This window comes from Myotis nattereri (assembly GCF_964212035.1).
Source record: "Myotis nattereri genome assembly, chromosome: 2".
NCBI classification, from domain to species: domain Eukaryota; kingdom Metazoa; phylum Chordata; class Mammalia; order Chiroptera; family Vespertilionidae; genus Myotis; species Myotis nattereri.
The window spans coordinates 169,174,805-169,318,983 of NC_138076.1; the positions used below are offsets into that span (position 1 = coordinate 169,174,805).

The 144,179-nt window shown below is 42.7% G+C and overlaps 1 protein-coding gene and 1 pseudogene across 2 annotated transcripts; one reads left to right on the forward strand and one right to left on the reverse strand.

Annotated features, from left to right (window-relative positions):
• The first annotated feature begins 44,533 nt into the window (after nt 1-44,533).
• Nucleotides 44,534-114,689, forward strand: SLC38A1 (solute carrier family 38 member 1). The gene is made up of 17 exons (XM_081084130.1): nt 44,534-44,839; nt 62,392-62,507; nt 65,876-66,093; nt 75,242-75,317; nt 76,931-77,046; nt 97,476-97,549; nt 99,352-99,444; nt 99,990-100,071; nt 101,005-101,087; nt 102,996-103,054; nt 103,180-103,293; nt 105,549-105,628; nt 107,187-107,287; nt 109,340-109,458; nt 111,183-111,324; nt 111,422-111,519; nt 113,439-114,689. The coding sequence occupies exons 3-17, from the start codon at nt 65,972-65,974 to the stop codon at nt 113,538-113,540; spliced, it is 1,461 nt and encodes a 486-aa protein (XP_080940256.1). The 5' UTR covers nt 44,534-44,839; nt 62,392-62,507; nt 65,876-65,971; the 3' UTR covers nt 113,541-114,689.
• On the reverse strand, nt 75,757-76,769 carry LOC308514861 (dnaJ homolog subfamily B member 1-like; annotated as a pseudogene). Its single transcript has one exon. The product of its transcript is annotated as a dnaJ homolog subfamily B member 1-like (transcript).
• Nucleotides 114,690-144,179: the final 29,490 nt, after the last annotated feature.

The following is a 144,179-nucleotide window of genomic DNA, read 5'->3' on the forward strand; positions in this document are numbered from 1 at the left end:
TTTTATTGATTTTTAGAGAGAGAAAGGGAGAGATAGAGAGAAACAAAAGTGAGAGAGAAGCATCATTGATTGGCTGCCTCCTGCATGCCCCCTCCTGGGGATCCAGCCCACACCTGGCTGAGAATTGAACTGGTGACCTCTTGGTGCATGGGGCTAGCCCAACCAACAGAGCCACACAGGCTGGGCCAGACTTGGGTTTTAACAGAATCTGTACATTTTCAATTAAACCATTTTTATAAAATGATACCCAAATGAACCAAAAGGCCAGTTTATTCATCTAAAATTAGAAATATATTTAATCGATAGGTCCACTGAGGAGATGAAAATACAGTTCTATAACCAGACAGCCAGCTATTCCCAAGAAATTTCAGTAAGCCTGAGGAATGATCTAGAAAGATTTGTAACTAAACCAGAGCTGTTCTTGACTGGAAATACTCTTACCTGGAAAATTGGCTTACTTAAATTTCTGGTAACGAAGTAAAGAAAATCCATTTAAATTAGCTAATGCAAAAATGGTGGCAGATGGAGAGAACTTCTTAGGAGATTGGGGTACTTCTGAGAAAAGTTAAACAGGCTTCCAAGAGATCAAACACTAGATTTGTTCTAGACTAGAAACTTCACTATAGAGCTATACAGTTCAATCCTGAGCAATTTCTTCAGCCAACTTCTCAAGATAAACATTGGCTAGTAATGCATGTTGATTATTAATTTATTATTTTTAAATTCTCACCTGAGATTACTTTCTCCATTGATTTCTAGAGAGAAAATGAAAGGGAAGGAGGAGGGGGACAGAGAGAAACATTGACTTGAGAGAGACATATCGATTGGTTGCCTCCCACTTGTGCCTGGGGAACCTGCAAACAAGGTACGTGCCCTTGACCAGGAATCAAACCCGAGACCCTTCAGTCTATGGGCTGACGCTCTAACCACTGAACAACTGGCTAGGGCAGGTGCTGATCTTCTAAATAGCCAGATGGATGTGGCTGCTAGGATTCTTCCCAGTGGCTGAAAGAAGAGTTCTGAGAGAAGGAGTGAAATAGTCATGGGCTGCAAATTTGGTCATCAGCTTTGGCCAGTGTGCTACGTGGTTAGAGCATCAGCCTACACACTGAAGAGTCATGGGTTCGATTCCCAGTCAAGGGCACATACCTGGGTGTCGGGTTTGATTTCCAGCCCCAGCTGGGGCATGTGGGAGGCAACCCATGAATGTGTCTCTTTCACATTGATGTTTCTTTCTCCTCCACCTCCCCCTCTTTTACTCTAAAAATCAATGGAAACGCCATCAGGTGAGGATTAACACCAACAATAAAAAATGGGTCCCCAGCTATTGCCGTTTTAGCACTGGAAATGCATCCTGGGAAACCCTGGAGTCCAACCAATCTCGGGTGCTTGGTCACCCTAGTTAGGAAGGCACACATAACACAAATGCCTAATAAAATAGCCTAGAGATACCAATAAATTCATTTCTTTTGGATTTCCTTTTTCTAGACATCCAGGTAGAACACCAGTCTTCTTTTATGACTTTGCCCCAACTCAATGGATTACAGCTTCCTCAAATCACTATTTTTTCTGTTCCCCCTCACCCCCACCAGAGTTGTAAGCTTTGTGAGAGCAGGCATCTGTCTTTTCACTAATTTATCCCCAACAGTCATAACAGTGTCTAGCAAATAGTACACGAATCCTCAATGTCATTTGTAGAGTGAATAAATATGCCCTGCATGTCCTATAACATAGTTGAGGTGAGGCTCAACATTTTAAACAGGAATTTACTAAATGCTTACAAAAGGAATACAACAGATACCATGATATTAGCACTGACTTAAAAGATAGTTTATTTCTCTTCAACCAGAGGCCTACTACCTACAAGAGAAAGGCTTTGATGCCCGGCTTCTGATCTGCCTCCAGGTGGCAGAAGCCATCTTTAGCCTCTACCACATGTACGGGATTTCCTAGTTGTGAAAACCTTTTTCAATTCCTAGCCCCAGACTTGGTTGTCCTCCACATGTAGGGAGGAAAGACACTGACACAGCAAGTCCGGTTGCTTACTACTCCTGTCTTCCAGGGAACCGTGAGTGAAGCTGGGGAAACTCCTGGGAATGTGGCCTTCAGAATGCTTTTTATGTTAGTGATTGATGGTTTTGTTACGCACATCGGAAGCAATGGACCGTGCTAGACTGGCTCTTGAGCTGGCTTTACACAAACACCAAGATTAATGATGTGTACCTGGTTTCATTGTCTGGGTCCTTTGTTTTGGTTGCGAAGGTTGGCTGCAAAGCAGAGTGTGTCTACGTGACCAACCCCACTAAAAGCTTTGGACCTTAAAACTCATTTGGCCTTCCCTGGGCAGACATTCCACACATGTCCGTGTGGTCCACTGCTAGAAAAAGAGCACATCTTTGTGGAAGCCTCTAGAAACCTTGCTGGACCTCTCTGGGCTCCACTGTGTCATGTCTTTTTCCTTTTTGCTCTGTCTCCTTTGCTGTAATAAAGTTTAGCAGCACCTAATACCTGCTATTGAGTCTTGAGAGCCATTCTGGTGAATTACCAAGTGAAACGTGTAATGTTTCTGTTTTACTTTACATCATCAGTTTGCAAACCTTACAAAAGAAATACAGCAAATGCCATGCTTCCACCAGGAAGAATCTATTCATGACTAAAGTCCTTAAAGCATTACTGCATTGAGCAAATTTTACTAAATATTGTCTTGGGTGTGGATGTTGGGAGGGTTAAATAGCAAAGATAATTTTTTATACTGCACATCCCACTAGGTTCCACTTCATAAACTCTCGTTTGGCTGTGCTGTGAACTAAAGAGTCCCACTGTCCCCGCTTCCACACCATACACAGCCGATCCCCTATCTTCATGATTAGTTCAACTCTGTCCTCAAATCTGCCTATCCTTCTTAGGTAAAAAAATGTTGTCAAGTCATCAGGACTCACTTTCCTGAGATGGCATTTTACTGGCCATTTATTTCCACTCCATTGTTGCATTTGAAGAGCTCACGTCTACTCCCACTTATCCAAAAGGACTTCATCTTAATATTCTTTCTAACTACTTACAGTACTTCCCCTGAAAAGAGTTCTGGAAGTTCAACTTTTTCATTGTGTTAAAAATACCTGCTGTAGAGCTCAGTCTATAAAGGTGATAGAAACACAGCTGTGTGGTTAAGATACTCAGGGCTGAGTCCTAGAGCTGAAGAGCTCATCCTCACAACCTCTTCCCACCTGCCTCATCTCCCCACAGCGGCCCACGAGGTGCTGCCCTCGACCAGGGCCCCATGCATCATGGTTTGAAAACAATGGCTCTAAGTCCTTTCAGGAGATCAAGACCCCAAGTTAACCATGATCTTGCCAACCTGAAGCTCAGCTACTGAGTCGCCATTTTCTGGAACAGCCTCTTTCTCCCTTTATCAGCAGAATAGTGCCCGTAGCCCCCTGTTTCCCACCCAGTCACCTTTAGGCCGGTGCAACCAAAGACCCTCAAGATTGACACTCATTTCACATAGAGGGCAAGTCTCCTTGCCTGTGAATGTATTGCTAAGGAGATAATCAAGTCCTGCCGGGTATCTCTAAGGCAGAGTAGGTAAATACACACTCATATTGAAAAATTCATTTCGTGTCCCCTCGTCAACAATGAAGTCATTGCTGAGAACTGCCTTAGGTTTGGCTAAAAGAAAGTGTAGTGTTTATAAATAGGCAGAGGAATAAAACCTAAAAAAAAAAAAAAAAAGAATGACCTTTGGTTAGATCTGGTTCTGGAGGTCTTTACTTGGATTATTATTTTTTTAAATATATATTTTCTTATTTCAGAGAGGAAGGGAGAGATAGAAACATCAATGATGAGAGAGAATCATTGATTGGTAGCCTCCTATACCCCTCCTGCTGGAGATCGAGGCTGAAAGCCAGGCCATGTGCCCTGAATGGGAGTCAAACTGTGACCTCCTGGTTCATAGGTCGACGCTCAACCACTGAGCCACACTGGCTGGGCTGGAGGTCTTCACTTTTAAAAGAACAAGTGATTGTAAATCAATCCTCTGAATCATGTTTCCCAGGGAATTTGGGGAATTATTCCAAGGTCCTAAATATATAACTTTAAACTTCCAAAGTTAGGTACATTCTTACTGAAAATTTGGCAAAATCGCACATCAATATAGTTTTTAAAAGTGAGCTATCTGGTCAATAGGCAATAAAAGGAACCAAATAATATTAAGATGCCTGTTTCAAGGATGCAATTCCAGCAACCAACTGTTTATTTTTCTGGAGGGGAAAAGCACCCTGTAAGTTTTGGTAAATGATGGATTTTCTTCATTATCTCCAATCTACTGTAGCCTATCTTGGAATCATGTTGTGTTCCAAGCCAAAAATAAGCTATTTTTCTTTTTTTATTTCCTTTTGTTTTCTTTGTATTTCCTCTTGAAAGAGACTGACAGTCTCAAGAGACCTGGAACTCGTGGCTCACAACCCTTCTCCAGATAGAGAGACTGTATTTTTAAGCCAATCCCTGAGTAGAAAGAACCAAAGAAGGAAATATGTGACGTATAAAAGTCTCTTCTCAAAATGCATGAGAGCCTCATAAATTTGAAAACATTTTTCTCTCATAAATTGTTCCAAAAAGAAACATTTAGTACTTACCACCTGTATTGGAGGCAATTAAGCAAACAAGAGAACATTCCTTCTTTCTTGTGGGGAGAGACAAGCACTCTTTCTTCTTAACACACACACACACCCATGAGACCGGCCAATAAGCCAGGACAAGTGGAATAGGGAAACTGAGATAATTAATTAGCCAAGCAGTTTACAGCCATCTAGTAAATAGCAAAATCCTATCTTCTACCAAGGACATTTAGGAGTAAATGGTTTACACTTCTCCTCTCCAACCAGAGGGTAAATAGCTTAAACCATCCTACTCAGGGAGATAAATAGCAGAAATCCAATTAGTACCATTTTTGCCAACCACACCCAAGGACAGATGAAATTAAGGGACTGAATCTCTTTTTTGGTGAACCAGCACAAGGCTGATGAATATTCTATTGAGATCTTCCCTTAAGACCTCCCCTACACTCTCAGCCTTTAAAACCCTTTATACAAAGGACCTAGGGTGTGCTCTCCCTCCTGGGAGCACGCCCATGCCTTTCTTCCCTCTCAGAGGAGCATCTCCTGAACTCTAAAGGTCCCCACAAGACTTGCAATTAGGGGAGCAGTGGGCAGTAGCAGCTCCTCCTGGCCTACCCCCCTGAACCTGTTCCAAGACCTCCTTTTCTCTGACTTGCCAGTGAGCCAAAGCAGCTCAGCCTAAGCTCTCCTGTTGCTTCTAGCCTAGGCCTTTCCTTTTATTTCACTGTCCCCAGCTTTAATAAATGTACTCTCAAAATCACCTGGGCTGGTATTGTGAAAGCTTTCCTGCACAAAGTCAAGAAAACATACACACACACACACACACACACACACACACACACACACACACACTGGCCAGTCCTACCCTAGGCAGACCAGCTCTGGGTCCAGTCCCTTCCCAGCAACACAAGCAAACAATATTACACTGAAAGGCTATCACAGATTTTACTCCAATATTTGCTGAAGAGGAATTAATAATCAACAGTTACCAGTGGATGCCACACTGTTTATGGAAAGCTCTCCTGGTTGGAGGGGGAAAAGCATGACCTCGTAGTTGTGCAGGGATAGGTTCAGGTTCTGGTTTGCCATTACAGTCATGTGCCACTTAACCTGGGATATGTTCTGAGAGATGCATTGTTAGGCAGTTCCATCTCTTTGTGACCATCACAGAGGGCACTTATACAAACCTCGATGGGAGCACCTACTACACACCTAAGCTATGTGGTATATCCGTGGTCGGCACACTGCGGTTTGCGAGCCACCTGCGGCTCTTTGGCCCCTTGAGTGTGGCTCTTCCTAAGCCTTGGGAGTACCCTCATTAAGTTAATAACAATGTACCTACCTATATACTTTAAGTTTTAAAAATTTGGCTCTCAAAAGAAATTTCAATCGTTGTACTGTTGATATTTGGCTCTGTTGACTAATGAGTTTGCCGACCACGGGTATAGCTTATTGCTCTGCAGGGGAGGACAAATAATTTTCCCTCTACCTTTCTGGACTCTTGGCCAAGACATCCCTGTAATAAAAGACAGATTAACAAGATTTTTAAAAAACACCACAAGTTTAACAAGATGTGTATCTCCAGTATCCATGAGAGCGGCCCAGGAAAACCGAGTAGCTCAGCAGCAAGGCTGGGCCGCCACTCTAAATGCCATCTTCATTAAAGACAAGAAACGATGCTGGGGGAGGGCCCGTTCCGGGAGGTTTGCCAAGAGAAGTCCAGGTGAGGTTGCTATGCAGCTTTAAGTTGCTGTCTTCTGCACTGACAGGAGTTTCTAGAGATACAGTCACCCCTCCTCTCCCTGGCACAGCCAGGAAGACACCTTATGAATGGAGGTTCCCCTTACAAATGCAAATGTCTCTCACAAAGGGTAACTTCTACTTGGTTTTCAGATCTTCTTCCATGTCTGCTGTTTCTTAAAATGAACCAGCCTAAAATAATCCTTAGGTCAAATAGACGTGTTTTAGGTTGACAAATTCTGTTCCCCTATAGCTCTTAGAACACAAACCTGCATGGCATGTTACTGGGCTGAATACTGCAGGCGATGGTTACGTCACCAACCCCTGCGGGTCAAAGACCCCAAATCATGGTCGCTCTGTGGCAGGCAGTTTGACAGACATGAGCAAAACAAAGACTGTGGGCGGGTACAGAAGGTCACCAGGGTGGAAAGTCCCAGGTGCCTAGCAAAGGCCACTTGTAGGGTGGGATTTTGCACATCTCTGATCTTTCCGTTCCTCTCTAGAGGTAACTTCTGGGCCTCGGTTGTATTTCAGCTCCAGGCCCAGGAAAGCAACAAAACCAGACAAGTGACCGCAAGGCTGACTTCAGGACTAGCTTCACTGGATAATGACCCCCTGTTGAAGACCAATCACAGTGGAGACTACACACCTGAAGGGGCACACCTGGAAAGCTGCTGAATATTCTATTGAGATTTTACCTCTGGGACCTCCCCTAAAATCTCCACCCTTAAAACCCTTAGGATGAGGACCAGGACCTGGGAGCTCTCTCTCCTGGGAGCACCCCCTGAGCCTTTCCCTCTCCCTTTCCCCTCCCCCTGCCCCCGGGAGTATTAACCTTTGGCTTCCTCACTCCTAAGCTCCAAGGGCCCTTCCTTTGTTGTATTGCAAATCAGTGAGCTGGACAAGATGCCTTAATGAGCCAATTAGTTAGGAGTCATCTTTATTGCGCACAGGTTCTGAGCAGATGACCTCTGTCAAATTCTGAACAAACACAGGAGGGAGCATTTCCTTTTTATGTCCTTCTAGTTCTTTGTGTAAGTTATTTTTGTAGACAGCTTGTAACCTTGAGTACATATCGTATCTATACAGACACCTGTAACCTTGGGTACATACCTATACAGACACCTGGCATCAATATAATCATATCAGTCCCTTATGTTAGATGGCTCACTTGCAAGGTCAGACAATTAAGTTTATTTCTCCTATTATTCAAGCTAAAAAACAAAGTTATTTTACAGTCTAAAAATAACAGAGAATTTCAAAACAGCCGAGAATTCTAAAACAGCAGTTTCAAACAGCAGTTTTCCCTAAGGAGGGATCGTTACCATGCTTCACCTTTACCTCTATCACTACCTCTGTGATTTCATAAATACATGTTCTCTTACAGTTTGGGTCTGGCTCTGTTTCTTTCCTAGCCAGAACTCAAGTCCCGAGAGGTGACTGAACCCAGGTCCGGTCTGACCGCACCAGCCTAACACCTGGTGCCATTCCTGCCACCTACAATAGTTCTGCCTGGTGTCCCTGCTATCAGTAAGATGGGACAATTTTTGCAAAAGCAAGTCAGAAACTTTATTTCTTGGCCAAGGAATGGAGAAGGAAAATTGAATGCCTAATGATTCCTGCTCCCATTTCTGTGGAATTAGGGAGTGGGCCCAGTGCAGGTCGGCCTCAAGCCATCAGGTAGTGTGTGGGTTCCTGACTCCGTGCAGGAAACATTTCAGGGTAGGAGTCCAAGTAACTTTGAGAGGATGTTTCTTAAAGCTGGGGACAGTGAAACAAAAGAAGGGCTTAGGATAGAAGAAGCAACAGGAGAGAGCCTAGGCAGGGCTGCTTCCGTTCTCTTAGAAACATAATAGGAAAAGAGTGGGCCACGCTGGGCTGCACGAACCCACCAAGAAGTAAAAGTCACAGTGACAGAAGGGAGCCAAGGCCGGACTAGAAAACCAGAGAAAAAAGGGGGCCTCAGACACAGGTTCAGGGGGTAAGCCCACGACAAGCTGCTGCTTCCCATTGCTCTCCTGGTTGCAAGTCTTGTGGGGACCCTTAGATTTTAGGAAAAAGAGAGCAGAGATACACATCTGGTAGAGAAGGGCATGGGCATGCTCTAGGGAGAGCGAACACACACGGAGTCTTTTGCCTTGACCTTTTTTATCTTTCTTCAGCTGGTGGGAATCCTAAGGGAGGTTTCAGGGAGGCTCTTAACAGAATATTCATTAACTTTTCAGGTGTGTCCTTTGACATGTTGATTCATCAAAATGTGTGTGTGAAGGGGTCAGGATTGTTTTCTGGGTAGTTTCACTCTTAAAGAACATAATGGAAGAGGGACCAGGACGGAGGCTGGTCTGCTTCAGGATGGTCTGGAATGTGTAAACCATTTGCGCCTTAGTGTCCTTGGTTTAGGGAAGATAAAACCTTGTCATTCTTTACTTAGCTATACATTGCTCAATTGTTTAATTATTTGTCTCAGTTCCCTTATTCCACTTGTCAGGGAATTTCCCTAGCTTCTTACTATTCTGCCTCCTTTTCTTACTATCAAAGGTGTGACAGGGTTTGGGGGCAAGGGGAGGGTGTGGGCCAGTTCAGGGGCAGGGATTCCCCAGAAGGGCAGAGAGTTCTCACGTTTCTAAGGGAGCACGTGCAGTTCCCACACATGCTTGGAACGTGCCCAGCCATACATGGCATGCCTCATTTTCATGTTAAACCTCCACCTCTGGGGGTGACTTTCAGAATGCTCATGAGCAACTGTTCATCCAAAGGTTGCTTGGGAAGCGGTTTCAGGTGCCATCTTGTATTTTTCCTGGCGCAAACCAGTTTCTGAGTGATGGTCCTCGGGTTTCTTATTTTTATTACCTCCAGCAGTCTTAACTCGCTCTGGAATTTCTGCCTTTTCTTGACACATTCGGCCTGCTTTTGCCAGGGGATATGTTAGAGATAGAACTGGGAGACTGGAGAAGTTTAAAGATTAATGGATGATGTGGTGGCATAACCCGGGGACAGTTACACTGTGGTGTTTGTGTAATCCGTGGCGCTTTGAAGCTGGAACAGCTATGACATCACTCAGTGATAGGAATTATTCAGCTTCATTTTCATCTTATGGGACCACCATGATACAGGTGGTCCGTCACTGACCGAAATGTTGTTATGTGGCGCTAGACTCTACTAGCTGTGTGGGCTCCAGCAAGTTCCTGAACCTGCCCATGGACCAGTAAGCTCACTTTGTAATAAAATTTAACATAACTCACATCCATTAGTGCGTACCACATGCCAGGTACTGCGCCGAGGGTAATCACTACAGTCCCCTGAGGCTGGTGCTTTTTTTTTTTTTAATTTAAATCTTACTAAAGAAGAAACTGAGGCTTCGAAGTTAAGCCTCAACCTTAAGAGGTTAATAAATAAGTTGCCTAGAAAATGGTGGAGTTGAGACTCAAGCCTCAGTCCTCACTTCATGCTATTAATTAATTTACTCTCAAAGTAAAGATGAATATTAAAAGCCCATTTTTAGGGTGATTTTTTTTTTAGATTGAATAAAGTAACCCAGAAAATGCCTTTCAGTGCCTATATCACACAATGAAATATTAGATAGCGTTGAACATGAATGAACTACAGTGCATTTTAGAAGTAGAAACTTGAATGAAAAAAGCAAGTCTCAGAATGTTACATACTTACATACATATAGTATTATATCCTCTTTATAAAGTTCAAAATAACTAAAACTAAACAATATCTTGACTAGCGTACTTCTACATTTGATACAACAATTAAAAATAAAAAGCAAGGGAATCCTATATAATAAAAGGCTAATTGCAAATCGACCAGACAGATGGTAGAATGACTGGTCGCTATGACACACACTGACCACCAGGGGGCAGACGCTCAACACAGGAGCTGCTCCCTGGTGGTCAGTGCACTCCCACCGGAGGAGCGCCGCTCAGCAAGAAGCTGGGCTCAGGCTCACCGCGGGCGAGTGCAGTGGTGGTGACAGCACTAAGGACCCCCCGGGGAGAGTGGGCCTAAGCCAGCAGTTGGACATCCCCCAAGGGATGGCCAGGCTGAGGGACCCCCCCCCCCCCACACACACACACACACACTCCCAGTGCACAAATGTTGTGCACTGGGCCTCTAGTGACATACATAACTTTCAAGATAGTGATTATTTTTGAAGAAGAAGAGGCATGTAGGCAGATGGAAGTTACTGTCAGTGTTTTAGTTCTCTGAGTTCATAGAGAAAAGCTGGAAAACAGATAAACAAGAATAGGACCAACGGTGAATGTGACTGATTAACACTATTATGCACTACTGGGGTCCATAGTCTGAACCACATGAAACTGCTGATTTACTATCAGTTTTCACCTACAAAACTAGAAATTTAATGTTTTTTCCCTTTTTTCTTTTCTTTCTTTCTTCTTTCTTTCTTTCTTTCTTTCTTTCTTTCTTTCTTTCTTTCTTTCTTTCTTTCTTTCTTTCACAAACCCTTGTGTGGAGGACTTTCAATAGATCACAGCAAGGGGGCTGCTCTGCTACCTACCAAACCCCGACCCAGAGACAGGCCGTCTAGGAATGGTTTAGCACCAGGTTCCCCGCGAACACGCATTGCATAAAGGGTGAGGGGGTAGCCCCCTTTCCAGCTGTGCCCTGTTTCCTGAGACAAGGGGCTCTCTACACCGGCTCTGCAGGGAACCTGGTCCCAATGCATGGTGGACTCGCAGCACCACCATGAGGGGTGTGTGTGCTGGCAGGGAGGCGGGAACTGCTATCTGAGGCCCCCCCCCCCCCCGAGCCTCTGAGGCGCTGCCAGCCTGTCACTCTGCCTGGGTGGGGGCCTGACTTAGAGGCACTCAGTTATAATCCCACAGATGGTAGTTTTTCCCGCCATTGGCCCCCTAGCCAAGCGCACACACCAAATGTCTGAGAAATTTAATATGCCCTAAATGAATATGTAATCAACAAATATTGGTTTCTTCTATTTACCCTTTTTCTAGCTTGCTTGCTACCATGAGGTGCCTACTCAATCCCACAACACCCTAAACTGGTCAGCATCCCCAGCCCAGGCTATGAGAAAGACAGGCTCTCCATCCCAATAGCAAGCATTGGTCTCTATCCCAGGAGCTCTATAAAAGTGACAGTCTAGTGGGCCAGGCACAGTAAGGTTCATCTCAGATGATGAATAGTTGTTGAATTAATGATCTCTCAAAATCTCAGTATAGTTCAATGGGAGAGGAAAGGGATTACATTGGGTGCAGTATAGGTACGGAGGCTTGGGCACAGATCTCAGGGCCCAAAGGTTGGCTCCTTCTGGTCCTACCTCTTGCAATAGGGGACAAGCATTGCTGCTTTTCAGATTTCCTCTGTGATATCGCAGGCTCTGCACATTCTTCGAGATCCCAGTCCTGGAACCCACGCCCGCTGTTGGCACCTACTTTCTGCCTCCTGACTCAGCCTGGCTCCTCTCAGTGGTTCTCGGACAGCAGCTCCCTTAGATAGCCTGACTTGGCTTTCAGTCCCTATCTCTGGCATCTGCGCCACATGTTCTCTTTTTAAAACCCTACAATGGCTTCCGATCCCCATTGGTGTGAAGTGCCAGATTTTTGTGGCCCTTCATGATCCGGACTTTCCCCACCTCCCCAGCACATCTCTCCCCTGGCCCCCACTTTACTCCATATACCAACCACAAAGAATGAGTCCCAGAGCCTACCATGCTCTCATACCTCTGTGCCTTCACATATGTTCTGTCCTCTGCTTGGAACACTGTTTACTGCTCTTCTGCAGCTTGGTAATCCCCTCCCCTTCATTTTATTTTATTTTTTGTTCATCTTCACTGGAGGATAGTGTTTTCCATTGCTTTTTAGAGAGAGTGGGAAGGAGGGAGGGAAGAGAGAGAGAGAGAGAGAGAGAGAGAGAGAGAGAGAGAGAGAAAGAGAGAGAGAGAGAAACATCAACTGGTTGCCTCCTGCATGCACACTGACCAGGTATGTGTCTTTGACTGGGAATTGGACCTGTGACCCTTTGATGCATGGGCTGACACTCTAACCACTTAACCACACTGGCCAACCCCCCCTCCCCCCACCCCCCAATTTCTTTTTAATTCAAGAATCAGGTCTAGCACCACTTCCTCCACAGTACCTTGTGTGCTCCCTGAGCACACGTCTGGCTGTTCTTGAAGACTCTGTCTTACTGTGCACCTGGCCCACCAGACTGAAGTTCCCTGAGAGCAGAGACTGTGTGCTCTTGTTCCTGCACCCCAGCATCTAACAGTGCCTGGAACAGGTGCTTCACTGGGGCTTGTTGAGTCATCACCACCCCCCATTCTGACCAAGCCCTCAACTGGGTCTTGGCTTGATCCTGAGCAATGTCTTCAGCTTCCAGAAAACGCCATGTTGTCAGACCCTGAGATAATCATCAAGCATTCAACGACAGAGAATGCTTTCCCATCTTTTAAGAAGTTCATAGCCAAGCCAGGGGAGCAGGCCAACAGTTAACCACATTCTAACATCAGAACTTCTGTCACAAAGTGGTACAGCAAATAAGGCAATAATGAGTTAGTGTAGCATAAGATTAAGAAAAGGCTTGAGCCTTGGCCAGTTTGGCTCAGTGGATAGAGCATTGGCCTGCAGACTGAAAGGTCCCAGATTTGATTCCGGTCAAGGGCACATGCCCAGGTTTTGGGCTCAATCCCCCATGGGCAACATGCAGGAGACAGCCAATCAATGATTCTCTCTCATCATTGATGTTTCTGTCTCTCTCCTCCCTTCCTTTCTCTGAAATCAATAAAAATATATTTTAAAAAAATATTTTTTAAAAAAGGGTTGAATCCATACCTAGATTTGAATCCCAGTGCTGTACGTCCTAGATGTGTGAATTTGACAGTGCTATTTTCCAAAGCTTGAGTTTGCATCTCCGTAATGCAGGATATAGTACAGAGATGGCAGAGAAAGCATTGTGTTTGGAGGGAGCGGTTATGATAAAATTTACATAATGATATTTAGCATTCTAACTATTCATAAGTGTACAATTCCGTGGCATTAAATTCATGGTGTGTAACCATCATCACTTGCTATCCCAAAACTATTTTAATATCCCCAACAAAAACACTGTTCCCATTAAACAATAGCTCTCCCTATCTCCTTCCCCTCAGTCCCTGTAACCTCTTTTCTACTTTCTGTCTCTATACATTTGCCTACGCCAGATACCTCTTTATGAGTGGAACCATGTTGCATTTGTCCTATGTCTAGCTTATTTCACTAGGCATAATGTTTTCCAGGTTCATTTATGTTGCAGCATATAATAAAATGCCATTCTTTTTATGATTCAGTAATATTTTATTGCTTGTGTATATCACATTTTGTTTATCCATTCATCTGTTGATAGACACTGGTTGTTTCCATCCTTTAGCTACTGTGCATAATGCTTTGGCTATTGTGCATCAAACATGAGTATACATATATCTGAGTCCCTGCTTTTAGTTCTTTTGGATATATACTTAAGAGTGAAGTTACTGGGTTGGTTATCTGTTAATTCTGTGCCTAACCCTTTGAGAAGCTGCCAAACTGTTTTCCACAGCAGCTGCATCATTATGCGGTCCTACAAGCTCATGCCTGGGGCTTTCAATTTCTCTACATCCTCACCAACACTTGCTATTCCCCTTTTTATTTTATTTTAGTCATTCTAGTAGATGTGATTTAAAGTAAGAACTAGTTTCCTATACTTGATGGCTAATTCATAGATCAAAGGATGGGCTTTTTGGGTATGAAAGATAAAGCTCCCCCTGCTCTCTCTTTCTAGGCACAGTCTTGAAAACTGGAAGGAAAAAAGAATACAATTAAGGGAGAACCAAAAAAAGGAGCGGAGAAAGTGGAGCATATAGGTTGAAAGTAGAGCAGCGGTTCTCAACCTGTGGGTCGCGACCCCTTTGGCGGTCAAACGACCCTTTCACAGGGGTCGCCTAAGACCATCCTGCATATCAGATATTTACATTACGATTCAAAACAGTAGCAACATTACAGTTATGCAGTAGCAACGAAAATAATTTTATGATTGGGTCACAACATGAAGAACTGTATTTAAAGGGCCAGAAGGTTGAGAACTACTGGAGTAGAGGGAATAGGAGGGAAGGAAGGGGTCCAGCTATGAGAGGCAGCCAGAGGACATGTTCTGAGGATGAGAATGGTCAAGGGACTTTTAAGAAGAGCAAAGTAATAATTTTTAAAACAATTTAATAAATTGTTTATTATTTTATTTTCTTGAAAAGATGTTATAAGCCCATGATCTAAATTAAAAGCCCATCTTCCAATCCTGAATCCCTAACCCTCTAATTCCCTCCTCCTTAGGCATCTATGATTCACAGTTTCTTGTCCATTCTCGCATAGATATTTGGTTTAATGTTCAACTTTGTATTGCTTGCTTTGCTGCAATGAAACATGCTACTTCCCCCCACCTCAAGACTTGGGTAGAAATCTGCTACCTGCCACTGCCTTAAACTGGTGATACAGCGGTGACGTTAAAGAGAAGGCCCGTATTCCCTGTTTGATATAGAGCTACGAGATGACACAGGCAGGAAGAAAGACCCAAGTGAGGTCAAGAACTCAGGAGGGACAGAAAAAAATAAAAGCAAACAGAGATGATGGCGGGGGGGGGGGGGGGGGGGCGGGGGGGGGGGAGTCTAGGAAATTTGCAGGGACCTTGGGGAGACAGTATTTATGGTAAGAACTCCCACTACTTTGATTTGCATGCTAAGAGATAGGGAGACCCCCGAAGCCTAGAAGACTTGGGGACTCATTCAACTAATATTTGTGTTAAGCAGACCTACACATGAGTTCCCAGGATTAATGAGATATTGTGTGTAAAGCTTTTAGCGTAGCACTGATGTATGGCAAGCCTTCAATAAGTTATTGTTGTTGTTGTCTGTATTATTTATTGATTACTTATTTTTTGCAGGAGCTTGGAATATAAAGATATAGGGTGCTTAAAGAACTCACACTCTGGTGAGGATAATAGATAAGTAAATGGACCATCAATTACTACACAGTGTGATAGAAACTGCTTTAGAGGGAAGCATAGTGTTCTAAGTGTATGTGAAAGAAGGCTACTAACTCAGCTAAAGGGTCTGGAGGGGTTTCCCACAAAGGTCTTTGAGTTGATAATCTAATGTGTTCCCGGAGCAACCCAAATACACTAAATTTTGCAAATACTTTTATAACTGAATTCCAAAATGCAGAATTCTGTACTTCTAATAAAACACATCTTGCTGAAATACTTAGAAAATCATCAAATGTTTTGTTTATTTTTAAAGGAGGCTGATAAGCATATATTCATATTTAGAAAAGTCTAGTTATTATTTATTTATTTATAAATTTATTTATTGTTAATCCTCACCCGAGGATATTTTTCCATTGATTTTTAGAGAGAGTGGAAGGGAAGGGGAGAGACAGAGAGAAACATCGATTGGTTGCCTCCCACACACACCCTGACCAGGCCCAGGAAGATCTCAGTAGCAGCCCATATTATATGCTTTATAAACTTTTATTAAGTGGAATGAATTCATTTACAGAACTAAATGATAAGCAACTAAATTGATACTTTATTTATTCTTTCCACTTTCAAACAATTACAATGTACAGATTAGTTCTATAGGCATTGGAGAAAATGGAAAAGAGAATTCCTGGGTTACCCAAAGGCACAAGGAGCACAGGGCAGAACCATGAACAAATGCTAAATGCTAATGAGGGTCTTTTATGTATATGAATAGCCTTCTCTTTACTGGTTCAGCCTAGAGGAAAACTTAGATAATTCTGGTGAGACAAAATGAAAAAACTTCTCCTGGAAATGGCTTAATTACTGATATCTACTTAATAATATAGGGCACAAATGGAAGCATGCACTTTGCTTATCTAAGGCATTTGATTTTATTATGTTTCAGACAGAATACACTCATTCTAAGGGAGACAAGCCAAAGTCTCACCCACAGCATCCAACTTAAAGTCTAGGACTTCGGGCAGGTGTGTGTGGTCTCTTCATTGGGCGTGATGCTCCATTATGTCTACATTCGGACTAGATGGGATACTTCTTGCTAAATACTAAATATATACTACATTCTAAAGTCCTATATACTAACAGAGGTAAGTTATCAGCTCACAATATACTTATTATACACTGGGCGTCAGGGGAGTGATATGTGTGGAAGTCTGGGTCTGTAGTGAGTCTAAAATCCGGCTAGGTCAACCTGAGGAGGGCTTCCTACCTGGGATGGGATAAGTTCTTTAATTAGGCTCCTATTCTGTCCCCTAGAAGGGACTCCTCAACCCACTTGTCTCATAGCCCTGGAATGAACTCTTTGTAAGAGTCTTCTTTTTCTGATATCCTCCTGAGCCTCACCCAAAGTGGGGACTAATGAATACATCATCCTCAGAGATTAAGACATTTTCCTAGCCCACTTCCTACTCATAGAAGGTTGGGGCCAAGGGTTGTTTTAAATCCTGAGAAGTCCAATTTTCTTTTTCTAAGCTAGTGGTCCCTTTAACAGTTTAATTCTCTCAAAAATTTAGTAATATTCTCATCTGATCTTGGTGAATTATATACACCAATAGTCATACCCACAGTTTTCTTTTCTGGACATACTCTTTTTTTCGTCTAAGTTTATTCTTTGATATGTAATTAATATTTCATACAATTAATATACAATTTAAAGTATACAGTTCAATGGTTTTTAGTATATTTGCATAGTTGTACAGCCATCATCACTAATTACAGAACATTTTTTATCACCCTAAAAAAAAACTCCATACCCATTAACAGTTACTCCCTATTCCCCCCACCCAACCCACTCTACAAAAATCTGCTTTCTATCTCTGTGGATTTGCCTATTATGGACATTTTGTATAAATTGAATCATGCAATATTAGTTCCTTTGTCACTGGCTTCTTTGACTTAGTATAATGTTTTCAAGGTTTATCCATGTTGGAGCAGGTATCTGTATTTAATTTCTTTTTATTGACAAACAATATTCCATTGTATGAATATACTATATTTTATTTATCCATCCAATGGCATTTGGGTTGTTTCCACATTTTGGCTATTATGAATAATGCTGCTATAAACATTTGTTTACAAGTTTTTGAATGGACATGTTTTTACTTCTCTTTAATCATGCTTCCTGAATTGTTTACATTTCTTTGCTTTATTGCCTCTCTTTCTCTAAAAAAAAAAAAAAAAAAAAAAAAAATACAGCAGATGCCACCTTAACGCATACAGAGATTTTTACAATATGTCCAATGGCTATGCCTTGATTTGATCCTTGCCACGGGGCCACTTTTTATTGTTTGAGGCTCAGAAATGGTTACTTTTTACAACCACTTCCCAAATTTTTGACACTCTCTAGTCCCTTTCCTGCTTGCAAACTGGCCATTTATTTTTCTGAGCTCATCTATGTCGTATAATACCTTGCCCAACAGTCATCAGCAACCAACACCGGCTACAAATATTCCATTTTCCATCCTATTATTCTAAGACTACAAAATATTAGGAACTTGATGTGCCTTCAAATGATCTCAGATGCCAATTTTACTAAATGTTTTACCACTGCATAATATGCTGTGCATCCTTCCCTCCTCCAGTAATAACTGTTGTCTGCCACCTGCTACCAGCCCCTAAGTCAGTACCTCATTTTATGATAATGTAATTAAAACAAAAATTTCTATCCATCCAGGATAGCCTAGGTTATGTTCTGGCAAACACACACACACACACACACACACACACACACACACACACACATCAAAACCCCCAGAATATCAGCAGTTCAATCTTAGAAAAGTTTATTCCTTGCTCCTGCTACATGTCCGGTGAAGTTCATCAGGGTAATGAGAAAGTAAAAATCGCTTGGGCTGTGTAAAGCTGCCCCACCATTCATCAGATCGGAATAAAAGACACAGAGAGAGCCAGCTGCAAAGTTAACCGGAAACATTCTTTCCCCCAAGGACACACTGCAGCTGTAAAGTGTCATAACAACCCCCTCCGGGGGCGACTATTGCTTTCTACTCACGGAGAAACTGTTCTCTAAAATCAGAGACTATCATAAATTTAAGTAATTGGATTTAAATTACTGTTTGAAATGATGTCAGTAAGAATGAAACAACCCACCGTTGCCTGGGGGGTCTAAGTTACTGTGACAGAGAAGCAATCTGGATCGGCAGCCAGGTGCAAAGCTTCAGACAGGGGGTTTCTGCACACAGCATTCCACATCAGTCTTCACTTCCTTTTTTCAATTTTGATTCCTCACCTGAGGATATTTTTTCCATTGATCTTTAGAGAGAGAGTGGAAGGGGGGAGGAAAGGGAGAAAGAGTGAGAGAGAAGCATTGATGTCACATTGGCTGGTTGCCTTCAGCACTCGCCTCACCAGGAATTGAACCTGCAACTGAGGTATGTGCCCTAGTTCAGGAATTGGATCCGTGACCCTTTAGTCCGAGGGCCAGCGCTCTAACCACTGGAAAACCGGCCAGAGCTTCACTTGCTTTTTTATAAGTAAACAAGAGCCTGGTTCTACTTTTCAGTTTGGATGCCATGTCCACCACTTTATATAGCCCTGGAGCCTATTAAAACACTGATTTATCTAAATTTCACCTCAACTCTACTCTTCCCCAGAATTCTACCCTAACTTTGTTTTTCTCTTTAATGAGATGCCCCACAATTTCTCTAGTGTATGATCTTCCACTCAGCAATGGGTTAATAAATCTGATTTTGCCTACCGAAAGGTTTGTGTTTATTAGTTTGGGGCTGACTGGGTTAAGACAAGGCATTCAACTCATTATAAACTTTTGACCTTAAAGTATCTGTATTTTATGTAATGAAATAATTTTAAGTTCTTGACGGGCCCGGCCTTGACCATAGACTATCTTAGCTTTCTGATGATTACTTTGTTTCTGGAAAAATGAAGCCAGATAGATTGCATAACACAAGCCCTCACTCATAAATACTATGGGGGTTAGAAATAACAATAGCTGAAGTCCTAAATATTTCAGGGCAACTTGGGTACCAGGTCGTCTCTTAAAATTCCATTGGTGCATAGCCAGGCTGCCCACTACGCCCCTTTCTGTCTCTGTCCCTTTAAAACTCTGTACAGGGGGAAGCCCTGCACTGTCCCAGTAGTTGCCATCTCTCAGTAAGATGTAATGAATAAAATAGAAGGAAAGGAATTATACATATGCAATCCTTTCTCACTTCCCACCCATCAATGTGGGTTATCCCTAGAGAATAAGAAAGGAGTTCAGAAGTGGTCATTGGGTGTCCCACCAGGAAGCCTCAGAGTTAGAAATCAGAAGATACACAGGGAAAGGTGTAGGATATCAGTCATTATTTCAACAAGAAATAGATGTGGACAGGATTAAAGAAACTAACAAGGGAAGATGAAGCATCTAGAACAGCAATACAGGAGCCATTGTCACCGCTTGGTCTGGAAAGGTAAAAGGAGGGAAATTGGAGCCTATTGTCACCTGGAGATATGAAAGAGGGGATTGCTTGACAGGAGCTATGGCTGTAGAGCAATGAAGCTATTGCAGGATCACAAGAAAGTGAGGGATGGGAGTGGGGATGGAAAAGAAGACAAGAAGCATAAATATCCCAATCTTTTTACTTTCATCTTCCAAACTAACTTCTTGTGCCTCTTATTGGCCAAACCCAACTGGACTCCAAAATGCAAGAGAACCCAGGAGATGCATTGGTGAAGGTCAACCTCTAGACACAGTACAGGTGGAAAAGAACAGACAGTGGGCTGAGGTTGGGGGTGGGGCAAATGGAGAGTAACCAGCATAGGTGGGTTGAAGAAACCAAGGGGAAGATGGACTTGGGCAAATACCTAAGATAGAAGCTGTTGCCCATCACCGGCTTTTATATGCATACAACCTCTGCCCGGTCTGAGCTGGCACTTTTCTGGGTCATCCAGTCACGGTCTTAACTCATTCTTCTCGAGGAACCAGGTGTTGGAGCTGAACAACATTTTACCAGGAGTCTAGTATCTTTTTTAAAATTGAGATATAATTTACCCACTATAAAATTCGTCCTTTTGAAGTATAAAAGTAAGTGATTTATAGTATATTTATAAGGTTACAAAGCCATCACCACTATCTGATTTTAGAACAGTTTCATCACCCCCAAAAGAAACCTCAGGTCCATTAGCAGTCATTTCTCCTTCCTTCCTCCCCACAGCCCTAGGCAACTACTAATCTAGTTTCTGTCAGACACTTCATATAAATGGGATCCCATAATACCTGGTCTTTTGTGACTTGTTTCTTTCACTTGGCAGGATGTCTTCAAGGTTCATACATGTAGCATGCATCAGTACTTCGTTCCTTTTTATGACTGAATAATATTCCATTGAACAGATATACTACATTTTGTTCATCCATTTGTCAGCTGATGGACATTTGGGTTGTTTCCACTTTTTGGCCCTTCACTTCCGCTATAACCCTCAGGCATTGCTGGGCATGAAATACTTTGCTGACATCAGCTGAAAAGAAAGCTGTGTAGACTCAGAAAAGAGACATCTATTTGATTTTAAAGAGGTTGCAAAGGATTGACTCTCTACTTCTCTTTTCATTTATTTTTGTTTTAGTCTCAAAGCTCTGTTCTTAGGGGAGCTAGTAGTGGACTAACTTATTAAATAAATATTATAGATAAGTTCTGATAATAACTGATACTAATACTAGTTGACAGGGTAGGTAGGGAGATTTTGTGGCCATTTCTAATCTGCTTTATAGATTAGAATTTATTTTTCTAATTAGTATAATTAAGTGTATGATCCAAATAAGCTCTGAATCTAGTTTTATTTTCTGTGTAGAAATTTTTCTATTGAGAAATGACCCCTAGCACTGAAATATCAGTTGTTGCACCTATAAGATTAAAAACATTGCATAACTTAAAGCCTGTCATATTATTTCAATCTGATTACTTACTTTAGCATATCTATGACATTGTTCATTTTAATTCTTAAAGGGGATCAAATGGAAAAGCAATCAAAAACTCAAGTTTGTTTTTAGAATGGACTTTATCTTTGCTTACTGGTTTCTCAATTTCTGGAAGAAATTCATTGCTTAAATAAATTGGGCAAGTAGAGAACAGTGGTAGAATTTAGAAGTAGCCTTGCTAGAACTTCATTAGTCATTCTCTTTAATTCTTCATGTCAAATGTGTATGCTGTTTTAGAATCACTCTTAATAATAAGAATTCTTCTGCCTTTTCAGAAGCTTTTAATGTTCAGAAAACAAACATTGCCTCAGAAGCTTCAACGGGTGAATGTGAATAGAGAGTGCAAATATTTCCATAATCCTGCAAGAGGGTTTAAGCAAATTTGCTATTAATGTTCCCTGCTTTTTCTGGAAAGCTCTGATTTTCAAAGAAAAGATGTTTTCAGAAAAAGTTGGCTTTATGTACACAAACTTCAAGTTATTTATGAAAATGCTATAACTCTGCTGTGGTGAAATTATATATAGATGTAGTAAAACAACTATAATAGTTCTATTGGTTCCTAGTTATGCTCCCTCCATTCCTTTTTAGTGTTTTATTGAGATATAATCCACATAACATACAATTCACCCTTATAAAACATACAACTCAGAGTATTTTAAGTACAAAACAGAGTTGAACATACTAACTATAAATATGTCTACATTTATAGAAAGCATAAATATGTATATTTCATTGCATGGATACCCCACATTTTATTTATTCATCAGCAGATGGACATTTGGGTTGTGTCAACTTTTTTGGCTACTATGAATAATGCTGCTATGAACATTCATGTACAAGTCTTTGGACATATGTTTTCCATCCCAGTCATGTTTTAAATATATGTATAGCTTATTGACATGTGCTTTTTCCTTCTGTATGCCTTCTTCTGAAAGAAACTTTATAATCAAGCACACCCTCCCATTCTCTTTAAGCCTGAGTGGGATGAGAGGAGATGAGAGAGGTAAAAGGAAGGGTGACCTGAAACCCTAAACTCCCCTTTCCTAATGCAAAATGAAGGGCTATGTTCACCAAGGTTATCTTGCCATTTCATGTTTCTTTGATCTTCAGCTGCTATATGAATAAATTATTTTCATAGGAATGTTTTTCTAGTTTTCCATTTTTTTCTAATTATAAAAACAATCTTTATTATTTGAGACAAATTCTGCAATATGGAAAAGAAGGAAAAAATTAATAGTCTCACTGTCCTGAAAGGCAATTAACAGTTTAGTGTATTCCCTTCCTGATCTTGCTGAGCAATGTGTCCCTATAGGCTGAACTTATACTGAAATACCATGTAGTATATTCCTTATTTTATAAATGTAACATGTCATAATCATTTCCCCACAGCCTGAAAACTTGTTAGAAATAAATTTAAGTGGTTATATTATAAAAAAAAATGAAAGTAAGCAAACCAAGAAAACACACAAACACATTTACATGAGCATAAACCTATGAATGTGTTGTGTGTGTGTATCAAGCCTCCTTCTCCAATCCTATATAATAAAGAGGTAATATGCAAATTGACCATCACACCCTCACACAAATGGCCACCTCCATGTGTTCACAAGATGGTCACCCCCATGTTGTCACAAGATGGCCACCACAAGATGGTCAACAGGGCAGGGCAGCTGTGGGTGACCAGGCCAGCAGGGGAAGGCAGTTGGGGGTGACCAGGCCAGGAGGGGAAGGCAGTTGGGGGTGACTGGGCCAGGAAGGGAAGGCTGTTGGGGGTGACTGGGCCTGCAAGGAAGGGAGGGCAGTTGGGGTAACCAGGCTGGCAGGGGAGGGCAGTTGGGGCGATCAGGCCAGCAGGGGAGCAGTTAGGTGTCGATCAGGCTGGCAGGGGAGTGGTTAGGGGGTGATCAGGCTGGCAGGCAGAAGCAGTTAGAGGCAATCAGGCAGCCAGGCAGGAGAGTGGTTGGGAGCCAGCAATCCCGGATTGTGAGAGGGATGTTCAATTGCAGCAGTTAGACATCCCCTGAGGGGTCCCAGATTGGAGAGGGTGCAGGCTGGGCTGAGGGACAACCCCCACCTCAGTGCACAAATTTTGTGCACCAGGCCTCCAGTGGGTAAATAAAAAGTAATTGAGAAGGAAGACTCTCAAATGAAAACATTAAAGTTGTTTAAAAAGTATCTCTTTTAAGTCTGGCCAGCATGGCTCCGTGATTGAGCATTGACCTATGAACCAGGAGGTCATGGTTTAATTCCCAGTCAGGGCACATACCCGAGTTGAGGGCTCAATCCCCAGTGGGGGTGTTCAGGAGGCAGCCAATTGACTCTCTTTCATCATTGATGTTTCTATCTCTCCCTCTCCCTTCCTCTCTGAAGTCAATAAAAATATATATTTTTAAAAGTATCTCTTTTGAATACCAGATCTTCAGGTCTTTTAGGGAAAACCAAATTTGCACAAGTAGGTCTTGAAAGACTTTATCTAACCTTTGTTCTAAGAAGCCATTTGCTCACTTAGGCCCACTTTGTGTATAGGGTAAACTCAAGTAATAAATTTTTTCTGCTTGCCTATATTCTAAATTTAATCGAGAAATCATTATTTTCTATACAATCCATAACAAATCTCCATTTTGTTGATATCATGTAATGACCAATAAAGCGATGCTCTGCGTGTAATTCCCACTCCACATGACTTAAGCTGGTGTGGTCAACTCATCAAGTAGAATGAGAAAGAGTGAATCCTCTCACCAACCTGCTGGGGCCTCTCAGCATAATGATAACATGCACTGGTGTCCGGCATGGTGCATTGTATCATTACATATGCATTTTGTCTTTGAGCCTCACAAAAGACCCCAAGGGTAACGTACTATCTCCGTTTCACAGATAAATAAGCTGAGACGTAGAGAGGTTGTGTAACTTCCCAGGGTCACAGAGTAGTTCCTTGAGAATCTAAAATGTGGCAAGTTCCATGCCCTGTTTTATTTATAATGCTGACAAATTATAAAAAAAATGAATGGTCAACAATAAAGATATTAGAGTTCATTTAGCTGATGGAATTTTATATCAATATTAAAATAATTAGTACAGGATGAGGCTATAATAAGTTTACAGTTGTTTGTATGGAAAACAATATAATAATTAATAAATAATAATACAAGAATAAACTCTGTGTTTTGCATACTCACAACTATAAACCTATTTTTGCCCCACCCTGTACAAAGTCTATGGAACGCCATATCAATAAGCTACCATGTACTGAATGCTTACTATGTCCCAGGCTATATATCAGCCATGCTGTGGATATTACTTCATTTCTGTTTCACAGTAATTCTGTGAAGTAGGTATTGCCCCACTTAACATTCTTTTTTTTTTTTTAAATTGATTTCTGAGAGGAAAGAAGAGGGAGAGAAAGAGACAGAAACATCAATGATGAGAGAGAATCATTGATGGCTGCCTCTTGCATGCCCCCTATAGGGGAACAAGCCTGCAACCTGGGCATGTGCCCTGACCAGAATCAAATCCAGGGCCCAGGCTCTATCCACTGAGCCAAACCAGCTAGGGCTTAATATTATTTTGAAGGTTTTTCTTTCAGCCCCTCAGGCCCTCTCCCTCCCCTGTTTATAAGAAGAGGACTCCAGAGCAAAAAGCCATTATCCTAACTCAAGCATGTCAAACTCAAAGGATAACACAGGCCCAATAAACAAGGTTTAAGTTTATGTGGGCCACAAAAAAATAAAAACTCAATTTTCATAGAAATGTAGGTTTATTTTGGAAAGCATCTATACCAATAAAAGCCTAGGTGGTCCTCATGCCCTCATGCACGTCGTCACAAGATGGCCTTCACAAGATGACCGCATGTACAGCAGAGACGGGGCCGGTCTGGGGGGCCTTATGGCTCTGCATGACGCAGAGGAGGCCAGAACTGGCGGAGGAGGTGGGTTGGGGCAGGGGAGGGCAGTTGGGGGCCATTGGGCCAGCAGGGGAGGGCAGTTGGGGGCAATGAGGCTGGTAGGGGAGCAGTTAGGCATCAATCAGGCTGGCAGGGGAGTGGTTAGGGGGCGATCAGGCTGGCAGGCAGAAGCAGTTAGGGGCAATCAGGCAGGCAGGCGAGTGGTTAGGAGCCAGTGGTCCTAGATTGTGAGAGGGATGTCCGACTGCCGGTTTATGCATAAACCGGCAGTTGGACATCCCCCGCGGGGTCTCAGATTGGAGAGGGTGCAGGCCGGGCTGAGGGACACTCCCCGCCCCCCTCCCCTCCGTGCACAAATTTTGTGCACCGGGCCTCTAGTCCTATATAATAAAACCCTAATATGCAAATCTACCAAACGGCGGAATAACTAGTGGAATGACTGGTTGCTATGACACACACTGACCACCAGGGGGCAGACGCTTGACGCAGGAGCTGCCCCTGGTGGTCAGTGCACTCCTGCAAGGAGAGTGCTGCTCAGCCAGAAGCCAGGCTCATAGCTGGTGAGTGCAGTGGCAGTGGCGGGAGCCTCTCCCACCTCCTCTGCAGACAGGTGGTAAGGAGCAAGAGGTCCCAGACTGCAAGAGCCCTGGACTGTGAGAGGGATGTCTGACTGCTGACTTAGGCCTGATCCTTGCTGAAATTGGGCCTAAGCCAGCAGGAGGACATCCCCCAAGGGTTTTGGACTGTGAGAGGGTGCAGGCTGGGCTGAGGGACACCCCTCCCCCAGTGCACAAATTTCATGCACCGGGCCTCTAGTAGTATAAAAAAAAGAACAAGAGCAATGAATGCAACATGATTATCATAATCAGTCATTAGCAAATGTTGTAATTCGTTATTAATAATTATGTATAACAGGATAGTGTAAAAATTAAGTTACACAATTTTTATTAAAACATTTCTTACAAAAAAAAACATTTCTTATATACCATGATATTGTCTGGGCCGCAAAAATATTCATTGTGAGCTGCATGCAGCCTGCTGGCCACGACTTTGACATGCTTGCCCTAAACTGTCTCCTATTTTATATGGTGTTAAACAGAAAAGAAAAAGGAAATCAGATTTTTAAAATTATTATATCCACTACCATTTAAACTAAAGATTTGCCTCTGGAAAAAACTTGGAAGAGAATACACAGAATTGATGACAGTTGTCTTAAGGTAGTGGAATTTTAGTGTTGATATTTTCTCCAAAAATGTAATTTAATTATTCTTACAATATAAGCATAAACATTTTAAAGGCCTCCCAAATGGAAATAATTGGGTTCTTGAATGATGCATCATTGCTTTGTTGTTCTAAAGCATTCTTTATGGTCATTGTATTGTTGTTTTAGGAATTACAAAATATGCTAAACAATAAAAATGTTGTTGGCTTTGTTTATGAAAGTAATGATGATTAAGCTTTAAAATTTTGGAGCTTAAGGAGAGAAATATAATCTCACACAAACACAACAATGCAGTGCTTTGTAGGTTTCAATTTTATGTACATTGGCTCACTTGATCTTTCTGACACCTGGATGGTTAGAACTTCAACTTTCTGAAAATTGCCAGAAAGCCCATTCCGAGTTTCCATGTAGCCATCGCTCTACCACATTTACTGTTAGTCTACATGCTCCGGAAGAGGCCACGAGGCCCTTGACATACGCACCATCCAGCCCCACTAGGCACAGCTGGAAACACAGCTGCAGGCTGCAGCTGGCTGCATCCCTGAAGCCATCATCACTGAAAAATGCTGAAGAGGAAGGCTCTGCCGCAGGTTCTTCCTCACCATCACCCCCTCCTCTGTCCCTCTCTCGGCTGACTTTCCCACTCAATAGGAAGAGCAAGTGTACTTAGAGTCGTTAAACAATGAACAGGTGCTGAAAGATGAGGAGCCTCACTTCTTCCCTACACTTAAGGCCCTCCCAAACATACCAGTAACAGGGCAACTGCAGGAATCTGGGGGACTAATACTGCCCCCGCCTGGCAAAACACTAAGCAGAAACTGCAACTTTAATTCAGATTTAAATATCTAACCAGCCAACCAACCAAACAAACAAACAAACAAAAAACCAAAAAGCATAAACTCTAAATGTTGCTTTACTTTTTTAAATGTATGGTATTTTTTATGATGAAATTAATAGGTACTCAATGTAGAAAATTGAAAATAAATTTAAAGAATAAAAGCAATGCACCCAAATCCTTTCACTCAGAACAACCACTAATAATATTTTTAAGTAAATTCCTGGTCTTTAAAAATATGTGATATATTAGTACATATATAAAACATACATTATATACACTTTTTAAGTGTCACCATTCCAGAATTATACTGAATATTTTACTTAGTTTCCTATCTTACTTTCAGTTGACATTACTTGCATCTTCCCATTTTCTTAAATGTGCTGCAAAAATATGTTTAAATGCTTTATGCATAATGTCATAACTTTAGGAAGCGTTCCCTGCCGTTTTGTTGTATGAGCACCATCTGACTCCTCTTCCTGTACCCCTTCACTCCGCCGAATCCTCATGGGCATCTAACACTCTCTGGCTTCAGTGAGAATTAAGCACAGGAAGAGGAAAAGCAGGCCATCTGTGCAGGAAGGTAAACCCAGTGTAAATTAAATGGAGTGTGAAAAAAAGCCACTTATGCTCTTTAAATATGTGCTACTTGAGAGAAATGCTCACCTATGTACAGAACTAATCGCTGAACACATGGGCTTCAGGTGAATGACCAGTTGGTTCTGAGTGTTCTTTGTTCACAAGGCAAAAACAATCCTATTTTTTTTTTTTAATAATTTTTTACAGCTCCAACACGATTCAAGTAATTGGTCAAACCCTTCAAAAATGGTAAGTCAGAAACAAAACAAGCCTCCGGTCGGTGCCTTTCCCCCGCAGCTGTTAATTTGGGCTTTGCCTATTCATCCAGGGCTGTTTGCTTACACACTGCCACCTCTGCCTTGTGGATGGGCTTTTGCTCCTCTCTTTCTTTGCTACTTTAAAAAAAAATATATTTCTTATTGATTTCAGAGAGGAAGGAAGAGGGAGAGAGAGATAGAAACATCAATGATGAGAGAGAATCATTGATCGGCTGCTTCCTGCACGCCCCCCACTGAGGACTGAGCCCACAATCTGGGCATGTGCCCTGCCCAGAATGGAACTGTGACCTCCTGGTTCATAGGTGGATGCTCACCTACTGGGCCACACAGGCTGGGATCCTCCCTTTCTTTTCTATTTCTCCCCCTGTCTTCACTGGGACACCTGTAGGGGGATAGCCTGGCGGTGGAGAGCACCAGATTTGAAGTTCACGTGTGCATTTGAATCCTGTCTGAGGCCATTTATGCAAGTCCCTCAGTTCTGACAAGTGGGGAGAACAGTATCTACCTCATAGCACTGCTGTGAGGAGTATGGGTGCTACTTTCTGTAAAGTGCTTTTAGAACAGTGCCCAGCACACAGGGAGCACCGATCACTGTTTCTATTATAGCTGCCACTGGAGGAGCCTTCTCTATTTTCAGTCTCCCAGGCCCCACACAAGAATACTTACAGCTACCTCTGTGCCAATTGAGGGCTTCCTATGTGCTGACCCTGGTCTAAGCTCTTTGCATGGTTTACTTTTTTTTGTTTGTTAATTTAAATTAATTTTTATTTTTTAAATAAACCTTTATTGTGGGAAGTATTACATATGTGCCCCCTTTTCCCCCATTGACCCCTTCAGCTGGCCCCACCCCCCACCCCAGGCTTTCACCACCCTATTGTCTGTGTCCTGCAAGCTTTACTTTTATTCCTTACAACAATATGCACACTAGAAATGCCTCTCTATTTCACAGATGGGAAAACTGAAGCTTGAAAAAGTCCCAGTCCAGCCTTTACAACTTCTTTTAAAAATGGCAACATCCTTTGTAGTTATTTCTTAGCTCAACTGTCCACAAGATATTCTATAAACTGTGCCCATATTACTTGAGCTTTCCAGTCATGGGTATTGGGGTGGTGCCTGTTCACTCATTCTCACTGCCGCCAGTCGGGCCATTCCAAGTCTAACCTGTCTTTTTGGCTCACGTCCTGAGATTACTTTTGTTTCTGCTTATGCCCCTTTCCTTCATTGCCTTTTAAATCACAAGACAAAGATTTATATCTCCATCTTCTCCTAAAAGTACAGTGAAGTACTCTATCCCTGTACTTGAAACACATCACCACATCTTGAGCATCCCTAAATTTAACTATACTCACCTTTTATATATATAAAAAAAAATGCATGCCGTCAAGGATAAAATGATTGATACATGTTGGTAGAATTTTGGAACAAAGCACTATTATTTTAAGATTTTTCCAACCATTGACAAAGAAGCAGGGTGTGTTTGCAGGTGGCTGTGATGGTTTAACACAGTGCTTCTCAGAGTGCACATAATCACCTAAGGATGTGGTTCAGAGCAGGTTCTGATTCAGTAGGTCTGAGGTAGGGACTTGGATTCGGCATTTCTAACAAACTCCCACGTGATGCGGACACCGCTGGTCCTTGAGCAGCAAGGGTTGAGTAGATATTCTCAAGAAATTGAAGAATTAGTGGAGGACCATAAAAAGATTAATTAATGAAGAGTTGGAAAAACAAAATCTACAGAAGACAAATACCGATAAACAGAAAGACCCAAAGTTTTAAGGGATTTCAGGTATAAATTTGACTGGGTGTGCCTTCCCTCTTTCATATTAACTTTAGGCCCTAGTTCTGGGCTCCCTTTCACCATGTAAGATTTATTGCTTGTACCCCCTTTCAACACAATCTGGTCACCCCTGTATTCCATGTCTACCAGCACCTTAGAATAATGTTGAGAGTTCCTTAGAGATCAGCAACTTTTACAGACACCTCTGGAAAGTATTTAGGAAGCTGTAATGGGCTGAAGGGAGAGGAAGAGAGCAACATCAGGGGTCAGAATTGGAGAATTTGAAGGAATAGCCTGGTGCTTCAGAGCAACAACTTCTCTAAACAAAATCTGGGGTACCTAGTCTGACAATGGAATAGCCAAAGGGAGCACAAATCACATATGTGAAAATTTTAAGAGCAGGACATAGTGCCAATACGCATATAGGAATGATCAAGGGAACTAGAAATATGCTGAGGCAGAGAAGACAAGACAGATTGGGGTGGGGAGATGGTGGTGGCTACAGAGAGAATACATGAGAAGCTTCTCCCAAACATCTGGAGTGTCTGTCACGTGGCAGAGGGACAGGGAGGGTACCGTGGTGAAGGATAGAGCAAGGATATGCAGAATAACCTGAAAACAAGAGAAATAGCCCCAAGAGGCTAGAAGACCGCTTATCAGGGAGTTTTAGCTTCCTGGCTTGGAATGCTGTGTTTCAATGATGCTTGCAGGATCTATCTGGTCACCCTTTTAGCTGACACTTTCATTGACACTGGCACACTCAAGGCATGCCTGGTCTTTTCAGGGGCTTTGTCAAAGCCCTCACTTAAACTTTCTTCTTCTCCCTCTTCACATTGTGGCTCCCTTCTTTTCTTCAACTAAACTAAAAGTGCAAGAGTTTCTAGTGGGAGAAAAGTCAAAGAGACTGACCAGATACGTGGAGACAACACTTTCTAAACTGAAAACGGAACCCTTGATTTGACTCATAATCTTGTAAGGGATCAGTACAGCTGATGTGTCCAGCACACCTTGCACATACACCCTAGCACCTCCAGAGGAGCAGCAGGTAGAGGAGGTGGGTCCCAGTGCTCCACTGATGTGGGCTCTCACCATGCCCCCGAAAGGTATGAAGGAAAAGGGGGAGGGCTGGAGAGTGGAAGCAACAAAGCAGGCATTGACCTTTCCTTCATGCCTGAGGTTATCAGCAAATACCTTAATTAGTGTTCATAGTTTAGCAGGCTCACTGGTAAAAATCACTGAAATCTGGGACCAGGCACAGGAGAGGCCCTGGGGGCAGAGTTGCATGGGAGTAGCAGAAGGAAGAAAAATAAGCTGATAAGGGAGGTGAGGACGGCACCGGTTACCCTTTGGCCTCAGGGTGGCTGTGCCCCAGGCAGTTCAGTCCTCCTGTCTTATCTTGCCTTTAGATTTTGTTACAGAAGTCAGCTCCCTTCCCCAGGGAAATTCAGCAGGGAAAGAAAGCATTGCTGCTCTCCCTAGGTCTGCAGCAGCTTGGACTGTTTGTAGCTAGTGTAAGTGTGTGTGTGTGTGTGTGTGTGTGTGTGTGTGTGTGTACATACCAGTGTGTTTGTGTATATCTGAGGGCTTGTTTGTGTATATCTGAGGGCTTGTGTGTTTTGCTATGTCAGTGGATCTAGAGGAGCACATGATCTGAGCCATTGATGCTGATGATGGCAATGATGATGATGATGGTCATGATGATGATAGCCAACAGTCTCATGGCTCTTCCTATATGGTGCTGCTCTGGAGGCTTTACTTACACAAACTCAGTCCTCACAACAACACCATTAGTAGGAACTGTTAACATCTCAACTCTGCAGAAGGAAATTCAGGGACGATGTGGTTAAGTAACTTGTCCAAAGTCACACAGTCAACACACGGCAGAGCCTGGGTTTGAACTCAGACTGCCTGGTTCCAGAGACTATTTTTACAATAACCAGACTGTACTGTCTCCCATATTAAATATAAAACAGAGTTAAATAAGCGTTCAAGTAAAGAATACTAATTCTTAACAGAGCTAATCACGGTAAGCACTGCCAGGCCCTGTTTAAGCTTGTATCTCATGGCATCCACACGACAATCCGATGAGCTAGGTTACTATTTTTATCGCTGTTTTGCAATGGAAGATACTCAAGAGTAAGGAGGCTAAGTCACTTGCCCTCCCTCACATGCATCTTGCATGAGGACAAACTAAAATTGGGTATATTCAGTCGCAAAACCAATGTTTGTAACCATGCTATACCAAATGAGAAAAACGAATGGCATCTAACTTACCATTTTAGGTTCTTCATTAAAATCAAGTAACAATTCAGGAATGCCCCTCTTACCTCAGATCTCTACTCCCCTAAAACCACATTCTTTTACTTTGCCTCCATTAGAAAAACTGGTTGCTAGTTCTTGACAGCATATCCCCCTTTTATCTCCAGAAATCCACCTCAGGGCACACCCTCTGTTTCAAATGCCAGCTTGACATGCACTGAGATAACTTGGTGAAAGCTATCAAAGGAATTAATTGGATAACTATTCCAGTTACTTTGACACTTGTAAGGGGGAAAATGGCAAAACCAACACCCTAATAATTAATGGGACTGATAAGCTCAGTGGATCTTCATGACTGAAACTCATGTCTTTTTAACCCCCCACAAATAGTAAAGTGCCTGGTAAGCACTCAGTAAATGTTCGTTAAACCACTGAGTGATAGAGTTATGCTCACATGGAGGAATGATTTCTGATTGTTTTGTCCCATTCTATCCCCCGTATGTATAGCACATGATAGAAACAGTCATTGGGAGCAGACAGATCTGAGTTTGAAATCCAGCTTAGCTATTGCCTGTGATATCTTGACTAAGTCACATCTCCTCTCTGCCCTTCATATCCACCCTCTGAAAATTTAGGATACCAGTATCTATCTCAAAGGTTGCTGTGAAGTTGAAACAGGCAACATGCAAACACATGACCCAGAGATGGGTATAAAGAGGTGTTCAGTCATTTTCCTTCTGTCCCCCTCCCCTGCAATCTTCCTCAGCAGGCACACCTCCATTTGCTCCCCATTCTCCCTTCTACCTCTGCCTGTTTTGTCTCCTCATCCCTTAACCTCATATCATAAAGGTGAGAAAATTTAGCTAATTTTATTTTAAACATAGAGACAGAGACTCATTCTTTTTTTAAAAAAATATATTTTATTGATTTTTTTACAGAGAGGAAGGGAGAGGGATAGAGAGTTAGAAACATCGATGAGAGAGAAATATCAATCAGTTGCCTCCCTCACACCTCCTACTGGGGATGTGCCCGCAACCAAGGTACATGCCCTTGACCGGAATCAAACCTGGGACGTTTCAGTCTGAGGGCCGATGCTCTATCCACTGAGCCAAGCCAGTTAGGACTAGCTACTTTTATTTATATGGATAGGTTACTATGAACTGTTCCCTGTTCAAGAATGTATGGGAACCTTGGTCTCTTGTTATCTCCCCCTTCAACCCCACCGCCCCCCTTTTGTGCTGCTTCACTAAAGAAGGGAATGGGAAACAAAAGAAACGAGATTCAGATTCTTCCATTCTAGTTTTTCTTGTCCAGGAGTCAGAGAAGTCAGGACAAAGAGAACCCTGGAATCTTCTATTTCTTCTCAGTCTTTATGACATGAAGTACACTAGGCTGTGTGTGTATAAAAAGAATCTTCTCAAAAAATTCCTGCATTTACATTTATATTTACATTTACTGAGTATTCATTGCTATATGATGCGGAAATTATAAGGGGTACTTGAAGTATATATGACAGAGGACACTGAGGGACAGTCCATGTCCCCTTAGGACTGCTGCTAGAATTGCTGCTAGCAGAGACTCTTATTCATCTTCCCTCTCATGGAGTGTCTCAGGCCCAGAAAGTTGATTCACCTAAGGTCATACTCTCCTCCCATAGCAGCCAGCATCCAATATGGGGGTAAAGTATCTGGCCCCTCAACCTAACTCAAGACAGCTCCACAGGGCCTCACAGGCTTGGAGCTCCCTGTGGGGTTGGCCAAGATCTTCACTGAGACTATGTCATAGCCCATTCTCTCTCTTTCCTGGTATAGCTTCTCTTTCTCCCTTCCTCCAGTGTGGATCCCGAGAGCACTCCCTAATAAACTTTCAGCCCATTAATCTCAGTCTCAGGCTCTTTCCCAAAGAACCCCATTTGTGACAGATACCTAATTGGTTGATTTTCTAAAGCAACTTGGGCAACTTGGACTAAGGTTCTCTTTTCACTCAGCATGAGTTGTGTCTTTTATTTTTATTTTATAGAATAAGAATGTCAACAAATATATTGTGAATAGTTAACACTTAAGCACATAAGGAGTTCTTATTTTTGCTTTCTTAATATAGAAATGTCATTTACCTAAAAGTGACCGCCTTAGCTGTGAATGGTTAGCATGATACAGTTTTTACTTTTAAAAAAGGATTTCATGTGCAGTTAATTTTGTGTAAATTAATTTAGGAAAAATTGCTCTCTTCCAACTGAATAGTATATTTTTCAATGTATTCAGATTTTCACTTACATATTAGCCACATTTTATATTTTAAAAATTGTGGATTCCTAGCTGGTTTGGCTCAGAGGATAGAGTGTCGGCCTGTAGACTGAAGTCTCCCGGGTTTGATTCTGGTCAAGGGCATGTACCTCGGGTGCAGGCTCCTCCCCAGCCAGGACCCTCCTCTGGGTGCGTGCAGGAGGCAAACAATTGATGTGTTTCTCTCACATTGATGTTCCTCTCTGTCTTTCCCTCTCTCTTCCACTCTCTCTTAAAATCGATGGAAAAATATCCATGGGTAAGGATTAACAACAAAAATGGTGAAAAGAGAGCCTACACATTTCTTGTCAAAGGAATTCTTAGATATTTGGGGTTTCTGTTGTAAATGTTTTATGCATGTGTTTAAGTTGATTTACAAGTATAAAAAACCTCTCATTCTAGTGTTTTTATTTTATTGGCTTAGTAATGATCCAAAAATTCACCCAGAGTAATACACAGATACAGTAACTAAGAAAAATATGAATAGACTTGTGCCCTAGCAGATATTAAAACAAATAAGAAGGGTGTAAGTAATAGGTAATAAAAGCACGGACAGATCAGTGGACAGAATAGTTAGATCAGAAGTAGAACCTTATCTCTGTTATAAAAACCCTGTGGTCGTGATGCTGTCATGGCGGAACAACCAAAGACTGGTCACCAGGAGGCTGAGTGCACGGGCACCAGCGGGGACTTCACGCCTGTGCAGGTGGGTGGGGCTGTGAGCACAGCGAGGCTGCATGGGTGGGCAGGGCCACGCCATTTCATGCACTGGGCTTCTAGGGATTAAGAGCTCTAGAAAGTCTCATATCTGTATGAGAATATAACTGTATCCTATATAACAAAAGTGTAATATGCAAATTGACCAAACAGTGGGACGATGAGTCGGTGGGGGCTGGGCTGGCAAGCAGGTGGCACCAGGGCAGCCAAAGCGCATGCCAGCGGTGGAGGTGGGGGTGGGGCTTGCCGCTCACCAGCTAGCACTTTGCCCTGATCAGCCTGCCCAGTCACCTCCTACAGAGAGAGCCACCGGTGGCAGCAGTGGTAGGGTGATGGGGGTGGGGCCGGCTGCTCACTGGCCAGCTCTGTCCCCAGATTGGCCTGCGGGGGTTGCCTCCCACAGAGGGAGGCCAGACTGCCGCTTAGCAGCAGTGGGCCTAAGCTGTCAGTTGGACATCCCCTGAGGGCTCCCAGACTGCGAGAGGGCGCAGGCTGGGTTGAGAGCCCCCCTGCCCCTGTGCATGAATTTTCATGCACCAGACCTCTAGTATATTATATATTTAAATGTAATAATATTTGATAAAGGAGGCACCACAACTAAGGAGAAATTTTAACAATGGGCACTAAAATAACTGATTAGTGATTTGGAACAAATCAATTTAAATTCTTAACTCTCACTAGATGGATTGAAGAATTAAATGGGTCCTGGCAGGGTAGCTCAGTTGGTTCGAGTGTCATCTCCATAGCCAAGGTTGTGGGATTCAATCCGTGGTCAGGGCACATACAGGACTCAACCAGTGGGTGAATGAATGGGTGGAACAACAAATTAACATTTCTCTTCCTCTGTCTCTAAAATCAATCAATAAAAAAACATTTAAAGAATAAAAAAGAATTAGCCCTGGCAGGTGTGAATCAGTTGGTTGGAGCCCAGCCTATATACCAGAGGATGGCGAGCTCCATTCCCAGTCAGGGCACATACCCAGGTTTCAGGTTCGATCCCCAGTCAGGGTATGTACAGGAGGCAACTGATTGGCGTTTCTTATTCACATCAATGTTTTTCTCTCTCTCTCTCTTCTTCCTCTCTCTCTCTCTCCCTACCTTTCTCTCTCCAATAAAAAAATAAAATAAAATATTTTTTAACAAAAAATAATAATTATTAAGTGGGGGGAAACTTAAGCCATAAGAAGCTAAGGCCAAATTCTGGTAGGTATTATATCTGTATGAGAAATTAATTTGTATGTCTAAAAAAAAATCTCAATTTTTTTCAAAAAATTTTATGAACATAAAAATAGAAGGCAAACCAAAAAATATATCAAGGAAAATTAGCTATAATTATGACTTTTGAAATACCATCTGTCTCCTCATTCCCACAGTGAGAGGAATGGGAATAGAGGTGAGAGCTTGATAGCTGCTCCAGTATGGGGTGAGTTTAATACAATACTTTGTGCCTATCAACTTGGGTTTTGAACATTCATTGCCCAGAGCTCATTTCTGCAAAGTGTGCAAAATATTAACAGATACCATTTATTGAACACCTATTATGTGCTAGTATTCTGTAGACACTGAGCCACTTGATCATCAGATGGGTATTATTACCCAATTTGGCAACAAGCTAGGAAGATACACGCACAGTTGAGCTGCATAATGATGCATAAATGTCAGGTAAATTAGACATTAAGCTTCAGGACTGATCACTGGCCTTGGTTCTTATTTTGGCTTGGATGAATAAGATTGTATTGCCGACAAGTTATAATACCTAATGAACCTTATTCCCTACTCTCCTGAGCAGTGGTTCTCAACCTGTGGGTCGTGACCCTTTTGGGGGTTGAATGACCCTTTCACAGGGGTCGCCTAAGACCATCGGAAAACACATATATAATTACATATTGTTTTTGTGATCACTCACTATGCTTTAATTATGTTCAATTTGTAACAATGAAAATACATCTTGCATATCAGATATTTACATTACAATTCATAACAGTAGCAAAATTAGTTATGAAGTAGCAACGAAAATAATTTTATGGTTGGGGGTCACCACCACATGAGGAACTGTATTAAAGGGTCGTGGCATTAGGAAGGTTGAGAACCACTGCTCCTAAGAGATAGAATATAAGTGACCCTACAAAACTGATCGGGGTCAAAATCAGAGACAATAGGCATATTTAAAGAGGCCTGTACTGGGATTTTAATTTAAATTCAGTTTATTATCCATGGGAGCTTCTGATCTCCTGCCAGAGCCAATTACCAATCTGGTGAGGTGGAATGTTCATCAGGGAGCTGGGAGAGTGCCAGTAGGTCCTGTCACAGTGCTACCAGGGGGGTGAGGACCCAGTGCCATGTGTCTGCAGAAGGATGACCAAATTACTTCTTGCTGTGGCTGTTTAATGAACTCCTAGTGTCAAAATATTGTCATCTATGGATGAGATCCAAGGAACATTAAGGATGGTTAAAAAAAAAAAGTTACTCAGGCAAGGAAATGTCAAAAGACAACCCAATAATTTTGAAGACCATCTGTTGTTTCAGGGTAGACCCTATCAATAGGGTCTTTCTAACAAGGTTAGATTTGTTCATAGATGGTTTTATTGCTTGTTACAAGTTGTTTCTACTTATTCAGAAGATAGTTTTGATCCTATTACGGGAACTCATACTCAAGAGATCTGCTAGTATCAGACCAGATTATTTGGGAAGCTTTGAAAACCCACAGAGGAAAGCTTATTTTCTCTGTAAGCGCATTGCTGGTGGCAGTGCTTCCAGCTGCCCTATTGGGTAACTCAGGCAGGGAGCCAGTGCAAGCCCGGTGACTACAGGGTGAAGCTGGGCTGGCAGCAGGTGTGGCTGAAGCTTAGGCTGAATCCTCTTTGGGATGTGCTTGGCCTTTATCACAAAGCTGTCCCTCCTTCCTGGAACCACACAGAAAGGACCTATGGGACTCCTAGAAACTTCCAAGCTATCTGAAGTGATTCAATTCTCCTTTTACAGTACCAATTCCTTATCCAGCCTCACTTTCAGAGCAGATACAGAATTTTTATTTTCTCAGTTCCACAGGTCAGGTCATAATACAACCTATTAATGTGTCCCAACTACCTCAGTACCATTTTGGGAACATTCAATCTATCAACAGTGCCCTTGGAGCTCACAAACCTATTAAAAAGTAAACTGATTCCCTGGACTCTCTAGACACAGGGCAGTGGTTCGCATCTAAAGGCAGAGTGATCTGGGATCTGTCCCACCTCCTAGCCTTCCAAAGAGGGATATTGTAGCATCAGGGAACATTTTATTTTATTTTTCAATTACAGATTACACTCAATATTATTTTGTATTAGTTTCATGTGTACAGCACAGTGGTTGGGCAATCATATAGTTCACAAAGTGATCTCCCTGTTATTCGAGTACCCACCTGGCATCAAAGTTATCCTATCTAATAAAAGAGAAACATGGTAATTGGGGTACGACCTCTACCCTTCCCACTGGCTAATCAGGGCAATATGCAAATTAACTGCCAGCCAAGATGGCGGCCGGCAGCCAGGCAGCTTGAAACTAACATGAGGCTTGCTTGCTTCAGTGACAGAGGACTCCAACGTTCCCCGCCTGCCGCTGCAGGCCTCTGAGCTGCAACTCTGAGCAACTGTGTAACAAATATAGAAGCTAAACAAAACCCCAGAAACCTGTTTTAGTCCGCCGGGCTTCAGCCAGCAGGATCACAACATTGTAAGCAAAGGCCAGAAACCTACTTTCAGCAGCAGAGGCCTAAGAGCTGGAGCCAAGCCTCAAAGCTAAAGCTGGCCCAGAATAAAAAAAGAAAAAAAGGAGCAGTTGGGAGCTTCAGTCACCCCCAGCCTGAAAACAGCCCTCAGCCCCTCACCCAGGCTGGCCAGGCACCCCAGTGGGGACCCCCAACCTGATCCAGGACACCCTTCAGGGCAAACCAGCTGGCACCCATCCGTGCACCAGGCCTCTACCCTATATAGTAAAAGGGTAATATGCCTCCCAGCACCGGGATCAGCATGACAGGGGGCAGCGCCCAAACCCCCTGATCACCCTGTGGCTCTGTGTGTGACAGGGGGCGGGGCCACAACCTCCCTATCCATCCTGCTCTGTTCGTGACAGGGGAAGGCGCCCCAACCCCCTGATCAGCCCTGCTCTGTGCCTGATAGGGGGGTGCTCCCCAACCCCCTGATCGCCCTGCGGCTCTGTGTTTGACAGGGTGCAGCGCCCCAACCCCCTGATCGGCCCTGTTCTGTGTGTGACAGGGTGCGGCGCCCCAACCCCGCCTCCCCCCCACGGGCCCTGCTCTGTGTGTGACGGGGTAGAGCCATAACCTCCCCACTGGCCCTGCCCTGAGTGTGAGAGTGGCGGCGCCCCAACCCCCTGATCGGCCCTGCTCTGTGGGTGATAGAGGGCGGTGCCCCAACCCCCTGATGGGCCCTGCTCTGTGCGTGACAGGGGGCAGCGCCCCAACCCCCTGATTGGCCTTGCTCTGTGCGTGACAGGGGTGGCGCCGCAACCTCCCCATCGACCCTGCTCTGTGCATGACAGGCGGCGGCGCCCCAACTCCCCAATCGGCCCTGCTCTGAGCCCGACCAGGGACTGCACCTAGGGATTGGGCCTGCCCTCTGCCACCCGGGAGCAGGCCTAAGCCAGCAGGTCGTTATCTCCTGAGGGGTCCCAGACTGCGAGAGGGCACAGGCCGGGCTGAGGAACACCCCTCCCCCCTGAGTGCACAAATTTTTGTGCATCGGGCCTCTAGTTACAATATAATTGACTATATCCCCTACGCTGTACTTTACATCCCTGTGACTATTTTGTAATTACCAATTTGTACTTAACCCCTTCACCTTTTTTCACCCAGCATCGGGGAACATATTAGAGTCAAGCATAGAGAATCGGCTTTGGAGTCAGCTCTGGATTCAAGCCCTAGATGTGCCAATTAGAGCTGTGTGAAATTGGGATATGTTCCTTAATCTCCGAATCGGGGATTAGAATGGTCTGCACCTCTTAGGAATGTTGTGAGGATTAAATGAGAGGCCATCTGCTATCTGTATGTCCTCTTCGGAGAGGTGTCTATTCAAATCTTTTGCCCATTTTTAATTGGTTTGTTTTGGGGGTTTTTTGGTGTTGAGCTTTTTTTTTTTTTTTAATATATTTTATTGATTTTTTTACAGAGAGGAAGGGAGAGGGACAGAGAGTCAGAAACATCGATGACAGAGAAATATCAACCAGCCGCCTCCTGCACACCTCCCACTGGGGATGAGCCCGCAACCAAGGCACATGCCCCCGACCGCAATTGAACCCGGGACCTCTCAGTCCGCAGGCCAATGCTCCATCCAGTAAGCCAAACCGGTCAGGGAGGTGTTGAGTTTTATAAATCTTCATAAATTTTGGATATTAACCACTTATCAGATGTATCAGTGAATATGTTCTTTCGTTAAGTGGGTTGTCTTTTGTTGATGGCTCCCTTTGCTGTGCAAAACTTTTTAGTTTGATGTAGTCTCAATTGTTTGTTTTTTCTTTTGTTTCCCTTGCCCAAGGATAAAAAAAAAAATGTTGCCACAATCAACATTTTACTGCCTATGTTTTCTTCTAGAATTTTTATGATTTTGAGTCTAACATTTAAGTCTTTAGTCAATTTTGAGTTTATTCTAGTGTATGGTGTAAGAAGGTGGTCTAGTCCTCCGCCCCCTTTTTCTGCACATTTCTGTCCAATTTTCCCAACACCATTTATTGACTAGACTATCTTTACCCCATTGAGTGTTCTTGCCTCCTTGGTCAAATGTTAATTGACCATACAGGCATGGTGAACACACACACAATATACAGATGATGTATTATCGAATTGTACACCTTAAATGTATGTAATTTTATTAACCAATGTAACCCTAATAAATTCAATAAAAAATAAATGGGAGAGTGTCTGTCAAGTGCTTATTCTGTTACCCATCTCTCAGAAAGCACAAAGTGGACAGTTGTCATCGCGGCATTCTTTTCCCCCATTTGAGACCACGGCACTTGGGATTAAGAGCTGAGCTACTTACTCCGAAAAGAAGTTTCGCCTACAAGTAGGCAAGAAGAAAAATGCACACGGAAGTTACTTGTCGTAAACACTACCTCTTCCCTCCTTACCCCCAATTCTCCCCATAGTGACAGTTTTCATTTCAGCCTCCAGGTTGACATGTGTACTCCAGTTACAGGTTGTCAACTAAAATCCAGATGGGGATGGAGAGCCTTGTAACCCCCAATTCTCCCCATAGTGACAGTTCTTCATTTCAGCCTCCAGGTTGACATGTGTACTCCAGTTACAGGTTGTCAACTAAAATCCAGATGGGGATGGAGAGCCTTGTAAATTCGAGGCCTAAGAATGTCTAGTTGCAAAAGGTTATCGCATCATGGTGAAGGCTAAGCATGGACTTTTTGAACTGAGACCTGAACAGGAATCACTTGCCCTTTCACCACTTAGTCTTAAGTGATATGGCCAATTTAGCCACTTAGAACTTGCTTTCTTGTTTATACAAAGAGGATAATACTTAATTGAGTGGTTACAAAGATTAAATGAGAGAATATTTATATCTGAAGTGCTTAGCTGGCAAAGAGTAGAAGTTCAATTCATCACTATTGAATCCAATTCAAAAAATGCCAGGTAACTGCAGTGTTTTTGGTGCACTGAAACGAGCAAGTAAGTTAAAACTATAATCAAAAGAGGCCCTAACCCAGTGGTTCTCAACCTTTCTAATGGCGCGACCTTTTAATACAGTTCCTCATGTTGTGATGACCCCCAATTTCATTGTTACATATTGAACATAATTAAAGGATAGTGATTAATCACAAAAACAATATGTAATCATATATGTGTTTTCCGATGGACTTAGGTGACCCCTGTGAAAGGGTCGTTCGACCCCCAAAGGGGTTGTGACCCACAGGTTGAGAACCGCTGCCCTAACTGGTTTGGCTCAGTGGATAGAGCATGAGCCTGCGGACTGAAAGGTCCCAGGTTCGATTCTGGTCAAGGGCATGTACCTGGGTTGCGGGCACATCCCCAGTAGGAGGTGTGCAGGAGGCAGCTGATTGATGTTTCTCTCTCATCTATGTTTCTAACTCTCTATCCCTCTCCCTTCCTCTCTGTAAAAAATCAATAAAATATATTTTAAAAAAAGATAAGCTCTGCAAACCAACATTAGTGAATATACATTCTGCTTAATAAGGTTGCAGAAACCGGTTTGGCTCAGTGGATGGAGCGTCGGCCTGCAGACTGAGGGGTCCCGGGTTCGATTCCGGTCAAGGGCATGTACCTGGGTTGCGGGCATATCCCCAGTGGGAGATGTGCAGGAGGCAGCTGATCGATGTTTCTGACTCTCTATCTCTCTCCTTTCCTCTCTGTAAAAAATCAATAAAATATATTTAAAAAAAAATAAGGTAAACATTTCAACAGGCTTATGGACCTGTGACCATAGTTTACCTACTTTGCCTATTCAGACTTCTTAGTTTTTCATAAGAATTATGGTGCCAGTCAGGCTTGCCCGACTGGCACACTACTTAAAATGCACACTACTTAAAATGAGTAATTTTATACTAAATGAGCTGCTTCTAGGATGGAAAGGGGAGAGGGGGAGAATCAACTTTTTGATAACTTGTAGAATATTACTATGATGTGGGTCCTATTAACCCCCCCCCCTTTTTTTTTAACAAAGTGGGGAACAGGATAAGGACAAAAGTGGGTGAAGGAAGCAATAACTGTCAGATAGATTTTGATGGCAGGTCTGTCTGAGGTAGGCTGCCCATCCTTTTACCCTCTTCTGTTGGCAATGACTGTTCAGTTTCTCAGGTTTATTCAAAAGCATTCCTCCTAAATGGGGTTCTCAGGAAGCCATTGTTGAGCTAAAGAAGATCATTTACTGCCATTCCACGGCAACAGGATTTTAGTTATGAGGGTTGTGAAATTTGGCTATCTTCTCGCTTTTCCGGTGGTGCTAAAAAAAAAAAAAAAAGCATTAGCCACTCCATTTCACTGACTACTGCCTGCCCGCTTGAAGCACCCCCGGTGGATTAATTTATGATTCACCTTCCCTTTCCTGTTTTGATGGAACACGGAGACTGAACCATTCCTGTCAATAAAAAGCTCGAGTTTCCGCCCCGCAAATTCGCTCTATGATGACAGTCTAATTGGTGGCTGGCGCGCAGGTGGGATTTCCTGTCGCCATTTTAAGGACACACAACTCCCCAGCAAGGAAGAGCCCAGTCAATGAAAAGGGGCTGAAACAAAGAGTAAGCAAAAGGAACCGGGCCCGGCTGTCCAGTCCCCTCCATCCTGCTCCCCCGCCCGCACCGCCCCACGGGTGGGAAGCGCCCCTGCCCGGGTCCCTCCAGCGTGTCCCGCGCGCGGGGCAGAGTCACGTGGGTGGCCAGGCTCGGGGCCCGCGCGCCCCTTCGCGCCCAGGCAGGTGCGCGCCGCCAGCTCAGCAAATCCTTCGGGTCTAGTCACACCCAGTCCCCAAAGCGCCGCTTCCGAGGACAGATCTCCGCGGGGTGCCGAGGTCCGCGCTGCAGGTCCCGGAAGAGGGGAGGCCCCTCCCACTGCGGGTTAGAGACAAAGGCTTTCCCAAGGTGCCCCGCTGCCCCGACTCTTGGGCCCCCTTCACGCCCACCTGGGCGGTCTCGGTGCGGTCCCCGGAGCCATTACACCGCTCCCGCGCCGTCCGCAGCTCCAGGCGCTGCGTGAGGACCAGCCACTCCCGCCGCTATCTTCCACTCCGCGCCCTTCCCACAATGCCACTCCCCTCCCCCGGCCCCGTGGCTGGACTCTGGCGCACCCCAAAGTGCGCCCTCCCCTCCTCGCCCCCCCCCCCCCCACTTCCATACCCAAGGGTTCCCAGTCTCCAGCCACCGCCACAACCCGGTTCTGGACTCAATGCCGGGCTCCAGGAGGGCGTGGGGCAGGTGTCCAGGCTGCGCGCAGCCTCTGCTCCCACTGCGACCGTCGATGCGCCGGGCAAATGCGTACCCCGCACCCCCTCCCTCACCCCTCTCCCGATGTTCAGCCTCCGCCAGCCGCGATCGCTGCATCCCCAGCGAGCGGCGAGAGGGAGGCAGCAGGCTCGGGCACCAACAGAGACACCGTGTGACGGGCACTGCTCCGTGGTACTCGGCTTTGGTGAAAGAGCCGGCGCGCGGAAGGGGAGGGAACGGCGCGCTGGACGAGGAGGAATGGCTTAACTTTCCACGTTCAACCTTCACGAGGCATGGATGAGCGTGGGCGACGCGGCTCCCAGTAGGAGGATGACGGCGATTGGAGACCCTCAGCTCCCGAGCGTGTCGCAGTAAGTGCGAGGCTGGCGGCAGTGTGTGTGTGTGTGTGTGTGTGTGTGTGTGTGTGTGTGGAGGGGGGGGGGGGAGGAGGGGGAGGCTCTGATGCAATCCGCCCCTAGAGGAGGAGAGCTAGGGGAGCGCGGGCTGAGGCAGCCACGCTGCTCTGTCTGAAGGTCGCCGGGAACCGCCGCCCTTCACCTTCCTCGGAAATCAGCCATACCCCGCCAAGGCTCCCCGCCCAGCGCTCGCAGACAGAGGCCACGTTCTCCCGGCCCAGGCAGCTAGACCTTGACACAAAGGACATCACACCGCCGGGGATAAGATCCGGAAGGGAGGACACCTTGACTTCTCACCCTGTAACACTTTTCCCTTTATTGCCCAAGGTAGGGTGACTTTCCTGGCTCGAGAGAGCCAAGGGCGCGGCAGCGGGAGGAAAGGGATGTTGGCGATGTGCGGGGAGGTGACATAGAAGCCCTCCGTGCGGGCCTGGAAGGAAGGGGTGCGCCGCTGTGCCGATGCATTTGGTTTTTGCTTTGGGGAAAGGGAAAGCCCAGTTCTCCTGTTGTTCCTAATGCACGTGGCAGCGTGAGGAGGCTCAGAGAGTCTTGATTTCACCTTCCCGCAGCGGTGGCTTACTTTTTGGTTCCGTTTTCATGGTGGGAGCGCGTGGCGCCCGACCTGGTTAAGTTGCACGAGGGTCAGGGACCGCGCGGGGCTGTGGGGAGAGCGCAGCCGATGCGAGGGCGCGACTGCATAGCCGAGGAGTGTTTGCATCCTGGGCTTTGGGGCAATTTCCTGTGTCCGTAGGGCCCAGAGGAGAGTGTGTGATGCCCCGAGGGTGTGCGGGCGGCCGACTGGGTTTCCAGGACTGGCCTCGGAGCGCGAGTAAACCGGGTCACATTTGCCGCCCCTTGCTCTAGCTCTGCCCATCTCAGTAACGGAGAGGAGGAGGAGGATGCCGGGGGAGGTGACTAAAGGATGCTAGCAGTGGTCACTGTCCTTTCCCGCCCTGAAGAGGTTCTTTCCAAAATCGAGGAGGGAGGAGGAGAAAGGTGCTGGTCTGGGAACCAGGGTCGCTGGAGCTGGCGAACAAAAGGCCACCGCTTGCGCGTGGCCTGGGTTCGGACTGTCTCGCTTCCACTCCACCTCCTCGCCCCTTCCCTAAACATGTTGCCACAAAAGGCCTTTAAACTGGCCGCGGTGCCGGGAGGAAAGCGCTCCACAGCCCTAGTGTGCGTCCCGGGGCCTCCCCGGCCCCCCCATCCTCCTACCAGAGCGTCGGGCTCCTCTGCACCCACTGGGACCCCACACCATCCGGGGCTGCCTGGGCGCTGCTCCCCTGCGGAATCTCCCGCCCTTGGATTTGGGCAGAACTGTAGTCAGAAGGTGCAAGTGCATATGGCGGCAAAAGGAATTTCGCGGTAACAGCGTCCCGGCGTTTCCGGTGCCTTTTACAGGCTGCCTTGAGCTGGGGGAGGGTGGTGCTACCGTTGAGAGCCCTTTGTGTCTCGCTCTGCAGCACAGACCCAGTTTTTATCGCACCTATGGGTTTGACATCTCTGCGGTGGGTTAATTTTTTTTTTTTTTTTTAATATAAGAGGGAGGAGAGACTAAATCTACGGTTTGCAGACTGCAGGGCCCAGCAAGGCTGTAATTTGTCACCTTGATGGAAGAAATTGTGCAGTAACTCGTGCTTGTTCTGACGTCAGAGAGACAACGGAAAGAAAACCTGAGCTAGGTGGCTGCCTGCCCTCATTGTTACTAAACATCTCACGCAGGGTTGGGACCCTTGAAATCAATGTGAAACGGTCGGTCCCGGCACTAATCCCTGTGGGCCCCCTGGATTTTGGTTCACCCCCAACCTCAGATGGTTTTGCTCTTCAGTCCCTTCAGTTCTCAGTCTGTCCCTTAGGCATTGGGAAACCCACCTAGTTTGGCTGGAGGTCTTAACCTTGATGAGGGTTTATTCTCTTTTTAAAAAGCACACCACATATTCAGTAAATACTTGGGGGTCGGGGAGGGGCTTATTTTGTGGCTGGCAGCAACTCACAAGACAGTTCCTGTGAGGCTTCTATTCTGGGGGGGCAGGGAGGAGACAGGCAATATATGCGTGTATAAACGGCTTTCAGATATTTGTAAGTGCACTGCACTGGAGAAGCAAAGCAGGGTCATGTGAGTGGGGGGGAGGGTGCTTGTGGTAGATGACCCTCTAGGAGCGCCTGTGTGAGAGGGTGACATTTGCCCTGAAACTCAGAGACCAGGCATCTCTCTCCATTGCTAGTCCTGTCTTTTCCTCACTCTGGATGGTGCCTGAGGCCAAAACCAATCTACTCATCATTGTTCCTCTAATGTCCAGCAGAGTAGCTGCTTAATAAAATGCCCGTTGGATTGAGATCTTGGCCAATCTTCCTCTCATTCACCTCTTTATGCTAGTGTTGACACCCCCCCCTTCTTTTCTACATCTCATTATTTGTTCTCCTTCTTCTAGGTTGAAACCTTAATCTTTTTCTAGTCTGCTTCTCGGGTTCTCTCTTACCCTCTCCTCACTTTTGAGCAGCTGCCAGGCCCTTGCAAATGACCCTCAAACCTGTTTTCTCATCCCCAGTCCCAATGTCCAAGTTCAAGTCCTCTGTCACCTGACCTAGACTTGTATCTCAAGTAGGGTGTTGAGATACAAGAATCATGAAACAGACATGGAGGTGCCCTGAAGAAACCAGGAAGTCCTCCCTCCGGGGAGGAAGATGCAAGCACAACACGTGGCTAAAAAGTAAAGTGGCTAATTGATGAGATATAACAGCTTTCTAGCTGGTCTTCTCCATGTCAAGCTCCCTTAATTCAATCTCGACACTTCCATGAGATCTGTATTTCTAAAACAATTTGCATTTTTTTACAGGTAACTTTTTAAAATGTATATATTTGATTTCAGAGAGGAAGGAAGAGATAGAAATATCAGTGGTGAGAGAGAATCATTGATTGACTGCTTCCTGCACGCCCCACACTGGGTGGGGATCGAGCCCACAACCCAAGCATGTACCCTGACCAGGAATCCAACTGTGACCTCCTGGTTCCTAGGTCCACGCTCAACCACTGAACCACACCAGCCAGTCTCAGTTTGCACTTCTTAATGACCTTGCTTCTAAAAATCTTCAGTGGGTTCCCATTGCCCACAATTAAAGTATAAAATCCTCAGCCAGGCACTCAGGACCCTCCACAATCTGACTCCTCACCTCTCTCCATCTCTTTGTCCCAGTCCCCCTTGTGCCCTCCCTGTCACTTTTCCGCCTCAATATCAGTGTTGATTCCAGACTGGAATACCTACTGAAATTCTATATATTTGTGAAGGCCTAGCCCAATGCCAATTTTCTACCTCTTTGAATGTGTTCACTGATCACCTTTTAGCATTTTCATAAAGATTTGTTTACCTTCTACTACCTAAAGGTGATTTAAGGTGTATGGGAAGATGTGTGTAGGCGATATACAGAAACTATGACATTGTACATAAGGGACTTGAGCTTCCATGGATTTTAGTGTCCACAGGGGTTCTGGAACCAATCCACCTAGGATGTCAAGGGATGACTTGTTCCAGGTCTTAACTTCCCAGCCTAGGGACGTTGGGTAAGTTGTTTAGCATCTCTAAACCTCAGGGTGCTTTTTTGGTTTGTTTGTTTGTTTGTTTAATGGGAATAATGATCATAACGATGATGATGGTGGCAGTAGTGGTACCCATCTTATTGAGTTATCCTGAAGATTTAATTAAGATAATGGATGTGAAATGCTTGGCATAGTGTTAGCATTCCATCTATATTGAATTAAAAGGAACTTTGGGTTTCTCACCTATCCTAGGGAGTGGGGAAAGTTGACCAGTCAAGTTCCCCTTGCCTCTGATATTCTATGACTCTCTAATCATTTAAAAATGCTTTTCAGAAAATAATGTCTGAGGGGAACTACCCGAATCTTTTCAATCTGGGAGAATATGCATCTGTGAAGGGTGGTGTGGGGGTGGGGAAAGTATGTGTGTGGAAGTAAGAACATTCAAAATCACATCATAGATCTCAAAAAAAAACCAACAAAAAACCCCACACCTTGAAACATTGACCCTAAACTGCGTCATTGTTATACTTACTTTTGAAATTTAAACACATTATATTAATTGGTTTTCTAGGGGCCACCTATGTGTCAGGAATTTAGTGATTAGGCATGCCCCATGGTTTGGGGAAACTGCAGGCACTGGGGTTGCAATCAAGGGACTCGGCCTCAAGTGAAGTTACCATGTGTCTTTGCCAATAATTAACTGGGTGCACTTGGGCAATTCGTTTTACATTTTTATGCCTCATTTATCATCTGTCTAAGGCTAATATTAGTACCGGAGCTGCCTAACTCAGAATTGTGAAGATAAAATGAGAACGGGATCTAGAAAATCCTTGAGCAAGTTAAAGGAACTATAATCATCTGAGGTTAAACACACTGCTAATGTTTATTTTTTTATTATTATTTTTTAAAACAGATTTTTTTGATTTTAGAGAGAAACATCAATGATGAGAATCATTGATTGGCTGCCTCCTGCACGCCCCCTACTGGGGTTCCAGCCAGCAACTCAGGCATGTGCCCTTGGCCAGAACCCAACCTGGTACCCTTTAGTCCACAGGCCGTCGCTCTATCCATTGAGCCAAACCAGCTAGGGCATCACACTGCTAATGTTTAGAAGATGGGTTTAGATTAGTGACTCTCAACTCTGCCTTCACATTGGTCTTACCTGGGGTCTTTTTAAAGCTTTGAATGTCCAGACTCCATTTCCAGAGATTCAGATTTAGTTAGCCTGGGTAGAGCCAAGACATGAGAGTTAAAAAACAAACAAACACAAACTCAACAAACACCAGGGATAATTCTAGTATGCAGTGGTTTGGAATTAAAAGCAGAAAAAACAGAATCAGAAATTACATGAAGACCTCCATATGTCATTTGATAAAATCGTAGTAATGTGAAATCATGATGGCTTTTCCCTTGACTCAACTAAACCAACCAGTTGTTGACATCATGGAGCCACAGCCTCAGGTTACAATTTATAACCTGAATTTCCCCAATATAGAAGCCTGTCCAGTGAGTGATACAGCCGCAGCGGCATAAAGATTTAATGTGTGGGATCTCAGTTTCCATCCCTTAGGAGTGACAAAGAAGATTGGGAAAGAACGAGACAATGGAAAGCAAAAGGAAAAGGATAGGCTAGGGCCCAAGGTATTAGGGTGGGGTGGGGGCAGGGAAGGGAGGAGAAGAGGCTCAGAGTGGGAGAGAGACAGGACAGAGTACAGGGAAGAAGTTGTGTTTGCTTTATTCAACTGGTTTTGTTAAGGTTATAAACTGGTGGCTAAAGAACCAAATGAAGCCTGTGAGTGTGTTTTGTGTGACCTACAGTTTCTTTTAAAATTGTGTGGCATTAGTTGTCAACATTTAAATATCATAATTTCATTTAAAATCTGGATCTCTTGCATTTCTTGAAAAAAGAAGAAAAACATCTGGCTTTTTCTTACTGAAATAGATGGGATACATGTTCTCTCGTTGCTTATGTCCAATCTGCTTTGCTCACTTATTCTGCCTACCTGGGCCCTGGCTGCATTTGTTTTTAACCCTGAGTCTAAATCTATAGGTCTTAATGCACATTAGAATCCTCTGGAGAGCATTTGAAATATCCATGCTTGGATGGGATCCTAGGTCAATTAAATCAGAAACTGGTGTGTGTTGGAAGGGAGCTTATCACTATTATTATTTTAAATCTTTTATTTTTTAATTTTTTTATTTTTATTGAATTTATTGGAATGACATTGGTTAACTAAATTATATAGGTTTCAAGTGTACAGTTTTATAATACATCATCTGTATATTGTATTGTGTTCACCACCCAAAGTCAAGTCTTCTTCTGTCACCGTTTATCCCCCTCTACCCTCTTCACCTGCCCTACCCCCTACCTCTAGTAAACACCATACTGTTGTCTGTCTATGAGGTTTGTTGTTTTGTTTTGTTTTATTTTGCTTAATTTTTCACCCAGCCCTACAACCCCCCTCTCTTCTAACAGCTGTCCGTCTATTTTCTATATCTGTTTCTACTTTGTTTATTTTGTTCATTAAGTTCCACATATAAGTGAGATTATATGGTATTTGTTTTTCTCTGACTGGCTTAATTAACTTAGCATAATACCCACCAGGTTCATATGTGTTGTTGCAAAAGGTAAGATTTCCTTCTTTTTTTTTTTTTTTTTACTGTGGAGTAGTATTCCATTGTGTAAAGGTACCACAGCTTTTATATCTACTCATCTACTGATGGGCACCTGGGCTGCTTCCAAATCTTGGCCATTTTAAACAACACTACAATGAGCGTAGGGGTGCATGCTTTTGAATTAGTGTTTTGGGTTTCTTTGGACATATTCCCAGAAGTGGAATCGCTGGGTCATAAGGCAGTTCCATTTTTAATTTTTGAGATAACTTCATACTGTTTTCCACAGTGGCTGCATCAGGTTTTATTCCCACCCAAAGTGCACCTGGGGAGGGTTCCCTTTTCTCCACATCCTTGCCAACACCTGTTGTTTGTTCATCTATAATAATAAAAGTGTAATATGCAAATCAACCGAACAGCAGAACCACCGTCCGGACAACCACACTATGACACACACTGGCGCCAGGCCAGCCAAGCCGGGTGCAATGCAATTGGTCAGCGGGTGGGATGGGAGGAGTGGAGGAGGGGCGCCCCATCGCCCCATGATCGCCCCGTAGAGGGAGGTCCAGGCTACCCAGCTGGCGGCGCTGTGGCGGGTGTGCGGGGCGGCCAGCGATCACCCCGCAAATGGAGGCCCAGGTCAGCCAAGTGATCGCACCCCACGCCTGTCACCCGCAGAGGGAGGTGACTGGTGGTGGGGGAGAGGGGGTAGTGCCACACAGATGGCAAGCAGTGGCAATGGTGGGGGCAGGGCCAGCTGCCAGCAGTCAGGAGAAGGAAAGCTCCAATAGGCCCTGATCACCGGCCAGGCCTAGGGACCCTAACTGAGGGGTCCCAGATTGTGAGAGACCACAGGCCAGGTAGAGGGACACCCCGCCCCCCCCCCCCCACCACCACCCCATGCACAAATTTTGTGCACCAGGCCTCTAGTTTATTGATAATAGCTATTCTGACAGGTGTGAGCTGATATCTCATTGTGGTTTTAACTTGCATTTTTCTGATGATTGGCTATGTTGAGCATCTTTTCATGTGTCTATTGGCCATCTGTATGTCCTCTTTGGAGACGTTTCTATTCAAGTTCTTTGCCCATTTTAAAAATTAGTTTGTTTTTTGTGTTGAGTCGAATAAGTTCTTTATAAATTTTGGGTATTAACCCCTTACCAGATATAATAGCAGATATGTTCTCCTGTTCAGTGGGTTGTCTTTTCATTTTGTTGATGGTTGGTTTCCTTGCTGTGCAAAAGCTTTTTAGTTTGATGTAGTCCCATTTGTTTATTTTTTCAGTTTGTTTCCCTTGCCTGAGGAAACATATCAGAAAAAATGTTGCTATAAGAAATATCCAAGATTTTACTGCCCATGTTTTCTTCTAGGATTTTTATGGTTTTGAGTCTTACATTTAATTCTTTAATCCTTTTTGAGTTTAATCTTGTGTGCTGTATAAGAAGGTGGTCTAGTTTCTTTCTTTCTTTTTTTTTTTTTTTGCACCTATCTGTCCAACACAATTTTCCAGTACCATTTATTTAATAGACGATCTTTACCCCATTGTATATTCTTGCCTTCTTTGTTGAATATTAATGACCATAAATATATGAGTTTATTTCTGGGCTGTCTAATCTGTTTCATTGATCTATGTGTATGTTTTTATGACAGTACCATGCTGTTTTGATTATTATGGCCTTGTAGTATAGCTCAATATCATTTGCATGATTACTCCAACTTTGCTTTTCTTTCTCAAGATTGTTGTGGCTATTCAGGATCTATTGTAGTTCCATATATGTGTTTGGAATATTTGTTCTAGTTCTGTTAAATACATCATTGATATCTTGATAGGGATTGGGTTGAATCTATAGATTGTTTTGGGTATTATGGACATTTTAATTATATCAATTCTTCCTATCCATGAACATGGTATATGCTTCCATGTAGTTGTATCTATTTCAATTTATTTCTTTGGTGTTTTATAATTTTCCAAGTACAGGTCTTTTACATCCTTGGTTAAACTTATTCCAAGGTATTTTATTTTTTGATGCAGTTTTAAATGGGATTAGTTTCTAAGTTTCCCTTTCTAATAGTTCATATAGTTTCTTATAGTTCCCTTATTGGTGTACGTGTAAAAATGCAACTGATTTCTGGATATTTATTTTGTATCCTACTACTTTACTGAATTTATCTATCAGTTCTAGTAGTGTTTTGGTGGAATCTTTAGTGTTCTCTCTATATAATATCATGTCATCTGCAAATAATGACAGTTTTGCTTCTTCCTGTTCAATTTGGTTGCCTTTGATTTCTTCTTCTTGTCTGATTGCTGTGGCTAGGACTTCCAGTACTTTGTTGAATAAGAGTGGTGAAAGTGGACATCTCTGTCTTGTTCCTGATCTTAAGGGACACACTTTTCATTTTTGCCCATTGAGTATGATGTTGGATGTGGGTTTGTCATATTTGCCTTTATTATGTTGAACTAGAGGCCCGATGCACAAATTTGTGCATCAGTGGAGTCCCTCAGCCTGACCTGTGGCCAAAACCAGCTCTCCGACATCCCCTGAGGGGTCCCAGACTGCGAGAGGGTGCAGGCCAGGCTGAGGGACCCCACTGGTGCGTGATCGGGGCTGGGGAGGAATGCGAGAGGTTGGCCAGCCAGAGGGGAACCGCGGGAGGGCTCCAGGGCATGTCCAGCCCGTCTTGCTCAGTCCTGGTCAGCCAGACCCCAGCAGCAAGCTAACGTACTGTCAAGCGTCTGCCCCCTGGTGGTCAGTGCACATCATAGTGACTGGTCGGCTGTCTGCCCCCTGGTGGTCAGTGCACATCATAGCGACTGGTCGTGTGGTCGACTATCTGCCCCCTGGTGGTTAGTGCACGTCATAGCGAGTGGTTGAGTGACTTTAGCATATCATAACCATATTACACTTTGATTGGTTGAATGGCCGACCAGACAACCAGACACTTAGCATATTAGGCTTTTATTATATAGGATTATGTTCCCTCTATTCCCACTTTGCTGAGAGATTTTATCATAAATGGGTACTGAATTTTATCATGCTTTTTCTGCATCTATTGATATTATCATGTCGTTTTTATCCTTCATTTTGTTTATGTGGTGTGTGACATTTATTAATTTGCAGATATTGTACCAACTTTGCATCCTCAGAATAAATCTCACTTGATCATGGTATATGATCTTCTTAGTGGATTGCTGGATCTGGTTTGCTAATATTTGTTGAGGATATTAGCATCAATGTCTATCAGGTATTGGCCTATAATTTCCTTTCTTTGTATTGTCCTTATCTGGTTTTGGAATTGAATAATGATGGCCTCATAAAATAAGCTTTGGAGTCTTCTCTCCTCTTGAATGTTTTGGAATAGTTTGAGAAGGATAGGTATTAGTTCTTATTTGACTGTTTTATAAAATTCATCCGTGAAGCCATTAGGTCCAGGACTTTTGTTTATTGGGTGTTTTTTTTTTAATTATTTTTTTTTATTACTATTTCAGTTTCAGTAGTTGTAATTGATCTGTTCAGATTTTCTGATTCTTTCTGATTCAGTTTTGGAAGATTGTATGTTTCTAGGTATTTATTCATTTCATCCAGATTGTTCAATTCCTTGGCATATAGTTGTTCATAACATTTTCTTACAATTCCTTATATTTCTGTGGAGTCGGTTATTCTCTTTCATTTCTGATTTTATTTATTTGGATCCCCTCTTTTTTTCTTGATGGGTCTGGCTAAATGTTTGTCAATCTTGTTTATCTTTTCAAAGAACCAGCTCTTGGTTTCATTGATCTTTTGTATTGTTTTTTAGACTATTTCATTTATTTCTGCTCTGAATTATTATTATTTCTTTTCTTTTACTCATTTTGGGCTTTGTTTATTGTTCTTTTTCTAGATCCTCTAAGTGTAAAGTTAGATTGTTTGTTTGAGATTTTTCTTGTTTCTTGAGGTAGGCCTGTAATGCTTTGAATTTCCCTCTTTAGACTGCTGTCATTGTTGTCCCATAGATTTTGGGAGTGTGTGTTCCCATTTTTATTTGTTTCAAGGTATCTTTTGATTTCTTCCTTGATCTTCGTTGTTAATCCACTCATTGTTTAGTAGCATGTTATTTAGCTTCCACGTCTTTGTGTGGTTTTTTTTTTTCCTGTTTTTTTTTCCTTGTGATTCAGTTCTAGTTTCATATCCTTATGGCCAGAGAAGATGCTTGCTATTATTTCAATCTGCTTATATTTGTTGAGACTTGTTTTGTATCTTAACATCTGGTCCATCCTAGAATATGTCCCATGTGCACTTGAAAAGAATGTATATTCTGCTGCTTTGGGGTGAAATGCTCTGAAGATAGCAATCAATTAAATCCTTTAAGGCTGCTGTTTCCTTTTTGATTTTCTGTGTGGAAAATCTATCCATTGATGTTAATGGGGTTTTAAAACCCCCTAGGATGGCTACATTACTGTTGATCTATGGTTATATCCTCTTGTTGGATTGATCCATTTAACATTATATAATACCCTTCTTTGTCTCTTGTTATGGCCTTTGTTTTGAAGTCTATTTTGTCAAAAATAAGTATTTCTGCCTCAGTTTTTTAAAAATTTTCATTTGCATGAAATATCTTTTTCTACTCTTTACTTTTATTCTATGTGTATCTTTTGTGTATCTTTCGTGTTTTTTTTTGTTTTTTTTTAAATATATTTTATTGGTTTTTTACAGAGAGGAAGGGAGAGAGAGAGAGAGTTAGAAACATCGATGAGAGAGAAACATCGATCAGCTGCCTCCTGCACATCTCCCACTGGGGATGTGCCCACAACCCAAGTACATGCCCTTGACCGGAATCGAACCCGGGACCTTTCAGTCCGCAGGCCGACGCTCTATCCACTGAGCCAAACCGGCTCTGGCTTTTTGTGTATCTTTCATCCTGAGGTGGGTCTCTTGCAGAGTGCATATGTATGGGTCTTATTTTCTTATTAATTCAGCTCCCCTATGTCTTTTGAGTGGAGTATTTAAGGCATTTACATTTAGAGTGACTATTGATAGGTATATATTTATTGCCATTTTATTATTTTTTAAATAAAATGTTTATTGTTGGAAGTATTACATATGTCCCTCCCCCCCACATTAACCCTCCAGGCCCTTACCACCTCACTGTCTGTGTCCATGGGTCATGCATATATGCATACAAGTTTCTTTGGTTGACCTCCTCCCACCCACCCACCCAGCCCCACCTTCCCTCTGCTGGGTGTGGGTGTGTATGGAAAAGACCAAGCTGCACACCAAGACCAGCTTTTACCAGCACTGGGCCCAGGGGCAAGTCAGCAAAAGTCCCAAGGCATCCCAAGATCTGCCTCCACCTGCTCGTTGCCTGACAGGCTCTGTCATTGAAAGATACTCTGGTGGTACTCGAGTTGCATGAGGCAGGTTCTCAGTGAGTTGCCAGGTAGGGCGAGCGGTGTTCACCAGACCGATACAGGTTCAAACTTAGTGCCAGTTCTGGGTCTGAAGTCACTCCGCTAATGTCCCAGGATAGATCAAATCTACCTGTCACCTGCCGGGTGCTGGCAGACCTTTATGGTGGCACAGGTTCTCAGAGAGTCATCAGAGTGAGGCCAGCAGAGTTCATCAAGACCAAAAAGACCAACATTTGGCTGTCTGAAGGGTGGGCCCTGCACCATCCGAGCGAGTTAGGGGAAATGGTCCCCATCCTAGAGCCACTCAACTTTGTCTCCTAGATTATTTTTTTAAAGCATCTGAAGTGATTCCTATTTCTAGTCAAAACGGAGGACTACTGGTCTAAGTCACCTATTCAAAAGGTTTGTCCACACGCCCATCATCTTGTCTCTGATTATGATCCATTAAGAAATAGTCTATAGAGTCATAAATCCAGAGGACTTTAGAACTGGGGGAGATCTTTGAGAGCGTATCAGTGAATCTGCCTTTCCTATTTTAAGGTGAGAATAGAGAGGCCCAGAGAAGGAAAAGACTATAACATCATTTAGAATTGGATTACAAAATGTTTTCTCTTTTCAAGTAAAGGTATGTTTTAAAATGTTTCTATTTATAAGTGATCCTCGTTACATGCACCATTTTGTGGTGCTTTAAAATTCTTATTATTTGTTTTTTTAAATATTTTGTTGGGAATTAACTGTCATAGCTTTAGCCAGGACTTAAAAATAAACAAACCCCCATTCATTGTTTTCTTTTTAAATATATATTTTTATTGATTTCAGAGAGAAAGAGAGAGAAATAAACATCCGTGATGAGAGAGAAACTGATCACCCGCCTCCTGCACATCCCCTATTGGGTATCGAACCCGCAACCCGGGTATGCGCCCTTGACAGGAATCGAACCTGGGGCCCTTCAGTCCACAGGCTGACGCTCTATCCACTGAGCCAAACTGGCTAGGGCCCATTCATTGTTTTTAATTCAATAGCAATTCTTGAACAGAGATATCAATTGAGCAGATACATACATGTGCCCGTAAAAAGAATTTTCTCAAAGGCTGTTCTTCCCAGGCTGTTTTCAACTATGTAAGTTTTTAGTAATTACTTAACTATGAATTTTTGTCGGTGAAAAGATATTTTTAACTTTGTGGTATTTACACTGCTCAGGTACACTCACTGCTCTAATTAAATTATGCTTCAATAAAAAAAGTAATATGTAGTCATTTTCCTATATCCAGTTACAGTTTGAATTCATTAACTTCTGGAGTTTATCAGTATTTTCTGTCTTTGGAGAAATCACATTTTCAAAACATCTGCATAGGGGTAGGTTAATTCCCAGGCATCATAGGCTGGGTATATTGACAACATACCTTTAAAACATCACATGGGCACCTGAACAGAAGAGGAATTGTGGAGCTGTAGGAGCAGGTGTCAGGATACGGTGAACAAGATAGGATTCAGGGACAATCTGTCTAAGGAAGTGAGCAGCTCATTTCCCTGCCCCAAACAGACTTTCCTTTAACACAGAGCTTCTCACCCTCAGCACTGCTGAGTTTGGGGGCCAGATAACTCTTTGTTGGGGCTGGTTGTCCTGAGCATTGTATGTTTAGCAGCATCCCTGATCTCTTTCCACGAGAAGCTGGCGGCACCCCTTCACTTGTGAGGATCAAAATGTCTCCAGACATTGCCAAATGCCTCCCAAAGGATGGGGGGCATTTAATAGAAGGCTTTAATGTAACACTTCATCACAGGTAAACACTCAGTCACGGGTTGGTCATTGGAGAAAGACATCACAGAGAAATTTGGTTTGAAATTGAAAAATAAAAAAGCATGCAAGCAAGCAAGCTGGGCTTTGAAAGAAATGTAGGCATGGGCTTGGTGGGAAGGAGTGGGAGGGAATTTGTTCAGGGCCAAGGGATTGATGTGAACAAAGCAGAAAACTGGGTAACATTGCAGGACTGGAAGGTTCAGAAAGAAAGTCATAGAAGAGAAAAATTAAAGAGAACTTTATGAGCAATCGAGGCTTTGAATTTGAGGTTCCAGAGATTAGACTTTATCCTGTAGACGTTAGGAGCAATTATGACTGGTGGGGTAGGGGGAGAGGAATGAATAAGACATATTTTCAGGAAGAATCTGTGCCTGTAGATGGGAGAGGGGAGGGATCAGTACGTAGCATGGAGGAAAGCAACGGGCAAAGTCAGGATTGTGGCGTTGAAAAGAACGAGAGGAAGGGAAGGGGCACTGTGAAAGAATGTTGATAAGACGTAGTGACTGATTAGATATGAGGTAGCAATGAAGTGATATCCAGCTGGATTCCAGGCCTAAGGGATGAGGAGAATGAACATTATCTTTAACAGAAACGGAAAAGGTGCTGTGTGAGGTCAGGTGACGCATTCAGTTAGGCATGTGGAGTTCGAGGGAATGGCAGACATCCACATGGAGAAGTCCAGAGGGCAGCTGTAGTCTAGATAGAGTTTGTGGAAATTTTTCTGAGCAGGAAGGAACCTGAAAGTTCATCTCCCTCCACCCTTCTCATTTTACAGATGAAGAAACATGTGGCACGTTAAGTGATGTGCTTATTATCAAGTAGTATTTATGAGGGAGATCCTATTTCATAACCCAAAGGAATTCTAGTTTTACAAAATGAAAATGCCTGGGGGAAAAAGATGCCCTGTGAGATGAACATGACACTGCAGGCTTGAAACCGTAAAAAGGAAAGACTTTGGAGGAAAGCCTGGAGGGCGAGAGCCTCCCCTACACTGAGGGGCGGGAGGGAGGCGGGGAAGAAGGGAGCTGGCAAAGGAAGCCAAGAAGCAGCACGTAAGGAGGCCGTGAGGAGCAAGTTGGTGGAGGTCAGTGAACAGTGCTCCATGCTCCGGAAGGAGTGAAGAGCATGTGGACTGAGAAAAAAAGGCCTCTTGTCTTGATTAGGAAGTAGTAGCAAGAGTAGCCACCATAGTCACCGTAGCTTACAAGAACCAGGCCGGGCCCTGGCTGGTTTGGCTCACTGGATAGAGCATCGGCCTACGGACTAAAGGGTACCAGGTTCGATTCCAGCCAAGGGCACATGCCTGGGTTGTGGGCTCGATCCCCAGTAGGGGATGTGCAGGAGGCAGCCAATCAATGATTCCCTCTCATCATTGATGTTTCTATCTCTCTCTCCCTCTCCCTTCCTCTCTGAAATAAAATAAAAAATAAATAAGAACCAGGCCGGGCACTGCTGTAAGTGCTGCACATGGACCCAATCGTGGAATCATTGTAACGACTGTACGAGGTGGGTCTTACTTTATCTCAATTTTACAGAAGAGGAAACAGGCGAAGAGGCACTAACCTGCCTGCCCAGGGTCACTCAGCTCCTAAATGGCGGAGCCAGAGTTTGCCGGTCGGGCGCGGTTTCGGGGGAATGATGAGGCCAGGAGCAAGCTGTTCAGCCTGTTGGCAGTAAACAGAGGAGGGGCAGGTGGTAGTTAATAGTTCTAGACACGGTTACTTTCCAGATACAGAGCTGAGAGTGACTGACAAGTCGGGGAAGCCAGCAGAGATGAAATGGCGATACAGGCTCCTAGCACACCTGAGATCACTAGCGCTTGTTACGTTCTGAGGTTTGAGTGAGGATAGAGAAAACACCTTTTCTTCTTCGATTGCTGCCTGGCTCCCAGCCTGTTCACCACCAAAGGCCATTTTTATTATTCCCCCACCTCCCAAGGGCCTCAGGTTTTCAAAGATTTTGAGTGGCCACTTTAAGCTTTTATTTTAATTGAAGTATAATTGATATGTAGTGCAACATCCAGGTCTTAACTATACTGTTTAATGAGTCTTGACTACATCGTTAATGTATTAATTCATTTTCCATTTTTATTACTTGAAAATATATAAAATTGCCAGTTAGAATCTAGGATTATCACATCACATTAATACAATCTAGCCAAAAGCAAGCATACCTGACATTTTAGTTAACCTGTTTAGCCTGTTTGAATTTCCAAAATACAGAAAAGCAGCTCTTAGATCCTTACCATTACCATCTAAGAGCCTGTTGATTCAAAGACCCCACGTGGGTAAGGAGGCTCAGTGAGTTATTGGGAGAGATGGCAGGAAGAACAGGACCCCTGTGGGCCTTAGAACTACTGCCCTGGCTGTCAGGATTGCTTCTCAGGAGTTGGGCACGAAGAGGTGTGATTTTATTGGTTCTTCAGAATAAAAAACATACAAACAGTGGTTCATAATAATTTAAAAACTAAGTGAATGTGACTGGATACTTAGTGATATTAAAGAATTCTTGTCATTTTTTTTAGTTTTGATAGTGATATGGCAATATTGTTTGAAAAAATAGTTATTCCCTTTTAGAAATATGTGCTTAAATTTTTACAGAGATAGGATATCTGGAATCTGCTTTAAAATAAGTCTATGTGATAGTGGGGGTAAAACTTCAGACTGGCTTGAATTGATAATAGTTGAAGTTGGTACCTGGGGGTTCATTATTCTATTCTGTTCACATTTACATATGTTTAAAAGTTCCCATAATAAAAAATGTAAAAGGGAAGAAATTATAAAATTGTGAATATTAGTCAGGGTTTAGTATAACAGACATCTTCCTGTGTGTGTTAAACAAAAGGGGTTTAACACAGGGAATTAAGTGCCTATAAAATTGTTAGAAGAAATGACACAGCAGGTCTAGGCCAGGCCTCTCGGAATAATGACCAGAATACCACCATTCAACTGACCTGCTAAGGAAATGCTACCTGTGCCTCCATCAGGAAGCTGGGAAACCAGGAAACCAGGAAACTGGTTCCTCCTTGTCTCCGCTGCATGTTCCAGGAACACATCACTTGAGCCAAGCTGCTTATCAGGAACCCATAGACACAAATTGTTGGCTCCAGTGCCGTCTGCTTCACCTGATAGAACTGGACCAACCAAAGGGATGCCTTGCCCCCAGCACCTTGCCCTCTGATTGGTGGAATCTAAATCAGATCTAGAACCCAAGCTGCAAAGGGACATGGAAAATATAGTTTTCAATTCTCCATCCTCTGTAGAACTGGACTACAATGAAGTGGGAGCAAATATTGGAGAGGACCAATCCACTACAAAGTATATTAGCAATTGAAACTATTTCAGCTTATTTATCCCCAAAAGTAATTTTGAACAAATGTTTAAGTTACACTACATTCTTTGGTTTGATTTTCCCTGTAGAATCTTGACATCAGCTCCCGTAAACCTCCTATTCCTCAAGAAACATGTACAGTATCTTGCTCTCCTTACTCTAACTGCGCTCATCTGAATGGGCTCACAAGGCTGTTCTGTGCACATTTGGTCTCTGTGTCTTTGCCTATGCTGTTCCCAGTACTGTACAAGAAATGCCTTTCCTATCCCCCAGTCTAAATCCTATCTAGTTTTAGACATTGTGCAGGTCTTAACACTGTAAAACCTTACCTGATTCCTCCAGGCCCCATTTACTTTCCTTCCTTCCCTGCCTCCCTCCTTCCTCCCACCCCTCCTTCCTTTGTTTCTTCCTGTATGTACATATGTATGTATGTCTGTCTCTGAAATCCTTCTGGACTTATTCTTCGTTCTGCCATATAGTTTGGTTCTATCATGCAAATGTTTTATGGTATATTATCACTTTATGTGGGATGGTGTTGCTTGTTTAAATAGGCTGTAAGCCATGTAAAGCCAGACAAGTTTGTATATCCTCTCCTTTGCTACCTAACACCATAAAGAGCAGAGAATAAGTTTATATATTTTACATTGATCGTATTAATAACATGTGCCAATAAGCATACCAACATAATAATGTAGTGAAGGATCAGAAATGTCTGTGCTGAGTAAATTGTAATTTGTTATCTAATATAAATGTCGAGAGAGTAATTATGGTTGCGTTAACATCAGGATCTTCACATGATGACCCCATTCAGCTTTTTAATTGGTTTTATAGTCTGATAATTGCTTTGATCTTTCAGTGGCACTATAATTTTTTGTTTCTTGAACTCCACCTGTACCCCATGCCTCTGTGCTATTGATTATCTTCTCCTTCACTGAGAAGTCTCAGCTCAGGCCTCAGCTCTGCCTGTCCATCTTCTGTCCACCAAGCAGTGTAACTGTCCAGGAGTAACATGTTGGCCACCAATTTATGGTATAGTCAAGCGGCTAAACAATCATTAGAAGTAATTGTGTAGACCTGTGTTTACTGACATAACTCAGTGTAGGAGACCATATCTTGTTAAGTGAAAAATATGTTTTTAAACTGTATGGTATGATTTCCATTTTTAGAAATGTATACATATTTTTTCATTTGTATTCATTCTTTTCATTTGACAGGTACTTAACTGAGTGCCTACTGTGTACCAGGCGCTATCTCTATGTGCATACAAAAACCCTGGAAGGTCATACTCCAATATATATACACTGATCGTCTCTGCTTGCTGAGATAACAGGTGACTTTTTTCTTTTTACTTGTTTCCTTCTTCATTTGCAAACTTGTTTTTTACAATTTTTATACAAAAACCTGTATTATTTATTAATAAGGAACTGGTATGTTTTTTAAAAGCACTTCTTCAAAATGCTTACAATATAAAGCTACATAAAAATAGGTTTAAAAAAGTCTAAAATCCTAATAAAATAGAGAGAGGAGGAGGGAACCTAGAGAGGGAGAAAGAGAAGAAAGAAAAGAGGAAAGACATGAAAATCCAGCAGTGGCTATTTTGGGATGGTGGGATTCTTTTACAGTGTCTGTTCTAAAGACTCTACAGTGAGCCTGTATTAGTTTTAGGATCAGAAAAAATATTTTTTTCTTTTTCAAGACCCAGTGCAAATGTGACATTTCTGTGATGCTGCCTCAGACCCCTGAGTCTGACTTTTCCCAAACTTTCACATCCCTTCCTCACCTGGCACTCCATAAATATGAACAGTGAGTGGATTGTGTTTTCTGCATGCGGCCTCAACCGTAGTGACAGTGTCACTAACTTTGTTAACTTTTCCCATTTTTCGGTCTTCATTTTCAAGAATAATTAGATTTCAGATACGTTATTTCACAAAAATAAACATTTATTCTTAAAAAAAATGATTAGGGCACACACTATACATGGACAGAGGAAAGACCATGTGAGGACATAGTAAGGAGGCAGCTATCTGCAAGCCAAAGATAGGGGCCTCAGAAGGAGGTGTGGACTTGATCTTGGACTGCTAGCTTCCAGACTACGAGGAAAAAAAAATTCTCTTTAAGTCAAAAGTATTCTATATGATTAACTTAATATTGGTATTTGCCCAATACTGACATATTTTTAGTGGCCAGGATTTTCTGTATTCTTCTTATTCTTTCCTCTTTTTGTCCATTTTTAAATGACTGCTTTTATGTGTGTATACACACACACACACACACACACACACACACACACACACTAGAGGGCCAGTGCATGAAATTCGTGCACTCAGGGCGGGGGGGGGGGGCGTGTCCTTGAACCCAGCCTGCACCCTCTCACATTCCAGGAGCCCTCGGGGGATGTCCAACTGACGGCTTAGGTGGGGAGTGGGCCTAAGCCGACAGTCGGACATCCTTAGTGCTACTGTGGAGGCGGTAGAGGCTCCCGCCACTACCACTGCACTCGCCAGCCTTGAGCTCAGCTTCTGGCTGAGCAGTGCTCCCCCTGTGGAAGCACACTGACCACCAGAGCGCAGCTCCTGCGTTGAGTGTCTGCCCCCTGGTGGTCAGTGCGCCTCACAGTGATCAGTCGATTTGCATATTAGCCTTTTATTATATAGGATATATATGTATATATGTGTATGTGTGTGTGTTATTTGTATAAACACATGCACACACACATATATTGATATGAAAGTTTAAGTTCAAACAGTAGACTCCCGATTTATGGTTAGTCAACCTTTCCTCTCCTTAGAAAGCTTTTGTCTAGTGTCCTGCTTCCTATCAGTTTATGGAGAGCCAAGGGCTCCTTAATCCAGACTGGAAACTCCATCCACTGAATCAACTTCCTACCAGCCCTGTAGCATCACTTCAGTAGCCTCTGAGGGAGCCATACAGGAGACGGCCAGTGCATTTGTGCAGCTTTCATCAAGGGGGCCCAAAGGGTAAGGTGGTGTTCAGTTGTCTTAACGCAGTTCATCTTTTGCAAAGTAAAGATGGGGGTAAACCTGGCTACTGTGTGAAAGCACTAAAAGCAATTAGAAGTGGCCCCTCTCTCGTACTACCACCCTGGCTGGAAGAGGCAGCCCCGAGCTGCCACGTGGGGCTTAGACCAGGAGTTCACGGAACTCACATCTCCCTGCCCCGGCTTCCTGCTATCCAGGAGAGACCCTGCCTGCAGGAAGGTGAAGCTCCTGGAACTTGAGGTATTAGAAAGTATGTATGTTGTGGAAGTTGTAAAGGATCCCGGGACCGGGGAGGTTTCATTCTAGATGGGAGACTGTGTGAATAAAAAGGAGTAATGTATGGCCTGGCTGTGTGAGAAGGAGGAGAAGAAGAAAATCCTGGATAGATATCATTCTAGGGTACTTTCTATGGGTCCTGAACATATTATCAATTAGCCAAATGCTTCTTGAGATATGCAGGATGTTAGATGGGCACATTGGTGTTTTGACACTAAACTGCAATCATCTTATGGAATTCGGGATCAGAAAAAATATAAAAAGGTCATCCAATTACCATTGGAGATAAAAAAATTTCATTGGCATTCTGCTTCATTCCATGGTCCCCATCACCTCACTGAGATTCTCCCGGTGAGGCTCCTGCACATATGGAAGCCTTACTTTTGAAACTGCATTCTCCACGCTTGCCACCAATTTATTTTTATTTATTTATTTATTTATTTCTCACCTGAGGATATTTTTTCAATTGATTTTCAGAGTGGAAGGGAGGGAAAGCGGGGGGCAGAAAGAGAGAAACATTAATGTGAGAGAGACACATCGATCGTTTGCCTCCCACACCCACCCCGCCAGCAACCAAGATACTTGCCCTTGACTGGGAACTGAACTGGCGACCTTTTGATGTGTGGGCCTACACTCTAACCACTGAGCCAAACCAAGCAGGGCACCACCTGCTTTTTCATTTGTGATGCTATGTGTCTGAAACTTGGTCCCCTCCTTGTATACTATTGGTGACCCCTCAGACATTTAAATCCCAGTCATTCACATGGGGGAAAATGTGAGCTCTGCAAATCTTTTGTTTCTGATGAGGAAATGTAGTTTCAGATGGATTAACCTAAATCCCCTGAGTATGAATTTTTAAATCTCTAATTCCCTGACATGGAGTGATTTCATTGCAGAAATGGAATTAATCTCTTGCAGTTGATGGATAAACTGCTAAATTTCAAAACACAGATTTGTCCTTTGCTATTTGACCTCTGGGTTGGGTGGTTGATCCCTCCTGATGCCATTTATTGCATTTTTATTCAACTGGGAATGCTAAATCAGAGGTGCATTTGTGGCTCTGTGGTCTGTAACCAGCTATATGTGTGTCCTATGAGCTGACACATTCAAGTAACCAACTTACTTTCATTTTAAACATACTGTTTTATAAAACGGTATCTATATTGCCTGCAGCTGACATGGTATTCCTATAAATGTGAGCATAAAGATTGTGGGACATAACTCATTTTATAGTTAAAAATGGAGGGAGATTTATGAAAGGCATAAAATATAGAGCCTTTATAACTTGATATACAAAGATCGCTTTGAGTAGCAAAATGTAAAAGTTGCATTATCAGTACATTAACTGTTTGTTTACTTAAACTGTCTTAATCAGTTGGTTATATTCATATGTTTAACTATATTTCACTGTGTTATATTTTAGGGGTGTCAAGCTTATATTTTTGCTGCTATCCACTTGTAAATACACTCAGAACAGGAGAATTTGGACGAAGTTTTTGACTACAGGTACTTTATAAACATGATGCATTTCAAAAGTGGACTCGAATTAACTGAGTTGCAAAACATGACAGTGCCCGAAGATGACAACATCAGCAATGATTCCAATGACTTCACTGAAGTAGAAAATGGTCAAATAAATAGGTGAGAATTTTCCTAACACTTTCTATCAAGTAAAAGAGTTGTCTCTAAAATATTCTGATTTTCAGTTATTCTCTTGAATTATTCATTACTAAAGTTATGCTCCATTTGAAGATGTAATTTGAATTTCTTATTTGACATCTGTTGGGCATAGTCTGCAGTAGCAGATGAAGCAAATAGGAAAGCAATTTATTCATCCTTTCCAATCTTTCATTTGAGTCTAATAAAAGTGTATAATACATTGGCCCCCAACCAGCCCTAACTTTTCAGAAGCTCTGTGCTTAGAATTAGACAGACTCTTGGCCTTTCACTGCAACCCACATCTGACTGTGTCTTATAGTCATCTGACCTCACCCACATTTTTAACCAAGAAATGGTCAAAGTCCCATTTGCCACTGTTCCCGTGTTAAAACTACAAATGCACTATTACAAGCATCATTTGCAACATGGATTTTAAATCATAAAAACTATAGTTGAGCCCAGATGGCTCTATGAGAAACTGTAGTAGAGAAATAGTACATGTAGCAGAAGGAAAAGAAAAGATGCCATGAGTGAGGGGAGATAGAGATGCAGGTGGGAAGAGTGCTGGCCTAGAAGCTTTTGACCTCAGCATGTCTGTCCAACTCTTGGCTTCTGAGTTTCTTAATTTCCAAGAGTAGGGCCAAATGTCTTTATGTTTTTAATGATGTGGGCATTCTCTGACCTCCTGAGTTTTAGTCCAGCCGAATGGATCCTGTAGCAGGAAGGTCTCCAGCTTGGGAGCTAGTGGTGTGGCTTGTTTGAAGCATGATGCCTCTAAAAAGGCTACGAGAAATGAGGGGAGTATGTGGGTCTCCTTATTAGAACAGCAACGATGCTACACTTTTTTTCTTGGGGTGGAGGGGTTGTCAGAAGGAAATTGGGGTAGAGGGAGATGACAGCATACATCACCTAGCTAGGCATCATATTGGGAATAATGTCCAATAGTTTGCTCTATATTCGGATGTAGTGTGTACATAAATAAGTGGAAGTCCAGTATAGGTAGCTGCTATCATTCACACATACATACTCAGAAGTTTCAGCCCTGCCTCTTCTTCTTTATCTCTTCCTTACATGTTCTTAGTGGTTAGGTCTCCATCCAGACACTTCCTCATTAGAATCCCAAGTATCATTTACTGTATTGTGATATTTCTGATTGTTGGACTCAAGTTTACTTCTTTTACCTTTTCTAAGTCAAATTATTAATAATAATGAACATTTCTTTTTCTTTTCTTTTAAATATATTTTTATTGATTTCAGAGAGGAAGGGAGAGGGAGAGAGAGATAGAAACATCAATGATGAGAGAGAATCATTGATCGGCTGCCTCCTGCACGCCCCCTACTGGGGATCGAGCCCACAACCCGGGCATGTGCCCTTGACCGGAATCCAACCTGGGACCCTTTGGTCCTCAGGCTGATGCTCTATCCACTGAACCAAACCAGCCAGGGCATAATGAACATTTCTTGACTGCCAGCTGTGTTTACATGTATTGCCATTTATCCTTATAAAAGCATCATGCAAAGCATTATTTTGCAAATAAGGAAATTTTTCAATTTTTGTGTACAAGTAAGGAAACTGAAGCCCAGAGAAATAAAATAACTTGCTTAAGGGCATACACAGGTTCATCTGAAATCCTAGTCTTTTTACTCTCTCTGCCTGCCTCTGCTTATAATGCTCAGGCATTAGCTTGTTCAGTTAAACTCTGCCAGTGCTAATTTATGCTCTACTCCTGGACTGTTCTGCAGTCACTGCTGACCTCCTCTTAATGGTACATGGGATCCCAACCATTTCACAAGTAGGACACTTTGGTTTTATAACACAGCTTCAATTCCAAAGCAAGGCAAACCTTGAAGACCTTAAAATGGGAATCATTCTAATACTCAGTTTAGAGTCTGGACTTGATCTTAAAGAGTTTTATTTACTAACAATATTCAGTTTTTGAGTGATGACCATTCTCACCCCTGACTTGGGCACCTTGCCCAGTGAACTCACATCTTCTGAGACTGTGACGAAGGCAGTGAGCTGGTACAGCAGGTTTGCTGTTGGTGTTGACCACTTGTTTTGCAGAATTTGGTTCCTTTACTGCACATGCGGTGTGATACATTTATTTCTTCATTTATCTTATCTCCCCTCTTTCACTGACACAGGTCATGAGCCTTTCTTTAGTTTGGCTTTAGGACAAATAAAATTAAAAACAACATATGCCAAGAAGCCAAAAAGATAAATAAAAATCAGGATCTCCACCATGATTGCTGCAAAAGCTATACCTAAATACCTCTCATTTTTGTTTTTTTTATATATGTTTATTGATTTCAGAGAGGAGGGGAGAGTGCGAGGGAGAGGAAGACAGAAACATCAATGATAAGGGAGAATCTTTGATTGCCTCCTGCACGCCCCACACTGGGGATTGAGCCCGAAACCCGGGCATGTGTCCTGACCGGGAATCGAACATGACCTTCTAGTTCATAGGTTGATGCTCAATTTCTGAGCACACCAGCTGGGCAATACCTTTCATTCTTCTTATAGCTTTTTCATATTGATGGGAGGAAGGTAGGCTCAATTATATGCATCTAAGGGAACGAGCCCCTGAAACAGGGAACTTCTATGTAACAGTTCCTCTTTTTTAGGAAACTAGAGAAAATGTTGAAAACAAATATTGATCTTTGATCACCTGGCATCTAGCTTACAGCTTTGCCTGGAAACTCCCCTATTCTTAGAATAATGTTTTAAATTTTAGGAAAAAATAGAGTAGAGTCATTTGGGCATTAGAACAACTGCCCCTATTCCAGTTCAGTTGTTTTATTTCATAATTTTTGGGTTATAGTCCTAGAAATCTATACCTAGAACAGCAAAACCTTTCAAAATGCCCACTAGACCAGTTCTGCTAACATTTTTTGTTTGTTTGTGGTGTGGTTGGGGTGGTGGTGGTGGAGTAGTGGGAGTTCTGCTAACATGTTAATGTGCGTAGGAAATATCTGGAAACCTTGCTAAAATGCAGATTCTGATTCAGTAGATCAGGGAGGGGCCTGAGGTTCTAATTTCTAGCAAGCTTCCAGGTAATAAATACCCTTACTGCTGGTCCCTGGACCACACTTTGAGTAGCAAGCTCTAGACCAGCCGTGCAAACTATGGCCCATGGGCCGGATCTGGCCCGTTTGAAATGAATAAAACTATTGAAAAAAAAGACTGTACCCTTTTATGTAATGATGTTTACTTTGAATTTATATTAGTTCACACAAACACTCCATCCATGCTTTTGTTCCGGCCCTCCGGTCCAGTTTAAGAACCCATTGTGGCCCTGGAGTCAAAAAGTTTGCCCACCCCTGCTCTAGACTCTTCCCCTAGAAGTGAGCTTCCTGCCAGGAGGAGTCATCTCAATCACCTCTATGTCTCTTGCACCTTGAAACGATAGATAAAAGTGCCTGATATAGAGTGGAAATTACAAAATACTTGTTAAATGAGAGAGAAAAACAGAGACAGACACAGAAGAGAGAGTGGTTTGAATTTGGACTTGTATTGAATCCTGGCTCTATCGATAGGTCTTGTCCTTTGAGCTTCAGGTCCATCCCTGTAAGAACCGGGATAGTAAAAATACCTTACTTCCTGGGCATGTCGGGGAATAGTAAATGTATTCCTGCTTGTAGGTTAAGAACTCAGGCTCTGCCTTCAGCCAGTTTAGGTTCAAATCCTGGCTCAATGGTTTTGTTATTAGTAATGTTACTTTGGTCAAGTTACTTAATTTATCTAAAATGGAGCTAATAATAGTACTGACCAATACAATTATTATGAAAATAGATGAGAAGACCCATGTAAGGTACTTGGCAAGTGTCTGGCAACAGTAAGCCTTTTAGTGTGAGATGTGTCTTTATCAATAAAAGTGCATCCTCTTTCTTTGGCAAGCACTTCTTTCTTGTCTACATCAAGGAATAATAATATTGTTTTAGGTTCTGGATGATTGCTGACTGTTGCTTCTTTAAAGCTGTTAGAATATTAATAGATTATCCTAACTGTATCTAAGCAAATATTCACATATTTTCATATTTACTTACTATTCTCATCTCTCTGCATGGTTATTGTTGTTGTGACCCAGGCAGCATCTAACAAAGTTTGAGAGTCCCTTGTTAAAATTGTTCTTAAAAGGATTTGGGGCAATTCTTGTCACTACCCCCTACATCAGCCTTTTTTTTTTTTTTTTTTTTTTTTTTCGTCCCTGTATATCCTTCAGAGTTCATGTACTAAATTTATATCATTTGGGAGAATCCTTGAAAAGTTAAAGAATACTCCGTCTCTTCTTCTGATGATCAGTTCTTATGTCAGAAAATTCTTTCCTTGCTTTAACAACTCCTGTTACAACCTAGATTTCTCCTATTTTCAGTAGAGTTTATTCAACCAGAAAGGCTTTGCTTACCTCTCAGTCTTCTCTTTAAATGCCTGCTGTTTCTTTAAATCTTACATGTCCTCCAGCCTCTTTGTTACTTGCTTCTTTCCTCCTGTTCTCTTTTCCTTTTTTATAGAATGTTAGAATTTCAGGGAAAGAACTGGGAAAGGTCATCTAAGTACAACCATTGATCTCTTCTGTGTTATGAAACCTCAAATAGAACACTATAATCTAGTAAGAATCTGATTGGTAGAGATTAAACTAGGAAGAATATCTTCCTATTGCACAGCCCATCCTGTTCGACTGTTGTTGATGTTGATTTATTTTTGGTTTTAAATAACTGCTCTATATTGCTCAGCCTCCCTTCACACCTACTCCTTTTGAAGGCTTTGTCTACTGAAGGTCACCATGACAGCCACTGTAAGTTTTTGTTTGGTTTTGTTCTCAGAACAATTGGCCACCTAATAGTTGATTGAATTCTTCTTTATGGGTACAGACCAACCCAGTGAAAACTCTCTTTTTATAATACTTTTATCATCCTGAGACCACATGTCAAAGGCACCTTCTCCCATAGCCCATTTTTAAGTAAATGAAGAGAAGTTTAACTCAGTTTCTTTGCCAGAAGTCGTGGTTTTTATCACACAATTGCATGTTTTTTAAATGGTAAGATAGCAGAAACTTGTGATAAGCCGCTTGACCTACTTATTTTGAATGGACTTTTCCATTACTAAAAAGGTTGGTTTTATTTTGTTTAAAACAAGTTTTCAGAAATACAAAGCAGAGATTTAAAGACTGAAGAGAAGAAAAAGTGGAGATATCATAAAGAGAATAAAGAGGATTTCTTTATTCATTCTTACTATTTCATTCTTACTGAGCCTGCCTTCCCTGCAGCCTAAGCTACTCCCTAATTCCTACAGAAGATGCATATTTGGTTTACGAAAGGTTCCTCTGAGTTGCTAATGCATGGGCGGGTACATTTTAGAAGGAGCTGAGGGGCTGAGAGCACTGTACAGCAGCTCTGGATGTGAGATGAGTTCAGTAGCACAGTATGTGCCACAGAAAAAGTAGTAAGTAGGTCAGAGTCAGGAAATTCAGCTCAAACCAGAGTATGAGAAGGCTCATGGGTGAAGCTTCGAACTGGCAGGAAGGTGCTGGCTGAGAAGAGGACACAGGGTCTCTCCCCAGTGGAGGTGGATTCCCACTGCTGCCGTGTTTTTCCGTCTCTAGGAATGCTATGATCCTGTCTCAGTCCTCACCCCCCCTTGGGAAGACCATTTTGAGTAGTGGGAGCTGAGAATGGGACATTGAGGCAAAGTCAAATTCAGCAGCATCAGGAATTGCAGGATGAGGGATTTACACTTGGAAGTGTCTCAGTGGCCCTAACCGGTTTGGCTCAGTGGATAGTGCGTCAGCCTGCGGACTGAAAGGTCCCGGGTTCGATTCCGGTCAAGGGCATGTACCTTGGTTGCAGGCACATCCCCAGTAGGAGGTGTGCAGAAGGCAGCTGATCGATGTTTCTCTCTCATCAATGTTTCTAACTCTCTATCCCTCTCCCTTCCTCTCTGTGAAAAATCAATAAAAATATATTATTAAAAAAAAAAAAAAAGTGTCTCAGTGGGGGAGCCAGTGAAGATTTTTGGGAAAACCTATTAGGTCTTGCTGCAGAAAGTGCACCAGAAGAGGCAGAATCAGGGAGGCTCTTGAGATACAATATATTTTAATGTGAATTTTGATAGTTACTCATTTCTTTTCAACAGCCCTGTGAGTCAGTTTCATCATCCCCATCCTGCAGAAGTTCTGCAGGGAAGAGCCGGCAATCATGTAGGGGCCTTATTCTTCCTCCCCCTTCTTTTCTTTATCTTTTTTTTCTCCCTTTCTGTTTTACTCCAACTCCATGCACGATGCTACTTTATAAAGACACATGTCTTAACACGCCACCATTACTCAGTTTGATTCTTTCCTCTTCCTCCCCTTTCACAGTGTTTGACCCTACAGAATGCCTTTAGTGTTACAATGATGATACCTCTTTCTTCCCGGCCCACCAGTCTTCTGCCACCAATTCTGGGGAATGGGGCCAGGCCAGGGGGCTTAAATCTGCTACAGGCGGTTTGCTACGTTTTGTTCAGTTTGCTTGAAAATGTTTAGGCTTTTCCATTAATTTAAAATAATGGAAATTCTCTTCAGAAAAGAAGTCCCTCCACAAGAAAGGCAAATGGGGGAGCTTCTGGATAAATATTAGATTGACTTGAGTTGATTATTAAAACTAGCCTGATTAAATACAGTCTTTTATTTAATGGCTTTTTTTTTAAAATATATAAATCCTCACCCAAGTATATTTTTTCCATTGATTTCAAGAGAGAGTGGAAGGGAGGGAGGAGAGGGAGAGAGTGAGAAATATCGATTAGTGCCTCCTGTATGCGCCCCCACCGGGTCTGAGGCACATGCCCTTGACTGGGAATCGAACCCACAACCCTTTGGCCCGAGGGCTGATGTTCTAATGACTGAGCAAAACCGGCCAGGGCCCAAGTGTATTTTTATTTTGGAAATCTATTTCATTTTGGTAAGTGCAGCACCTGCATTTCCTTGGGCTGCCTGTGTGAAAAGGAAGGCTGCTTTTCCTTGCCTCTCTGTAGCCAGGCCTGTGGCCCTCAATTCTGTGGGAAGCTCAAAAAATGTTAAGGGCAAGAAAAGGGCCAAACACTCTATAACTGTCAGATTGGTCTCCAAAATATTGTCCTTCTCCTGTGATCCTACTTATCAGGCCTCTGGCCTTAAGTGTCTTCTGGCTAATCCCTTCCAATCATGGTTTCCCTTCTCTGGATGCCTTACCTCATCTCAGTTTTGCGCAGCCTGGCATTCCCATTCTGGTGGGAGCCAGTGTGGTCTCTCCTATTCAGAGACCAAGGTTTTCTTCATCTTCCTTTTGGTCTCTCGCAGTAACTGTCCAGGTCCTAGGCAAAGGCAGGTGCTGAAGGGAGTAAACCACAGATCGTGCTGCTTCTACCAGGTGATGATCTCAGGAAGTTGGTATACTGCCTGTTTTTGGCTTATTTTGGCAAAATAATGCAAACTTGGAGAGGTGATGCCAGGGAGAAGCCAGACCCCCGTGGATTAAAGATGAAAAAGATAGTTAAATAAAGCCAATATTGATGATGGTTTCATTGAAAATGGTTTCTTATGAAACAGTTATTATTCAAAAAAGCATGTGAAAATATAATGTACAGTTTAAAGATAAATGCTGCTTTAAAATAGTTCAGCTCTTTTTTTTAATATATCTTATTGATTTTTTACAGAGAGGAAGGTAGAGGGATAGGGAGTTAGAAACATTGATGAGAGAGAAACATTGATCAGCTGCCTCCTGCACACCTCCTACTGGGGATGTGCCCGAAACCAAGGTACATGCCCTTGACTGGAATCGAACCTGGGACCTTTCAGTCCACAGGCCGATGCTCTATCCACTGAGCCAACCGGTTAGGGCATAAAATGGTTCAGCTCAAGTGGCTTTACATTCATTAGTGAAACACTTATTGTGATTAGTACATACTAAGACCAAATAATTAACTCTCTGGAAGAGGAAACAGCGTACCTAACATGTTTTACTAATACCAGCAGCCAACAAATGGACTTCGACAATACCACTTATTTTTTTAATGGTGATTTAAAAAAAAATTATTTTTATTGATTTCAAAGAGGAAGGGAGAGGGTGAGAGAGATAGAAACATCAATGATGAAAGAGGATCATTGATCGGCTGCCTCCTGCACGCCCCACACTGGGGATGGAGCCCACAACCCAGGCATGTGCCCTTGACTGGGAATTGAACCTGGGACCTTTCAGTCCGCAGGCCAACGCTCTGTCCACTGAGCCAAGCCAGCTAGGGCTTAATGGTGAATTTTTTAAAAATTAAAGATTTAGGCCATAAAGTTCTGATGTTAATGCTGAATATGGTTCTGAGAGCATTCTGAATTCCTTCTTCTATGTATTTGCAGACAGTTTACTCCACTTAGCCTGCCTGAAACTTTCTCATCCCAGCTCGTCCCACGCCTCCCGTCCCTCTCCCCCCCTCCACCCCCGCTGTTGCTCCTACTCTGTGCCTGGAGCTGTAGAGATGATTTCATTCTCCCAAGAGCGCCATGAGATAATGTAATAGTGTTACTCTCATTTCACAGAGGAAACTGAGGTAGCCTAGGGCCTTGTAGCTAGTGAGGATTCAAACTCACCTTCTAAATCCCTCCCTTTCTTAAAGCCCTAGTTCTGCCCCTAACCATGGACTAATGCCCTGCCCCCACCACCATAGCTTCCTCTGCTGAACTCCTATAGCTCAGTGTCTGCATCTCGTATTACATACCCTCATGTCTCTCTCATCACCTTGTCTGATGACTTGCATATGGCAGGTGCTGAAGCAATATTTGATGGAGAAAGAGCTGTTTCCTTTTTTTCAGGGGAGAGGGAATTCCTATTTAATAACTTTGTACCCCAGGAATGGGAGCTCAGAAGGAATCCTGCCTCTGCTATTCTTTTACATGACAGCGTTAGAGTATTTTTGACATTATCTGATTTGTAGTTAGAGAAAAATCTACGTAAAAGTTAACTTACATTGCATACAGTGTTTTAATGTGTTCGTATTGAAATTATTTGAATTAGATTGATAACTTTTCATGTGTAATATGTTTTGGTAAGTAATCATTCACTTAGGTGTAATGTTAAGCTTCAAATCACTACCATGAGGTTAAATGTATTATACATGTCTTTACAGCAAGTTTATTTCTGATCGTGAAAGTAGAAGAAGTCTCACAAACAGCCACTTGGAAAAAAAGAAATGTGACGAATACGTAAGTGTTATTATAATAAGTATGCTTATTTTTTAATCACATAATTTGGGACAGATCTTTTTTTTTTTTTTAATGAGTTCGTGTGTCACCTCTGACACGCGTGTCATAGGTTCGCCATCACTGTACTATCATATATAACAGTGGACAGATCTTTTTAATTCATGCAGCATAGTACCAAAGGCATAGCTATCTGTATTTACCAGGATGTTCCTCAGATTCTATGTATTTTCTCTGGAAACCCATTAAAAATCAACCACTAAGGAAGGTTTTCTTTTTTCTTTTCTTTGAAAGATTGTAATATATTCTCTGTAAAACATTCAGCAGTACGAAAGCCCTCCCTGGGCCCTCCTGCCCTCTCACGGGTCCACAACTGGTGGAACAGTCCAGAAATCCTTGAGCTCTGGAAGGTCCCTGGTCTGTCCTTGGGGAACACAGGTGGCTATTTTGGAAGAACCTGCTCACGTATGGTTCTTGACGTCTGGGGAATCCTTTTGGGGAAGATCACTTCAAACTCAATAATGAGGTCCCCGCGTTTCTCGGGTGTTTTGGGGAGAGGGAGGCCTTCAGGAACTTTTCGCCGCATGCCAGGCCTGATGACATCTTTGAACACGATGGGTATGGTCCTGCCGCCCAGAGTGGGGACATTCACAGAACAGCCACACAGAGCTCCCGAAGGGTGACCCTGGCTGGGTCAATGACAGCAGAGCCATCTCTCTTAAAGATGTTGTGTGGCTTGTCCTTTAAAACCAAGACGATGTCAGCTGGAATGTTGTTAGAGGCCTGGTCTCCCTCCTTGGGGAAGGTGATTTTTTTTGGTCCCTTCTTTCCACCCCGGTTTCACTTCAATGGTCAAGATTTTGTCTTCGTGGCGAATGCTGTTCCCATCGGGGTTCAGCCTTTTACGGGAGATCTTCATCTTCTTGGTACAGCCGCTGTAGGTCTCTTTAAGGGAGACCCTAAGGTCATGGGTGACAGGGGGGTCTTGCTTCTTTCGGGTGGGCTCTTGGGCAGGGCGGGAGCAGACCAAGCTCATGTTGGTGAAGCCACCCATGCCCATGGGGAAGCCAGAGGACGGGTCCTCCATGCCCACGCCTTCTTCCCCGTTCCTCTGTCCAAAAAAGGTGTCAAAGGGATTTCGGACACCGAAGAACTCAGCAAACGGCCCGAGGGTCCCCATGGAATGTGTAGCTAAAGGAGGTGCCGTTAGCAGCGCCCCGCTTCCACCCCTGGGGTCACCGCCCTGAGGCCTCCCCTCCGCAGCGGTGGACCTCCGCTTGCGAGGTCGCTGAGCAGGTCGGAGGCCTCGGCGACTTCCTTGAACTTCTCCTCGTCCGTCCGGGCTCCTGGCCCTTGTCCGGGTGGCAGCGCAGCGCCTGGCGGCGGCCGGCCCACTGACCTCCTGTCCCACCCGCCGCGGGCCGGGCCCAGCGTCTGGTAATAGTCTTTTCCCATGGCCCCCGCCTGCGACCTGCTGCCCTGCTGTCGGTGTCCCCCCAAGAAGGTTTTCTTGAATTTAATTTGTGTTGGTTTCTAATAGTGCTTTAAAGGCTTTGGTGTGATGAACAGGTTTGGGGACTGTCCTGCTTAGTGTGAATGTTTGTCTCTTTGTTCAGATTCCAGGAACCACCTCGTTAGGCATGTCTGTGTTTAACCTGAGCAACGCCATTATGGGCAGTGGGATTTTGGGACTCGCCTTCGCCCTGGCAAACACCGGAATCCTACTTTTTCTGTGAGTGTTGACATTGCGGCATTTTTCAGTTTTAAACTGTGTTTTCTGTATGTTTCTGTTCAAGCACAGAATAAATAGGAAATATTTTAAAGTTTTTATTTCTTTTTATGTTTTTACTAACTTTGCTAAGTTACCAGTACATGCTTTTGTATTTTTATTTGAATGATTTTCCAGGCTGCACCCAATGTTTATAAGAAAGTGAAAGGAGAAAATCTTATTAATTACAAATACCAAAATAGGCATTTATAAAAAGGATTAAAAGCATTTTTTGTATTTTTGAACTTTTTGCCTGTCACTTTAAATCTGTTAAATGGTCAAAATATTAAGAGGTGTTTAATCCAACTGGTCACCACTGTAGTATTTGGATTGCTTTGGAACATTTACTGTATCCAAAAGTAATTAGACATTGTTTGAATAAATATTCAAGAAGCATAGAAGTTTATAGTGTTTTAAAGAAGAGAAATTAGCATGTACTTTTCTTCTGCAGTTCAGTGAAAAGTTAATGGGCAATTTTCTTTTAAAATAAGTTCATCTCAAGCTGATAAGTGGAACTTTGTGCCAATGCACAGAGGGCTTATTTTCAGTTGGAAGATGAAGACATACCATAGAATTTCTACCAGGAAAATTCTCACCCTCTCAAACCTCAAAGGAGTCTCAGTGGTGCTTTGCCTGATAAGACAGGGAAGAAATTTTCTTCTCCCAGGATCTTGCCTTTTCTCCCCTCACTACTCACGCTCTTCATTGGCCTTGCTCAGTGGTCCTCATTGCCAGATCATTCTGATGAGAGCATCATTACTTTGGTAGCAATGACCAAAAAGACTACTATTTCTAAAAATGGTGGGTATTCCTTTAGAAAGATTTAGAAAACTGTGATGGATATGCACTGCTTCCCATCCTTTTACTCATGGATCAGCAATGCCCATCCATGCTGCCTAATATTGGCCCAGAACATTAGGGATTAATATTCTCACTTTTGTGTGTAAAATCACCTGAGGTGTCCTTCCTGGGCAATGAATTCAATACTTTTTCTTCCTTAATGTCAACCTAACTAGTAGCTTCCTCTCTTTTTTGCCCTGAATAGCTCTGTGTGGCCTTTCTGCTTATGTATATTTGAGCGCAGTGCCTGGTTGTAGGACACAATCACTGAATTGGACAAACTATTTCTGTTGTGATTTTGTTTGTATGTGTGACCCTCTGAGGCTAGCTGCGCTTCTGATTTTTAGTGCGATGACATGAAACAGCTGACTGCCAGTCCAGCTCCTCTTCTAAATGCCTGTGTAGTCTGAAGCAGGTTAGCCACTCTGAACTTCAATTTCCGACCCTTTAAAACAAGAAAATTACACTGGAAAAATCTCAGAACCCTGCCAACCTCCTAAACCCTGTGGTTCTGCGACTATTTTTAGTCATTCCAAAGCTGGAAGTATGTTCAGTTCAGAAATGTGTTTTACATTGATTTATTTCTTTTTTTAAGCTATTGTAATATGTTAAATAGTTATATGTTAATATAGAGTTAACTCTTTGATAATGATAATACCCTGTAGCTCTTACTTTGTGCCAAGGTTCTACTCTAAGTGTTTTATGCTGAATCCTTACAAGTCTGAGACGGGTACTATTGTTAGCTCCCTGTTCCACAGACAAGGGAACTGAGTCATAGATAGTAACTTTTATTTTGAAATCTTTATTTGTCACTATTCTGGGAATTCCCTTCACCTCTCTCCTCTGCTAGACCCCTTGTTTCCTGTATTTCATTTCTTCCTCTTTCTGTATTTACTTCCTTGCCTTTGTTGTTGAGAAAGGATGAATAGAAATAAAATGTTTGAGGTCTTCATGTCTGAAAAATGTTTTTATTCTGCCTTCACCTTTAATTGGTGGTTTTGTTGGATATAGAAATTATAGATTGGCAATAATTTTCCTTCTGAATTTTGAAAGTATTACTTCATTGCTTTCTAGTTTTTTGTGTTGTGAAGTCCTATATGCTTCTGATTCCTGATATTTCAAATATAGCCAGAGTTTTTGTTTTTCTTTTTCTGAAAACTTGTCAAATCTCTGCTCCCAATGTTTTGCAGTTTCCAGCGATGTGTCTTTATGTAAGCCTGTTTCATCCACTGAGTTAGGAAATTGCCACATTCTTTTCTTTTCTTTTATACTTAAATATATACTAGAGGCCTGGTGCACAAAAATTTGTGTACTGGGGCAGGGCATGGGGGGGTGTCCCTCAGCCCAGCCTGTGCCCTCTTGCAGTCTGGGACCCCTCGGGGGATGTCCACCTGCTGGCTTAGGCCCGCTCCCCCGGGGAATCGGGCCTAAGCTGGCAGTCAGACATCCCTCTGGCAGCCCTGGAGCCCTCGGGGATTGTCCACTTGCCACCGGGGAGCAGGCCTAAGTTGCAGTTGGACATCCTTAGCGCTGCTGAGGAGGCAGGAGAGGCTCCCGCCACCACCTCTGTGCTGGCAGCTGGCAGCCTGGCTTGTGGCTGAGCAGAGCTCTCCCTGTGGGAGCACACTGACCACCAGGGGGCAGCTCCTGAATTGAGCGTCTGCCCCCTGGTGGTTAGTGTGTGTCATAGTGACCAGTCATTCTCAGTGGTTCTGATGTTAGGGTCACTTTGCATATTACCCTTTTGGATTTTGTATTGATTTCAGAGAGGAAGGGTGAGGCAGAGAGAGATAGAAACATCAATGATGACCAAGAATCATCGATTGGCTGCCTCCCACACGTTCCCCACTGAGGATCAAGCACGCAACTCGGGCATGTTCCCTGACTAAGAATTGAACCATGACCTCCTGGTTGAGTCCACACTCAACCCCACTAAGACACACCTGGCTGGAATCCATTCTTTTCTTTTAGAAATTCGTGGTCTTCAGTTTTGGGACATTTTCCTTCATTATTGTGTTGATGAATTCCTTCTTCCTCTTTCTCTTTTCACTCTTTCTGGAACTGTTACCAAGATTTTAAACATTAGAGAACTATTCCTCTAATTTTTATTCTTTTCTTTATTTTCATTTCTATAATTTTTCACTGTACTTTCTGGGATATGTCCTCAATTTTTTTTCTTTAACTCTTTACTAAATGTTTTATTTCTTTTATTTATTTACAGGATCTTTTAAAAATTCTTTGAATCTTTCTTTTTATGTTATTTTTTTCTGTTTTATGATTTTGTCTTCTCTGAGGATTCTAATGATAGTTTTCTTTTTTTCTTTTTTTTAAAAATATATTTTATTGACTTTTTACAGAGAGGAAGGGAGAGAGATAGAGAGTTAGAAACATCGATGAGAGAGAAACACAGATCAGCTGGCTCCTGCACACTCCCCACTGGGGATATGCCCTCAACCAAGGTACATGCCCTTGACTGGAATCGAACCTGGGACCCTTCAGTCCACAGGCTGATGCTCTATCCCAGCCGTGGGCAAACTACGGCCCGTTTGAAATGAATAAAACTAAAAAAAAAAAAAAAAAAAAAGACTGTACCCTTTTATGTAATGATGTTTACTTTGAACTTATATTAGTTCACACAAACACTCCATCCATGCTTTTGTTCCGGCCCTCCGGTCCAGTTTAAGAACGCATTGTGGCCCTCGAGTCAAAAAGTTTGCCCACCCCTGCTCTATCCATTGAGCCAAACTGGTTAGGGCCATAGTTTTCTTTGTTATTGAAAATTTCAAACATACAGTAAAGATAATATAAAAGATTTTCATGTTTTCTTCATCCCATAGCCACGCTTGTTCAGTCAGTCTCCTTACCCAGACAGTCTTGAAGCAAATCTCAGCTATCATATAATTTCATCCATAAATATTTCAACATTTTTCTCTAAAATATAAGGACTGTTAAAACAACTATAATATGTCATATCTAAAAAATTAACAACAGTTTCTTAGTATCACCAAACATCCGACCAATATTTAAATTGCTCTGGTTATCTCATTTTTAAGAAACCACTTGGATTGTTCAAATCAATACTCAAATAGGGTCCGGTCCATATAGCACAATTGGTTGATATGTGTTTTAAGTCTCTTTCAATCTATAGTTTCCCCTTTTCTCTCTCCTTTTTTCCATGCATTTTATTTTTTGAAGAAACCAGGCCATTTGTCATATAGAGTTTCCAACAATTTGAATTCTACTGATTGTATTCCTGTTGTTTGTTTTGGACTCTTATCTTTCATTTTAGAATCTTTCTTCCAATGTCAAGTCATCCTTCTTTGTCTGTTATATTCAAGAGTGGGGAGGGAGGGCAAAGTTAATTTGAGCCTGATACACTTTGATGGGGCTTGTTGGCACTGGCTTTACTTGAGGTGCTGTTAATGGCTCTTTCCTTGTGGGACCACCAGTGTGGGTTTCTCTTTGGCTGTTCAAATCGCCCAGAGAGCTTCCAGTCACCTGCCGGGAGGGTCTGGGCGTTGCTGCCATCTTTCTGGAAACCATGTGGTGGCAAAGGGTTGGGGTGACTATCTCAGTGTGTGTGTGTTTACCCAATCCCCGTGTTCATTATAGTTCCCCCTCCCCCACAAGTTGTGCTGAGACTCTCACCCGGAGACTTATATTTTATACTTTCCAGAGAGTGTAACTTGGGATACGTATCTTTTGCCAGGATGGGAGAGGTGTAGTCACACAGCTTTTCAGAGTAGATGCTTGGTCTGGGGAATCTAGCCATTTCTTAAAAGAAGTTAAACAGATCCTCTTTTATTTTAGCCCTGCCATTGTTACCTACTTCCAGTAATGCCCCCAGGGTCTTTTGGGAATTCTGTGGTATAAACTGGATTAGCCTTGGCTTTCTCCACTGCCAATTTAAGATTCAGCTCTGCTACTTTTCAGCTGTTGACATTTTGTTATTGTTGTCTCCTCTCAAGTTTTTACTCTCCTATAGGTTTTATACCTTTTAAAAAAAATCTCTCTACTGGGAAGTCTATGATTCCTGGAATTCAGTTGGTTTTTAATTATACTGGTGCAGGCATAATTGATTTCTTATCTCATGACTCTTTAATTTCTGATTGAAAGCAAATAATTGGATAAACTTGACTTTTATCATCGCAGGAAGATTTCCCCTGGATAAAACTATTGTAGATCATTTGGTTATACTCGAATAGCAAGCACAACACACCAATCTTCAGGTTACAGCTCATGAAGGTAGTTGTATATAAAGAACCCAAACTTCTAAGTTTCTCACAGCAGGTAGAACCCTCCTCCTTCAGAACAAGGACTCACTCTGTGTGTTGTAAAACCAGCTGCTCCCACAGCTGCTCAAAGCCAAGAAGCAGTTGGCAGGATCAGGACATTTCATCTGGTACAGGGCCCTGTTCCAGACTCCTATCGGCCAACAAGGAACAAGAGTCCAAGCCTGTCCAGGCTTCTTTAGAAAAGCAGCTGGGAAGGCTCCTCTGTGTCTCACTGAGCCTGGCTGCGGGCTCTTCACGGGGCTCCTCTGGAAACTTGCTGGGGTGATTGCTTTTCCTTGGATGACTTGGGGGCTCATTATTTTTCAGCCTAACCATCATGGCTGTCATCCCTGTTCGACACACATCTGATTCAAATAGGGCAGATTCAGGGAATTCTGCCCTGTTGTAAGAATGCTGTGAGGTTTTGTGTTCTCCTGAACTCTGAGGCCTCATAATTCTGAGGAACAGGAAGTGTGGGAGTGAGGAATCCCAGTTTACATTTGATCGGAAGGTATAGTTGTCTTTTGGAAACAAAATGGGGCTGTATCCTGAAGCAGCAATTTGGGAATATGCCGAGGCACAAATTCCTCAGGGTGATATGCACCTGTTGAGTTGAGTTTTCCTGAGAGTGGAGATCCAAGGAAAGGCAATGGGTTCTGAAGAAATCCCTTCCACTGTGACTGCCTCTTCTATCGCTAATCTTCTTACACAGCCTTCCCATAATTCCATCAAAGCAAAAGTAGGGATTGGCATGAAAGTAAATAGTGGCATGGAAGAATGGTGGGCTTTGGTTTGTCTTGTTTTGTTTTACAATACTATCTCCTTTACCCCAGCCCAAAATAGGAAAGTTCCATTATCTGAAGATTTCTATAAAAGGCATATATTTTATAGAAAATGAATTACTTTAGAATATATCACCTCCTCATAGTGTTAGGTAAAGGAGAGGTTTATTGCACCATACAGAATCTGTTAAGCAATAACTACTTAATATTTTTCCATAACTTCTTAGCATGTAATATTATTTATTATTATTTTAATAATGTAGCCTTTAAGTTTAAAACCACTAAAAAGGAGAATGTAACTCATGACATTTTTTTTTATTAGTTAAGGTATTACAAATGTGTCCTCATCCCCCCCATTAACCCCTAACCTCCCCCCGCCCCCCACCCTCCCACCCCCCGCCCCGCACACTCATGCTCCCATTCCCCTGTTGTCCATGTCCATTGGTTTGGCTTATATACATGTATACAAGTCCTTCGGTTGATCTCTTCCCCTTACCCCGCCCTCCCCTACTTTCCTTCTGGAGATTGATAGCCTGATTGCTGTTTCTCAGTCTTTGGATCTGTCCCTTTTCATCAGTCTATGTTGTTCTCATGACATTTTTTAAATTTATGTTATTGTTTAAAGTATTACAAATAGTAGTACATATGTTTCTCATTACATTTTTGAGAGCTTGAAGAGATAGCATAGTTATTTGTAAACACTGGGTTTATGGGCAATCTGTTTGAAATGCTCAGTGAAACAACATCTGAATAAACAATAGTTTAAACTTTATTTTGGTTGATTATAACACCAGCCTTTTGTGGGTCTTGTTTTTCATTTTCTATCTCACTTGGGTAGTGTTAGAATAAAAAAGATAATGTATCTAAAAGCACACTTTGAAAAGTAGTATGCAAGAAGACATTTGTTAATTAATATCAACCCACAGGGCTGCTATGTATGAGAAGTTAATAGCGCCCAGCTAGTTAGGCTTAGTGGAAAGAGCATCGAACTGAACACTGAAGGGTCCCAGGTTCCATTCTGGTCAAGAGCACATGCCTGGGTTGTGGGCTCGATCCCCAGTTGGTGCGGGGAGGTGCAAGAGGCAGCCGATCAGTGATTCTCTCTCATCATTGATGTTTCTGTCTCTCTTTCCCTCTCCCTTCCTCTCCGAAATCAATAAAAATATATTTTAAAAAAAGAGATGGGTTTTGTGTGTGTGTGTGTGTGTGTGTGTGTGTGTGAAACAGAGAGAGAGCACACCAGTAGTGCCTGCTATATATTTACACTATATAGTAAATTCTTGTTAAAGTATTCATTAGGTAGTCACTATAATGGTTAAAATTTATAGAATGGTAACTATACAGGGTGGAGCAAAAGTAGGTTCACAGTTGTGAGTACGTGAAACACGGAGTTTATTATTGTATTACTAGTGGCCCAGTGCACGAAATTTGTGCACATTAAAAGGGAATTAATTAGTGGAAATATTTCAATATTGCTATTTGCCCTTTCTCTATAATAGAAGTGTGAGAGATGAAAAAAAATTAGTAAAATGTATATGAAAATAATATATAAATTTATTAATAAATAAACAATAACAAAAGGATATAACAACAACGGAGGCATGATATAACAACAACAAAAACATGATATGAAAACAACAAAAACATGATATAAAAACAACAGTGATGCAAACAATGACTGATAAAGTGATTAAACTTATTCTAATATCTCCCTGTACACCACATTAAGGGTGAAAACACTTTCAGAGTGCTTGACTAATTTCCCTAGTGCTGAAATATTTAGAACTTTAACGTCACATGCTCTTCGAACTCAAGAGAAAGCAACATGTAACTGACCATATGCAAAAACAGGTTCAGGTAGGAATATGCCTACTCTGTCTAGAGTTTGTCCTTGTGATTTATTAATAGTCATCACAAATGCTGGCATCACGGGAAACTGTCATTGAATCAATTTAAATGGGAGGCCAGTGTCAGACGAGGACAAATCAATTCTTGGAATCAGAACAACCTCTCCCTCTGCAGATCCTATTAATAGTTCAGCTTCGATAATGTTAGCTTGTAATCTTTTGATAATAAATCTGGTACCATTACAAAGACCCCATTTACTATTAAGATTTCTCAATAGCATAATGATTGCACCCACTTTTAATTTTAATTTATGACACGGCATTACTGAAGGAATAATATTATTAATAAATTTGATGGGAAAATTTTCCTTTTTAGCATCATCTGTTGAATCAATGGAATCATCACTCAAATATGTGTGAAAATCCCCATCGAGTATACCCAAAATATCTTTTTTTATTATTTTTATTTTTTTATTATTAGTTAAGGTATTGCAAATGTGTCCTCATCCCCCCCATTAACCCCCAACCTCCCCCCCCCCCCCCGCCCCGCACACTCATGCTCCCATCCCCCTGTTGTCCATGTCCATTGGTTTGGCTTATATACATGTATACAAGTCCTTTGGTTGATCTCTTCCCCTTACCCCGCCCTCCCCTACTTTCCTTATCCAAAATATCTTCATTTAATCTTTAAACGTCCTCATTTTTTGGACAAAGAATCGCACATTTAGATACATTTTTAATATTATCTATAGATATAGTATTTCCAAAGGTAGCTTCAATAATACGTCCATTACAAATCATTTCACAGGGGATTTCAATAATATCCATTCCTAAATGAAAACTGCTATCAAGTTTGCCATCTCCAAGTTTTACTAACCATTCACTATAAGCAGAATCCTCTGGTCTCATATTTGTTGTAAGAGGCAACTTTCTGAAACATCCCCAAACATTACAGTACTTTAAACTCGTTTGTACTATGTCTGATTGCATAGCATTCAGTACAATACTGAGACATTGTCGAAAATCCCCTCCAAGAAGGAGAATTGTCCCACCAAATACAACCTTCAAATTTCTCTTAGTAATCTGTCTATGGGGTTTATAGCATGACTGGATGCCATGGTGCATTCATCAATAATGAGAAGTTGGGCCTTTTTAATAGTTTTAGCAACTTCACTGTTTATATCGAGTCTAGAAATTGAAGTTTCATTTAATGGAATAGGTAATTTATATTGGGAATGAAAGGTGCTTCCACCGAGAAATAAATTTGCAGCAGTTCCTGTAGACACTGTGGGTAAAACTACCACCACGACCTCTTATATAATGTATTAAAACTTTATAAAGATATGCCTCCACACTCCAAGGGCCGGTTCCTGCCTCAAACCTCGCCCTCCTGGGAAACAGCTCGGGCAGGGCGCAGCCCTTGGCAACGCGACCCAGGACTCAGTGCCTCCATGCTCTGAAAGCCAGTTCCTGCCTCAAACCTTGCCCTTACCAGAAACAGCTCAGGGAGGGCACAGCTGTGGCTAAGAGGACCCAGAACTCATTGCGTCCACGCTCCGAGGCCAGGTTCCTGCCTGAAACCTCGCCCTCGCAGGAAACAGCTCGGGGAGGGCACAGCTGTTTCCAAGACAGCCCCTGCAGGACTGACTTGCTTCCGGTTGGTCGAGCTTCAGACGTGACATGTTACACCCAGGGTTTTTATACAAATAGATAATTTATAATTATTGTATTATTTTCCATAGGAACAGCTGTAAACCTACTTTTGCCCCACCCCACATATGCTATGTTATCTCATTTGGTCTCCACCAATAGCACTATAAATATCAGTGCCATTTTACAGGTGAAGGAACTGAGGCTTGATAATGACTTAGAAAGTATGGGAGCCAGGATTCCACCTGGACTCTAGAACCTGTGTGATCTAAGACACTACTTTTAGTGATGCCTTCTTCAGAAACCAAACTTACATTATTTATGTACATCCCGAGGGGAATTTTATTCTTATCAATGGAAACTTGCAAGTTGATACTTTCGCTTTTAAATCACCTTGTAGAATCAGTCAGTATTCCTGAATTATTTTAATCCTGTTCCACCACGAACCATCACCTTAATTGTAATGAGTTTTACAATATTGAGTATACCACATTGTAGACAAGGAGCGGGGGTAGTGCGGGGGGAGGAGGATGGTGGTCACGTGCCGGGTCATGGCAAGTAACGTATGTGCCTAACGTATATTGCAAAACCCATGAATCTTCTGAACTGCTTCCTATGTGTCATAACTGTGCCTGACTTTGCCTCATGTGCTATTTAAGATTTCCCACTGACTTCAGGAGCCCTTGAATTTAATTTCTTCCAAGGATTTAACTAAACTTTTTGTATTTAAGAATTAAAAACCAAGTAACACCAAAGTCAAATAAAGCCAAGTTTATTATTAGGAAATTGATCCAATAAGCATAGTAGTTCCATAAACTAGGATATTTTAAAAGAGTAAAATAGATTTGTCTCTATACTGATATGGAAAACATTTCCCAGGAATATGGTGATGTGAAAACAAACTGAATGTTGGGTGAAGTGAGCATGGGGTGAGATAGTGTACATACGCATAAATTGCAGACTGTCTGGGTAGAGAACCCAAGAAAACTGTTGGCAGTGGTTACTTCTGGATAGTGATTCGGGGTCTGGGGATGGACTGGGAGTGGAAAGTTTATAGTCTTTAAATTACCTTTTTCACTGTGTGCTGTTAGGGAAAGAACTATTAAAAAAAGCTGTTTTTTAGATAACATAAAATCAGCTGTATTTTAGGGAACATAAAACGAGTGCAACGTTTTCCTTTTCCTCTTACCTATAGAAAACTTGAGAAGAAAAATATTTTCAGTGTAGATATTTAGACCACGCATGAGAGCTAGAATGAGAAATGGGTGCTGTACGACCTGTCTAAACTATATTTTCAACCTTACCTCCCTTCAGATTGCCTCTGCATCAGCCACACGTGACCTCCCTCTTTTCCGTAGGGGCTGCCTGCACCATGCCTCTCAGCTCGGCCTTTCCACCTCCCCATCCCCATGCCCTGGGGATGTGCAGTCCCGTGGTGCATCCTGATGGTCCTGTAAGGCCCACGTCAGGGGCCATCTCCAAAAATGTGTCTCTGATTCTTCCAGATGAAAGGCATTATTTAGGTATATAGGTAACCTTCCCTATTAAATTGTGAGCCCTACAAAGGCAGGATTAATGTCTAATTCTTCTTTGTTGAATTCAATCCTCTCCCCCACAACAAGATCTAGAACAGTGCTTGCCATGTAGCTGATTCTCAAGAATGTTTCACTGACATAAACGAGTGAATGAATAAGTAAGAATTCGACTTTGCAAAACGGAAAACAAGTCTTTGGGGCAAAACAGTGGCTCTCATCGTTGTTGCAAACTTATCAGAAGAAAAAAAAATAACTGAAAGGTTTAGTTCACCCTCAAATTTTAAGTAGGCTGTGGAGATGTAATGATAATAATCACAAGGTTATTGTGGTTACTCTCCCGGGAGTGCCTCCTTCATCTGAAAATTCAAAATAGTTCAGAGTATTTCTGTTAAGAAATACTGTTCAAGATTAGTATTGCATTGCTAAAAGGGCATTTGTTGTTAAATTGCTATTTGCAAAAAGGATACTAGTTGTCATTGTTGGTTTACAGCAATTTCCTTCGCTTTGTTGATTGTTTGCTTCGATTGTAGGTGAATTCATTCTGTTTCTCTGTCCCTGTCTCTCTCGCAATATTTACCTTTGTGGACCACTTATCATTATCCTACCACCAAAAATATGCAACATCGTGTTGTCTATAATGACAGTGTTTACAAAACAAGCCAGTGAATAGCCATGCCAGTAAGGGTAAACCTAAAAAATAAGGGTCTCTATAAATTAAGACCAGACTGTCAGGTGCCTTTATGCTTTAAATTCAGTGTTTTACAATTGGGCCTACACAAGGGATAGACAGAAATGGAATTGGAGCTATAGATCCATCGACATATAGCTCTCAGTGCTGTTCATTTATTATAGGTATTTGATCATTACTGTTGTGTTGCAGAAATGGGCTTCTCATTATCAGGAGGTTTGTTCTGCGTCAGCATAGCTTTCTAAAGTCTCTAAACCTTTTTCAGCAAATTCTACTAAACTGGAGTGAAATTGCAATAGTCCTGAGCTATGATTGCTTTATTACCTTATATATATTTCAGAAAGTTAGAATCACACCCACCAAGTAGATAATTTTGCTCTTAACGTAACAAAGATGGTCTGGGTGATATTTCTCAAGTTATTCCCTGTAAATGTTACATTGTCTTTTCTGTGCATTCCTAAGCCAGAAGTTCTTTGCCTCCCAAGGAAAGACCAAATTGTCTTAAAAACAGGGCAAAGAGGAAGTCAGTAAGGAAACCCTGCCCTTCCGGATGATCCTAGGAGGTCCATGGGTTGGTTGCATTCATCTTCTGTCTTGTCAATCAGTTACTTGTTTTTAAAATTCTTTGAGTTATAATCACTGCTCCCTAGAAATGATCTGAAGAGAAAATTGTCCTTCAGCTGGCAGCAAAAATCATGGGCATTAGAGTCTCTTGTTTGGGAATAATAATACTGGAAGGGGAGAAATGGCACATTCAGGCTTGCCAACATTGAAACACATGTAAAAAGGACAGTGACAGTGCCACTGAACTCTATTGAAATGCCCCGGAATAAGAAGCTTTTCAGAAATAGGGAAATGAGAAAGTGGTGAGCGTTGTGCTACACAAAATGAGTGCCTATTTTGTAAACAGAAAGAGTTGGCAATCATAGGCGGTGAGTCCCACTCATTGTTTTTAAAAATTGAGCAGCTTTGCTTAGTTGGTGAGTCATCTAAGATGTGTCTGATAAGGGGTTCCAAGAAGTCACTTCTCTTGGCCCCAGAGAGGTAGGAGTGTGTTTCTGCATGCACATGCGCAAGAGAGTGTACATGGAGCTCAGTCCTATCGGTGTTGAGTTGCATCCGGTACATTTTGGAGCACCGCGTTTTTCTTAGCTTGCAAGAAGCAACTTAACTATACTAAGGTTTTCATAGGATTATTCACCTCCATGATGCATAGGATGCCTTTTCCGTTCACTGTTCTGGGTGATCCCCCAGGACAGGTGGGGATCAGCACAATAGGTCAGTAGAGTGCAGAAGTTTGGATTTTCAAGGTTAACTTGAACTTTATTACTCCCGGCATGGTAGTTGGTTTAGTAGATTGGGAAAACTGGCCCTGGGAGGGCCAGTTAGTTTTGCTTTGCTCTACTGCCACAGGCTTCACTGGACATCAGACACATGGTATCACTGACCCATATCTGTATTGGCCAACGACAGCCTACAGGCCAAAGCCACCTGCAGCCTCTTTTGGTATGACTTGCTAGCTGAGAATGGCTTTTATTTTTTTAAATATATGTATTTTAAAAGATAGTTATAACGTACACATTGTTTCAAGGGATCTTTATAACAATCCTATTTATTATTCTCATTTTGTAGATAAAGTAAGATTCATAGAGGCTAAGTAATTTGCCCTGGAGGACACTAACTGGAGGTGGGAAAGGGAAGGGACACAGATCATTTCTAGGGAACAAACCCATTGAGACTTCCTCTGAACTCTCCCATCTCTCCTTAAATGTGCACTGTTACCATGGAAACAGTAGGAAAGTATGAACGAAGCCCCAAACCCATCATTCCTAATGGAGTGGAAGTCCAAAATGCCAAGTATAGCACACTCCTTTATTTAATGATGAGTACTGTGTAATAATGAGTGCCTGTTTTGTAAACAGGAAGAGTTAACAATCGTAGCAGATGAGTCCCACCCATTGTTTTTAAAAATTGAGCAGTTGCCCTGACCGGTTTGGCTCAGTGGATAGAGCGTCAGCCTGCGGACTGAGGGGTCCCGGGTTTGATTCCAGTCAAGGGCATGTACCTTGGTTGCGGGCACATACCCAGTAGGGGGTGTGCAGGAGGCAGCTGAATCGATGTTTCTAACTCTCTATCCCTCTCCCTTCCTCTCTGTAAAAAAATCAATAAAATATATTTTAAAAAAAAATTGAGCAGTTGTGCTTAGTTGGTGAATCATCTAAGATGTGTCTGATAACAAGTCAATTCTCTAGGCCCCAGAGAGGTAAGAGTGTGTTATCTGTACACACATGTGCAAAATCCCACATGGACTTTTTCTGTCACTGAAGAGGTACATGTTTACAGTATGATAAAGGGGGCATCATTTTAAAATGATGGGAAGGTTCTAGGTTTGAGGAGAAGGGAAACCAGTTATTCTTGGGAATGGAAGGAAGAGGAAGGACACACCAAGAGTTATAAATGGAGCGCCCACAAAACCCGCAGCTCTACTAAGGACTATAGGCAAAACAGAAAGTGGTATGGGCATATGACTTTCTTCCTGGTATTAACTTCCTCATTTAAAGTCAGGCCTCCTCCTAACTTGTTTAACCTCACAAAGTGTCAACTAAACTGACAAACTATAGTTCCATCTGCATACCTCTTTTAAATACTTCTTTCTTTTTAGGAATAAATCTGTTAGATATTATTTGCTTTGGTCATCAGTGATACATATTTCTTTCTCTAGACAAAATAAAATATCTAACCAACAGTGAGGCTTGCACCAAAGAATTTAGATTTACCTACAAGGAAACACATAGAATGAATTATACAAATAATTTACCACCACCTGTTCCCTGTCCAACCTTTAAAAACCATCCTTTCCTTCCTTAGTTCAGTTGGTAAATATTACAAACAGTCACATGCTATCAGATCCCAGGGTGCTGGGCCTCTGACCCTTAGGATGTTGAAATTTAGTCAGAATTTAATGACTAAGATGTCCACTTCAGGACTGAATGATTAAATGTTTCTGCTGCTTTTCATATTTTGTGAGCTCTTTAAATGAAATAGGGGCTATATTAATGAGCTTGGGATTTAACCACACTCCCCAAAAGGGTTTGGAATAATAATATTTGAAAGGCTATTTATATTTTTTTGTTTCAATACTTGTATTGTAAAGGTAAGATAATCATTAAAGACTTTTTTGAAAATGCATGAAATTAATTTAAAAAGTATAAAGAAATCATCCAAAGTGTCACTGTTCAAACTTGAGCTCTGTTAATAGTTTGATGTATTTTAAGCTAAGTTTTTGTCTCTGCTCTCATTCCTACACATTTTCTGCACATTGCCTTGGGCGGACAGCATAGCGTGATGGTGATAAGGACTTTGGAGTCCGATTCCCAGGCCTGAGGGCTCTGATGCTATGTGACTTTAGACAAAATATGTAACCTCTCTGAACTTCAACTTTCTTGTATGTAAAATAGATAGTAATTGCACTACTCCTAAGTGACATGTTTTTAATACGTGCTTAGCGTGGACCTAACATAACAAATACCCCGATATTTAATTTTAGTAAAGATCAAGAAAATGTTTTATTGATTATATTGAATTCCCATTAAAGTAAACTAAAGCTCCAGGAAATGCATTTGTATGTCAAAGGTAATTTTGAAATTTTCAAAATAAACTTTCACATGAATTAGGGACCCAGGACACCTTATCTCCTTCCACTTGACTCTCAAGAAATAAACCATTCTTCCTCTGTGTCCTCTTTCCTCTCCCCTTAAGCTTCCCACCTGCCTGGCTTCCCTGGGCCAGGAACCACGCTGCACCCCCACCTCTGCAATGACCCGACTTCTGACCACAACCTCTTCTACTCCCAGCACCCAGCCTTGCATACTCGCAACGTCTCTGTCCCTGAATGTCTGTGTTTCCTCCCCTGCTCGGCTTAGATGGCACGGTCGCTCACTTACAGCCTTCTCTTTCCCACCCGCTAACTTTCCTTTCCCACTGGCTGGCCAGCACACTAGCCCGGGAAACCCCCACATCTGACCATTCTCAGTTGGGTTCTCCAGGACGCCCAGAGCTCCCTTCTTCCCCAGCTAGCACTGTGCACCGCTCAGCAGCGCTTTTAAATCTTTACTTCATACAGACGTTTCCCTTGGGAAGAATCGGAGGTGGAATGGGAGAGCCGGGGGAGCTAGTGGCAATAAAAGATGAATGAAAACGTGCAGGAGGGGGAGACTGGAAATGTAGAAGAAAGGTAAGAGGTAGAAGGGACTGAGGGAGAGAGAGGTCACAGCAGGGGGAAGGACTGGAGGATGGTTGGCCAGTAAACAATATGTTTCCTTGTACCGAAGTTTTACATTTTTGTGTAGATATTTTGCCTCAACCAGCATATATGTCCTTGAGTTTTGGAGTGAGGGCCTAAAGATGGTGGGAGATGCTGATGGATGAAGGCAGGATTGGTGATAAAAATCACTTTTCCTCCAGTGCAGGGGGTTTTATGTGGACTTTCTGCTCACTGGATTGAGGGTGGTAACAGTTTTATACCTTTGACCAGGTTTAGAAGAGGAGGAATTATATAGTGTGCTGAACCTCATATCCCTTTTGGAACGATAGAGACATGGCTGGTGGAGGAGTGGAGGGGAGTTGAAAATAAGAAATATATACCTTGGTGAACATGTGTTTTATTTCTAAGCACAAAGCCAGATACTATTAAGACTATGAAAAACTTGCCCGAGGCCATGAAGGATAAAAAGAAGACTCTTTGGCCTGGTGCCCTGGTCCCAGGGCCTTGCCATGGGAGTAGGCGTGGGGGAGGCAGCAGCAAAAGACTCTAGCCTGCTGGGTGTGTGGGGGAGGCCAGTCTGCGATCCCCATCAGAGGGCCCAGCTCTCTGCTCCTCGGCGCCTCCCAGGACTGAGGACTGAGGTTACTCCAGGCCTTTGGCGTCACTGGCTCTCTGGCCTCGAGAGCCCCAGGAAAGGAATAGGGCTGGGATGAGGCAGACAGGAGTGGGTGGAAAGCATATACCTTGGTGAATATATACCTCAGGGCCCTAGTGCCCCGAGGAAGTCAACCAAAGGAAGTAGATAAGCCTCGCTTTCACACTGAGGGCAGGTCAGTGACTCAGGGAATGATAATAATTCAGCTCTAAGTGCAGTCTCACCTGCACAGCGTGGGCCACGTTACAGGTAATTGCGCGTGGCACCCACCTGCAGACAGTGTGGCGGGCGGGTTAGCCCTACTTCAGTGGTTGTGAGAATCAGAAACACTGAGATGTACATACCACAGGGCCGAAGAGCAGCTTAAAGCCCTGCTGCTTCCAGAGGGGCCCGTGGACCAGCATGACCGGCATCACCTGGGAGCCTGTTAGAAATGCGGAATCTCAGGTCCCACCCCAGACCTACTCAACCAGAATCTTCACTGAAACAAGATCCCGACGTCACTCACACACACAAAACCAAGAAAACCTGCTCTGCTGCCCGTCACTGGCAGGGAGAGGCGTGCTGGGGAGGCCGGGAAGGGTTCTGTGTTTTGAGAGGAGTGGGTCCTGGGAGAGCTGAAAGCACTCACCTGCGTGGCAGCCCCATCCGAGCTATTTCTGGATCCGCAGGGGTGACGGCGGCTTCACCTCCGCCTCTTCCAGGGGCTCTGCTGCCAGGGCGGGAGTACGTCCTATGATCTCATTTTATAACGAGGCTGTGTGTGTGTGTGGGTGTGTGTTTTAATTTATGTGGATGACATTGGATAATAAAATTATATAGGTGTCAGGGGTACAATTCTGTAATACATCATTTGTTTATCGCATAGTGTGCTCACCACCCAAAGTCTAGTCTCCCTCCCTCACAATATATTTGACCCCCTCACCCTCCCTCACCCCACTTTCCCTCTGGTAACCACCCTCCTGTTGTCTGTGTCTTTGAGGTTACTTGCGTTTAGATGTCACAATTTCTGTGTCTCTGACATCTCTGACCGGATCCTCAAACTGTTCTCGGATCTATTGTAGCCCATTAGACAATGTGTTGGTCCTTTCTAAGAATCCACTTTTTAAAAATTTAATCCCATTAATGCTAGAATCTATTATAGCCTAAAGCAGTCTTCGAATCTTACATATAGAATTTGGATCTGCAGGGGTGACCTGATAGGAAAATATTTTTGTTCTTATTCGCTTTTAGTCTTTGGAGGGAAGATCTGTATTTTGGGAGAGATGAGAGGAGCGTCCTCGGAGATTGGGTGGCCAAAGGCAAAAGCTTTCATACTCTCTCTGTGCAGGTCCTCTTGTCTGGGGTGCAAGGTTATGTCTCTTACGCACATGATCAGGGAGTTCTCATCACTGTGGGAGGACTTCATTCTGCTGTTAAGTGTGGGGAAGAGGATAAAATCCCTGCTAAAATCTTCCCTGATCAACACTTCCCTTACCTGAAAAGGAAAAAGAAGCACCTTGGCCGGTATGCCTCAGTGGTTAGCATGTCGTCCCCCACACTGAAGGGTTGTGGGTTCGATTCCCAGTCGGCATATGCCCAAGTTGAGGGTTCAGTCCCTGGTTGGGGCTCGTGTGTGAGGCAATGGATTGATGTTTCTCTCTCTCTCCCCTGTCTCTTCCTCTCTGTCTGGAATCAATGAAAAACTTATCCTTGGGTGCAGATTAAAAACACACACCCGTCTCCCATTAAAAAAGAAAAGAAAAAGAAACAATAGGAGTTTATGAAGAAATTCTTTATCTCTTGCCAAGGGCCACAGGCCAGCTGAGCATCATCTACAAAGAGATTCAACCGAATAGAATGTGTTAAAGGGGACCAAGAGCAGTTTCCAAGAAGTTTCTTTATAATATTTCTTTTGCTAATAAGTAACCCATTTGCCCGGATGTAGGGCCTTTGGTTAATCATTACGTAGATTTTAGTAATTATCCCTTCTGCTAGGCACACAGCTCCTACAAGGTCATACTCTTTGCTCATTAGCTTGGGGCCCAGTGGTAAGTCCCCCCCTCTTCCCCAGGTCAGTCCCAGGAGAAGTGGCTCAGCAGGGTACGTGGTCACTCTAGCGTAGCGCGTGGCTAATCCTAAGATTGCCTCCATCCCGCCTCCAGCTGGGAAGCCCGTGCTGTTCTGTGCCACCCAGAAATCTTCCGTGGCCTGTCACAGGCACATGTCACAGTTGCCACTTAGTGTTCAGTGCCCCTAAAATCATGTGTGAACTCTGAGCGGAACTCGGAGCTTACTTCTTCCACATAAATATTGCTTATCTTAAAAGATGAAAGAAAAATCATACCACAGCTGTCTCCTATATCTTACCCTCTGGCGGAGCAGATCAAATCATGTTCCCTTACATATCTCGAAACTACTGGAGCGGTTAATAAAACATGCTTGCTCTCAGTTTCTTGTGGCCCTCGGCCAGAATAGATAATAAGGGACTTACCCTCTTTATCACCCTCCTGTTTAAGGATCTTCGCTGACTCGGTCTATAGATGAAGGCACTTCCTTACAGCCATATCTTCATTTAAATCCTCCTTTATTTGTTAACCTCCATCCAAAGTGCTCAGGTTTCTATTCTTTCTCCCAGTGTTTGTCTTACGTCTGCTGAGCTCTGTTCCTCTTGTGTTTTCTGGCCATCTCTGGCAGCCCACCTACTCTGCAGTTGATCATTTTGTACTCCCAGTGGATATGGGGAAAACGAAGTGCCGTAAAACCCGAGAGAGCTCGGGAGCAGTCTTTCTGTCTGGGACAAGGGAAGGCACCCAAGGAAGTGACATCCAAGTGGCCCAAGGGCAGAGGTTCAGCAGGTGTGAGAGGTGGTGAGAGGGTTTGGGAGCGAGACAACCCACGCAGAGAGAGCTGCAGGTTTGCCAAGGACTTGTCAATAGCACCTGCTAGAAAAACAATTGCCTTACTTACTCAGACAGAGAATCAATTACAGTCATGTACGTACTATGCTAGGGATGTATTTCCCTACATCAGGGAGTGAGTGGTTTCATCTGGGGGATTGGAAATGTTTTCTTTTTAATAAATAGGCTTCAGTTTCCATGATGATGTCTGTTTTAACCAAATGATATAGACATAATCTATGTAATCTGCCACCTTGTTTTAACTGTGCTTTTTCTTGAGGAGGATTGGATAATGAGCCAGAAGTACTAAAACAAAAACAGGAGTTCATCATCCAGAAACGTATTTTCATTGTGCTTGATTGTGAAAATGTTTCCCATCCATTAAAAGAGGTGCTTATGCTTTCAAGAGGAACCAGGTGCAAAGAAAGTGAATGATCTCAATGGTCCAATATATAGATTCATAAATAGCCATAGAAAATTGGATAAAAGAATGTTAGATATTATTTGGCTTGTGTCTTTATATTATAGGTGAGGGATCTAGGGATGGGAGAAATTGGGCCAGTTGCCCGAAGTCACATGGTCACTGACCTAAGGGTCACAGCAAACCTTCCCCCGGCCCCCCCAGTCCTCACACCCCCTCCTCATTCCTTACTCAGAGGGAGCAGGGCACATAGGCTGCAACATCTCTCCTTCATAATGTTTTAGAGTCATCCCAACTGAAATGATCTCAGATTACTATTTAGGCTTTGAATTACGTAAAGGATTTGAACTGTTCGTTACTCAGATTCTAATGGGCAGTTCTTTATTTGGTAGAACATTTTGATCAAGGATTTTAAAGAAGGTATGACTAATAGATTCCACAATTCGGATACCATCTACAAATAGTGTTAACCGTATAAACAAGCCTCTGGCTTTCTAAAACATAAGGTCAGAGTATGTTCTTTTATAGTTCTGACATGATTTCTTTTTTTTGCTTTAGGGTACTTTTGTCTTCGGTGACACTGCTGTCTATATATTCAATAAACCTTCTGTTGATCTGTTCAAAGGAAACAGGTAAGCTGCTCATAGGTCTACTTTTGTTAAAGGCAGGAGGAATGATTTTGATGGTGATGAAATTGTAAACAAATGATGCTCTTCCTGCTCAGAAACTTGATTATTAAAGAAAAAGAGTACTTCGGCCGACAGTCACTGGAAGACCTATAGTAGTATTTACACAGAGAAATAGATACAGCAACTATAAATTAAATTGTCATGAAGAGTGCACAATGGTGTTGTAATTTAAATAAACCCTCAATTATACCTCTTTTTTTTTTCTTCCTACTTTAAGATGACTTCATTTTAAAGGCTTTTGTTTTTCCCCGGGTCTTTATAAATTCAGAACAAGGATCCCATGTTTTTTATATTATAGCCTCCAAGTTCTAAAAGTAAACAGAGCTTTCATTCTCTTCCATGCCTATTTCAAGGAGAAAATGTTACTTGCGAGGGACTATGGGAGTGAGTGTGCTAGGAAAAGATTTCAAGGACTCTGGGCAGTGTAATACCTGAAGTGTTTATTTTCTATTCCTGGGATAATGGGTTATGTTTGTAATACTTTGACTTTTGCATTAGCTAAAATTACATTGCCCGACTGTTATTGTATATAGACGACTCCATTTAACTGGAACATTCTGTAATAAATCGAGGGTCTAACCATTGTCTGGTTTAAACATCAGTCTTATGAGAGATTAAACAAAAGTTTAATTTAGCCTGACCCATATTACTTCTGTGAACCTTTTGAAAATGTCAGCTGAATTGTCATAAAGAAATAGAAACACTTTTTAAAAAGTGGATGGCTTTGAATCTTAGTATTTATTGAGAAAGGCTAGTTGATTACTTTAGAATTTTGCTAGAGCCAAATTATTATTTAGGTAGACCTCTTAACTGCTCTCTTAGGTGAGTTGCTTATTTTTGAACTAAATTTTACAATCAGAATTCTGATGGTGTGACTCTTACATGTTTCTGAACTTGTTATTATATTTAGAGTACATGAGACATTGAAGGAATATGATTAAGATAGTTCTTTGTTAACCTAAACATTCAGGTTATTAATTCAAAAAGAGCCTTTTATCCCAACTGTCAGGATTTTTATTTTTAAATCAAATCTTTATTTTAATGATATTCACCAGACCTGACAACACGTCCGAGTGGGGAATTCCCCAGTAAAGTAAAAGGACTATTTAAGGTAGTCAGAAATAAGCCTTATGACCTAATGGTTGAATTGTAATGCTGTTGTAGCCAACCTGAGAAAGGAGAATTCGTGGTCATGTCTGACATTTAAAAATGTCAAGAGGCTGTTTTTTTTTTTGTTTTGTTTTTTTTTAATTTAAATTCTTTATTGCTTAAAGTATTACATAAGTCTCCCTTTTCCTCCATTGACCTCTCCTCAGCCACCCCCACCCTCCAAGCGAAATAAGCCAGTCAGAGAAAGATAAATATCACACGATCTCACTCATTTGTGGAATATAATGAACAACATAAACTGATGAACAAAAATAGTCAAAGAAGCATCAGACTGTCCAACCTATGAGGGAAGGCGGGGGTGGGGGGGGCGGGGGAGGGAGGCGGGGGAGGGAGGCAGTGAAGGGGTAAGAGATCAACTACAGGACTGTATGCATGCATAGGAGCATAACCAGTGGCCGAGGTTGTTTTACAACGAGAATGCCCTTAACCCTTGCAAAGTCAAGAAGGCCATTTGTGTGGCTTTGAGAAAGACATGAAATAACTTGGGGAATAGTCAGTAGCGTGATGAATCTTGGCTAGTTTTAACGTTTAGACCCCTGTCATTTCTTGTGTTCTCAAATATGATGTCTAAATAGGTTGCATGGTTTATGAAAAGCTGGGAGAGCAGGTCTTCGGCACCACGGGGAAGTTTGTCATCTTTGGAGCCACCTCTCTACAGAACACAGGAGGTAAAACCAAACACAAGCATGCTTTTATACTTAACTTTAAAGTAGGTGGCCCTGCTGGCGTGGCTCAGTGGTGGAGTGTCAGCCTATGAGCCAGAAGGTCACGGTTTAATTTCTAGTCAGGGCACATGTCCAAGTTGTGGGCTCAGTCCCCAGTGTGGTGCGTGCAGGAGGCAGCTAATCAATGACTCTCGCACCATTGATATTTCTCTCTCTCCCTCGCCTTTCCTCTCTCTGAAATCAGTAAAAATATATTTAAAAAAAAATAAAGTAGGTAAACTTTATTATGTTTTCTAATTCTGGTGGGTGGGTGGTCACATGAATTTTAACATAATTCAAGAAGTTATCATTCCCATTGCTAAAACGCAACATGGAAAGTAAAGTGGAGACAGCAGTCACTTATTTAAAACCAAGGAAACTGTGAGAGTATCTAACGCTGTCTTTGTGTCTTACTGAAGGTTACTCTAAGAGCAGGCTGGTAACCTTTTATACGGCTTGCAACATGAACCGCAGTATCTTCTTTCTAAAATGTTCTCATTTTCCTCTAGCAATGCTGAGCTACCTCTTCATAGTCAAAAATGAACTACCCTCTGCCATAAAGTTTCTAATGGGAAAGGAAGAGACATTCTCGTAAGTCATAGACCCTTTTTTTTTGGTAAGGTAATTAAAATGTTTTTAATCGAAATGTGGGCTAACCAAAGTTTTTGTTTTATGAAAATTGCCAAAACAAAATTTTCCCCAGGCTGTTTTTTCTGTTTGTTGTTTCTCTGGAGTTATCTAAGTAAAAGAAGCAGAGCGAACCCCTTGAATATGAGCATTTCCAAGGCAGATTCATCGGTCAGGCTGCAAAATGGTAGATGCTGCATTTTCTCAAGAGCCTAAAGTCTATGTCTAGTTTCTGTGAAATGGAACAGATACAGAGTATTTTTTAACACAGATGTAGAACATGCAAAAAAAAAAAAAATTGAGACCCTTTTTTAAAAGAAGGGACATAGCATTTTGGAAGCAAAACTTACATGAGCCACCTTCGTTAAAGATGTGGTTAACCCTGGAAAATGTTGCAGCCACATTTGGTACAGCCGTTATGTTTTGACTCTCTCTTGTTTTACTGTCCTTGTGGGTCTTCGTTTCTGTTTTCTTTCAAGAGAGAATCATCGAAGCCATAGCCCCAGTGTTCTATAGTCAGGATTTAAGGTCCAATGCAAGAGATAAGGGAGAGAGCCTGTGGTGACGTGTTTTTCGAGGATATTAGGCAAGCAAAACAAAAAGGAACTTTCTCTTTAAATAATTGATGAAACAAGTTGTAATCTGACAGAATGCAATGTGTGCATTCAGCTTTGAAGCCATGTAAATAATTCAAAGGAATGCCACATTGGCCAATAGAGGAGGGAAAGAAAACAATATCCCTTCTTCCGTCACACGGGGGAAAGACAGCAGTAAAGGAGTCGTGGTTGCGTTAAAGTGTTTGGATAAAACCTGAATAATGATAAAATTTAATAACAATTACAATATTAGTAAAAATTTTCTAAGGAAATATGGCCTCCCCGCTGATCTGTCTTTCAGAGCCTGGTACGTGGATGGCCGTGTCCTGGTGGTGATTGTCACCTTCAGCATAATTCTCCCTCTGTGTCTCCTGAAGAACTTAGGTAAGGAAAGATCTTGCTTTTATCGCAGTCTCTACCGTGCCCAGATAAATCAGAAACCTAGGAAAACGAGCAACTTTGCCCTCAACTTCCACTTATACAGTAAAAATTAAGTAAATGATAAATTATAAGTATTAATCAGTCTCAACTTTAATATGGGATATAACTGTGGCTCAGGTGGTTGGGCGTCATCCTGTGCACCAAAAAGTTGCCAGGTCGATTCCTGATCAGGGCACATGCCTGGGCTGTGGGCTCAGTCCCTGATAGAAAGTGTGCAGGAGGCAGCCAATTGAGTTTTCACTCTCTGATCTCTCTCTCTCCCCCCCCCCTTCCTCTCTCTCTAAAATTAATAAAAAGGCTTTTAAAAGCAAAACAAAACACTGGTCAGTATGTGACTTCCTAAGCAATCATTCTAGGGAGCTATGGGGGCCGGCAACAGGCAGTGCATATTTCCAGTAGCACAAACTTACAGGCTATTCTGAGAAAAGTAAAAAAAAAAAAAAAAAAAAAAAATGGAATTCTCCTGATTATTTAGGCAATTTGATTTTTAAAAAATCTAATATCAAGACCAAAAGTTGCTTCTATTTATTCCCCAGAGTATAGTGAATTACTCTTAAATGATCCAAGTCTAACCAACCTCAGTTATTTGCCTCATTACAGAGAGAGAGAGAAGTGAAAGGTCGAAAGTGGAAAACAACCACTGGGCCATATCCATTTGGTTCTGACTTCTCTAGGTGTGCTTATCATCAGAGACGAGTGTGTCTGATGTTATGGGAGTTTCACACATCGAGTGATGTGGCCGCATTGCCGGCCAGTCCAAACCTTCTAAAATGCATTTCCTTTCATTCTGGGCTAATTCCAGGCAGACATTTAAAGTTCTTCCCAAAATGATTGCTAACCGTGGTTTTTTTGTTTTGTTTTGTATGAAGAATATCCAGCCTCTGTAGCTATTCTGTAAGATCTATAAGTAGACATTAAACACACACACACACACACACACACACCCAAACTACTTAATGTTCTGGTTTCTGGGTCTGTGTTTAGGCTTTTGTATGTATATACACATAAGCCTTTTCAGTTTAAGTAGAGAAGGGCCCTTCTCCCCCAGAGATGAGAATAGTGCAGCCCCCAGAGGCCACTTCACTCTGCCTCTCTGGAGGTTACGGTGGTTGGAGATCTGCCAGACACTCTAAGGGGAGCAAGGTGAAGATCCCCAGATGCTCAGTTTATCCCTAGAAATCACTCCCTCTCCTCTGTGCATGCCTCTCATTTGGGAAGAGAAGGATTGTGGCTGATAGCATTATGTATACAACAAGTGCATAATAAAGAGGAATGGATTTGGCCTTAGGTATCCATCAGCGTACAGCAGCAGAATTCCATGACTAAGTTTGGGAGGCTGTTTTCCCCTGGATTCTGGGAAGCTGTTCTCCAGTGTGTCAGGGAGAACTGGAATCAAAACTCATAATAATGTTTTTACTTAAAGTCACATTTTTGCCAAATCAAGTAGCACTATCAAAGAGTAAATCTTACATTCACATTGGCATGTCTATATACATTTGAACCCCAAACTGTGCTGGAGAAAATGCATTACCTTGGCTGGGGTGGCTCCGTTGGTAGAGTATCGTCCCGTGCACAGGAAGGATGCCTGTTCACAGGTTGCAGGTTCAGTCCCCAGTCAGAACACATATAGGACACAACTGATTGATGTTTCTCTTGCACATTGATGTTTCTCTCTCTCTCTCTCTCTCTCTCTCTCTCTCTCTCTCTCCCTCTCTCCCTCCCTCCCTCCCTCCCTCCCTCCCTCCCTTCCTCTCTCTCTAAAAGCAATAAAAACATATTTTTTAAAAAGTCATTGAAAGAAATAAGGTGATGGATGAAATAGTAATTTTAATTTTTTTAAACTTTTTTTAGGGTACCTTGGCTATACTAGTGGATTTTCCTTGAGCTGTATGGTTTTTTTCCTAATAGTGGTAAGTGTTGGTTGGAATGGTTGGTTTGGTTTTGCCATAGTACAATGCTATGTAACCATTATTCCTTAGTTGGCTCTATTTGATATAAAGTCTATATTGTTTCTCCTATTTTTTTTAAATATCAGGTTATCTACAAGAAATTTCAGATTCCCTGCATTGTTCCAGGGCTAAATGCAACAAGTGCTAATTCAACAAATGCTGACATGTGTACGCCAAAATATGTTACCTTCAATTCAAAGGTAAGTTTCCTTATCCTTTAAATATAAAAAAGAGCATTTTTATTAATGGCATTATATTTCTTATTCTTGTAGTAAGTAAACTGTTTTAAATGCATTCAATCTCAAAAGGACACAGTCCCCTGCTTCCAAATTCCACAAGCCATTTAGAGACCTTTGAGAAATATACAAATACTAGTAGCCCATCGCGCAATATCACGCACAGTAGGCCGCCCGCCGCTTCCTCAGGAGCCGGGGGGATCCGCAGCGTGCCCCGGGAACCGCGCTGCTTCCACGGGAGCCGTGCGGCTTCCACGGGAGGCAGAAGCGAGCTGCCGGCGCCCACGGGAGCCGTGCGGCTTCCACGGGAGGCAGAAGCGAGCTGCCGGCGCCCACGGGAGCTGCGCCGCTTCCGCGGGAGGCGGGAGGGACCCGTGCTGCTTCCGTAGGAGGCAGGCCCGCCGTCTCCCCTCTGGGCCTGTGCTCGGCTGCGGAGGCTGTGGGCCGGCCCCCCTATCCCTGTCTGTGTCTGTCTGGCTCCAGGGGGCTGGCCCAAGCCGGACGCAGCAACAAAGCAAGCATTGCGCCAGGCCGCTCATGCTGCCCACTCTCAACTGCCACGCCCGCCCCCCCCCCCCCCCCCGCCCCTCCGCATCCCCGGGACTGGGGGACTCCGGCAGGGCTGAGAGGACTGGGCACTGCCATCTTTGTGGTGGAGTGATGGTTAATTTGCATATTTCCCTTTTATTAAATAGGATTCTATTTCATGCTCCCTCTTTTTTTTTTAATATGTTTTCTTTATTTATGTCAGAGAAGAAGGGAGAGGGAGAGAGAGATAGAAACATCAATGATGAGAATTATTGATTGGCTGCCTCCTGCATGCCCCCTACTGGGGATGAACCTGGGACCCTTCAGTCCACAGGCTGAAGCTCTATCCACTGAGCCAAGCCGGCTAGGGCTTCATGCTCCCTCTTAACCCAGCTTACATGTAGGACAACGTTAAGCATTCTCTGTGAAAATGTCTTTCTCAATGATTGCCTCAGCCCTTTCCTATAGATCTATAAAAAATAGATTGACAACATCCTCAGCCCACTGCTTCCTATCTGGTGGTGACTAATAGAAATGCCTCCAACTTCCCCAGCTTACGCATTTGAAATACACATGCCACCCCAAGTTGGTACTGATGAAACCGTCCTATTGTGCGATATTGTTAATAGTATAGGCAGCAGTGGACTGTGGGACTGTCAGGCTTGGACTTGAGCCCTCAAGCAAGTTACCCAACCCCACATGTAAAAACAAGTATTCTATTCTGTATCCTACCGGGTTTTTGTTGTTGTTTTTGTGTTTGTTTGTTTGTTTTTAAGAATGAGGTGGGTTCAGTGCTTGGGCAAAATTAGAGGATGACAAATGCTACCTTTCCTTCCAGTTTCTTTTTGCATAAGAAGTTATGTTGAGCCTGGCCAGCATGGCTCAGTGGTTGAGCATTGACTAGGAATTAGGAGGTCACGGTTCAATTCCCTGTCAGGGCACATGCCCACATTGTAGGCTCAATCCCCAGTGTGGGCTGTGCAGGAGGCAGCTAATCATGGATTCTCTCTCTTCAATTATGTTTCTATCTCTCTCTCTCTCTCTCTCTCCCTCTCCCTTCCTCTCTGAAATCAATAAAAATATATTTTTTTTAAAAAAAGTTATGTTGAGTTTGAAAGTTTTAAAAAGTCATATCTAAGAAAACAGATCTGTCTCTCTATCACTCTCTGCCTCTCTTTTACCTCTAAGAATGAAACCAAAGTAGTGAATGTGGAACTATTTTTCTTTTTTAGAAGCCACATTTTAAGTCTGTTTAGATGCAGCCTACATATATAGCAAAGAGCATAGAGGTGGAAGTCCTGGGTATGTCACCTGACCTGCTGGAGGGGGTCAGGAGAACAGCAGTGGCCTGCCTACTGCTCAGGCTGTTGTAGGTCTCCGAGAGATAATGTAGGAAAAGTGCAATGTAACTGGTTAGCGCCATGTAAAAATGGGTTATGCTATGTCTGGAGGATGTAAAATACACTGCAGGTGAGTTGTGTCTCAAACCTCTCTGAGCCAAGTGCCTAATGTCTCAAGCTAGATAAACTCTCTTTGGAAAGCTGTTCCTATTTTAGATATCAAAGCCCTCCTAATAACCAAATAATCCAGGGATTCTGAAGAGCTGTCAGATAAAACTACAGCTCAGAAATACTCGCTGAATAATTTTATGATAAAAATACCTTTTTTTAATGTTTTTTTCTTTCAAATAGACCGTGTACGCTCTACCTACTATTGCATTTGCATTTGTCTGCCATCCATCAGTCCTGCCAATCTACAGCGAGCTTAAAGAGTAAGAGGTTTTTGTTTTTTCACCTTGATCATTTTATAACCCCTCATTAGCAGGCAAGCCCTGTATTAAAATAAACAGACTCATATAATGAACCCCACGGATTCATCACCCAGTTTTAACATTTACTTTCTGCCATTCTTGAGCAAGTTCTGCATTTTAAGAAAGAAAAAAACAAAAGAGGAAGAAAAACCAGAAACCTGCAATATATTTTGGATGTAAATATAGAAAGTGGTACACTCTGTAGGCTTTTTTTGTTAAACTGGTTTTTCAAAGACTGTATTACTTAGGAGAGTTCAAGTATTTGGGTTGCTTTATGTTACTTATATTTCCTTGGCAGGTAGAATATAATGATCTTCAGATTCAATATCTGTAAACTGCTAGACACATGATATCTGATTTGCCTGTTGATTTAGATGGAAAAGGCTGGTAAATCAGGCAGAGAAAAATTAATGGTAAGACCACAAACTAGACAAAAGAATTCTGTCGGTCATTTTAAATGATTACGATGATTCTATGGATTCGATTTTGATTGCTCTTCTAGAGAAAACTAAAGGCCTACTTATACATTGCCTCATTGGTTCTCTTTTTAGCTTACCGTTACCAGACTTTATAAAAAAAGTCATTGTGTTATAGTCTTAAGCTCAGAAAAGATATACAATATAGTTATTTTGTATATTCAAAATATACCATTTTGAAACAAAAATAAAGTGAATGTCACTTAGCATTGAATTCACTCATGATTCTTCCTCTTTCCTATTTAATCGATATAGGTAAATTTTGAAATATTTACATTTACTGATATCAGTGCTAACTTTATGATCCTGTATTTAGGGTATTTAAATTTGTCTTTGGCATCTTTTCAATTTTATAGCCCAGCTTTTAGTTTATAATTTTCTCGTGTGTACATCTCAGTTTTTCTTGTCTTCCATACTCCCTGTTATGACACAGCCAAATATGAGTATTGGTAGTCTCTTATTGAGAGCAAGCCTTGTAGACTAATTATTCAGGCAGTTAAAGCAACTTAAGGTGCATTCAAACTCGCAGAGTAAACTTGACCTAAGAGACAGCCCTTCATCATCACCTTCTGTGATCATTTGGGTGCTTAGTGCTGTGGAGACACGCAGACTTCTAGGTGCACCTCTGGGGCTGCTCAGTGGGAAAGCTGGAACCTAATAACAGCATTAGCGACAGAACACCTGAGGCCACGTTCCAGCTCTGCCTTTCTCTCCTGTGAATGCTCACTGTGGAGAAAATAGCAAACACAAGTATTAAAAAAATACTCTCTGCCCTTCAGATGAGAACTCAATGTTCTTTCCAAAGAATGGGTAAGAGCACTCAAGGAATGGTTAGTTCCCTGGGTCTCTCTCTCATTCAATACCCTTCGGTATAAAAGAAGTTATTCTAAACCGGCATAATTGTCTGGGGTAATTTCAGTTGGTCAGATCTGTTCTACCCTGATAGAAAGTGAAGTTCCTGTAAACACTTTTGTGTTAACACTGGTCTTTAAATTCAGTAACATGGTTTTTAATTTTTCAAATTCTTTTATCTTTGTTTTTAGTCGATCACAAAAAAGGATGCAGATGGTTTCAAATATCTCCTTTTTTGCCATGTTTGTTATGTACTTCTTGACCGCCATTTTTGGCTACTTGACATTCTATGGTAAGTAACTTCTGTCAGTACATAAATGTAGGTCATTGTAAGTATATTCGTAGAAATCATTATCAAAACAACTTTTAATGTGATAGTTAAAAAAAGTAACACATCTGTCCATTGATTGTGCTGTCTCTTCTACGTAAAGCAAATGGCACTGGCTGCTTTCCATATGCATGCAGACTGTACAATAGAATAATTACCGAAACAATACACTGTAATGTTTTTCAACTAATACTGGCCTTAAAAGGAAGAGCATTTTATAAGCATACCACCTGCACTGAGGAAAGTGAAAACTATATCAGAGAATTTCCTAATTGCTGCTGCGAATGGGGTCAGATTCCATTAATAGAGACACAGAGACAGATGCTGAACGGGAGAAAGAGCCGAGTGCCACACTCACGACACCTCACATTAATTAAAAATAAAGTGCCTACTTTTTCACCGGAGGTTGGAGCCTTGCAAGGAGGTGAAGGGATGACATAGAAAGTTTTAAAGGGACTGAAATCCGAGGTGCAGCCAGAAGCCCTGGAAAGGAGACATGAAGCCAGCACTTTTCACTCTCAGTGGCTGCTATGCTAGCTAGCTTTGGTTGTCTTTGAAATAACATTTCCTGAGGTTCGGAGTTGAGAAAAGTCCAAAGTGGTACATAAGCAAAATGCTCTTTTTTTTAAAAAAATGAGAAAAACATGCATGGAAGAGAAGAATTATTTCTTTTGTTTGCTTGTTTTTCTTTTCTTTTCTTTTGTTTCTTTGTAGAAAACCAAGCAAGAATTTATTGACCACAGCAAAAATATTCTTAGGAGAGTGAAACAGGGCATAGGAGAAGCAACAGGAGAGCGTGGGCGGGGCTGCCGTGGCTCACTGGGAAGTCAGAGAAAAGGGGCCCTGGAGACAGGTTCAGGGGGTGAGCCCTGGACAAGTTGCCGCTGCCCATTACTGGCCTGGTTGCAAGTCTCGTGGGGTCCCTTAGAGGTTAAGGGGATACATGCTGGGGGGAGGGGGGAAGAGGAGAGGGGGAAAAAGAAAAGGGAAAAAGAATGGCTTGGGTGTGCCCCCTGGAGGGGAGAGTGCTGAGAAGAATTTTTTCTTTTCTTTTTTTTTAAGAATTATTTCTTGATGTGATTAAGTCCCATTGGCACCCCTGCTGCTTGGCCACTGAAAGTTGAGCAGTAAGAGGAAAGTTTGAAAGAGGCTCCGAGTGGCCTGCAGTCCACCTATCCACTCAGCAGGACTAACTATTCTGCGTTGGTGGATGTGGCACCAAATGGGAGAAAATCTAAATTAAGAATAGCTTTGCCCTAACTGGTTTGGCTCAGTGGATAGAGCGTCGGTCTGAGGACTGAAGGGTCCTAGGTTTGATTCCGGTCAAGGGCATGTACCTTGGTTGTGGGCACATCCCCAGTGGGAGGTGTGCAGGAGGCAGCTGATCGATGATTCTCTCTCATTGATGTTTCTAACTCTCTATCCCTCTCCCTTCCTCTCTGTAAAAAATCAATAAAATATATTTTAAAAAGAATAGCTTTGTGCTTCAACCTGTGCTATTTTTAAAAATATATTTTTTTATTGATTTCAGAGAGGAAGGGAGAAAGAGTTAGAAACATCATGATGAGAGAGAATCATTGATTGGCTGCCTCCTGCATGCCCCCACTAGGGATCGAGCCCGCAAGCTAGGCATGTGCCCTTGGCCGGAATTGAACCTGGGGGACCCTTCAGTCCGCAGGCTGATGCTCTATCCACTGAGCCAAGCCAGCTAGGGCAACCTGTGCTATTTTTAATCCCAATTTACTCCTAGGATTAATTTAGTGTGAATTAAATGTAGCCACTCTGTGTAGCTTCTTCTCATGATTAGCATAAATTCCTTAAGTTAAAGTTACGATGGAAAGGGGGAGCCTGCCTCACACCAGGCATTTCTCTTCTCAACTCCATACACTGTTTTAACCGACAGCCCAGATCATTGCTTTCCTTGCCCATCAGTTGATACATTCGTTGTTGTTCCGGAAAGCTGTCATTCAGGGGTGTGCTTTGTTTCCTTTCCCTGCCCTCTTTCCCTCGCTTTAGAAAACGTCCAGTCGGACCTCCTTCACAAGTACCAGAGCAAAGATGACGTCCTCATCCTGACGGTGCGCGTGGCTGTCATCGTGGCGGTCATCCTCACGGTGCCGGTGTTGTTTTTCACGGTGAGTAAAGCCTCGGTGTCACCTGAGAAGTGCTGAGGTCTCACCTGTCCTTCTGTCTCAGGAGCCCGTCCCAGAGAAAGCCTGTTGCAGGTAGCTGTCCTGTGTCATTGAAACTGCCTCAGGGAAGGAGCCCAAGACTCTGTGGAGATTCTGCAGGAAGAAAGTGGGATCAGTGATATTGGGTAGACTCTGGTGGAAGGAATCTTCATTCTAATTGATCTGTCCCTCTTTTTTTTATAGAGAAATGCAGGTAGCATGGTTGAATCTCAATCATACACAATCAGGGAATGTAGAAGGACCAGGAGAGAACCCTTAGCCATAGAGAAAACGAAAACAGAAATTATTCCCCCTGAAAGAAAACAATCTACTATTGCCAGGCTGGCGTGGCTCAGTGGTTGAGCATCGACTCATAAACCAGGAGGTCACTGTTCGATTCCTGGTCAGGGCATCTGCCTGGGTTGCGGGCTCGATCCCCTGTAGGGGGTAATGCAGGAGGCAGCCGATCAGAGATTCTCATCATTGATGTTTCTATCCCTCTCCCTTCCTCTCTCTCTAAAATCAATAAAAAACATATTTTAAAAAAGAAAACAATCGCCGAAACCGGTTTGGCTCAGTGGATAGAGCGTCGGCCTGCGGACTGAAAGGTCGCGGGTTCGATTCCGGTCAAGGGCATGTACCTTGGTTGCGGGCACATCCCCAGTGGGAGATGTGCAGGGGGCAGCTGGTCGATGTTTCTCTCTCATCGATGTTTCTAACTCTCTATCTCTCTCTCTTCCTCTCTGTGAAAAATCAATAAAATATTTAAAAAAAAAAAAAGAAAACAATCTATAGTAATAAAAGCATAATATGCTAATTAGACCAGATGTCCTTCTGGATGACCTTGTGGACAAAGCCAAGGCTGTGAGGGAAGCCCAGGTCCCTGGTGCCTGCTGGTGGCCGGAGGGAAGCCTGGGTCCCAGGTGTCAGAGGGAAGCCAGTGCAGGCGGCTGGGGGAAGGAAGGCCTACTCTTGCATGAATTTCATGCATCAGGCCTCTAGTCTATCCTATATAATAAAGAGGTAATATGCAAATTAACCCTCATGCCCTCACAAGATGGCTGCCTACGACCAAGCCGGCAGGGGGGTTAGTGAGGGACGGACAAATGTCTGAACAGCAGGTTGCATGGGGCAACCAGGCTGGCAGGGCAGGGCAGTTAGGGGCGACCAGGCTAGCAGAGGGGGGGCAGTTGGGGGCGACCAGGTCGGCATGAGGGGCAACTGGGGGCAATTAGGCTGGCAGGGGAGGTAGTGAGGGGCAACTAGGCCAGCGGGGGGTGGGGGGAGTTGGGGTGACCAGGCCAGCAGGGGCAGCAGTTAGGGGTGACCAGGCAGGCAGGCAGGTGAGCGATTAGGAGCCAGAGGTCCAGGATTGTGAGAGGGATGTCCCAACTGCCGGCAGTCGGACATCCCCCATGGGGTCCTGGATTGGAGAGGGTGCAGGCTGTGCTAAAGGCACCCCCCCACACCCCCCGCTGCCGCCTGAATTTCGCACACCGGGCCTCTAGTTTATAAATAAAAACACATTTCCACCTTAAATCAAGCCCCCCTGCTTCCCAAACTGTTGTGCTATCTATAAATTACAGAACATTTCACAAATCCCTGTGCAACGATATGTCAGTTGCTGCTGAGAGCGTGAGTTTGGCAAGTGCAGGCCCTTATGGAGTCTTTGCTTTCTTTTCCCACAGGTTCGTTCGTCTTTATTTGAACTGGCTAAGAAAACAAAGTTTAATCTGTGTCGTCATATCTTCGTGACCATCATACTCTTGGTCATTATCAACTTGTTGGTGATCTTCATACCCTCCATGAAGGATATCTTTGGGGTCGTAGGTATGGCTTTAGGACTTCACACTGATTCTGCAGCAGCTAGTTAAGAAGCTGAAATTTCACAGTAGCAACTTCAAACTTTTTTTTTCTTATTTTACAGGAGTTACATCTGCTAATATGCTTATTTTCATTCTTCCTTCATCTCTTTATTTAAAAATCACAAATCAGGATGAAGATAAAGGAACTCAAAGAATTTGGGTAAGTCTTATGCCAGCCACCCCAATTTTTCTGATCAGTTTTCTGTATAAATGTACCAACTAAATAGTCCATCTCTGCCATCTAAGACTACTTTTAGCAGCCTCAAAGGGAGGCAGCAGTTCTGTAGTTTTCCCCTTTGGGAGATTTAAAATACTGTATCTCATCAGAATCCTCTCTATTTCCTCCCAATGGCTTTGGAGGCGTTCCTCTTGCTGTGCCTTCGCGCTGGCTCTGGCTGCGGCAGGGCCAGCTGCGAGATTGGGTGTTTGTCGTCCTGTCTCTGTGAGGTGACGCCCTCCCTTTAGCTCAGGGAACATGTGATGCTTCCTTTAAATGGCTGAGTTAGCGTAAAGAGTCTTTTTATGATTTGACAGAAATGCTTTGGAGCAACAGACCTGGATTCAGAAACTACCTTTCTATATTGGGATTCTTGTTTCCAGGTCTGGTGAAGTTCAAGGGCATCTTCAAGGTGGTGCACTTGGAGACAGTGAGGGAAGCAGGGTGGAGTGGCTGCTGCCTGGGTACCTTCTGGAGCACCATTTTGTTTGGCCTCGGAGAAGGCCCCTCCGCTGCCCTCCCAGATAGTGTAAGACTCCGATCGCACATATTGCCTGAGCCCACAGGCCCGGTTAAGAGGCGGAGGCAGGCGGGATCATCCTTGCGCACTGATGCTTGTGGAGCATCTTCTGCCCCCACAGGATGACCCCTGAAGCCATACATCCCATACCCTTCGAGTCCTTACCAGTAGTTGCTTCACAAGGTCAGAGAGGAAGGAGCCATCACTCTGGCACAGCAGTAAAATAGACTAAGATCCGAAAATGGTAGAGGCCTGTTGCCCAGGAATTCTCTGGGCCTCCCCAACCCAGCTCCCATAATAAAATGGTAGTAGGAACTACTGAATGGCGTTAGACAAGGGCTCCTGTCCGTTTGAGGACCCCCTGGGAGTTAGACCAGACCCATGGTGGTGAGCCCATGTGCATCCCTCGGAACCCCACCCCTCGCCTCCCCTCCTGCCCTTAGCCCTCCCTCCAGGCTCCAGGGCAGCCCCCGTGGCTCTCAGGATGCTCCATCCTTCTCTCCGTGGAGCTTTCATTGGATAGTCTCAAGGCCACAGAATTTATAATCTGTGTTCTCCAGATTCTGTATTTAATGATCTGTCCATCTGTGGCCTTCATGACCCCTTGAAGTAATTTAGATGTTTTCTTTTTTTTTTTTTTTTACCTTCAGTATTATTTTGTATTAGTTTCACGTGTACAGCATAGTGGTTAGACACTAACATACTTTACAAAGTGGTCCCCCCTGATATTTCCAGTACCCACATGGCCCCGTACATAGTTATTGCTGAAGTCACTTAGTTTCTGACACTGTTTCCTATATCACTTGATCAAATTTACTTTGCTTTTATATCTTTTTCCACGTTTCAAATGGAAATGTTTGCCTACCAGCGATAACCTAGGTTGGTTGGTAAAGAGAGATGAAAGGACCTGTATGTTTTCCAAAGCCATTTTTTTTTAAGTCATAATCTTAGTCGGAAAGAAGCTGTAAGGATGGCCAGTCGGCTGTAGAGGAACAAGCATGCCAGACAATCTTTCTCTACTGTCCTCTGACCCACACAGTGCACAAGTGCTGAGCCTCTCCAGTGTGGCTTACAAGGTTAAAAACCGAATCTCAGAGCAAATGCATCCAGTTCAAAACACAGAACGTAGAGGAGGCTCTGTGTAGTTTGTTCTTACTTTCCCATCCTTGGAGAATCAGATTCGCACACAGGTTCAGAAAGATTCTCACAGTTCCACAGTGGTTGTCACCAACTCCAAAAACATGGGTCAGCAAGGAGAGGGAAAGTGTGGGTGTTTATTTCTGAGGTGCCTGTGGGAAGTGTTTGCTTCACTGAAATAACCCATACTTTTCTGTTGCTGCAGGCTGCCCTCTTCTTGGGCCTGGGGGTGTTGTTCTCCCTGGTCAGCATTCCCTTGGTCATCTACGACTGGGCCTGCTCGTCAGGGAGTGACGAAGGCCACTGAGACCAGCTGGGAAGCACCAACACTCCCGTGAGCTGCTCAAGTCACCAACCACACATCAGCAACCCTCATCACTTCCTTTGCAAGTTTACAGAAGCAAACAGAAATGTACAGGATACTTCAAATGGAATCCCACTTTGGTCGCAAAACAGAAACCTGTTTCTATACCGGTTCGTGTCCCTCCAAGATCTGGGATCAATTTAAGGATCATGGATTCCCCCCCCACTTCAAATTTCACGGAATCATATTTCCTAGTACTTTCCACAGTCAGTTATTTTTCACTCCCCTCACTCATTTTTTTGTGACTTCATGGTCTCTTAGAACTTTGAAAACATGATCATCAATCATGTTTATTTATTATAGATCCAGATTCTGAAATAATTTTCCTACTGATGTGCAGCTCACACTATCTGTATCTTTTTAGAAGAGAAAATAATCTTGAATTGTATATATTTATTTTGCTTTACAGAAGAAAAAAAGGTTTCGTAAATAATTTGCCTATTTGGGTTAACATAGCACACAGGGATCATCGTTGGGGAGTCGCGGGGTGCGTGCATTGCAGGGTCCGAGCACGCCCTGGGTTTGAGGTGGCTCTGATCTCCCGCAGGCAGACCAGTGGCCTCCCGGGTACTATGTCCACTTCATACAAAGACATTCCCTGGTGAAGTGTTCTCTCCGCTGGGAAGGGGTGGAAATGATTCTTACCTTGGTAAACACATTAAACTACACATGTGGGGAATCTAGCAAACTAACTTTCGTTTCCCTTTGGCAACTTATGTCAAAGTTACTCTGGCCTGAGTTAATTTCTACTGGGGAAGCCCCATAACACCTTTGCAATAAATTGAGGAGCAAGAATACTGCAAAAAGATTGTCCAAAATGCCTAAGAAAATATTCCTCTGATGCAGATCGCCTTCAACCCTACACTGGATTGTGGGAGGGAGAAACGTTTTCTTACTAGTAAATGATAACCCCAGAAGCTTTTCCTCATGTCCACCAGCTTTTTGCACAGGGAATAAGGTGTATCTAACCAAGGATGATCTAAGTAATTCCTGTTTTATATTGGGTACTTTAGGGGGAGGGAGGGTGTCTTTAAAAGACTTGTTTTATATCTATAAATTTAGGTTATTATAAATACAAGATTTTTGTATCTTAAATAAGCCTCATTCCTATTTCTTCTCCATTAACAATCCATCCAGAGTGTTAGAAAGAGAAAGAGAGCCCTCAGAGATAGTCTTTGAGGAGAACTTGTGACAAAAATCACGGAGTACCTTCCTTTCCCCCATGAGGACCTCGATGTCCCCGCTGTTCCTCCTTGCTGCTAGCTGATGCTGGGCCATTCCTGCTTGCCCGCCCCCCGTACCCCACACAGGGTAGAGCTGCCCTGCACTCATACCCTAGCCCCTCTTCTAAAGGGAGCAGAAGGAAGCTACAGGGACTGAGAAAGGAGAGCGTTTGGGACAGGTAGTTTGGGAAGTAATGTAGACCAGAACCCAGAACTGCATTACCCCTAAGCTGGGCCATCACCTGTGGTTGGACTGTCCATGTCACAGTCAGAAATGTGTGTGCTCCGTGCACTGGTCTCTTGACAGAGGCCTTGTGTTTTCATCTCGATTCTGGCTGAACGTCTCCAACAAAAGTTCACCGAGCACAGATTTCTTATCCTGTGATAAGTAGATTCTAGCCACAGACTCTTTTTTTTTTTTTTAAATATATTTTATTGATTTTTTACAGAGAGGAAGGGAGAGAGATAGAGAGTTAGAAACATCGATGAGAGAGAAACATCGATCAGCTGCCTCCTGCACATCCCCCACTGGGGAAGTGCCTGCAACCCAGGTACATGCCCTTGACCGGAATCGAACCTGGGACCTTTCAGTCCGCAGGCCGACGCTCTATCCGCTGAGCCAAACCGGCTTTGGCCTAGCCACAGACTCTTGGCAAGGCTTCCAGGCACCGAGCTCTGGCTTCTGTTCCTCCCCCATTCACACCCCAGAAGCTTCTACACTCCCTGGGAGCTTCCTGGAATGGTACCTCTCCCTCCCCCTCCCCCCATCCCCCATCCTCTGTCCCATGGAAGAGGCACCGTGTTCCGGTCCTCTTTGGGGAGAAGGAAAAGGTCATCATAGCTTTAATGTAATGTTCCAGAATAACATTCACATTAGGTCAGAGTTCAGGCACTTAGCCACGAATGCCTAACCCAGTAATATGGAAGACACTGCAGAAAAGGATGTCTTAGGTGAGCAGGGGGAGAAACAGCAAAACACGTCAAGTCGGTTGGCCCTCAGAGGCTTGTCTAGAGCACCAGGTAATGAAATACCAGATAGTGGGATGGCCCTCCATTGAAACAAAATATTCCAGCCATATATTTGCTACTTTCTATTTTCCTCATTAATTTACAATTCATCTTACACTCCCAAAGTCCATTTAGAAATTTATCATTAACTCTTTGGGGGGGGGAAAGGATGTGTAATGATATTTTTGGATCTCTGGATTTTGTGTCAGTAAAGGAATAATTATTATTTAAAATATATTTATTTAGAGGAGGCACATTAGTGTAGATGTCTAGGATACCACAGGTTTTTAAAATATTCTTTGTATGTTTATCTAAGTTGACTGAATACAATAGACCCTACTGTAGTTTGTCAAATATCACGGATTACACCATTTGTGTGGGATTAGCTGTAAAGTATACTGCTGTTAATCTTGTTCAGAATAGTGAACTGGTAGCCAAAAATACATGTATCACAGATGTTAGCTAGAATTTAAACAGCGCAGTCCAAGTACTATAGAAGTTCTTCTGCTAAATTAGTAGACTAAAGAATATTATACCTTAAGCCACTGGGAGCAGCACCTTTTCCTTTGGTAGCCAGATCTCAGGACTAGTGAACAGTGCCAGTTTAATACTTTGGATTTACAACTGTTCTCTGGTTATTGCAATACAGACTAATGTGAACCCCTGATTTCCTTAATGCTACTTAACGGAAGTGGGGGTAGTAAAGTGTGCACAGGAAAGAAATGTAATCTTGTTAAGCAGAGGCAGTCCCAATTTATAAGCTGATCATATTGTGAAACTTTCAGTTGGTTATTTGCAACCTGAAATGTATTTCCTGTTACAAACGGGGCTATACATGGTGGTTAGGCCCCCAGACCAGCTAGAAAAGATGATTAAACCCATAGTTTAGCTGACATTGGATAATATAACAAGATTGTTAAAGAACCTAACCACTAAACATAACATTGTTTCTAGGGGTATTTGTTCAGAGTTGCCAAGAATATGTCATTCCTGTTGTTAGTGGATTCTGGGTTGCCCAGCGCAGCGACACACACCTGCTGGATGACGGGCGTAGGGGCACCACCATCTGAAGGTGACCAGAGTGGCCTGAAGCAGGGTCTCCAGCAGAGGATGGGGAGAGCAAGCCCAGGGCCACCAGAGAACCCAGTGTAGGCAGAGTGAGAAGGAGGATGAGGGGCCTCTTGTGAGTTGTAAACCACAGGGACCTTCCTCAGCTGATACCTTCTTTTCTCTGGAGGTCACAGGTTTGGCCTGTCCGCTTGTATGATAGGACCCTGTGCTCCTATAGTTCATCTCCTTTCCTGCTCACTGCACACACACAAAAGAATGTTGTTGCATAGCCTCTTCCACATGCCAGTCAGTCATTGGAACCAGCATACAGCACTTGTAATGGGTTCGGTGATAGTAAATCGTGTTTTCACTGCCCAGTTATCAGCTGGGGGTGGAAAAGCTTTCTACCACTTTCCTTTTTCTACATTTGCACATCCTGTAGAGAAAGGCTCACCTGGGTGATGTCATGGTTACAGGCTTGGGGTGGACAAAGGACTGTGGTAGGATTCCCTGGTGTTTCAGAGGACAGCACAGACAGTTACCCCAGAATGGATGTTTTCCTGGAGATGGACTCGAGCCTCTAGGCCAGTGGTTCTAAAGTGTGGCCCCCAGAGCAGCAGCACCTGGAACTTGTTGGAACGCAAACTCTCAGGCCTCACCCCAGACCCAGTGAAAGCGGAAGCTGGGGAGTCGGAGGAGCTAACAAGCCCTCCTGGGGGTCACAGTAGCACTGAGCCAGTTAACTCCCCTTTGTTCTCCCATTAGTCCCACCCAGAGGAGGGTTCAGAGGACTCCCGGGACCAGAAATGGGAGGCAGGACTTGGGGCAGGAACTGGCCCCAGCCCGGGTGCCTCCTCCCCTCCCACTGGCACGGCTGCTGCAGGTGCTCAGTTGTATGGAGGCTGCTTGCACTTTATATAACTTTGGGCTGAGGCATAACGAGGACACATTTTTTAATGCTGTGAAAAGAGTGAGGTGTTACTGTGTTGTTGTGGTGGTTTTTTGTTGTTTTTTTTTTTTTTTTTCATTTGTTTGGTGTGTTTTTTTCAGGGGAGTTGAAAGAACAGACCCTTTGTAAACGCAGCCTTAGAGGAATTACTGAGTTCACGCCAGGAGTAAGTTCTGCAGAATGTTGGGTCGTTGGGTGGTGATCCATCCTGTCCTCTTGTCAAAGCGAATTCCTTGCTGAGAGGTCTGCACTGAACATGGAGCTGCAAACTGCTTTGAAAAGAATGCAGTGCTCCGTGTATCAGAAGGCTGGGCGGCACCGCTGAGGGGGGTGGGGAGGAGGTCAGTGATGTGATCAGATATTTTATGCCTTAAAGCAAAAGCCATTAGTTCCTCTCAGTTTGTCAATATAAACAGCTTGAGGCTTAGAAAGAGCATAAGGATATAATTCCTCCATTCCAGTTCATAGTAAACTTCCAGCCACTTTCAAGATAAAGGAGATACGGACTCTAGCATTTAGCAATGCTAACAACTGATTTCCTTAGGGATGGCAGATCTGAGAAGCCTTTAGCAACAGAACATATGTCTTTTAAAATCCAGTTTATTATTTATGATATCAGGCTTTCAGGTACAACTTGGGGGTAGGTTGGCTACCTACAGCTAAAAAAGTATCACCGTATCTAAAAGGGAACGTTTTCAGAAAATACGTAAAATTCACAAGGCTTAGGCATTCTCTTTTTGGGTTTTCTCAGAGAAAGGGCTTTGAAACTGGGCCCATCTGTGTACAGGCTTGAATTTGTGTGTTTAAAGAAGTATCTATGCAGCTGAGGCTTATTGTAGGAAATACTTCATTTGTATGTAAATATCCTGTAAATATATAGGAGGCTGTATATTTTTGCAGTTGTTGACTCACACTGAAATAGAAGTCTCTATCGTCTGCATATCAAGAATAAAAGTTTTCATAGATATTAGTGGGGTTTGGGGGGAATTAGAAAAATTTACATTCTCTGCCAGGTAACATAGTGCTCTCCATGTAAACTTGGAATCTAAAAATCTTAATTGTTTAGAAAGAGAAGTGTCGAAGAAATAGTAGTGTTGATTTCATTAAGATCAATCATTTAAAAGATATTAAGGTCAATTATTTAAAAGCTAGTCCTCTGAGCTACAACTAAGGAATATTAGACCTAAATTATTATCTATAGAAATAGATATACCCAAAATGACACACTATTTTTTTCATAACACTCTTTCACTCTCAACACTGATACCACTGCACAGTATTTATACAAAGAAGTTGGAAAGGAGAATGTTTTTATTTTTTTCAAAATTGAATTGCTGCATTTCCCAAACTTTGGGATCTTGGAAAAGGGGAAAGAATCTTAACATGAACTAGGAGCACAAATTTGAAGGAGGGGAAAACACACACGTTACTTTATCAGGCTTTTGAAAGCCTTGCATGTTTGCCTTATATTTTCAGTATTGACCCCAAGGCTGTGTTAAGTCATCTTTTCCCCAAACATGTCAATCTTCATCATTGGGATGTAATCCTCTCTCGAGTCCAGTGTATTTCAGACTTCATCTAAGTCCAGTACATGCAGCACACCACTCTTTTATTAATGTAAAAACCTTGTAAATGAATTTTAGAGCAATGACTTAAGTGAGTCACAAGTCACCAAACTGCTATTCATGCTTAATCAAATAGAGGGTTTTTCCCGCCCCCCAGGAGGTGGTGTAAATAAAGAAATGTAAGAGGTTCTGTTCTATAACTGTTCTATTAACATGGTTTTTAAACATTAAAAACATGAACTCAAAGTATTTATGAATTTTGTGTTTATTTTGGGGGGATGCTGTACTAAAAGAGGGGGCCGTTGGAGTACTTACTACACACACTATTCAGAGTTCTTGGGGACAGATTTGCACACATTTGTCAGCATTCTGGAACACTGGAAGCTTATATTTAAAATATACTTCTGATAGTGATCTATCTGGTCTGAAACATATGTATTTCTCCATAATCAGAGTAGGTTGACAATTACATTGTAAACTCATGCTCATATTTACGTATCATGCTTTGTGCTATGTTGTAGGAGGGACTCCTGCCTTCCTCTACCCGCATGAAAGCCAACCATAAAACAGGAAATTCTGCCCCCATTGCTATTTACCCAGGAACCATTGAGGAGAAAGCTCCTGCAGCCTGGCCTTTCCTGGTCCATCACTGGCTCCACCCCGTGATCTTAGGAAAGTTTTATCAGACCAGCACGATGGCCAGACTCTGCTATCCAGAGTCCCCTTGTGGACAGTCAGTGCATGAACAACCGGGCCTTCGTGGCGTGACGGGGTGTGCGGCCCGTCTTGGCTCTCCCTGAGCTGCCCAGGGAGACGGCCCATTCTGCAGGGCTACATTGGTGCATACATGGATCTCCGGTGGAAATTTGGGGCACAGGAATCCAAGGTGTGTACTCTAAGCGTCATTAGCAATACAGCTGGTATTTTTTATCCTTATGTGTCTCCTGTTTGTATTTCCTAATTGACCAAAACTCCAGGGCCGAAGGGTGCAATTATCACTTTCAAACCCAAGCAATTGTCAAAGTGCATCCATCCAAAGGGCTACTGCGGGCTTTGCTCTAAGTCAAAGGCCCCCAGTCCTGCTGTGCTTTTGGTGGCTCTGACTTCTCCCACTATGGCTCCATGGGTGTCTGCTAATACTGTTCTACTCGGCCCTGTTTTACACATAATTGGGTACAGTTCTCCTCCTCCCCTATGAGACAAACTAGGGACTTACAACTTTGCATCTCTATTACTTCTAGACTTATATTTGTGTTCTGCCTGGTTAGGATAGTCAGAGGGGTGGATGAGGCCCAAATAATGAGGACAATTTTTTGTATACCAACTTTCTACCTTTCATTAGTTTAAATTTTGGACTAATCCAAATTGGCAGGACAATCTGTTATTTTTCAGTAAGGTCAGTGCAATGTCAAAATAACCTGCCAAATTATCAAAGTGTATAGCACTTAGATTGATACAGATGTGGAAATTAAAAAAAAATAGAACATAATAGAGAACCCATACATAAAGGATCCAAATAACACCAGAAAAGTGGTCTTTCCAAGTCAACAGGGAAAATAAGGGCTACTCAGTGAATGGTGAAAAATGACTAGCTTTTTGAAGGAAATAAAGTTAGATCCCTGTATAGTCCCTTATATCCAGAGAGAGTTCAAACATATTAAAGACGTTAATCACGACACATAGGTAAATATATATATTTTTTTACAAATGTAAAGCTATTACTTTCATACAAAGTCATCATTAGTCAAAAGTTTAATTTATTTAATTATTAATGAAGGAACAAGTAAGATGTTTAAAAATGGTTCAAAGGAGAATTCAAAGAACAGGCACATGTATGAGCAATCAGGGATGTGAAATGAATTTGCTAATAGATGCCCCCTGGCCTGCCTCACAGCAGGTAATTAATTGCATCTCACCAGACAGACTCCATTTCCTTCTCTGGGCGATAATAATTTCTATCTCCATCATTTTTCTACAATTTACAAAATTATAAAATAACTCAAAAGCAAACAAACAAACAAAAAAGGGCAGGGGTGGGAGTAGCAGATAACCCAGAAAGGACACCTAGTATTGCGGAGAAAATACACCCAGTAACCTTTTAGGCCTTTCAAAATGTTTTCCATCCTCCCCGCCCCCCTTCGTGATATAAAGTCTCTAAGATTATTCTCAGTCATAAAAAAAAAAATTTTTTTTAAAGACTGATGTCATTAGGTTTGGCCTGATTATTTGCATAAGCTCAACAAGTTTTAACTAACTTATAGGCTTCCTTGGGTATTTAAAAAAATATACTGGTAGAAATAAAAGTTCTTGTTGAACCTATGCAAATAATAATATTGCTGTAAGGAAACAAAGATTTTTAATTGGAGGGGGTGGTAAAGGGAAATTCAGTGAGGAGCAGGAAAAAAAATGTTTAACTTCACTTTACAAATGTAGAGTCCACTGAATTGTAGATTAAAGACAGCTTAAGAAGAAAGAGAAATGACCTCCTATACATCCAAAAAATAGAGCATTAAAACAGCCTCGACACAACCACAGTAAATTTCCTTCATCTGCACATTCCCCCTGTGCAGTTCCGTTTTGCTGGATCTTGGGTTAGCATTCTGCTTGCATAACATTGCCTGGACTAAGAAGAGTCTTGTGAATCCACCCTCACTTCACAAGTGCAGCCTGAAAGCTGCCTAAGTAATGTCAGCTCAGGAGCTTGTACCCAAGGCTCTATTCTTTGAAATGTCAGTAGTTTAATGTACTTCGCACAGTCCTTTTCCATGAGAATCTGGGGCTGTGTGTCTTTGCTAAAGAACCAGAATTTGGCCCGGCCAGTGTGGCTCAGTGGTTGAGCGTCGACCAATGAACCAGGAGGCAACAGTTTGATTCCCAGTCAGGGCACATGCCTGGGTTTCAGTCTCAACCCCCAGTCGGGGTGTGCAGGAGGCAGCCGATCAGTGATTCTCTCTCATCGTTGGTTTCTATCTCTCTCTCTCCCTCTCCCTTCCTCTCTGAAATCAATAAAAATATATTTTAAAAAAACAACAAAATTTGGCCTGAAGCTTATAGCATAGCCTCAGCCAAGTTTCAGGAAGCAGAAACTTACTTAATAATAATAAAACTGACAGGCTGTGGTTAACTTATTCTGGTAATTAATGGTTACTGGAATACATTCTATCCATTCTCTCATACACGTGCATCCATTCTCTCATACACGTGCATTCTATTCTAGGTCTCTTTCCAGATAACCTGGAAGTGCTGTGCAGTATTCCACTGAAACGTCACCCAGGAACCTTCTTTGCCCATTTCAAAGTCTCTCACAATTTTCCTGTGATTCTCTGTATACCTACATCTTACATATATACTCTCTTGGAGAAGGGGAGGCCTTTCTTGGTATAAAACACAGAAGTCACAAAGGAAGTAACTGATCAATAAATATTTCAAAACTCCATGACTTACAAAAGTGCCAAAATGCAAATAAATAAATAAATCCAAAACTCCTAGAAGAAACAAAACTAACATTTGCCACTTATACGTTGCAAATGGTATGACCTGACTCTCAAGTTTGGGGTCAAAATTATTCAAAGTATTCCTGCGTCGAATTACTAAGATGTCCAACTCCAAATTGCCCATGAACCCTTGGGGCATGTGACTGCAGAGGTGCCTGCTTCCGAACTGCAGGCAAAGAGGACCAACTGGTGAGTGTAAGCAGCCCACAGCGGGCTTCTCGCCCCGCGCAGTGGAGCGCCTGTGGTGCCCACTGCGCAGTGTCCCTGATGAACTCTGACTGCACAATGCGTTCCATCTGTGTCTCCTGCTGCAGTCCTGCCCGCCAGGCCCACGACTCTACGACTGAAGTGAAGGAGGGAAAATGGCCCTCAGCCACGCAGTGCTGGGGTGGCTGTCACCTTAGGACCCCAAGCGAGGAATAAGTTCTCGCTGCAAGTTTGCTCCCCAACGCATGCCCTCCAGGCGGTCTGGCTCAGAAAGGACTCCAATGACAGCCGCACGCTGGGTCAGAGCCAACTCTCTCGCTTTCCCCACCCCAGTTGTGGGCTTTAGATGTCCCTCATTCCGAGTTCCTCTTTGCGTCTCTTAAGACTGTTCCTGTCCCTTTCTGAGATCATCTCATTCTACAAGAGAGGGTCTAAAACTAGTAAAACACAAAAGGCAAGGAATTCATGGGAGACTTAATATTATGTTCCCGGGTGCCTCTGTGTATTTGCCTGACCCTCTCAATAGTCATTGTTTCAATACATCAAAGGCTGTTTGGCTTTGCACAGTCATTAAACCACCAAAATGTTCCAGTTACATCCTTCAACTTGGGGTTGTGCCTGACTTTTTGTCTCTTATTTAGAATTTAAGAGGGGCCTTTTGATGGACTTTTCCTTGTTTAAAAGTTACTAAATTGCTTTTTCAAAGAAGCACCTAGAAGTTTCTTAAAGTTCTGCCTACACAGTCCTTGGCTGCATAGCCCAGACTCATCTCCGAACAAATTAAGAGCTTTTAAAAAGTCACGAAGAAGAAAAAAAAAAAAAAGCCCAATAGAAACATGGGTTCCAAAAACATAAAGGGATCTATCAGAGAAAGAAATAGACACATAGAAAGATGTTCAATCTAACAAAAGTCTAACTCATAAGTAAATAAATGCAAATTAGAACATTGATGCATACCTTTAAAAATTTTTTCCTTTCATATTGGCAAAGATTATAGTTCTGGTAAAAATGTAAGAGAGCCATTTTCATATGCAGCTGATAAGAGTAGAAATTTGGCAATATTTATTAATATTATACATGCTCTTAACTTTGGTTCCATCAATTCCATGTCTGTGAATTTTCTAACTCATAAGAAGGTACAAAAACATATGAACAATATACTGTCGATTCTCTTCTCACCTATTCATCTCAATTCAGATTCCGATCTCTCTGCTTTTACTGTTCATTTCCTTTTGTGCTGTTTCCTCCTCTCTTTTCTTAATAAGCTCTTGAGCAGTCTTTATGTTAACACTCCTCCCGATTAAACCCAACCCCAACCCCTATTTCCCACCTACAGGCTCCCAGTTGGCCTGGCTCCATATCACAGATAGAAACTAGAGACATTTCTTGATCATATGCATCAGAAAATTTTAATTGGTAGATCCCTGTTTAACCACAACTTGGTTCTTCATAGTTAGTTCCAAAATGGTGGTAGGTAGATTTTATATATTTTATGAATTTATGATAGCTTTGAAAAATAATCATGCCAGGTTCCTTCTTCAGGCCAATTAACTGTAATTGATCATGGCATAGCCAAAGATATTTTAAAAATTATCCAAAACTGCCCTGGCCGGTGTTCTTGGTGATTATGATGGGGAAAATGAGACATTTTCGGGGAGCTAACAATCTAAATCTGTGCCAGTAACCTAATGCACATTCTTGTTAGCCTATAGTCTAGTCCAGCCGTGGGCAAACTACGGCCCGTTTGAAATGAATAAAACTGAAAAAAAAAAAAAAAAAAAGACCATACCCTTTTATGTAATGATGTTTACTTTGAATTTATATTAGTTCACACAAACACTCCATCCATGCTTTTGTTCCGGCCCTCCAGTCCAGTTTAAGAACCCATTGTGGCCCTCGAGTCAAAAAGTTTACCCACCCCTGGTAGTCACTGCCCCTTTAATTATCTGGTCCTGCAAAACCTGTTTACCTAAGTACTACCCCCATTTTAGAGAGGCCATAAACCATGAACAATACACAACCCCCAGACCAAGTTATCAGTGCTGGCGCCAGGCCAGACCTTGAGATGTGGTCTCACTGCCCCCATCCCAGCACATGGGGCTTTTTTCAAAGCCCACAAAAGGTCCAGAAGTATGACCCATATTTGGGGGACAAAGAAACCAAAGGGGTATAAAGGGAAAGCTTCCTCCATATTGGTTTGCTCAGGATTTGGAGAGAAACAGACTCCCCTGAGTCACTGTACCGGTACATGTGAAACATCTGGAAATAAATGTGTTTTCCTGTGCCTCCGGTACTCCTTCATATTTTTCGGTCACCTGGTAAGTTCTGTAACAGTTAGAGCATCAGCCCGCTCACCAAAGAGTCATGGGCTCCATTCCCTGTCAAGGGCACATACCTGGGTTGCAGGTTTGATCCCTGGCCTTGGTCTGGGTGCGTGCTGGAGGCAACCAATAGATGTGTTTCTCTCACATCGATATTTCTCTCTCTCTCTCTCTCTCTCTCTCTCTCTCTCTCTCTCTCTCTCTTCCTCCCTCCTTCCCCCTCCCTTCCTCCCTTCCAATCTCTCTAAAAATCAATGGAAAAAATAACCTCAGGTGAAGATTAACAACAAAAACATTTTTTTTTTAATTATCCAAAACTTAGAATTAAGACAAGACATAATACAGGCAGTCCTCGGGTTACATCGGACTCAATGTATATCGTTTTGTGGTTACGTCGCCATCTCCCATTTATTTGTATAAAAAAAAGTTCCATCATTTCGACGTATGTACATATGTGCTTTATGATTTTTATTATTTATTTACCACAAGTAAAGGTCAGGAATTGTTATCTTTTAATTTTTTTTTTTTTTTTTTTTTTTACTGTTTCACTTCATTACTGCTGTGTATGTGCTCCATGTGAGTGATGTAGGTGCTTATGGAGGTGGGTTCCGACTTAGGGTGAAAATCGCTTTACGTCGCACCATAGGAATGGATCTCCGATGTAACCTGAGGACCTACTGTATTGGACTGGGACATTATCAGCACCAGCCATGGATTACTTAACCATCGAGAGGAATGGACTTTTGTTTGATGTGCTGCTTACTATTTAGTAAAGGCCCAGATTTTGTAATAAATCTAAAAATTGTAATATGTCAATATTACATGTTATAATATTAAATGTAATACATAATTACACATGTATACATGTAATTTGTAATATGTAACTGCATAATTACTATATGTACTGCATATAGTATATAAATATTACATATTATAAAATATAAACACTAAATGTTCACTTATAGTTATTTGTCTGGTTGAAATGCAAATTATTCCTGTTTAGTAGAAATATAACTTCAAAAACTTTGTATCTAATTTATCAGCCTTATTCTATCATTCCTTTTTAAATATCAGTAAACAATCAGTTCTTCAAAATTCCCTTTACATTGGTTTTACCATTTTACTTCAGATTGGTTGTGTGTTATTTTTGGCTTATTATTCTTATTAAGAAAAATAAAATTGCCCGGCCAGTTTGGCTCAATGGATGAAGCATCGGCCTGCGGACTGAAGGGTCCCGGGTTCGATTCCGGTCAAGGCCATGTGCCTTGGCTGCGGGCACATCCTCAGTGGGGAGTGTGCAGGAGGCAGCTGATCGATGTATCTGGCTCATCGATGTTTCTAACTCTCTGTCCCTCTCCCTTCCTCTCTGTGGGAAATCAATAAAATATATTTTAGAAGAAGAGAAAAATAAAAAATAAAAATAAAATTTTTCCTATAGATGTGAAACCCTATCTCTGCTATGATATTTTATGTTGCCATACTCACTGTCCCCCTAGCATATGCTATTATTTTTTATATTTGATTCTCAGCCTTTTATTCATAATATGAACACTCTGGACACAATAATTTTTGATACATTCTTTGTGGGCAAAATACCTCTTATTTGCAGACAAATATTTCAATTCTGATTTTTAAACATATTATTCAGGCTAAACACAGCATGCCTGAGAGGAGGGTGGGTGGCTTTTTCTCAGTCAGGCAGGTGGAAGCAAACTAGGTCTCCGGTGATGGCTCAGTGCTTAGCAACTGGGCATCAGAGAAAATGTTATGTGCTGCCCCTACCTTTTGAAAAGATGTCTCTTCTAAGTAGTTTAAAATCAGTCCTTTTTTGGCTGGGGAAGCAGCTTGCTTTCACTTTTCAAACATCAAAGTTTATATTTGAGGTAAAGAATTATTTTCCTAGGGAGCAGCATGAGGATCTGAAAGAGTACGAAGCAAAGTGTGAGATCTAATTCCCATTATAGTTTTCAAAGACCCCTTTGGCAGTCAAACGATGTCCTTATTCCTGGGTCTTTCCTCTTCGAGACTTTCCACTCTGTGACCTACATGCCTGCAGATTTCGCGTTCCCACCCCTTCCCACAGCACTTGACCAGTGACTGACAGGGGTGATGAGGAGATAGCTCTGCAGCCTTCCCTGACCCCTGGCGTGGAGGGAGGGGTGCCCACTGTCTGCAGAGCTCCCCTGTGCGATGGAGCATTTCCCTCGGACTTTCTTGATAACTGCACAATTCCTTCCAAGTCCCACTCCCTGACCCTTTGTGGATTCTTCTTAGAAACACTTTCTAGTAAGTCACTTTCACACAAATTCTGTCTCAGGATTTGCTTCTGGGGAACCCGACCTAAGACACTAAGTTTGTGTCAGCCCACAGTGGGTACAAATACATGTTAAATGATCTAAACTTTTTGAGTTTTCTTGACAAGTCAAAATCCTGGGGGGGGGGGGGAGGGGAGGGGGGGGGCGGGGAGGCTGTTTTTTGTTTTGTTTTGGAGGGCCAGGGGGGCCTTAGCTAAATCCTATGGGCCTTCTTCCCCTCACTCAAAAATCAAACAAACATTACTCCTGGAATAAAATGTCCTTATCAATTTCCCAAGGTTCTTTCTCTGAGTGGGAGAGCCACAAAGCTAACCACATAGAACTGCATCTCTGTCTGCTGGGTCCACTCAAATGTGGCTGGGACTCTTCGTCATCCCACTCAGCCCCCCTCTCAGCCTGCTCTGAAACTCTCTCCAGATATTTTCAAAAAATGCTCTGGGGGACACCCACGACCGTGTTTGTGTGTCTTCTGTGACGTGAATGGCAAACACTGCACGACCTTCATCCTATATAATAAAAGTGTAGTATGCAAATTGTCCCCTCAACTGGGAGTTCGTCCAGGAGTTCAACCAGGGGGCAGGGCCGGCCTGGGGAAGTGGAGGAGTACTCGGCTGGCAGCCAGAAGCTGCTAGAGACCCGGCCAGTGCACGAATTTCGTGCACTGGGCCTCTAGTACTTGAAATGGTTAACTAAATATTCTTCAAGTCATAGGTTAAGTCATAGCATGTCACTATCTATTCAGGATCTTCCGTTGACTTCCCACATGACTCACAGCAAAAGCTGAAGTCTTTCTCTACACGGTCTTCCCATGATCTCGTCCTCTCAACCCATCCACCCACACTGGCCTGGTTGTTCCCTGAACATACCAAGCGTACACTGACCTCAGGGCCTTTGAACTTGCTATTCTTCTGCTGTTACACTTCCCACATTATCCCCAAGGAAGTTATCCTCATTGCCTGCAGGTCCCTTCTCAAATGTCACCTTATCCCTAAAGCTTTTCTGACCATTCTATAAAAATAGCAATTCATCGACCCATATCACTCAGACCTCACTCCCTTATATCCCTTCGCTTGCTTGATTTTTATTGCTAGAACCCGTATCTCCATCTGAAATGCTTTAGTTGGCATGTTTATGGTCTATCTCTATCTAGAATACAACTTCATGAAGACCGAGTCTATGTCTATTTTGTTCACTGCTGTATCTCCCAGCACCGGGGACAGGGTAGGCACTCAATAAATACCTGTTAAGTGAGTGAATGAATAAATTGAAGAGTTTAAATTAAGTCCCTTTCTCTTCTGAAGTGTAATAATCAGACACAGTATTCAATATCATGTTCCCAGATTTGATTTTCTCCCCTTTACAATTTTAAAATATTTTTCTTTATAGTTGTTTTAAAAATTATAAGTCCCTCCTTGCAACAATTCAGATATTACAGAGTTACATTAAGAAATGGTTAATAATACCCTGGTCAATGTTCTCAGTGGTTAGAGCATCTGCCTCCGCTCTGAAGGGTTATGGGTTCAATTCCCAGTCAAGGGCATGTACCTGGGTTGCAGGTTCAATCCCGGGCTTGGTTGGGGCGTGTGTGGGAGGCAACCAATTGATGTGTCTCTCTCACATTGACTTTTCCCTCTCTTTTTCTCTCTCTTTTCCCCTTTCTCCCCCTCCCCACCTCCCTTCCATTCTCCCTCTCTCTCTCTCTCTCTCAAAAAAAAAAAAATCAATGGAGAGGATTACAACAAAAAAAATGGTTAATAATCTCATAATCCAAATTCCTGAAGTAGCCACATTGAACACCTTTTTTTCTTATGTGCATACAGATCTACATAGATGCAGGGCTGACTCTGTTTTTTATTATTATTATTATTATTATTATTATTACTAGACCAATACTAAACATCAGAAATGTAAGTTTCAGCCTGGTGGTACACACATGGACTCCAAAGTCAGACTGTCTGGATTCAAATTTATAGGCTCTGCAAGCTCAGACATGTTACTTAATATCTGGTTGCCTGGTTTAGCTTTGTAAAATGGAAGTAATAACAGGACCTTTTCATAGACTTGCTGTGCGGATTAAGTGACTTAATTAAAACAACAACAAAAGCTAGAATAGTATATGTTGTACTGTGAGTACGAAATAAATTATCTAATTTTTTCCCCACTTAACAATAGATCTTGGCTATATCTCCAACATAGCACCTATAGATTTAATTAATTCTATGAATAATTGCATAGCATTTCCTAACATGGATAAGCCAAGGGTGTAATTTTTTTCAATCTTTCCCCTATTGATAGACATACCAATTTTTACAGTTTTTACCAGTACATATAGTACTACAATAAATATCCATGACTACCAGTCCTTGTAATTTGGTGTATTATTTCTCTAGGATAAAAATTCTAAAAGTAACAACGACACAGCTCCTAGGACAATAGAAACTAAAGAGAAAATAAACAAATGGGACTACATCAAAATAAAAAGCTTCTGCACAGCAAAAGAAACCATCAGCAAAATAAGAAAGCTCACTGCGTGGAAGAACATACTTACAGATGTTATCATGATAAGATTTTAATCTCCAACATTTACAGGGAACTCATACAACTTAATAAAAGGAAGATAAACAACCCAATCAAAAAATGGGCAATGGACCTACATAGATACTTTTTGAAAGAGGACATAAGGAAGGCCAAAAGACATATGAAAACATGCTCAAAGTCATTAATCATCTGAGAGATGCAAATCAAAACAACAATGAGGTATCATCTCACACCTGTCAGAATGGCTATCATCAACAAATCAACAAACGACAAGTGCTGGAGAGGATGTGGAGAAAAAGGAACCCTCGTGCACTGCTGGTGGGATGCAGACTGGTGCAGCCACTGTGGAGAACAGTATGGAGTTTCCTCAAAAAACTAAAAATGGAACTCCCGTTTGACCCTGTGATCCCACTTCTAGGAATATATCCCAAGAAACTAGAAACACCAATCAGAAAGGATATATGCACCCCTATGTTCATAGCAGCACAATTTACCATAGCTAAGATTTGGAAACAGCCTAAGTGCCCATCAGCAGATAAGTGGATTAAAAAACTGGTACATCTACACAATGGAGGACTACGCTGTGGTAAAAAAGAAGGAATTCTTACCATTTGCAACAGCATGGATGGAACTGGAGAGCATTATGCTAAGCAAAATAAGCCAGTCAGAAAAAGATAAATATCACATGATCTCACTCATTTATGGAATATAATGAATAACATAAACTGATGAACAGAAACAGATCCAGAGGCAGAGAAGCATTGATCAGACCGTCAAACCTCAGAGGGAAGGTAGGGGAGGGTGGGGGTAAGGGGGAGAGATCAACCAAAGGGCTTGTATGCATTCATATAAGCCTAACCAATGGACACAGACACCAGGGGGGTGAGGGCATGAGTGGGGGGGGGGGCAATGAGGGGATAAGGACACATATGTAATACCTTAATCAATAAAGAAAAACATTTTTAAAAAATTCTAAAAGTGAGATTGCTGAGCCAAAAGGTCTGTTTATTTAATTTTAATAGAAATTATACTTTATAAACTAATAGTAATAATCCACATACCCATAAATAATATATATCTGCCCCTTTTTTCTGCATCTTCACCAGAACTGGATGCTGTGACACACACAGTTTTGCAAAGTGTTTACCCAAAAAATGGAATTGTTTTTATTTTAAATATCTAAACTATTAATGAAATTGATCATTTTTACATATATTTATTGGCAGTTTTCCTTTCCTATGAAATGACTATTCACATTCTTTTAAAAATATATATATTTTATTGATTTTTTACAGAGAGGAAGGGAAAGGGATAGAGAGTTAGAAACATCGATGAGAGAGAAACATCGATCAGCTGCCTCCTGCACACCCCTCACTGGGAATATGCCCACAACCAAGGTACATGCCCTTGATCAGATTCGATCCCGGGACCTTTCAGTCGACAGGCCAATGCTCCATCCACTGAGCCAAACCGGTTAGGGCCTGTTCACATTCTTTATCCATTGTTCAATATCATGAGTTGTCTTTTTCTTATCAATATGTATAAAAGGGACAAAGGAACACCTTGTTTATTACTTGTGTTATAAAATATTTTTTCTTAATCTGTCATATTTGTTTTTGGACTTAACGATATTTTGCATCCTTTTATTTTCTGATTTTATGTCGTCAAATATCACCACCTTTACTAAATGGTTTTAGGTTTACCTGTATTTATAGTCTTTATAAAGAAATTCTCAGTAGGTAAACACAGCACTCAAATCCTCCCACAACCACATCAAAATTACAACTAAACCACAGAACAACCATCATTTAGACCTGCCTGAAATCTGGCTGAACGGAAGTCCTCCAACTAGAGAATTAAAGAAGAAAGCACATTGAGACTGGTAGGAGGGGAGGAGGTACAGAATGGGCTGGTCCAACACCCAGCTGTGGCGTTTTTTTAATCAGGGGAGACCTTGGCTGCAGAGGTCTATGTGAGGAGCAAGGGGTCCCAGCCCCACACCAGACCCCTCAGCCCAGGGTTCCAGTACCTGGAAGAAACGTCCCTGTAACTTCAGGCTGTAAAAGTCCGTGGGGGCTGTGGCTGAATGACTTGGCCGCTGCTGGCGTCCCAGGTATTCCTCTTAAAGGGCCGGCACACAGATTTACTCAGACTCACTCCCTCGGAGCTCCAGCACTGGAACAACAGCTTGAAAGGATCCAGGGACATATGGGGAGGAACTAAATTGTCTGGCGTCAGGGCAAGAACTGAGGGGCAGCTTTCTCCCAGAAAAAGTGCTGGCAGAGGCCACTGTTCCTATACATAGACCTTCCCCCGCCTCACAGCTGACTGGCAGGTACCATTTGTGAGTTTCTATCAACCTGGCCCACTGATCACCTGGCCTTAGTAACTGCCTGAGACCCCACCCGATTGCAGCCCCACCCAAGCTGTTTGCAGTGGTCTTTCCATATGAATAGCCTCTCCTGGATCAGGCTTCAGACTTTCCTAAAATCGTTCAAACAAGCAGCAGCTGGCCTCAGTAGGCCACACACTTCTCAATCCGAGGCCCCAGGCCCGGCACTAGCAGCAGCCTGCCTTGGTTCACAGTTCGGCCTCTCCTGGGCACCACCAAGCCCAACACAAGTGGGCCATCTGCAGATTGCTTTGTAACTCATGCCAGGTGGCCCCAGGCAGGGCACAGGCAGTAGCTGACTTTGCACTTCCCAGGAGGCCCCAGAGCCAGTGCACCTGATGGTCAGCCTCAGGCCATGCCAGATTACAGCTCTACACATCCACCAGCAAGACACTCAGGCAACAGACTTGGAGAGCACCAAAGCCCCACTGAAGCAAGTCCTGCTCCACATGGGGTGTCTCCTGCACAGCAGCTCTTCTGCTGTAGTGGCAGCTGGTCCTCATAGCTGAGTGGCCTGGGGGTCATTCCCTCTCAGTGATGGCTCAGCTACAACAGGAGACTACACACAGCCCACAGTCCCCGTCAGTCGGACATCCCTCGAAGGCTCCCAGACTGCAAGAGGGGGCAGGCCAGGCTGAGGTATCCCCCTCCTTCGAGTGCACAAATCTCATGCACTGGGCCTCTAGCTAATAAATAATAATACAAGAATAAACTGTGTACTCACAACTGTAAACCTGCTTTTGCCCGACCCTGTATTGATTACATCTAGACTAGAACCTCATAACACCGTTTACTGCAGAGAGGAGTTGGTAAGGAGGGTTCATCTAGAGGGCAGTGAGTGAAAGGGGGCATGAACTGACGAAGGAGGCCGTCCTCACTGGGCACTCCCACCTACACATCATGTCTCCATCCTGCCCCAAGAGGCATCCAGTGTGATCTGCCTTTTGGGGAACTGGCTTGGCCTTCTTTGGGGAGTGATCCCTAAGTGGGTGGGGTACAGGCAAAGTTCCATTTTGGGGGAACCAAACTGGTCTCAACAAAACTGTTCATTAGTGTCACCTACCACCAGGTGAGGCCTCAAGACCGGGCTTCCTTCTGCAGAGACTGGTGACCCGAGCAGAGCAGAGATGCCCCTCAGACAGCTCCCCAAGCACCAATACCATGTCTGCCTGGGAGCAAAGCTAGACTCTGGGGCGTGTGTGTGTGTGTGTGTGTGTGTGTGTGTGTGTGGTGTCAGATCTTCTCTTCCGGGACTCTCCACGTGGTCCAAGGACAAAAGGCTTGTCTAGGAGAAAACATAAGGAGGTAGGAACATGGAACGTGGCTTTGGACTCAGACTGATTCTGGAACCCTGACTCAGCCACATACAAGCCACGTGATTTGGGGCAGGCTTCCCTAGTCTTTCCCAGTCTCCGTTTCCTCAGTCATGAAAGGGGAACTCGTAGCGATCCCCTAGGGTGGTTCTGAGGAACAAACAGGACAGCACGCTGTGAATGCCTTAGCACAGCACCTGTCACATAGGAAGCCCACAGTAAAGGTCTCCTGTTGTCATGATGATCTTATTTGCGGGCCCAGATTCCATGTTTCCTTAGAGTTGATGACAGAAACGGGTGAGGAAACATGACTCAGCAAGTACAAAAATCACTGTTTATGCCTGGTTCAAGGCCCGTATAAATACCGAAAGAATGCTGTCGTTAAAAAGAGTCCAAATGCAACCATAAGAATGAATTCCCAAAGGGGCTACTCAAGGTAGAGTTGTCTAAAAACCAAACACACTGCATGCTTTTAAAAGGAGGTCTTGGTGTGTTTTTTTCCACAGGAGGAATTACAGAGATTGATGCGGTTAAGAGTGAAAGCAGGGCAGATTGTCATCAGGAAAGTGTGGCTACTACAGGGCCTCCTGGCAGAGGACAGAGAGCAGAGCGTTAGTTATAACGTCAGGCTTGTGGGCTGCCACGCCACATCAGGCCAGCAGGGCAAAAGCCCACTGCTCAGAACTAAACCCAGTGAAAGCTGAAGAATAATTGCCAGATTCTATCATTTTCCGTAATAATATACCGCCTCTAGTAATTTGCAGATTCCGGGGTGAGATAATATGAAAAGTACTGGATGCTGTGCAAACGGCCCCTTCTCCATAACAAGAAATCATGTGTACGGTCATTAGTTTGCTGTAACTAAACCTGGGCGCCCCAACAAGTCAACCTTGTACTTTATGCATTAGTAGTTTTATTTCATTTTTTTAACTGTCTTTGGCAGCTGCCCAATAATTCTTGGAGAGAAGTAGTCCCTTGCCCACCCCCAGAACCTTGCCCTGCTCCCAGTTAGCTTGTTCAACAAGCTTGATGAGCAATAAGGGTGGGAAGTGTAAAACCTTCCTCACCTTCAAGTCAACCTTTCCTTAATTGGGCAATCAATTTGCATATTTCCAGTCCTGACAAAAGAGAAGTGCAGTCCTGACAAAAGAGAAGTGCTGTTAGCATTGCAATTCATTCATCTGGCTTCTGGCTTCTTAGTTACATCTACGTAACACCAAAGAAACGGGTACACCTACATGCACATGCTCTTCATAATTTCTCACTTTTTCAGCAAACAGAGGTTAAAAATCATCAGCTCAAATACAAAAACACTCTTGAAGTTTGAATGTTACCCTTTTCCTCATCTCAGAGCCATTCAGATTTGTGATTAAAACAATAGCCAAAGGGGGAGAGATCAACCAAAGGGCTTGTATGCATGCATTTAAGCATAACCAATGGACACAGACACCAGGGGGATGAGGGCATGAGTGGGGGGGGGGGGGAGGGGGGTTGGGGGACGCCGGAGGGATAAGGACACATATGTAATACCTTAATCAGAAAGAAAGGGGGAAAAAGATAGCCAAAACTGACTGAGTGCTTATAATTGCACAAATACATCTTTTATTTAAAAGCAATAGTGAATTCAAGTAAGGCCTTATTGGTGAAGTGTTCTGAACAATTAGTCACACAAGTTTGTTTACAATGGAGAATTTTGCTCACTTTTTTATTCCCACATACTTGAAGTGGATTTCCAGATTGAAAAGTTACAGACTCCTCCATGGACTAGGGACGGTGGTTCTCAAACATCTAGCTGTATGTCCTAATGCTGGCCCAGGATCTGATTTTCACTGGTCTGGAGGGGGGGGAAAAAAAAGAGAAAATTAAGGATATTATAGTGAGGTTTAAAAATATATTTTATATTATTCCATTCAAAGAGCTGATCATTATTCTAAGATTTCTGGTCGCCAATGCATCTCCAGACTTCTTTTATATTTAATTGTACTTGTCCGTGAGCACTATTTCCTGGGAACCACTCCTGGAATGTCTAGAAATATGAGAGCCTGTCAGCTGAGAATTGGCTGAGCTCACTGTGTTCATATTGTGCAGGCCACAGAAAGCTGCCAGCGTTAGGTCAGTAACAACCTGGCCGATCTAGCTGAATACAGCCAGAGTTGCTGTCCAGTCTCTACCCTGCTCCTGGTCCAATAAATCCACTCCCTCCCCAAATCCTGACCAGCACAAGGTGGCTCCATTTTAAAATACGTAAAACCTTGGCCCAAACACATTCTTTATTTGAACCCAAGAAGGGTGAGTGAGTGCTGGGTAAACCAGGTTGAATCCTGTACGATAGAACAATCCTGAAAAGTGAAAATGGAGGGAAACAAATATTCTTGCCTCTCTAAAGAACGACGATCACCCACATAAGAAATCCATAGACAGGCAGCACCATTTTCATTCAACTAGACAGTTTCACATGAGTGAGAAAACATTTTGACAAAGGATTACTTAACCTAGAAGTAAAACACAAATTCCAAGCTTAGCTAAGGCCATCTGTTATAACCTATGTGAAAGTGCACTGGAAGGAAATCTATCCATTGCCTCATAGTATTATCGATAGTCATTGGACCTCAAAGTGAGTCCCTATAAGTGGAGCACATCTTGAGCTGAATTGGTTGGGAAATTGTATTCCCTTAAGAAAGGAAAAGCATAAGAATCCTCTGAGGAGAGGAATCCTGCTGGGGATTCAGGCTGGGACTCCAGTCCACATGCATTTCAGATTTCTTTGAAATGCTTACAGTTCTATCCAGATTTTCATCATTGAGAAAAAAGACCTACAAAATCCTCCCTTTATAGAAGATATTTTCAAATTCAGACTTTAGATAACTCCGAGTTGTTTTACACAGAGGACGACACGCATATAAAATGGTTACTTTGATGAAGCTCTAGAATAAAGTTAATATAATTTTATAGTCCTATCTACTGAGTATTAATAGCCATCCTTTATATCCCCTCCCCCATAATCAATGATCTGCTGTGGTTAAATGGGAACCTTCACTGTGATTCTTTATATATATATATATATATATATATATATATATATATATATTTTATTGATTTTTTACAGAGAGGAAGGGAGAGAGACAGAGAGTTAGAAACATTGATGAGAGAGAAACATCAATCAGCTGCCTCCTGCACATCTCCCACTGGGAATGTGCCCACAACCAAGGTACATGCCCTTGACCGGAATTGAACCCGGGACCCTTCAGTCCACAAGTCCACAGGCCAACGCTCTATCCACTGAGCCAAACTGGCTTCGGCCGCTGTGATTCTTTTGACGAGGTGTTGTACCGTAAGGAAAGCAGGGCTTCTGCATTTGGCACACACAAAATCTTGGTGCTATGAGCTTTATGGAACTGAGAGTAGCGGTTATAAAACAGAAGTCTGGAGCAAGAGCTGTGGCAGTCTCCTCTCCCCCATCTTATTCTCCTACTTCTTACTACTCTTTCCCCAACCAACCCTCCTACCCCCACATACAACTAAGGACTGAGGAGGTATTATTTAGTATGATGAATAATGGCTTTAAAAATGTTTATTTATTGATGTTAGAGAGAGAGGAAAGGGGAAAGAGTGAGAGAGGGAGATTGAGAGAGAGAAACATCAACCCAGTGTTCCACCCATCCATGCACCCATTGCACCCACTGGTGACTCCTGCATACACCCCAACCAGGGATCGGACCCACAACCCTAGAGAATTGGATGGATGCTCCAACCAACTAGCTACCCAGCCAGGGTTGAATAACGACTTTGAGTTGCTCTGTGACACTCACAAAGCACGTTCGCACTCCTGTTATGTTTCATCATCACAGAACATACGCAACAGATAGTCTTACTCTCCTCAACATATTGATGAAGAAGTGAAGGCTCAGGAATTGATCACAACACCTAGAAAAAGTGGCAGAACCAAAACTCAAATATCAGCTTTCCTAACTTCATATCCCATGTTTTAAATAGCATTTGAGGCTAAAGAAGTTAGCAGTATCTATGAGGCAGGAATCCCAAACTTTTGGTTAAACATTCTTCTTTTCCCTTGAGTTCCTAAAACATGGTTAAAAACAAAACAATTCAAGAATAACAGAGACCTCACCATCTTATTCTTCCCTTTACTCCAGGAAATTTCAGTCCACCACAGGAAGCGGGCAGTGGGCAAGCCAAGTAAGACTGAAAGATACTGGGAGATACAGAAAAGCAGTAGTTTTTCCGACCCTTAGAGGTCACTCTTGGTTTCTGACTCGGCTTCCCCAGGCCTAGGGCACAGCTTCTCTGATTTAGCTTCTGGGTTAAAACTACTGCTTTTCTTTTACCCAGAAGCTAAATCGGAGAAGCTGTGCCCTGGGGTCAGAAAAACTACACTAGGAGACAAACTACCAGTACCACCTGGTATTCACTGGGTTCCAAGCAGGATAAATGAAAAACAGAATTTGCATCTCGGTCCATTCTTGTGAAATTTCAGAACAGAAAGAATAAAGAGGGTATTCTGCAGGTTTCTAGAGAATAAAAAAAAAAAGGATAACCTACAGAGAAACAAAAATCATATTCACATCAGACCTCATCAATAATACTGACATGAAGAAAAAATTAAAACAACATCTCCAAAGTTCTGAGGAAAAAATTCAACACTAAAGTTTGACCTCGCTATGCTATAACTCAGGTGTGAAAGCAAAGACATTTCTGTAAATGTAAGGACTTCTAAAAAAATTATCAATTTCATGAGTTATCTCTGGAAAGATTAGTAAAGAATGTAATGAAAAATAAACCCAAGAAAAAGATATAGGATAGAAAAAACAGGAGGCAGGAAAAGAAACCAGAGTAAATTATAGCTAAACCTAATTGTTCAGAGAGTGATAAAAGAATAACAATTAAAAATGCAAATCCCAGATGATCTCAGCGTATAAAATTGCAGCAGAAGCAGAAGGAGCTGATGAATGAATGTGCACAAAAGTTCATCTTGTTTTAGGGTCGAGTTAAATGCTAGGTAATTCTAGACAGTGATAGAGAAACATGTTTAAGAGGCATGGTAAACATATAAGAATAACCATGAGAAAAGTAGAACTAGATTGTGCATCTTCCAAGCAACTACTAGAGAAATAATGTAACCAAACAAAACAAATAAACAAACAAAAAGCTTCCATTGAACAAAAGACCAAGAAGAGAATACCAATGATAAATACAAAATAGGATCATAGGAAATTCAAATTGTGGTGCATTCTATGACAAAACCGACTTATGCTTTTCAAAAAATGTCAAAATCATGAAATAAAAGAAATGGTAAAAAAATATATAGGCTAAAAAAATGTTCCAAAGTAAAAGATACTAAAGAAACATGAACTAAATGCAATGCACAATCCTGGATTGGATACATAGGTGGGGAAAAAGTGTTGTAAGCCATACTATTGAAAACATTTTAAATATGGATTGCAGATTAGATAATAGTATCCCTGCAAGGTTAAATATCCTGATTTTAATGATGGTACTATGGTCATGTAAGATAACTTTCTTTTTCTTAGAATATTCACACTGAAGTATATAGGAATAAAGGGATAGAATTTTTACAATGTACTCTCAAATGGTTCCGAAATAAAGAATAATTGTATGCATATATAACTATTAATGCATAATACATACATCTGATATATATATATATATATATATATATATATATATATATATATATATAGAGAGAGAGAGAGAGAGAGAGAGAGAGATTATATATACATATATGATAAAGAATGTGGCAAAGTAGTAACAATTGGTGAATCTGGGTGAAAAATATATTGAAGTCCCTCATACTAGTCTTATAAATATTCTGTAAGTATGAAACTATTTTTAAAAAGTACAAATACATTAATATGGCAGAAATAAATATAATAATCATGATATATGAATGGATTAAATTCTTTTATTAAAAAGCAGAGATTCTCAGACTGGCTTAAATAAAACAAAGAAAGAAACCTCAACTGTATGTTATTTGTAAGAGACAGAATGGGGAGGGGGGGGAGAGGGAGGCATTTTCCAAGCAAATGCTAAGAAATAGAAAGCAAGTAGCACTATTCATATCAAGCAAAATAGAATTCAAGGTGAAATCCATAACGAAGGAAAAAAAGGAACATTTCATATTGATAGAAAAAACAATTCATTAAGAGGGTAGAGGAATCATAAACCCTTATGTCCCTAACATTACATCCTATATAATAAAAGGGTAATATGCAAATCGACCGAATAGCAGAACGACCAGTCGCTATGATGCCCATTGATCACCAGGGGGCAGATGCTCAATGCAGGAGCTGCACCCAGCCCGCAGGCCCCGATTGCCTGATTGGAGCCTGCCAGCCAACCTCTCGGTCCCTCCCCGCAGCTGGCAGGCTCTGATTGCCCGAGGCAAACAGGGAACCAGGGGTGGGTGGCGGTTGGGGGGCAGGGCTGGCTGCCGGCAGCTAGGGAAGATGGCCCTGATCTCAGGCCAGGCCTAGGGACTGTACCCGTACACGCATTTTGTGCGCTGGGCCTCTAGTCATTAATAAACAAGGGAAAGGCTGGTGGGTATGCAAAGAGATAGCAAAAACTCACAATTTTATTGGCAATCTCTAACATACTTGTCTTAGAGATGGGTAAATCAGGTAGGCCAAAATAAATCACATAGGATTTGAATCATGGTTAAAAAGCAGGTCTAATATATATAAAGAAGTTTATGCTCAGGAAGCAAAGATTACACATTTTTTATGAACCTACTGGGGATGTTGAGAACAATGAAAATGGGCCTTTGAAGTTCTATTTCAGAATATGGCATCCTAGATGGAAGGACTCTTGATCTTGGACTTTTGTTCCAGGAAAGGGTAATATTGAATGAAGCTCTGTCCAGAGCATCTCAAAACCAGGCACTTAAAAAGCCAAATTACTGTTTTGTGTGTTTATACATTCCTTTCTCACATTCCCCACAACATATTATACATAGGAAAGCTCTAAGATCATGCTGCACACTGCAGTGTCACTTTAGAGTGTATACACACATCTATGTATACATGTGTGTGCATATGTAAATATATGTATGTGCATTACACACATACATGTTTTTAAAAACAACTTTATTAAGGTACTAGTGGCCCAGTGCACAAAATTTATGCGGGAAGAGGGGTCCCTCAGCCAGCCTGCACCATCTCCAATCTGGGACCCCTCGGGGGATGTCCGACTGCCAGTTTAGGCTCGATCCCCTCTCACAATCCAGGACCACTGGCTCCTAACTTCTCACCTGCCTGCCTGCCTGATCACCCCTAACTGCCCTCTCTCGCTGGCCTAGTCACTCCCAACTGCCCCCCTGCCAGCTGGTCACCCCCAACTTCCCCTCTACTAGCCTGGTCACCCCTAACTGCCTCCCCCACCGGCCTTGTTGCCTCTTACTGCCACCCCTGCCGGCCTGGTCTCCCCCAACTGCCCCCTCCACCAGCCTGGTTGCCCCACACAGCCTGCTGCTCAGTCATTTGGTTGTCCCTCACTAACCCCCCCTACCAGCCTGGTTGCCCCACTCATTCTGTTCAGTCGTCTGTTCAGTTGTTTTAGTTGCAACAGTCACTTAGGCTTTTATATATATAGATAATGTATATACTACAAAGTTCACCCATTTAGAGTATACAAGTCAATGGCTTTAGTATATTTTCAGAATTGTGCGATCATCACTATAATTCTAAGACATTTCTTCCCCACCACCACCCCCCCCCCCAAAAAAAAAATTCCTTATATCCATTAGCAGTCAATTTCCATCCCTATCCCCTGCTCTCTCATGTTCCCCCATCCTCCTACCCTTGGCAACCACTAATCTGCTTCTACAGAGTTGCTTATTTAGTGCATTTCATATAAGTGGTATCACACAGATGCAGTCTTTTGTGACTGGCTTCTTCCACTTAGCATGAAAGTTTATGTTTTCAAAGTTCATCCATCATCTAGAATATACCCGTACTTCATTCCTTCTATGGCCAAATAATATTCCATGGTATGGACATTTGGATTGTTTCTACTTTTTGAGTGTTATGAATAATGAAGTTTTTGTGTGGACATGTTTTTCATTTCTCTTGTATAGCTACCTAGGAGTGGGATTTCTGGGTCTTATGTTTAATCATTTGAGGAATGGCAAGCTTTTTGCCAAAGTGGTTGCCATTTTACTGAGGTACATTCCCCTCGGCAATGTATGAAGGTTCCAATTTCTCCACATCCTTGCCCATAACTGTTATCTTCTGTCTTTTTATTACAGACATTCTAGTGAATTTGAATTGGTAGCTCATTGTCATTTTGATTTGTATTTTCCTAATGACTAATGATGAGATCTTTGCATGTGCTTATTAATCATCCATAAATCTTCTTTGGAGAAGTGTTTATGAAGTCCTTTGCTCATTTTAAAATTGGGCTACTTATTTATTTTTTATTGAGTTATAAGGGTTCTTTATTCTAAATGCAAGTATCTTATCAAATATATATGGCCGAAACCGGTTTGGCTCGGTGGATAGAGCGTCGGCCTGCGGACTGAAAGGTCCCAGGTTCGATTCCGGTTGGGGGCATGTACCTGGGTTGCGGGCACATCCCCAGTGGGAGATGTGAAGGAGGCAGCTGATTGATGTTTCTCTCTCATTGATGTTTCTAACTCTCTATCTCTCTCCCTTCCTCTCTGTAAAAAATCAATAAAATATATTAAAAAAAAAAAAAAATATATATATATATATATATATACTAGGGGCCCGGTGCACGAAATTCGTGCACTGGGTGTGTGTGGGAGGGATTGTCCCTCAGCCCAGCCTGCCCCCTCTCACATACTGGGAGCCTTCAGGCATTGATCCCCATCACCCTCCGATCGCCTGATCGGCCCCTTGCCCAGGCCTGACGCCTCCGCCAGAGGAGTTGACCCTCATCACCCTCCGATCACCAATCACCGGATCGGCCCCTTGACCAGGCCTGAGGCCTCCGGCAGAGGTGTCAGGCCTGGGCAGGGGACCCCCAGCTCCCCGCGGTTGCAGGCTCCGCCCCTGCCCAGGCCTAATGCCTCTGGCCTAGGCGTCCGGCCCGGGCAGCGGGGACCTGCAGTGGCAGCAGGGGGGCCCCGTGATTGTGGGCTTCGCTTTAGGCCCAGGCAAGGGACCCCTAGCTCCTGGGACTGCCAGCTTCGACCTTGCCCAGCTCCCATCGCTGGCTCCACCCCTACTTCCTGCTATCACTGGCCAGGGCGGCAAAGGCGCCTGATTCTCTGATCATGGCTGGGGGGCAGCTCTTAGCTCCCCCCTGGGTTTCCGATCACTGTCAGTGGCAGCGGGCTTCTTCCTGCTTTCCCTTTCGCCTCCCTGCATTGTGCCTACATATGCAAATTAGCCGCCATCTTGTTGGCAGTTAACTGCCAATCTTAGTTGGCAGTTAATTTGCATATAGCCCTGATTAGCCAATGAAAAAGGTATCGCCGTACACCAATTACCATTTTTCTCTTTTATTAGTGTAGATGACTTGTAAATATTTTCTCCCATTTTGTAGGTTGTCGTTTTTTTGTGTGGTTTTTTGTTGTTGTTGGTGGTAATTTTCTTTTGATGGTGTCCTTGAAGCACAAACATTTTTAATTTTGATGAATTCCAGTTTATCAGTCTTCTCTTTTATCACTTGTGCTTTCAGTGTTGTACCTGAGAGATCATCACCTAACGCACAGTCGTAAAGACTTACTCCTGTTTTCCTCTAAGGGTTTTGTAGTTTTGGCTTTTACATTTAGAGCTATGATCCACTAGACTTTATATTCTAAGCACTGCCAGACAAACAGCTTGGGATTTGGGGAAAGGGCCAGTGGGGTTTGGGTGGTGTGATGTGTTGCTGGTCAGCCGTGGCCCATTTGCCTTTTTCCAGCTCTTGTCGGAAAGATTAAGAAGCTGTGAAAGAAAAGTGAGGTAGTGACTGACTCATGGCAAACCTTGTGGTTATGATGTTTAACACAGTGACTCACTACGAAAGTCAGAGTACCTTAGGCTTGGTGAAACAAGCTCAGTCCCCTAACTCCGTGGTCAGCAAACTGGCTCGCAAGCCACATGCGGCTCTTTGGTCCCTTGAGTGTGGCTCTTCCTAATCCTTAGGAGTACCCTAATTAAGTTAATAACAATGTACCTACCTATATAGTTTAAGTTTAAAAAATTTGGCTCTCAAAAGAAATTTC

What these genes read in the sequence shown, in the direction of transcription:
- SLC38A1 (XM_081084130.1), top strand. Translation starts at nt 65,972, where the DNA reads ATGATGCATTTCAAAAGTGGACTCGAATTAACTGAGTTGCAAAACATG. An exon ending in GAAAATGGTCAAATAAATAG is followed by an intron (nt 66,094 to 75,241) that starts GTGAGAATTTTC and finishes ATGTCTTTACAG; the next exon opens with CAAGTTTATTTCTGATCGTG. An exon ending in ATCTACAGCGAGCTTAAAGA is followed by an intron (nt 105,629 to 107,186) that starts GTAAGAGGTTTT and finishes CTTTGTTTTTAG; the next exon opens with TCGATCACAAAAAAGGATGC.